We start from the raw sequence: 125,386 nt of genomic DNA, 5'->3' as shown, positions 1-125,386 counted from the left end.
ACCAGGAATCAAACCAGTGACCTCTTGTGGTTCATGGGTTGATGCTTATGAGCAACACAGGTCGGGGCCATCATTCTTTTTATAGAAAATTTGATCTGCAGGATCAAATTGTGTTATTCAGGTTTCTCCATAGAAATAAAACTGGTAAGAGAACTAATAGGAACTATTGATGGAACTAATAGGAGGAGAGAGAGAGAGGAGAGAGGGATTTACCATAGGAACTGTCTCATGCGGTTATGGAGGCTAAGTCCCACAATCTACTATGTGCAAACTGGAGAATCAGGGAACTAGTATTATTCAGTCAGAGTCTGAAAGCCTGAGAACCAGGAGCACCAATGTCCAAGGGCAGGAGAAGATGGATGTTTCAGCTCAAGTAGAGAGAGCAAATTCACCCTTCCTCCACCTTTTTGTTCTGTGCAGTCCCTCAGTGGATTGAATGATGCCCACCTGCCCTGGTGAGAGTGATCTTCCTCACTCTGCCTATCGTTTCAAATGCTAAGCTTTTCCAGAAGCACCATCATAGACAGAAATAATGATTTACCAACTCCCCGGGCATCCCTTAGCCCAATCAAGTAGGCACAAAAAATTAACCATCACATATACATAAGACATTTTGTGTGATTCTAACTCTATCATAGACCCAGTTGTTACCCCCGACCAATGTGTGGGGGTCATCTATCAATACCCCATGCCCTTTTAGGTACCTGATTCCAAAGGCAGACGATGTGGGTTCACCACAAGGCAATGTCTCTGGGCTGATGGTCTTGCCTTAGGTACTCTTATTACTGCTGGTGGTAAAACCCATCTTAAATGATTATTAACTGAACTGAAGGGCCTTGCTGTGCTTCTGAATACCTGATCAGTATTGGTTACAAAAATAATGCCCAATTCCCTTTTTTCTTTATGCTCTTTTAAAGGCCGATTCCTGGGCATTTGCCAAAGCTCTTGATATTGCCAGGCACTAATTTCTAATACTTCCCCCCACCATGTATATTAACTACCCTAATTCTTAAAATACTCATATTTCTACCAAATATTGAACAATCATTACTGTAGAACACACAATCTTCTTAAATCTGTTGGATTGCCTTGCCTAACAGACAAGCTGTTGAGATTTTATGGGGACCCATGGTTCTGAGCATGCTCTGAATCTAGTCTTGCCCAGATCGTAGGTTATTACGCTTGTTTCATGGAGGATCATGTGGAGTCTAAAGACAGACTATACCAGACAATGTGTCTGTTACTAAACTTCCTTATAACATCCACCCCTCTGAAAACAAATGGAAGAGTGTTTGACAGAGCTAGATCTGAACATGTGGTACCCACATCCTTACCCACTGACTTCTAAGTCATCTCCCAAAATGTACAAATAAGACTTCTAACACCACCAAGATTGTATCTCAACACAGCTAAGCATGCAGGAGGCATAAATCACAGGGTTGGTGTTTCTTACACTATATTTTTATTAGGCCTGTGGCTACGATATAATATGAAATTATGATAGCTTTTACATAGTGAAATATTATCAAGCTATGAAATAGTTTTACATAGTGAAATATTAAAAACTATGAATATGAAGGTATAGCAGCAACTTATAAATTTTTCCTGATTCATTGTTAAATTAAAAATGTATTCACCAAATTATATGTACACAGTGATTAGAGGTTGACAAGGACTTAAATAAAATATTAATAAAAAATATCTATTAGTTGGTGCCATTAAATTATGGGTGAATATCTTAATATTTAATTACTACTACAATTATAAATTATGATAAAAATAAGCAGGGAAAATCAAACAGCACCTTGTTTAAATAATTCTTTCGAATTATAGTTATACCTAAAGAGCAAATTGATTAAATTTAGAATCTGGTCAGATGAATGAAAGTTCACAAGGCAAGATCTTTAGAGATTTATATAAATAGGGAAGCATTTTAAAGCACAAGAGCATAAAATGACACCAGCAGTTATGCCTTGCATTCATCAAGGTACAGTATCCTTGTATATCTTTTGGAATAAGACCACTTCCATCTAGTTGCTATCCCATCTCAAGGAGACAATTCAAGGTGAAGGGTGAACCAAAGACTTGAACTCTCCCATGCATGGCAAAGCATATTGCTTATGTTCGCTAAAGAGACATAATCAAATTTAGGCTCTCATTTTACCATTTACGCTTTATTGCTCTCCACCAATTGTTCTATGTATGATAGTTTAAAAAGTGAAACTTGTTTTCTTGGTATCTAAGCAGCAGAAAGAGGTAAAACCTCATGACCATGGGCATGATTGTTTGAACTATGAACACAGCATTGAATATCCTTTTGGGAGCCTTTCAACCTGAGCCATGTGTTCTCTGGAGAAATGCATTGTAATAGAATCTTCTCAAGGTCTCCTTTTACAGAGAACAAGAAGGACTATCCTTACTTGTTTCCTATGACAATACTTCTTCTAATCCTATTACTATGAATTTGCAAAAAAGCATTCCCTATTACTCATAAAAAATAATGTTCAGAATTACCTTTAGCCTCTCCCACACACTACCATTATTTTTGGCGAGGCCAACCCATCTTAGCCTTAACCTCAACATTCCACAGCATCATCTTTAGGCAATCACTCCATTTGTAATCATAAATCTTAGTACCCATCAAAAATTGTTCCCTGAGGCCTTAAATATAGTGTAGTAAATAAAGTGTGAAAAGATGCCTTTGGTAAAGAAACCATTCTCTGGAACCTGTCTATATTAATGCAAATTACCTGAAAACACACAGTGAATGAAATAATGCTGCACATCCCCTATTAATATTTCTGGGGTGCTGTGTGTACAGCTCCAGTTTATGTGCACTATTGCTTATTAAATAAGGTGGAAAGCTGTATGAATGATCCAAGCTGGGCCTTCAAAGTCCAAGCAGCTAACACATTTCCAACTCTAGCACTCTTTCCAAACTAATCAATTTGGCTTGTGGTACTGGTGACACCATCAAGTTGGTAATTTGGATATGTTGAACACCTGTGTTATATTGCTAAAGAGTTAATCTACTTAATATATTAATAATAAAACTTTAAAACATAAAATCAGTCAATATGCATGGGCAGTGCTCTCTTAATATAGTCTAAGGTAGGCTGAACCAAATATCACAGCCATCATATTTTATCCGTGCAGTCTCAGTAGAATCTATTGTGAAATTCCACGGGATGAACTGCGGATGGAGTTATTAACTACAAGTCTTTGTCTTGGTTGCTTAGCTCAGCTGGTCAAAACACAGCACCGAGGACAAGAATGTGGTAATGATCACAGGAAGGGTTTTATCTGCATAAAATAATGACACTTGGCTTTTAGAATACTTTTAGCAATCAAAGTTCATGTGGACATATAAGTCTGGGAATTAATTTCAAACCAAACAAAGCCACACCATGAAACCTTAAAACAGAAGGTGTGGCAATGTTGTCATACTCTTCCCACTGCCCTCCAAACATTTCCCCTCCATAAGGCTTCCCCATTCATTTGGGGGTGGGAGTGGGAAGCAACAGTTGTCAAAATATTAAGTTCTCCCTTGCTCATTCTTGCTTAGACATTTCTCAGCGAGATGACAAGTAAGTTAACAATAGTGATAATAATACCAATGATACCATCGTACACTGACTGAGTACTTACTATATGCCAGCATTATATTAACAGCTGTCAATGTTTTTTCTCACTTGATTCTAATGCATTCATGAGGAAGGTAACTATTGCCAGCCCGTGTTCAGGTGAAGGGATCGAGGCTCCAAAGAGGTTGAATAATTTGCTTAGGATCACTTAACAAATGTCAGAAAATAAGTCCAAATGCTGCCTGACTCACTTAAGCAACACTTTGCATTTAATATTTTTTTGGTGCTAAATCAACTACAGAAATAGACACTTTTAAAACTATGTTAATTCAGGGAAGTTTAAAGTTCCATTTTATCCCCAATTCACATATAGTCACTTGACCCTCACCACCGATCATTTAAATATTTGTTTCAGATAAACTATACTATGTACTGGTGACTAATGGAGTGTTGACAGTGACCTTTTGGTTAATGAGAGAAATGTACTTGTTCTTTGAGAAGATGATGCTACTGAGATGATCCAACTATAAAAGGGCCATGAACTTTGATTTCCTAATTGTGGTGATGCATTAGTTTCAATTCCCTTGAAATGTTCACTTTAAGAGGCTACAATCTTTTCTCTTTCCGTTGTTGATACAATTATGCAAGGTTAAAGTAAATGAACTGGCCCACAAAGATTCTACCCACATCCTTGCCTTCCCCTGAACTGTATTGTGACTGATTGAACTGAGCAAAGCAAACCAAAGAATTCTAGTTAATAACTCCAACAACCACCCACACAAGAGTTTCTAGTGAAATTTTGAAGATATGTTATAGTTATGAAACCTAAGAGCATTGTCTCTGACCATTCTAGGACTTAGACTGTACTGTCAATGTGTGCGCTCTGTGTCTGTCAAACATTAACCTGTTTAGTCTTGTGAAGAATTACAGGATGACTCAGCAGGAACCAACCCCAGCCATCTACGCTACCTCAGATACCAAACTGGTGGTGTTACCAATCCCAGAAGGTAAATTTCTTTCTTGGAAAAAGTATTGGAGTTGAAACTGAGCTCGCCACACAAATCCAGGTGTTATTTTGCCCTTTAGAAGCTGTGTTATCTTGAGCAGGACATAAAGCAGACGTTTCTGCAACCCTTCAGTTATGAAATGGGTATAATAACTACTTCTTAGGACAAAGACAAGGATGAGACGGGTAAAAGACAGAGAAGTACATTAAACATTATAAATAATTAAAGGAGATTATTATCGTATTGACTTAGCCTAAAATATATTTAATCATATTGCAGGTCTGGGAATTCTGAATGGGTTTTGGAGTCTCTGAAGCCTTTTACTTCTTGTATGATCTTTTCAGTTAATATGAACCTCCCTTCAAATCTATTACTTTGAAAAACAGATCAAAAAGGCTTCTGAAAGTCACTATGTTTCCCCCTTGGTAGGAATTCCAAACACTAAGCCAAAGAACCCTTTTAGCTTAGCATTACTCACAGATTTTTAAATCCCCAAGATGGGTCAATAATTTGGTGATGGTATTTGTGTATATGAACAATGGTTATTCCTTTTTATCACTTTTCCCCCCCAGGGAATGAAATCAATGGAAAATGTCAAAATTGTTATGTTTTAATGTTAGATTCAGTTCAGCACTTCTGATTTTCTATATTAAATTTCCACAATTATTTGTCCATTTATTACAATAGACTTTGGTATTGCTAGTAGTGGCTAGACTATAGTGATGTGTGAGGAAGAAAATACTGAAAGTAACATGCTTAACTACTAAAAATTTACTAAAGTCAATTTTTTTACTTTATTGGTCTATGTTGTAATTTAATTTCTTTTTTTCAAAATTGCACTTTAGAAATATGTTTACTCGAAATGGTCAACTAAATAAAACACGAAGGCTTTGATGTGATTTAAGGGCAGACATCTAGATAATAAAGGCTGATATATTTCTAGAAAGGAGTTTCAAAGGAAGCTGGGAGATCTTTAAAAATAATCTCTATTTAGGTCTACCTGAAAGTGTGGGAGAACGACCAGCAGCTACTCACCCTATATTTTGATGCTGCTCCGATGCAACTTGTATTCCATTTGCATTAAACTACCTATTCTCTGAATAATTTGGTGGTCTTTCATCTGATGTTCTTTCTGTAAGTAGTGCTCCTCCTCACTTTATTGTCTTGGAAACCCCCCTCCTTCAAGCTTCTTCATCAAAGGATTACTGTTTCTCCAAGGTCAAGATCCCATACTTTAAATGTTCTTTGTCCATATTTCTAATTTGTGATTAATTAATTCATCCAACCATCCATTCATTTTTTCATCAAGCACCTTTTAAGTACCTATTATGTAATAGGCACTGTGTCAGGTCACGGGTATACAAAACAAAGAATACAAAATCTCTAATATTCAATGTTCAAAGTGCTTTGCTGGGTTTCTTAACCTAGGCACCCTGAATGAGCTTTTAGGGTTTCCATTAGCTTGTTGAAATTATATACACAAATTTGTAGATATGTTTATGTGTGAACTTCTCAGCTCAGGTGGTTTTTAGATTTCAGAGGACTTTAAAGGAAATCTGTAACCCCAAGAAGGTTCAGACCACTGATTTAGTAAAAGAGACAAATCTTCGGTTGACTACAATGGACTATATAATCAATGAAAAAATGAAGATATGCATTGGGATAAATGTAATGTGTATGTGATAGAACCATAAAATGGTGATAGTATCTGAGAAAGCTTTACATAGGAGGTGATAGCTGGCTGAGTCCTGAAGGATGCATGAGAGTTAGCTCTCTCTACTTTTCTTCATCGTCAAAGTTCTGAAACTCTTTTTTACTCCCCCAACATTTATCTGTTAACTTACAGACATCTGACTTCCAGACCCACCACTGTACTGAGACCACCTGAGTAAAGTCATCAATGACATCTTCAATTCTAAAAATAATAAAATTATTTTAATTCTTCTTATCTTGCTTGACATGTATGCAGCATTTAGACCTCCCTCCTTAAAAAAAATTCTCCCTTTTTTAATGATTCTTCATTATTGTAGCTTTTCTTCCATGTCTCTGAATCTTACCTCTAAAAATTTCATCAACATTTTTCCTTCTATTTTGTAAATGTTGGAGTCCCACCCCCAGATGTCTTCCTTTCTTAATCCACGACCTCTTCCTAGCTAATTTCATGCACATTCATGGCTTGATAGAGCTTCTCTATGCTGCTGCCTAGAGGTCTCTATGTCTTTATTTCAGATTTTTCTCCTAAGGCCCAGAACCATCTACCCAATTATCTACTATATGTCTTCATTTCATGTCCCATGGGTAGCTCCTACTCAAGATATACAAAACTAGACTCATCATCTTCTCTATGACTATATAGAAAGGATCTCCAATGAATTAGGGAAAAAGAGACAGATAATGCATGAGAATTATACTCTAAGAAGCAATAAATAATAGCAAGAGTACTAGAGTTCTGATGGTGAACTATGTAGACACTCTCTTGGCCTTCATGGAATTTATATTTAGTGAGAAATAGGACAAATGTAGAGACAAACACAATATGACATAAAAGGTGTTACAAGAGAATATACAGGCTATTAGAGCACATGGTGGGACCCCTAACCTAGACATGAGGGGTGGTAATTAGGACACAGGAGATGATATATAAACTAAACTTTTGGCTCAGGTAAGCCATACTCTTGAATTATCTCTTCAAGATTCTGTCTTTATTCAGAACAGGTGGGGTGTCTGGTATTTCCTTGCTTAGAGTCACCTGGAAACTTCCAAGAAGCTGGTAGATACCATCTCAAAAAACCTAAACTGAAATTTAGTCAGTTGTTGTCTTGCAGGAAGACAGGTGAGAGTACTGGACTTTGAACTTTTGGAGAGAAGAGACAAAACATGCCCTAAACTTCTTTGTATCTGTTATAACACCTGAGGGGGGGGAAAAAAAAAATATATATATATATATATATATATGTATATATATATATGTATATATATATATATGATGAAATAAAAGCTGATTTCTATAGGCTTTCCCTTAAAATAAAATGAATATTTTTCCTTGGATTAGGACATCAGTGGTGATTATAATATTTAATTTATTGGTCAGATAATTCAAGCCAGCTCCTGAGAGTCTATTTCAAAGTCTCAGCGGATTAACACAACAAAAGTTTATTTCTTGCTCATGTCACATTTCCACACAGGTCAGGCAGCTTTACTGTATGCTCTTCTACTTGCCCAGGGGTTCTCATCTTACATTTTCACCATTTCAGGGTCCTTTGTTTGCAGCTACAGAAGGTTGCCCTAAACTGAATTACCTCCAACCAAAAGTCACATACTTCATTTCCACTGACAGTTCACAGGCCAGAATTCATCACATACCCCTGTTTGACATGTAATAAGAGCAGGAAATAAAGAAGGCCCATGAAATGCTTGGTGAACACTAACAGTCTCTGTCACAGTCTGACCTTCTGGTGACCAATTATACTTAACTTCCCAGAAAGGGGGAAACCAAAGTCCTAGAAGTTAGCACATCCAGCTTGAAGCTCAGGCTCTCTGGATTATCACTGCAGGTTGGTCTCTCCGTGGATTACAAATGTGGCTCCTCATTGGGTGACAAACCTATGACGTCGTCTATTCCTCCTCCAGCATACCCACACCCACGCTCATTATACAATAGGAACAGATTTGACCTTGATACTGTTTTATAGGAAGAGTTTTATTAAGCAGTGTTCTTTATGGTTACTGATTCTTTATTCTCATTGGCCATATCTAATTTGTGTATTTAAAAAAATGTTCTTCTTGTGAATAAATGGCTTTCTTTTTTCCTTTTACTATGGAATTAGATTCTCATTTAAAAGTTTCATCCACAGTCAAACCATATAATTTCACAATAATGATTTTCATTAAATTGGAGTTAAATCAAGAGCATTGGTTAAAGCCACCCTAGAAGACTTAGACTGCACTGCCAACACATATTAACTAAACCCACTAAAATTCCTAAATCTAATATTAATATATTGACAAGATTGAATATACAGCAATATACTTTATTATTTAAAGTCACCATAGGATCAAATTAATATATAACCAGCACTAGAAAAAAATTATTTTAGAAAGAGTGCTGGAATTGTATTTCTAAGACCAAATGGCAAAATCAATTCCAACTTCAAACCCTTAACCTCAATGGCTAAACATAGCATGGTTTGTCTCCTGCTTATGTCATAGCCGAATGAGGGTTATACACCTCTCTTGCACAGCTCTCCTCCAGATGGTGACTCAGGGACCCAGGCTGCTCTCATCCTGCAATTCCTCTTCCTTGAAGTCCTTCATTTCCAGTCAGAGATGAGAAAGAATGTAGATAGTTAAGAGTGTAACAACAGCACACATTATTAACTTCAGAAGAGGCTGAGAAATATAGGAGAAGTACATGGAATATTTGCTGAGTCCTCCCTGACACTGCCACAATATTTAATATGTTGTGCCACACCAGGCATTGTGTCTATATTTTCTCCCGAAGTTAATAACTTTCTGGACATTCTTAACCTGGAGTAACTGCAATTTTAACAGGACTTCTGCTTCTTTTGTGGCCTCCCATGCTGTAAAAAAGGGAGGAGCTGGGGTTCTATGTGTTTGTAGTTGGGGAACCATGGCTATAAATGAGAAATGTATTTCATTAAGGATTTAAAGCCAAGGTAAACAAAATCTCTCTGCTGTTGAGGTGATCAGCTTCACCTGATTAAGCAAGGAGAACTATAAAACCCATTATCTTTCCATTTATCCTCAAAGCTAGGAAATGCCATTATACCTATAAGCAAAATAAATTGTACTTGAGTTTTAAAAAGCATATGCTTTTCATATTTTATTTGCTGCAGTACTCACCATCACATAAAATTCAGGAGGAATATTAATTCTTTTACTGCCTATTGTGTTTCTTAGTGGTTTTTTCCCATTAACACTGGGCCTACCAATACATCATGACAAGCTTACAAGGTAATTGCTAGGAACCCTTAAAAATTAATTGTTTGGCCAAATATTTCCTATACATTTGTGCTCTAAATCAAATTTGTTTTCTATTTTTATTTATTAAATTTTAATATTTTCATAAACAAGCTAAAAGTTGGGTCCCATCACCTGACAAGGATAAGTATATTTATTGAATTGATGGAACAGAAGCTTTGAAACCAGAATTTATGCATGATAGCTGTTTTCTTATGTCTGGCTACACTTAGCAATTCGGTGCACATGCAAGTTAAATTTAATGAGAATCCTTTTCTCAGCCTCCATACATTTATGGTGTTAAAGAGTAAGTTATGAGAAAATTCTACCTAAAATGGTAAGTGAAAGATGGAAAATTTTTATTATGTAGGTGTCTCTGATTGGTGCAGACACATTTGCAAAGCCTTTGAACTCACATTGATCTTTCACATGCCTGGAGTGGGTACCCTGTCCTCGTGAAGGTATAATCCACCCACCCTTGCCTTATCTCATCCCTCCTCCCTCTTCCAAGGAGAAATGGCAAATGACTGTCTGGGAACTTCCTGAAAGCTGCCTCCTCTTCCACAAGAAAACCTGCTCCTCCTGCTCTTGGAGGTAAAACAGCCACGGTCACAATGAGAGAGCTTCAAACAGGTCACTGGATTTCAGTTTCTGGAATAACTGGCCTGTATTTGGGAACAGGCAGCTGGAGTTCCCTGCTGACTCTGTGGCATTCAAATAAAGAAAAGAACAACTATATTTTATCCCCCAAAATGACATAAAGCAAAACATAAACAAATCTGTTTCCCATGTGGAAGCCTGCACAGTGAAGGCCATTGTTCCCTGGGAACTCCAACCAACACCCACCCAGCTGTGCCGGATCAACTGGCTCATCCTCAGTTTACAGGCATGAAGTCACAGCAGTGAGGTCCCCAGCCCTTGGGTGATTTTCCTCTTTGGTTGCACTCAGCTGTTTTCTGATGTTACCTGATGTGCCTGGATTCAAAACCATTAGGTGCAGAGAGAATTGTGCTGATATACTTACTTTATCTGCAGGAGAAATAATCTCTCAAGACTATAGGCACCACTATGTTCATTGCAGCATTATTTACAACAGCTAAGATTTGGAAGCAGCCCAAGTGCCCATCAGTAGATGAGTGGATAAAAAAGCTGTGGGACATGTACACCATGGAATACTATGCAGCTATAAAAAAGAAGGAACTTTTACCTTTTGCAACAGCATAGATAGACTTGGAGAGTATTATACTCAGTGAAATAAGCCAATCAAAGAAAGATAAGTACCATATGATTTCAGTTATATGTGTAATCTAATAAACATAATAAACTAACAACAAAATAGAAGCAAACTCATGAATACAGGGAACAGGCTGACAGCTATCTGCGGGGAGTGGGGTTAGGAGGCTGGGTGAAAAAGGTGAAGGGATTAAGCAAAGAAAAACAAAACCCTCATAGACACAGACAACAGTGTGGAGATTAACTGAGGGAAAGGGGGCGGGGAGGCAGAAGAGGGAAAGGGAAGATAAATGGTGAGGGAAGAAGGCTTGACTTTGGGTGGTGAACATAGAATACAATGTACAGATGATGTATGTAGAATTGTACACTTGAAACTTATATAATTTTATTAATCAATGTCAACCCAATAAATTCAATAAAAAATAAAAATAAATTTAAAAAATGAAAAGTCAAGAAAGATGCTGTGAACTAGATCACAGGTCATTTATAGATAAATCACCCAGGCAACTCATTGTTTTGGTCTGTTTAGTGTAAAACAGTTAAAAAATACGTAAAGTTGATCCTTACAATATTGATCCATTTACCCATAAAGGCAGAGCTTAAAAGTAGTATTTATGCTGCCTGCCTAGGAGATGCTTTGGAGATAAATGCAAATCTCTGTGGGGTACACATGAAAGAAAAAGCACAACAAATTTTTAAGGAAATGAACACTTGCTGGTACGCATGCTGAGTCATAATTATCAGTGAAATCAAACGAATGAGGTCTCTTCCCTGGTAGGGACAAGTGCCTGATGGCGACAGGGCACCCCTCCCACCCCAGTGGCCTTCTTGCAGTAGGAGCAGAGCTGAGCTTCAGGACCTTATTCCTATTTCCACTTTATGGTCGTATTGTCTAAGAAGTCCTTCTCCCTTCACCTCAGAACCAACATGAAGGAAAAGGAAAAGCACAATTTCTGCTTCAGTTCTACTGTCATGGGAGGGGGCAGTCCATGGTAGGCAGAGATTTCTTTTTCTCAATATGAAATGATATGATGGAAACAGAGAGAGATCCAAAACTATCATTCCCATTAGCTTACTTCAGTATCTCATCATTAGAAGTTTGGGCCTAAATATAGATTGCACGTGGATCATGGGCTGTGACATAAGGATGCGGGGATGCACATGACCTCTTCAAGTACGAAACCTGCCATGCCCGGCCATGGCAAACTGCTTTGCTCAGCCTTGGTATCCATCTGAAGGATTATTGTTGCTAACTTAATCACCTGCCTCACCATCTTTGACTTTGAGGGAGGGGCCTTTGTGTTGGTAACCCCATATGTGACAATGATTGATGCATTGCAGGAGCTCCATTCATGAGTTAGGGCGAATGAATGAATGCATGAATGAATGAATGAATGACTGCCAATGCAGTGTACCTTACCAGTCACTGGACAGTCATTGATTAGACCCTTTCAACAAGAAGAGAGTCCTTGGAGAAAAGCACCTGAAAGTATTAATGGAGGGCAGAAATGACCGAGGAAGAGCCTGGGTGGTCTTCAGAAGAGGGCACACATTGGAGGAGAGCCCAGCACCTGCTCCTTTCTAGCTCCTGAGAACAACAGTTCCCAGAGGAGAAGGGGGAAGGTACCAGGCAAGGACAACCTCACCTAGTTTATATTCGTGCCAAAGCTCTACTTTACTCATGATGTCTTTGCTGAAAATAATTTTTAAAAAATAAATAGTTTGCCCAGCCAGGCATGCCTCAGCTGTTGAGCATTAACCTAGGGTCCAGGAGATGGTGGTTCGATTTCGGGTCAGGGCACATGCCCAGGTTGCGGGTTCGATCCCCAGTGAGGGGCGTGCAGGAGGCAGCCGATCAGTGATGACTCTCTCATCACTGATATTTCTAGCTCTCTCTTTCCCTCTCCTTTCCCTCTGAAATTAATAAAGATATATTTTTTTAAAAAATAGCTTATAAAGAAGACAAGTATTTTTACCCTGACTTCCATGAATTAAAATAGTTTTAAGAAATATGCTTTCTTTATCAATGAGTGAAGGGATCTCCATGTGGGATCAACAATGGATTTACCATAACATTGACATTTGGAATTTGAAGCCAGTAATATTTTTATTTATTTACTTATTTCTTTTTGGCTTAAATTTGTTTGTGTGTAACAGAATATACACTTTCTGGAGCTTTCCTCTCCTGAACAAAGATGGGTAGTGGATTTAACAGGCATGCGTGTGTTTCTCCTGGGTTCCCACTTTTGGTATTCTTCTGAGATTTGAGATCTTTGCTAAGCGCGGTGAGCTCTTTAGGACCACGGGCAGCCACCCAGCTGGCGGGGCTCAGGTTGGGGCAGGCTGTGGCTCTCGAACACACTGCCATCTTCGGGCAGTGAGCAGTACAGCGGAAAGGGCCGAGGCCTCGTCGCCTCCTAGCCCGTCCAGTGTACTAGCAGCAGCAGGGTTGCAGCAACCACAGCACCGACGGAACACGAAAAACAAAATGAAGAAGGCTTCATGGAGCCGTGTTTGTAAACAATGCACCTTGAAGCTACCTCGGTCTGCACCATGGGCTCAGTTCTTTACCATATTCATGTATTCATACGTCAAGACCTTTCATGTTCTTTTGTGTAGGATCTTACAGTGAAAACCGTGCAACATAAGCTCCCTAAGGCCGTATGTTCTGAGAGCCTTCGAGCACTTTCCGCAATGTGGAACACGTGTTATTCAAGCGGCAAGTGTTTATGAGCACCTCCGCTACTCACCAGGGCCTGACCCGGGTGTGGGGACGCAGCGGTGAGCACACAGATAGGGTTGCTGCCTCCGTGGATTGACGGTCTAGAGGGAGTGCTGTAGGAGAAAGGCGAGTAAGGCACAGGGTGATCTGAGAGTCAAAAGGGAATTTTGTACGTCTGAGATCAAAGTTTGCCTCCTCAGGAGGTGACAGTTGAGTGAGAATCAGAAAAAGGCCAAAACTGAGGAAAAAGAAAGGAGAGGGGAGTGAGCAGGGGCTGCTTTCCGAGAAAAAGCGCGAGTCTGTGCAGACACAGCACCAGGCACATGACCTCATGAATTATCAAGCGGGCTCTTATTTTGCATAAGATGCTTCATACTAACATCTAAAATTTATATTTTTATCTCCTAAAATATAATACTGTACACTTAGACATGGTTAGGGGAGGTGGTGGGTGGTGGATAGGGCTTTGAAGTTTTAGAGATCTGAACTCAATTAGCTCTGCAACTTTAAGTTGCTTACTTTTCTGAGACTATTTATCTTTCAAATAGGAACTTGAAATTAGGCCTGCTAGCTTCTGACCAGATTTAAAATTAGAAAGTGTACTAAAAGTCCAGCACAGAGTTATGAACAATGTAGATGCTTAATAAATATTAATTTGCCTTTCTACCCTAACTGCTTTGGGATAATTGGGACTTCCTAACTTTTAAGAGATTCATTCAAACACCTTCATGAACATATTGTTTAAAAGAATATTTTGATGACAGTCTTGTGATTAGTGTGTGACACACTTAAGGCGTTATGAATTCCCTAAAATGTATTCTTCAGTAAAATTGCTTGAATGCACTGCCTCAGCAAGTGGTTGGCCAGGCTGTTTTGTCACTAGTGGAACAAGAAAGTCTAAGTAGATGGAAAGATGGGTGTACGCTTAAGTAACTGAAAGCTTCTTCTTTGCTTGTCCAGAGCTACTTCAGCTCAGTAATTATGCCACTCAGTTAGCCTTAACTATGTAGAACTGGTCACATATTACTCCCCAAATAGCCCAAAGTGTGTGGGTAGTGGGGCACAGGAGGAGGGCAGACTTTTAGCTACATTAGAATATCTCAATATGTTTTTAAAGTTTTGCCATTCTTATAGATTTAAACACAATTTATCAATTCAAAAATATGGTAACATTATTTTAAAATATGATGGTAACTTAAGTCCATTTTGTAAAATTTAAATGTCTTCCATTAAATAATACCTTCTGTATTAAGGCATGAAAGAAAATACTAAAGCTGGAAGGGATCTTAGCATCATCTGTTTCCATCTAGTATTCCATCTACAGACCAGGAAACCCAAGCACAATATTATAGTTTTCATAAAGCTGGTAGGTATCAGAACAAGGATTTTCATGCGTTTTCTATTTATTTTATACTGTACCCACATTTCACACAAGTTAGTCTATGGGATGGGCTCTTTCATCTGAAACAAATGTCATAAAATACACTTTACAGACTCTAAATGTACATTATTCTAATTATTAATTAAGAATAATTTCAGTACTGCCTTTGTGTTTTCAATTAGAGAAATTTTACTAAGTATTCCTTCAAGTAATAGTGAGAAGATTGCTAAGCATTCATTTCATTTATTCAACAAATATTTACTGAGCATATAGTCTGTAAGACACTGCATTAGGTAATTGATTCCTATCCTAATTTATTAAGCAAGGTAAATAAGGGTGGAGGGGGAGTGCTTATTGGAACAAGTCACCAAAACCCTTTCTCCTGTTTCTCTATATTGTCATTTATTTTGACAGTGTGCACCAGTAGAACAGTTTACAGTTTCCAGCACTTTCTTATGACATTGATTTTTCTAATCACATTATTTTAACCTTTTATGATGCTTAACACTTTCAACTTGTTTTCACTATTGTTGATGTTGATGTTATTGACCTATTCTTTTGATTTTAAGTTTATAAAAACTGAGGTTATTTTAAACACCACCAAATCTGCCACAGCATCCAGCCCACTTCCTTGAATACAGCAGGTGCTGGATATTTTCTGAATGAAAATGACGTTTCATTTGATCCTCAGAAGCATACGCTGCATGATTATCATCATATTAGAGAGGATGATGCTGCAGCTTAGAGATATTAATTGTTGGCTCTCATTGCTAATAACACTTAAAGCTCCTAATGGGGTCTCTTTTTGCTTTAACTCCTAATCAAAATCACGTGGTAATCTTCACTCAAAATAGAACCATTTCCTCTCTCATCACCGCTATTACAAAAGCTGCTAAATAAAATGTCATGTCGACATTTGTCAAACTATCTGATTTCTTAAGTCTAAGTTCGCTTTTATTACACCAAGTCATGGAATAACACTGGTCTGGTTTTTCTGGCTGTAATTCCCGGTTTTATCGCTAAGAATATGATTGTGACAAGAATACTAAGTTCTACAGTAGAGAGTAAGAGATACAGAAGATAAGCTTTTTTGTGTGTTGTTCAGGGCTGTTTATTCATGGTTGTCATTTACCATAACCCACTTCCTCCTCTCTGGGATGAGTTTCAAAGAAATGAGAACACGGCCCCCCTCCCGCCCCTGGCGGTAACTGAGCTCTCAGGTGCAACAGCTCACACTGAAGTCCAGCTTAAGACCTCCTTCCAAAAATAAAAATGTGTCAAGGGGACATCTAAATACTGATTTACAGTTCTGTGGCTTTAGCAACAACAAAAGAAATTATTCCTTTATGGATGGAAGAAATATTTTCTTTATGCCTCTTTTATGACCATGCTATAGATAAAGGATCTCTGAGAGGAACTCAGCCTTCTGTTAGTGCCCGAACCTTCTGTTAGTACTGAACTGATTCTGCTCTGCCCAACAACCCAAACCGCACACTCATGCTTCAACCTGGTACAATTAAAAGCTGAAGTAGCAACATTTAAAATTGCTTTTTAATATGTGGAAGAGTTTATATTTTATTTTTACCTTATTTAAGGAATGCTCGCCCAGTTCTGAATTTGATGTCCTGGTTCCTTGGCGAGAACTTTATTGCCTTCATGTGAGTAAGCATCTGGCAGGTGACCAGCACCACATTCTGCACTTTGTAGTTTCGGAAACACTTTCACACACGTTATCTCACCTGACCCTTCTATCTGCTCCGTGGAGTTGGCAGGGAAGGCATTGCACTCGCTTTGCAGATGAGCAAAGTGAAACTCATGGAGCTTCGTTGGCTAGCCTAAGGTCAAACAATCATAAATGGTAAAGTCAGGCCTTGGACTGTGAAGTCCTCAGACATCACCATAAGTTGCTGAGCAGTAAAAAGAGATGAATTGCAATGGCAAATTTTACCAGGACTTTCAGTGTATAAAATCCATTTACATTAAATGAATCAAAAATTATAAGCTAAAATTACTAGTTTCATGGACAAGGCACTAGGTGTAAACACATGATAGAAAATATAGTTTTAACTACCAAGAAAAAATATTTATAGCCAGCAACTCAACCCATTTAAATATCAGAAACTTCTGTAATAATTGCTGTCTAGAGTGACATAATTGTGTCTGTTCAATAATTTAGATTGGTTTTTTTAGTACAGATAGTTAAATTTTATGTACCAATCCCTTTCTTTTGAACAATCAGCTGAGTTTGGCCAATGGGCATTAATTTGACGCTGTTACTATATGCTTGCTTCTCAATATCAGGCTTTTACACTGATTTATGTGTAGTATCTTATAATATATTAAACAATATGATGCTGAGCAAAATTAAATATAAAATTTCATGGTTAAAAGTGTGTGCTGAAGCTATGTAAGGTACCTAGTTTTAGCATATTGTAACTATGAAATAAATTTGAGCTATGGTGTTTTTGTAGAATTTATTGTGTCTATGTTAATTATATTATTATTGTGCTGATGTAGATACTGTACACAAACTTTAAATCATTTGTTTTTGAAAAATTGCCATACTCTCACAACTGGAGTAAACTTTATTTAAATTACTTAAAGCTGTGAACGAGGTCCTACAGAGATTAGTTCCTACAAATGGTTATCTCTTAGAAGGATGGTGATGTTACTCGATTTTGTGTGCACTAGGCATCAATCTATTCAGAAAGGCAGATTTTTTTAAATGATTTTCTTGCTCTCTGGCTTTAGTAATATGTTAAATATGTCATTTTTTAAAAGATGTATAAAAAGGTTTAATAATATCGAATGTGATTGCTTGTAATATGAGAAATAAAAAAGCACGTCTTTGCAGATTAAAATCTGGAGGAAAATAAAAGTTTAGACTGCATGTAATTGTCTCTTCTAAAGAACACTGAAGTGTATATAGTTTATTTTCTGTTCATCCTGTCGTGTGTGTTTGTGTGTCTGTGTGTGTTTGATTACACGAAGCCGTTTTGAAATTTTTTCAGGTATGTTTGATTATGTCAGAAGTACAAGCAAGAGGCGTCTCCCTGGAAATAAAATCAAGGACGATTGCATAGAGCCGATTGTTCCCAGAAGAAGACTAAGGAAAGGGCAGATGAGGAGGAGGCTGATGGCTTGGCGCCTTTGATGAGGCTCGAGAGCGAGCCCATGGGTACTGGGAACGGGACGGTGTGGGAGAAGGGAGGATCGCAGCAGAAGGGCAGTCTCTTGCTGCAACACGCAGGCCGGCCAGCGTCGGATGCTGCAGACGACGTTATGGTAACAGCAATGAGCGCCTGACATGAAGGTATCGAGATTTCTGAATGGAAACTCTTAGGGAACCAAGAGACCTGGGTGTCAGAAAGGTGACTAATGCTGAGAGCAGCCTTTCCAAGCATGGTAGCTGGAAGTGCAGTGGAGTGAAACAAAAGCGGGTGCTGGCATCATGGAAAACGGTGAAAGCACTCGGAAAGTCAGCAAATCACACTTACAAGCATGAGTACTGTTTTGCACTAAAGTATATGTAACGGGGCAGCAACCACGTTGAAATCAGAAAGGGGAGAGAGCTGTGTGCAGAGCTCTGCCACTTAGTCACCTCGTGCTGTTCACTCAACCTCTCTACATTTGGTTTACTTATCTGTGCTCTGGTGCAGGTTTAGAAAGATTTTTCAGGTTCTTATGGGGAGCTTATAATGGATAGAGGAAAGAGAAAGAGTGGGGAGGTGGTTTAGGAAGCTATCAGTCTTTCAGATAACAGGGTGGCTTGAGTTATGGCTGTGAGAATGGGGTGGAGAGAAGTATATATTTTAGATTGATTTTGAAGATAGACCCTAACAGAGAAGAAATAATCAAAGTGAATTTCCAGATCTCTGTTGCCCTTCGTTGAGATATAAGTGACAGGAGAAGAAATTAGGAGGTCAAATTCACGTCTACATATGTTGTTAGGAACACGGAAATAGAGATTTCAATTAGGAAGTAGAATATAATGCTTCTTGTGGTCAGAATAGAATTCTAGGCTCAACGTGGAAATGTATAATTTATTATTCTCTAGGAAGTATGTAAAACCATAAGAATAGATTAAATCACTGGGGGAAAATACAGAAAAGGAGAGAACCTAGGGCAAAGCGCTAAAGAATTACATCTAGAGATGAGGAGGGTGATCGGCCTAGGGCACTGAGAATGAGTGGGCCAGAGAAGTAGAAACAAAACCAGGGAGTGGTGCTGTGCACTTGAAGGGAGGACAGTATTTCAAGTCAAATGCTGTGGACAAATCCAGCAAGATGAATGCAGGGAAGGTAAGTAGATTCAGAGAGCTTGTGAACTACTTTCCAAGAAGACTTTTTTTTTTTTTTAAATTGAACTTATTGGGATGGCATTGGTTCACAAAACCATACAGCTTTCAAGTGTACAACTAAAGAAAACATCTGCACACTGCATTATGTGCCCATCACCCCAAGCACAGTCTCTTTCTGTCCCCATTTTTCCCCTTTTGCTCATCTCCACCTACCTCCAGCCCCCCTTCCCTCTGGCCCTCACCGCACTGTTGTCTGGGTCTATGGGTTTTGCATATATTTTCTTTGGCTAATCCCTTCACCTTCTTTCATCCAGTCCCCCAAACCCTTCCCCTCTGACAGCTGCCAGTCTATTCTGTGAATCCACGCCTCTGTTTCTGTTTTGTTCGTCAGTTTATTTTGTTCATTAGATTCCACATATAAATGAGATCAAATGGCATTTTGTGACAGCATGGATGGACCTGGAGATTATTATGCTAAGTGAAATAAGCCAGTCAGAGAAAAGCAAATACCAAGGAGACCATTTAAATTACACCGCTTTCCACTGGTCAGAACCATGACATTGCGCTTTCAGGTTCCCAGCGAAAGGCTGGGGTACTGTTCTCACAGCTAAATTCCTAGGCCTACAGAATTCTTGGGTAGAAAAATGTGCTGGAGCTGCACATACACTTCCTAATACCCCCTATTTTGTCTGTTCACTCTCCGCCTACAGCGGATGGTGAGGTAGAGCATCAGCAAAGAGGTGGGCTGTCTACACATGTGCTCTTTAGTCTTTGAATCTCCACAGAGCAGTTTCTACTTAAAAAGTTCCTCCACTTCATTACAAAACTTAAAATATTTCAAGGAATAAGTGACATTGTCTCTTCCCAGATAGACACTTGCCATTCATTGCCCTGTTTAATAGGAGCCCAATGTTATCCATATGTAAGAGGAATGGAATGCTGTACGATGCAATACAGTGAGGCAGCCAACACTTCTTCAGCATGTACGCGCCAGTGTTCCAAGCGCTTTGTATGCGTGAACTCATTAGACCCTCACAACAGATACATGAGGTCATTCGGGTCTATTTCATTTTCATTCTACACTTGAGGACACTGAGGCCCAAAGAGATTCAATAACTTGCACTAGTCAAGTTCCAGAATCTAGGCTCTTAACCATTATGGAACACACGCACACACACACGCACACACGCACACACACCCCTCACTTGTGACTTCAAGCAATCTTATAAAAGAGAACCAGTGAACCCAAGAGCCAGCTTTTTTAAATGACTCTGTACTGGCAGCACTGGCTCCTCAATTACCTATGAGGACAAAGTGTGAAAATAAATCAGCTGATAAAGACCTGGACTCTGGTCAGTTCCCCATCTAGGGCTCCTTCTGGGAATTCGCCTCAGCCCATCTCTGAACTCATTACTGGAAATCCCTAAGCATTAGGTGACTGGCCAAGGCTAAACACATTCATTCAGTCATAAGGGCAATCTGTAGTCTGGTTATGAAGTTCAACTGAATGGGAACCCAAGATCATCTTGCTTTAGAAGCAATCATTTAATTTCAGTCTGCCAATTTTGTTACAAGGATGCCATTCTTGTGTATTCTTACAAGGTGCATTCTTGTGTATGCCATTCAGTGTGCCATGTCCTAGTAGTAACCAAATTGTTTTAATTATTAAAATTCTCAGTGCACTCAGAGGTCACAAACTAGCAACACTGGAATAAATGCAAAAAGAAATGCATAAGTAGCATAAATCTTTTAATTTCCACCTCAAAGATTTTGCATCTTAGTAGATACTGTCTTGGATTTTGTTACCAATTAATATTGGCTAGCTATGTGTATATTAAGGTGAGAGGAAATATAAGTTCTTGGTCACATGCTTCAGAATGCCTTGTAGTTATTATGTCGAGAAAAGATACTTTGGTTCCATGGGTCCAGTTCAATATGCATAAAAGGTAGTTAAGAAAACCTAGTTATTTCCATTCTCTCCGTTCACTGATTCATTGATTGAGTCATTCAATAACCATTTATGAACACTTTACTATGTTCCAGAACTGGAATCACAATGATGAATAATATAATACCCATTTCCCAAAACCTCATAGTTTGGGAGAAAAACAAATAGGCCACATTATCATGGTGTGGTGAGTTAGGTCACCCAGCTGGTGAGTGGAGAGTCAGGGGAATCAGGTGCTAAACACAGTCCGATCAACTCCAGACACTGAGCACTTAACCTCTGCATTCCATTTTTCAGAAAACTGAGTACAAGGCAGGATGACAATGCTGGCCACTTCTCAGGGACCCAGTCCCACTCTGCCCTGAACTTCACCCTGAGGTGAGAGTGAGTAGTGAGATGATAGAAACTTGATATACAAAAAGAAGTAGTTTGAGAAAAGCAGGGGGTTATGCCCCAGTTCACATTGGAACTGCAAGGAAGGGCCACTTCACAAGGTTCCCTGCTCCAATGTGGTGGGCAGCAGAGAGGAAACTGCAGGGGGGCATGTTCAGTTAGACAGCACCTGTTTTAATCGCAGAATGTTATGGTTATGGCTTTATTAACACAAATACAGCATGCACACAAGCTACCACTTCATTTTCCTCACTGCACAGCCTGGCATTGGGATTGGTGACTCCGTTGGCCAGCTGGGCTGCTCTTTCCGCAATGGCTTCGTGGTTCTTTGGGAGGATGTTGTGGGCAGTTTCAGCACAGTGAGATTTGTTGCATATCAACAGGACTTCAAGCTCCTTGACGCTGTGCTGTTTTCCAATGTTGGGCATCAACATCTGGCCCTTGAATCTTCTGTGCACGTTACTGTCAATACCTCTGGGTTTCTACCAGTTACGCTTAATTTTGGCATACTGGTCTGACAGGTGCTGCATGACCATCTGGGTCCTTTTTTTGATGACCTTGGGCTTCTCAAGGGGCCTGAGGGCAGCCGTGGTGGAGAGTAGGAGATAGCAGCCGTGTCCACAGGCAGCACTGAGGAGGAGAGGGGAAAGTGGAGCTGATGGGACCTAGCCCCCCAGAGAGCACCTTAGGGAGCACCTTCTTGGTGCCCAAAGCCTATATGTGCTGCCTCAACACTGGAAGCTAGCCCAGCAATCACAGGCTCCAGCAGTAGACGCCTGAACAGTTCCAAAGGGCAGGAGGGATTAGCTACAGCAGAACCAAAGGCAGTGGGAACACAGGCCAAAGCACAAGGACACCCCATTGGAGGCCAGTAATGACCAGGACAGTGGTCCTATTCTTGGAAAGAGGAAATAAAGCAGTAAAAAAACCCACCAAAATATTTCAGAAAATACGATAAGCCAACATTTGTTCTCTGTCTGCTATGGCCACAAATATGCTAATAATGCCTTTTGCTTCTGAGAGAAGCCAAATAATTATTGGCTTGGAAATTTTCAACTCTATAAATATTCTACCTAATAGAACCTGCAGATCTAGAACTTGTATAAATACATGTCCAAGAGTCCTGAAAAGAAGCTGCTTTAAAAATAGATAATGTATTCTGTATGAATATTCATAAGGATCATTCTTATGATTGGTAGAGTAAGAGTAGAATAAATTATCCATTCAGACACCTAAAGAAGTAATGTCCTTCCATGAATATTCCTTTAACAAGATTTCTTAAGGTGAGCATTTGGGATATTCCTTAAAAGAAAGTGGAGATAGGTACAAGCATCAAACTTGGGGACTCCAGAGGAGCTTTGGCCGGCATGGATCTCACAGTCGGGTAGGTTCCTTGTCTCTGTGTGAGAGAGAATAAATTCTTTCACTAATCCTTTGATCTCTTTGTGGTTTCGTTGTTCATTCTACTGATTGTACCAGAAACAAGTTTCACTTCAGATATAATAGTTAATGACAGACAATAGAAAAGGAACTGGGTGTGGAGGTAGTTAACTATAATAGCGTGAGGGCTGGTAGCTATTTATAGCACTTGTTAAACTTTCATCTCTTTAAATTGCTATTTTCATACAGCAAGCTTAAATCTCTCAGGCAACAGGGTGAGCACCATGAGATTAGGACTGGAAGTAATCTCTGGCATTAGTCAAATATGTAATGACTAAGGAAAACATCTTCAGCTTGAAGTGCCACGAGTTAGCAATGAAAACAGGAAAACAAACATTCACGAAGGACCATTGCAGTGATCAGTGTGAGAAAATGACCACATGCAGGATTTATGCTACAGCCTATCATCTATGAGGCAAAACTGATGGGATTTGAATTGGGGAAAAAATACTTTCTTTTTTTAGTTGAAGCAATTTTATTTTTAAAAACTTGCAGAAAACCATTTACCTTTATCTAATGAGAAGTACAATTGGTGGGGAGACTGGCTGAACCTGAGACCAGAGACCCAGAGCTCTGATTTGAAACCTTGTGATTTGAAAACTTGTAATTTACTGTGTGAGTGGGAAATTGTATTGCAATTAACTACCTCATATTCCACTTTTTTAAGAGGCATTCAATTCCAGGATGGACTCAGTCCACTAGGGAGGAAGTGTGTGGGGTTGGGTGTGGTAGGAGGATTGAGGGGTGGGCAGGGATGGCTGTGAAGAGGCTCAGTCTGCTGTCCTGTGGACCCTCACCTTGTCCACTCTTACATTACAAAGACCAATGTTTAGGTCTCCTTTTTTTGTTAGACCTTAAATTCTTTTATTGTTGAAACCTTCATTTACAACTGCCTGGGTTTTCTCCATTCCTTGCACATAGTATGTGCACAACACATTTATGTAAGTGCTGTTAGGAAGTTGTGGATGATTTGATTTTAGTACAGCTTGTTGACTGATTTGAAAAAGTTTTATAAACTGTTGGCAGGCAGATTATAGAATGAGGCTAGATAAATGCTCAGGGTTGACAAGGAAAACAAACTGCAGTAGGTGAGTGCTCAAGGGAGTAAGGCAACCAACCATCCTCTCTGTTGAAGCAAAGGTCTACCTAAAGTTTGGTTACTTCGTTGAAATGGTCTTAAATGTGGTGACATTGACTCCTAAGAATTTAGATGTTTAGATAAATGAAATTTATTTCATATATAGGTTTCAGGTCAACACCCAATTATAATATATCTTATTGTAAACAGTGAAGATACTAGCTCTGAGTCCCTTCTCTACTAGCAATGAAAAATGTTCACCATATAACTAATACATATAATACATATAAATACATATAATGAGTTGAAATTCTGAGACCTTCTACTTGCCCTTCGCTTTTATACCAAATAGCATCATCCTGTAGCTGTGATGCCTGGTAATTGTTTATCTTCCTGACGACTTGTGCAATCATGTATTTCATGTAAGGTTTTAGTTTGGACCAACAGGTGAATAAGAAATGTACTTGTAATCTCTTTTCATTACATTAAAGGCAGATATGTATTGCTCACCTACTATGTGTAACCTTCTATGACAAAGGCTGAGGGACATGGAACATTTAAGGACTGACTTTACCTTTTAGGAATAAAATTATCACCTGAAAAAAATGACTGGCATTACAAGTTCAACAATTCCTGACAGACAAGAAATAAGAACACTGAGTGTTGTAAGAGGTCAGGGAAGGGTGAGCTCATTAGGCTGGGATATTCAAGGAAGACTTCCTGGGAGGGGTGGGGCTTGAGCTGGGCCTTGAAAAATGAGCACAAGTTTGGAAAGTAAAGAGCAGGCAAGAAGGTTTTCCAAGCAAAGGGAATAGTGTGTGTTCCAGTTTGGTTTCTTTAGAGAAACTCATTTTAAACTGGATTTAAAAATAACCTTCTCCCTCTCCAACTTACCCCCAGGCCCCCAAAATAGAATTTGGAATTTATTGGCCCTAGGCAAAGCTCCGTCTTCAGATATGGCTGAAGACAAATGCTCACACACTACTGCATTTCTCGGTGTTGACTTCATTCTCTAGTATGTTCTCCTTTACAGTATGTCCTAGAAGCTCCACATTCATATCCTGCCAGTTCAGCAACCCTGCAGAAACTGGGAAAACACATTATGTCCTGGGGTTGAGAGTCCCATTGGCCTGACTTGGGACAAGCCTGACTCTGAGCCCATTACTGAGGCCAAAGTGACAGAATACTCTTATGACCTGATCTAGGTCATGAGCCCTTGGAGTTGGATTAGGTAGGAGATGGAAATTCAGTGCCACCTTAACCTGATAGATGAAGGGCTATATAGAAGTAATTCAAAAAGAAAGATCATAGAGGTGCTTCTGGGAGAAGAAACGGATGCTGGGAGCCAGAAGCCACAATGGTATAAATAAATATTTAGAAATGAGAGATAGGTCAGGGTTTTCACAGACCTAGATGTCCTTAAATATGAGCACAGATGATTAACATGAAACTAATTATGTATTATGTTTCCGATATTTGTCTTACTTTGCATCTGTTTTTTAAGTGATCCACCAAGCCAGCCTTTGAAAATACTTAACCTAAAAACCATATGTAATGCCCATTCTCCTCCCCCATCCGACTATTATCTTAGACTACTACTACTACTACTACTACTACTACTACTACTACTACTACTACTACAAAAAAGCACGAAGTTCTCTGTTGCTCAGGACAGAGTATTAAGAAATCTTTTTCTGGAAATTCCCCATGTTCCAGATAGAATAGAAGTTAAGTGTCTGATTCACTCATTCATTAACAGTGGGAAGAATTTTCTGAGGTGCTAATTCATCCTAACCTCAGTGGATCCTCCCTAATGCCTATTGTTGCAAAATGTTTATGGGCATTTGTTCTCACCAAATGCTAATATGCTTGTGTCACAGTACTATGTTTAGGCTCTATAGATGTTGGCATACTTTGTTTTTAAGCACAATCAATAGCACTTAGAGCAGCACCGAATACTCATTCAGATGACATATCATTCTCAACTTTTTGTTGATGTTTCTTTCAAAGTCTACTTTTTCAGTTTCAAATTTCAAGCAAATTAACCTATTAAAAATCCCAAAAGGCTGAAACTGTGGCTGGGAATGTGTTTTCATAATACATAATTATGAGCTCTCAAAAAACCTTCCAAGGCCCCAATTAATTGAGGCCTATGGGTTGAGGCGGATTTAGTGCATCTTGGCAGCAGTTATGCAGTAAATGCCTTCCCTGAGACAGATGTCTTTATCCCTTTTGCAATCTAAGCTTGGGCACCTGTTTCTGTCTTAGGCTTTTTTTCATATTTACATTTACACTCCAAAAATTCAGGCTTGGACCTCAAAATACTTTAATCTCCTTATTTCAGTCTCGAACACTCATTGTCTACTAGGTCCTTTTTTTAAAATTTATCTTTATTGTTGAAAGTATTACAGATGTCCCCTCTTTTTTCCCACTGATCCCCTTCACCCCATGTCCACCCCACCCCTATGCCTTCCCCATACCAATGTCTGTGTCCATGGGTTATGCTTATAAACATATAAGTTCTTTGATTAATCTCTCCCCACCCACTTCCCCTTCCCACCTTCCCTCTGAGATCCCTCAGTCTGTTCCATGCTTCTATGTGTCTGGATCTATTTTGTTCATCAGTTTCTTTTGTTTATTATATTCCACATATAAGTGAGATCATGTGGTATTTGTCTTTCTCTGACTGGCTTATTTCCTTAAGCATAATACTCTCTAGTTCCCTCCATGTTGTCCCAAAGCATATGAGATCCTTCTTTTTTACAACTGCATAGTATTCCATGGTGTAAATGTGCCACAGCTTTTTTGTCCACTCATCTACTGATGTGCACTTGAGAAGAGTGTGTATTTTGCAGCTTTGGGGTGAAATGTTCTGTAAATGTCAATTAAATCCATCTGATCTAGTGTGTCATTTAAGGTCACTGTTTCTTTGTTGATTTTTTTGTCTGGAAGACTTATCCAGTGAAGTCAGTGGGGTGTTAAAGTCCTCTAGTATGACTATCTCGCTGTTGATCTCTCAAAGTCCTCTAGAATTTTTTTTTATAAATTTAGGTGCTCCTATATTGGGTACATATATGTTTATCAGGATTATATCTTCTTGTTGGATTGATCCCTTTAGTATTATGTTGTGACCTTTCTTGTCTGTCATTATGGTCTTCATTTTGAAGTCTATTTTGTCTGATATGAGTATTGCTACCCCAGCCTTTTTTTCATTTCCATTTGCATGGAAAAAATTTTTCTACCCTTTCTGCTCTCATCCTGTATGAGTCTTTTGTTCTGAGGTGACTCTCTTGTAGACAGCATATATTTGGGTCATGTTTTCTTATCTATTCAGCCACCTTATGTCTTTTTATTGGAGCATTTAATCCACTTACATTTGAGGTTAATATTGATAGATATTTATGTATTGCCATTTAATTCTTTATGCCAATGTTTGTTCTCTATTTCTACTTCTAATTACAGTAATGCTGGTTTGGTGGTGATAAACTCCTTTAGCCCTTTTCAATCTGGGAAGCTCTTTATTTCACCATCTATCTTGAATGATAGCCTTGCTAGATAGAGTAGTCTTGGTTTCAGATCCTTGTCTTGCATTACCTTGAATACTGCATGCCATTCCTTTCTGGCCTGTAGAGTTTCCGGTGAGAAGCCAGCTGACAGCATTATGGGAGCTTCTTTGTAGTTAACAGATTGTTTTTCTCTTGCTGCCTTTAATAATCTCTCTTTGTCTTGAACTTTTGGCATTTTAATTATGATGTGTCTGGGTGTGGGCCTCTTTGGATTCTTCTTGCTTGGGACTCTCTGTGCCTCCTGACCTTGTGTGACTTTTCCTTTCACCAGGTTAGGGAAGTTTTCTGCCATTATTTCTGCAAATAAATTCTCTATCCCTTGCTTATTCTCTTCCCCTTCTGGCACTCCTATAATGTGAATATTCTTATGTTTCATGTTGTCCCACAGGTCCTTTAAACTGTTGTCCTATTTTTCAATTTTTTCTTTTTGGATCTCTGATTGAGTCACTTTTTCTACCCTGTCTTTTAATTCACTGATCCAATCCTCAGCTACCTCTAATCTGCTGTTTATTCTTTCCAATGTATTCTTTATTTCTGATATGTCATTCTTCATTTACTTCATAGTTTCCATATCTTTTTTCATGCTGGTGAACATCCTTACAATCAGTATTCTGAACTCTATATCTGAGAGACTGCTTATCTCCATTTCATTTAGCTCTTTTTCTGGAGACTTCTCTTGTTCTTTCATTTGGGCCTTCTTTTTTTGTCTTTCCATTTTGGCTTCTTGTTTGGGTTTGTTTCTTTGTATTAGGTAGATCTTATAGGACGCTCAGTCTTTTTGGAGAGTTTCTGGTCCAGGCCAATGTCAGATGCTGTTTGTGACTAGCCTTGAGTACGCTGTTTGGAGCTATCAACAACCCTCAGCTTGAGGTCTCCTCTGCTGGGGCTGGGTGCAGTTGGACAGGACCAAGATGCACACCAAAGTCTGCTTTTCTAAGGCCCAGGTCCGAAGCAGATCAGGCAAAGACTCAAAGCACTCTGAAGTCTGCCTCTGCCTGCAGGCTAATTAATCTGATTCTCTTAATGATTTTCAGGCTGTAGAAACTCCACAGGGTGGGGTGGCTGATTGTTACTAGTCCCTTAATGAGCCTCAGGCTGTAGAAACTCCTCTGGTGAGGATGAGAGGTTTTCCATCAGGGTGGGTCAATTGCTTCTCCTCCCAGGCAAAAGCAGCAAAATGTCTGCCTGAGAAAAATGTCCTCTGTAGTACGGGGGAATGATTAGGCACAGGAATCCAGACGGGTGCCTTCTGATCTCTATCTCCAGAGTCCACAACCATAAATTCTCTTCACACAGCTCCAGTCCACTCTGCCCTCCCTCTGCCAGAGCCCAAGGTGAGTGGCTGCATACAAAACTTGTGCATTGGCTCTTGAAGAGGGTGCCTCCATTTCCAGCCATCTTTCCCTGGCTGATAGAAACCCTCCTGCTTTTCACAGCCAGATGTTATGTGGGCACCTTTCTCAGTTCTAGTGCTCTTGTCTGGGAAGCCCAGCCTGGGGTTTAGGCCCCAGAGTTCTCAGTGGGAACCCCCACAGCTGAGATCTCCCTCCATACCTTCAGCTGCTGCATGTGGGAGCCCAGTCAGCCCTCTCGCGTCCGCACTTCCTACCAGTCTCTGTGTGGTCTCCACTTTTCCTCCTTGGTTATGAGGGTGCTCTCCAGCTTGTCTTCAGTTGCAGTTGATTATTCAGGCTGTTTTTTCTATATTTTAGTTGTAATTCCAGTTTGTTCCCAGGAGAGTGTCAGTGTAGCTTCCACTCAGTCTGCTGCCATCTTTAACCTTCTCTCTACTAGGTTTTAATCTTTTATTGTATAATAGATGTCTCTAAAACCTTTTGAAAACTATGACCTCTCTCCCCAGAAAAATACATAAAAACATCCAATATTGCCTATAATCATAGGAGATTCCATGGGACCCACTAATCCCATGCATATATTCTATTTAAGAACACCTGCCTCGATCTTCATAGCTGAAAAAAATATGTATTTTATTTTCCATTTCAAGTACCTTTTTTAAAAGATCCCTGGAATCACTCCATTGGTATTTTCTTTGGCTGACCTGGTCCCTATCACCCCTCAAGGAAATAGAAGAGACTTCAGAGAAAGAAGGGTATAATAAATAATTTATTTCTTCCTGATAATCTCAGTGTTTTCTAAGGGAATACTTGGACTCCACTCTCTGTGAATTAGCAAGGCTGGCAGGAAAAACGCAACCAGCCAGTTGTCCAGTGAATGCTAGATTAGATATTCAAAGCCTTGACAAATCTTAGGGACACAGCAAGAGGCTTCTCTTCCCTTTCATTCATCAAATATTTCTTGGGTGTCTTCTATGACCAAGGAACTGTGCATATATTAGTTAGCACTCAATACATATTTATTGAACATTAATAATAACTAATATTTATTGAATAATTATTATGTGCCAGGAACTTTAATTCTCAAAACATCTGTGTGAAGCAGGTGTTATTAACTGTATTGTACAATTGAAGAAACTGAGGCCCACAAAGATTTAGTAACTTGACCAAGGTTATGAAGCTATTATGAGGCTGGATCTGATGCTTTTAACCACTACATTACACTACTTCACTTCATTGTGGTAGGTGTTTAAATAAGGTGTTTAACCTTATTTAAGTGATGACAATATCAAGATTCAGATCTTGTGAATAACTGACTCAAAAGATAAAGAGCTTCACAGATAAGAAAAAGCTAAAGGAGTTCATCACCACCAGACCAATATTACATGAAATGTTGAAGGGTCTTCTTTAAGAAGAAGCTAATGAACAGAAGAAACTGACAAACAAAATAGACCCAGAGACATTGAAGCATGCAAAAGACTGTCATATCTCAGAGGGAAGAGAGAAAGGGGGTGGAGGGTGGGAAGGGATTAACAAAAGAAGTTATATGCATATATGCATAACCCATGGACACAGACAATAATGGGGTGAAGGCCTGGGGAGTAGGTGGGAGCGAGGTGGAGGGGGTCAATGGGGGGAAAAATGGGACACCTATAATACTTTGAACAATAAAGATAAATTAAAAAAATAAAAGAACATAGGACAGAACCTGGATAAGATCTGAATTTGACTGATTCCAAAGTCTGAGCCATTTTGTGTCAATGTGATTCTCACCTATATGTATACTACATTTTCCCCTTAATTCTGGTCCATCTCCATTCCTATAGCCATTTATCTGAAACCACCGCTTTATCACTGTGGAATGAAGGCACTAATGGCTACAAACAAAAGGCTCCAATTTTCAAGACAAAGGCAGCCACACAAATATCCCAAAAAAATCCAGACCTCATTCACTATAATCTCTCATAGCTCTCTGAAGGATCCATGACAGTTTCGGTAGAAATTTGGATAGAGGAAGAAGAAAGGGACCTTCTTAAGTTTCTTTGGTTTTAATTGTTCCTGGTAAGTTTTATATTTATTATTGTTTCTGGAGGTGTACCAGTATGACCATCCATTTTCCTTCATTTGGAAGGACAGGTGCCTACAGCTGATGCATCTTATGAAAGGTCTATATGAGAACAGTGTCTATTCTATGTCATCAACTCCCTTGATTCTCTTATTGTCACCATGTCTTTAAAGTATGAGTTGGTGTCATTCTCTATGTCAAGTTTTGTCAGAAATTAACCATTAAAAATTATAGCTGCTGGCTTGTGTGGCTCAGTGGTTGAGCACAGACCTACGAACCAGGAGGTGAGGGTTCGATTCCCAGTCAGGGCACATGCCTGGGTTGCGGGCTCGATCCCCAGTAGGGAGTCATTCAGGAGGCAGCCAATCAATGACCCTCTCTCATCATTGATGTTTCTATCTGTCTCTCTCCCTTCCTGTCTTTCAAATCAATAAAAATATATTTTAAAAAATTATGGCTTCCCATGGGCTTCATGTTTCATGTGTATCATGTGAAGCCCAAGTCTCATAATAGATTCCTAATAATGGTAACCAGCCAAGTCTGTCCCAGCTCACAGATTTACACAGGGCTTTGAAGGAATTATTAGATGACCCTCAGCACCAGCATACCACTTGGAAGTTGAAATTCTGACCTCACACCCATGTAGACCGAGACAAACATAAAGGAACATAAACACAATCAAGTAATAAGAATACTGGGTAGGTCTTCATTTACCTAGAGAAGCAAACATTTGTTCAGTGAGACACTGTTCCCAGTTCCTGAGAACATGGAAACTTCACCCCTGTAACCTTCATAACTCCAGGCAGCATGTTTATTTCCTGTCTCCAGGCTCCAATATCTTCACTTATTAAAAGAAGGTTTTCCAAAAACATGTTTTTTGCAGGTGTCAGTCCACAGTAGAGGAATATTTAAGGACTATAGTCAAGTCCAAAGGGAAGCTGCCTTCTCTTCTGTTGCAACTTTTTTCAAAGACGGGTGGAAATCTCAAGCACAGAACAACAAGAAATCTGACAGCAGATCTAAAGCTTTTTTTTTCACATTTAATTCAGTTATACAAGAATTAGGACTGCATATAATGTGTTCCTCTTGCTCACCTGTTTAATTTTCCCCATGTTTTATTCTTAGAAATGTGAGCACGAAAAGCAGATGGGTGAGTTAGCTCCTTTTTCAACACCAGATGTGAAGTTCACACCATGGATATTTTATTTTATTTTATTTTAGCTGCAGATTTCCAAAGTATCTCGCTCTTTCCTCGTTAATTAGAATCTAGATATTGGCTTTTTGGTTAGAAGCATATTATACTTGTCAATTCAAAGCAAAAAAATTAAAATGTTTTTCTACTGGAATATGTTAACAAATTGAAATAAAAGAGAGAAAATCTGTCATTAATGATGATAATAATATGCCACCCGCTGCATACAGATATTATACTGCTGAGCCTTCTGAATTATTTTTCATGATATAGGGTGGGTTATGCTGACCCTTCCAAGACCTGTCACTCAGCTTTCCTTGTGATCACGTTCACAAGATATTTGCAAGCTGCCATTGGGGTATGGACTATAGAACAGAGTAAAGCCAGAAAAGCCGCAACCTAACACTCATTCAAATGGGGCCCTAGTCACCTGACAAAAAACTCCACTTCTCCAGAAATTAAACCCAGGCTTCCTGAAACCATTCACTAGGTCCCTCTTGCACAAGCTATGGTACTGGATGCTCTGAACATTTAACCCTCCCAGGGGCGCTGTGAAAAGGCTGAGACTGCAACTCACACCCATGCATTTAGCAGAAGAGCCAGGCCTTCAGCTAGGTCTGTCTTACTCTTCCTGCTGGCTCACATGCCCAGCACTAAAGAGGCAGAGGTGAGTGAGTCAGCCCCCGCCGGTGGGACCAGCTTCACAGGTGGTCACTGGCTGTCACATAGGGCCCCAGCTCACAAAGTCCCCATGCTCTGTTTTACGCTCTGCTGCCACTATTTTGAAAATTTTAATAACTTTTGAACAAGGACCTCAAATTTTACAAATTTTCCAGCCTGTCCTAGCTGTAATGATAGCACATATCAGAAGAAACAGTATCATTAATGCCCTCCTTGGGGACACAGAACTGAAGAGGGCTACCTTCTGTATAGTTGCCTAGAAGATCAGTCATAAAATTAATCTCAAAGCATTCTAGGGATTGGGGAAAATGCTCAGATTTCTGTTGTGTGTTTTTTCAAGGGGAGATGGAAGTGAGAAATAGTGTTTGTTCATTTTTTCTTCCCTATTTAGCTGCTCCTCTCCTAATCATTTGCTTTACATTTTGAAGTAAGTGGCAATATCTCATATCAAATAAGAGCTCTAATGGAAAAAATGATCTTGAAAACTCTTGAGGTTGCTTCTTTGGTGTTTCAATGTACAGCACACACCCACTTCTTTTCATGCTCTGAGAAAATTAGCAACTTTCTTAATTTTAATACAGTAAATAATTGTAAAGGTCAAGTCCACTGGAAATGCAAGGGAGACTCACGTCTCCCCAGTTTTAAAACTCCCACAAGTCCTATAGATGTGCAAAGAAAAAAAACAGTTTCCTTTACTGGTTTGAAAATGAACAGTACCCTCAGTCAACAGACAATGACCTAGAATGCTCAGAGCACTACCTGATAATTATTTATGTTATTCAATGTCAACAATTACGCCAGATAGGGGACTCTTCTCTTATAAGGCAGTGACTAAACAGAAAAGCTATGTGGGATTTAGTGACCAATTATATGCTGGAAGGTTTGGCTTTAAATGTAAGCAGAAGCTTATGTGATAACAATTTTGGAGATACAGAGAAGTCTTATGTGCCCCAAATTCCTATCTACAAACTTGATATGGTATTTGGAATTCTAACATGGGGTTTCATTCCATTGGATTAAAAATTGCCTTATTAAACATCTTATCTGCATATATTACAATCACTCATCCCTTTTTTGCATGGTTGAGTGGACTCAGAGGGGACAGGAACAAGTGTAGGACATGCTGAAAGAGGGGAATAAGCTGTAGAAAATCAAATTTTCCCCATTTTTTCCTATTCTGGAGCCATAATTTTGCCTGAAACTAATGCTGAAATCTGACATGAGGACCACTGCAGAAGCAGCAGTTTTAATATCAACAATAATAACAATGAATATTTTTGAGAGCTGTGTAGGGCTCTGGACCAAGCCCACATTCTATGTGTCAATTCAGTCAATTGTCAAAATAACTGTATGGGGGTAATTATTTGCATTCATTCAAATACTTTCAGCTGCAAGAGCTAAAGTTAGACCTGATTTAAAATTATGTAAATAATAAAAGAAATATGTTATTTCAAATAACAAGATATGTGGAGCTGGGTGGTTCTAAGGATGGGTACTTCAGCAGCTCGGTGATGATACCAAGGACCCAGGTTCCATTACACCTTCTGCCCCGCCCTCATGGCCATGTTTCAGGGTTATGGTTACGAGACGGCAGCAGCTGCTCGGAGTATCAAAACTTCACACAGCATCCCAAGGGCGGAGTAGAGAACATTTAAGAAGAAGGGCAAATTCCCAGAAGCCGCTCCACAGACTCACCTCATGTCTCGGCTATAATTTCATGGCATGGCCAATTCTCTATCAGTCGCTCTCCCACTGAATATCATTCCCCGACTGGCTTACACTTACCAATACTGGCCTCCTGAGGGTGAGAAGAGGTCCAGGCTTCTCTGTATACGCGGGTGCTCGCTATGTTAGCAAGGAAGAGGAAGGGGGCGGATTTTGCGCAGACAGTCAAGCACGTCTGCCAGAGACTCCATCGTGTCCTAGGACAATGAGAACGCAGAAGCTCAGCCGGCCTGTAAGGAGCTCCAGGGCACAGCCAGGAGGGGACACCAGGAGAGAGTCAGCCCCGGTCTCTGAAAGCCCAACGGTCAGGCTCTCCACCTCTGCGCCTTTCAACGCACTACCCTGTACACATTCATAAACATTCCAAATTTTCGCAAAAATAATTATTAAAATTAAGCACTGTTGTATCACCATCATTCGCTTACCAAAGAAATCTAGAAAAATTTTACACCTGCCTGACCCGTGCTCATTGATAAGCAGCATTTTGTTCAGCAAACTTCACAGTTTAATATCAAGCTGTGCACCCTGGGTAAAGCCTACTGGGACATTTTAGCCAAACAGGACGCTGCAGCCATGGAAAGAAGGTCCCGAACCTCTGGGAACAATGGCAGCTGCTGAGGATTCAGAGGGACTCTAGATTGTTCCTATTAAATGCTTACATTTTGATAATATAGTGAACTGTGTGAGAATTGTTAAATGTGGGATATCTTTAGCCGTCTTATTTTCCTTGTCTCTTACTAGTCCAGGAAAACTAGCTGTTTCTAAACTACTAGATTTATTACAAAGATAACGTCTGGATTTTCTGCTGCTGGTTTTATTTGGCTTAAAGTTGCATAAAAGAAACTATCTTCCCCTCCAGATGTTTTAGAGAAATAACTGTTTTGAGGGGGAAAATTTTTTATATTTGTTTTCCTGGTAATGATTTGATTATTTTTAAAATGAAGGGAAAGGCAATGACTTAATTAGAATCTTGTATTTAAATGAAAGAAGTTAGAGGCAAATATATGAGTAAATTAAAATTCTTAGATGGCTGATTCTACCCAATCGAAAAGAAGTTTTTGGTTTATACATCCTTCAGGGAAAATGAAGAGCTGAATATTGGACCTGAATTTGACTACTGGCAGTATTCTATAAAATCATACCAAAATAAAGAGGCTAAAAAGCCTCACCCAGTGAATTTAAAAATTAAACGTGCCTAAGGAATTAGCAAAAGGAAAACTCGGTCTTAGTCTTAGTTTTCCTCACTTTGTTTTTCTTTTCAACTCACCTCTAACCCCATTCTTATATCTAGTTGTAACTACTGAGGCAAAAACCAAGCAGATATACTTCAGTTCTTCAAATAGAGACATTTTTAAGCTAACTAAGTAGAGCTAAAAAAGGTGACAAAATTAAAGATGACTTTTGTCATCTGGGGTGGTTAGAGATATTACATGTACCTATAATAAGGCCATCATTGAATCAACCAAATAGATTTTTTCCTAACAAATTGACCGGATGTTTTATCATAAACAGACATTACGAATTCAGCAAAAAGAAGCCAACTGTATTCAATGAAAAAAATCTGTTTTCCAACTAAGTGATTTATTGTCATCAAGATCATTTTGAATTTAAAGAAAAAAAATACTTGTACTATTTATTATAAGATGTGCATCACAGTTTCAAATTGAGAAATCTTAACTGTTACTATAAACAGTTACTTGTTAGTTCATGATCTTGAGAAATATTTCATACTCAGATCACAAATAAGAAGAAAGACCATAAGGAAATGTGACTGGTTAAGATTATACTGGCTGCAGAGAATCCTAAGAACACTGTGTTATACTCTTACATGACTTAGACATGACAGCTTAGAAATATGAAAAGTCATGGGAACCAGAAAGTGATTTTGAGCCCTGAAACTTCTCAAAGAAAGAGGAAGTGACACCAGGAAACATTTTTGTCTCCTAAAAATGTTGGCATTATAGTGATAAGGAAGAAACTATAGAGATGGAATGACAGAAAATGGACCTCAATGTTGGCTTTATGGTAAAGGGTGAAGATTGAAGAGGCTGAAGTTATTGTTTCTCATGTTAAACATTTTACTGACTCATTATACTGAGAAGGGAATTCTTAGCAAATATCTTACTGAACGAATGGACTCAATGGCATGAATGGAATGTATATGTAAATATCTCTAGAATCACTAAGACTTCTCAAAGGGTTTTTAAGGGAACACTTTAGCATACTAAGGTGGTGAAAGAGGTGGTTCTGAAATAAAACTAGTTAACAGAATTAAATTCTTGCACTGATACGTAATATAATCTGAATTCATTCCAAAGAAGGTAATGGAATGGGGCTGGGTCAATGAGGTCCAAAGGCAAAAAATAAATAAATAAAAAAGATTGTGTTGCTAAAGACACACATGCTTATGTTCCATTCTCTAACTAGTTTTCATTCTCTGATCCAATTTCCTGTTCAGTGGAGTGTGTACCTTGCTACAGCCATGGACTGTGATCCAAGGAGAGTCTGCACACCTAATCCTCCCGAACAAGTGAGTCAGACATGGCATCCACAGTAATCTCCAAAGAACCCAAACATGGAAGCTACCATTATTGACATAGGATCACTTAGAGGTCTTACCTTGGCTTGGCCATGCAGAAGAACCAAGTCAATGAATATGAATATTCTATAAATTATAGAAGATTTTCTATTGTACTTTTCATCTACAGTTCTAAATATTAATATTTTTTCATACAGTCTAAAATATAATCATTTAAATATTACTTCTATATATAAATAGAAACCTTGGGATAATGTAAATATTGGTTCCATTCCAACAACTGTAATTTCTATGTTACCATATAAAATGGGGATAATAGGGGACATCTATAATACTTTCAACAATAAAGATATTTTTTTTAAAAAAGCCTATTGTCTGAGCTTCCATTGAGGTGTGTATGGCCCTAGAGTCCTCTGACAGTTGCCCAGTTTCCTATAATTACACAAGTAACAGTGGCCACTTTAAGTTACTGTGCACTGATGTATCTGTGCTAACCAAAAGTATAGGCAAGCTGTCGAGGGTAAGAACACGATGGCAAGAGTTCAAGCCCTAGCCTGGAACCAAGCAATGGTTAATATATGCTGCCTCTTCACAGCAGGACTCAGGCGAAGGCCTAAGTCCAGGAGGAAAGAAGCTAGATTAATGATCGCTTTAAATGAGAGAAAAAGCCAGGCTTCTGTACGCATGAGCAGCCTGAAATGGCATAGTGTGGGACCCGCTTTCATTTGTTTTTTAAGTTAATTTAATTTTTTCTATCACCATGTATCCCCTCTATGCCCTTTTCCACTTTCACCGCCCGCCCTTCCCCCAGGGAATCATCACACTACACTGTTGTGCATGTCCATGAGTTCTCTCTTTTTTCTTTTTCGCTCAAGCTCTCTGTTCCCCCAATGCTACCCCTACCAGAGCTGTCTGCCTGCTATCTATCTATGAGTCTGTCTCTCTCTTTCTCTCTTTTTTTGATACAGCGAAAACTACTAGTCACTCCTTTATTTAACAACATTTTTGGGCAATGTGCTGGGCATTATGCTAGGAGCTGGGAAACAGTGTTGAACAAGACACACTGAGTTTACAGTCTAGCAGAAAAATAAGACATTAACAAATACTTGCACGGTTAATTAAATACAATTGTAAATTGATGTATAAAAGAAAAGTAAATGGTGCTATAGCAGTGTATTATAGGTAGTAAGTGTATGTGTCCTGCCCTGGCCAGGTGGCTCAGTTGGTTGGAGCATCTTCCCTGTGTACTAAAAGGTCCCTCTCTCTCTCTCTTCTCTCTTTTCTCTCTCTCTAAAAATCAATAAAAATATATCCTTGAGTGAGGATTTTAAAAAAAAGAAAGTGTGTATGTCCTGGTTTGTCTGGGATAATTTCAATGTATGCCTGTTCTCTCACTCTCACAAGTGTCCCCTTTTAGATGATAAATATGTGATTACTGTTCACTTTAATAAATGGAGACCCGACTTAGTCTGAGAGCCACATTTTTTCAGTTAGTGACTTTTCATCTGAGACATACAGATGAGAGAGCTACCCAGAGAAAGGGTTAGGGTTGCAAAACGGAGGGCCGAGGAAATCTCAGATGCAAAGACAAGAGGGGTGGAGAAGCCCAATACATTGAAGGACTTGGGAACAGGGAATGGCTTGGTAAGAGAGGCAGTGGCCAGTATGCACTGCCGTATCAGTAATTTTATAGGTTTAAGATCTAGAGCAATAGGAAGCCACTGAATCATCTTGACAGTAATAACTGCCACTAAAATGTAGTGTTTAAGATGTGCCAATATCTGTTTCACACATGTTCACTCACTTAGTTGCACAAGGACAGTTCGAAGCATGTGGAATTATATGCCCACATTTTTTCAGATTAGGAGACGGAGGCACAAAATCCTAAGGTAACTTGCATAAAGTCATATATCAAGAAAGTAATGGAATCAGCCTTCAATCAGGCAGATTGCTCCACAGTCCTTACTCTGTTAATCAGGGGAGGGACTACATCAGACTTAAACATTATTTTTGTAAAAATTTAATTGAGCTCAAAGAACTTCAAAGTTCTGAGTTTATATTAAAATGATTAAATAACAGTGAAATGTTGAACTTGCTGTTATTTTCTCTTCATCAAGTTGAACTTCATATTTGCAGAATAACAAAGTATAATTCTATCTGTGTTAAATAAATAATGGGGTATGGAAATATATATAAATGTGAGGAGAAAATGATTGAATGGAAACAAAAAATTGTTAAGTGGTTACCTCTGAAGGTTTGTTAAAATGAGGGAGTGGGAGAGCCAGGGGTTTTACTTTCCACCCTGAACTGGATTTTGATTTTTTCCCCCCCAAGAGCGCATATTTTTTAACAATAAAAATAAAAGAGTAACTATTAACAACCCCAATATTCCTGCTTGCTAAGAAACATACAGTATTTTTAGAGCTAAGAAGAGGTATTTGTAAGAAAAGAGTCAGTAATATTAACCTTCACCTGTTCTGTGAGAACAGATAGTCATGAGAAAAGACTTCAAACAAACCACATAAGATGTTTGTTTGAACAAGAAATTTAGGGATGTTGGTATTACCCAGGTACTGTACGTTCTGACGGTGAGTGAAATCATGCTCTTTCCTGGTAAGGAGAATAACCCTTTGAAGAGAATCCAATGCTATCACAGCCAACAGACAATGTAATTCAGCATCAAGACGTTTTCTGAGTGGTATAAGCCAATGTTAAGCAAAGTTCAAGTAAAATTGCTTTGTGATTGGACTGAGTTTTGCTCAGTTCTATACATCTTTTAATTTTTAAGACATTGTTTCAAGTGACTCAATCAACAATCAATCAAGGAATCCAGTTCTAAATGGTCCTGCAAATACTTTTATTAATAATATGAAACTAAGTATGTGTACTGGTGCTTTTACTGAATGTGGTGGTGACTTTCAGATTACAAAGTTTTTCCAAGAAAAGAAAGTTGTCCTTTTTCTAAATGGAGTTTTCAGACTTCCCCCATTTACTTAGCTGAGCAAACAAATTGAAATTTCCTTTTGCTTTCTATATAATTTAAGGTTTATATTTGTGTCCATTTCATAATTGCTTACTTCTGCAATATTTATGTGAATGTTTTTTGTACAGTAGAACTTATAAATATGCAACATGCTGTAATGATAAAGGCATATTGATTTTGCTAATATGATGATGATGCTATAAGACTTGAAGTCTATAATAAAAGCCTCTTATTTCCTGGGAAAGTTGACAGCTTTTGGGGACTCTGAGTTCCAGGGATCCTCAGGTCTAAGGCTGCACTGATCCTTGTATTTAAAATGTATTGTCTTGAAGGAGTTCATCATCACTAGACCAGTAGTACATGAAATGTTGAAGGGTCTTCTTTAAGAAGAAGCTAATGAACAAAAGAATCTGAAGAGCTAAATAGATCCAGAGACATTGATGCAGGAAACAGACGATCATACTTCAGAGGAAAGAGGGAAGGGGGATGGAGAATGGGAAGAGATTAACCAAAGAAGTTGTATGCATGTATGCATAACCCATGGACACAGTCAGTAACGGGGTGAAGGCCTGGGGAGGGGCTGGGAGCGAGGTGGAGGGGGTCAATTGGGGGGGAAATGGGACACCTGTAATACTTTCAACAATAAAGATAAATTTAAAAAACAATAACAAAAAAAAACCCAATTAAACAGTTTAAAAAAATAATAATAATAAAATAAAATGTATTGTCTTGTGTATTAAGTAGTACTTTCCCATGTTATTCTGCAAAGGGCAAGTATGACAATATGGAATGTTCCACTTAATTTTAAATCAGATGTAGTTAATAGTTTGGCTATTTTTCTGGCTCCTTACATTGGTTGGGTGATTCTGCACATTTTAGAAACTTACAAACACTGAGATCTAAGAACACACCCTCCTTTCTTTTACTTAGTAGGTATTTTGTTAGAGTTCATGTTAAAGAGAATTTTTCTCGTCTTTGCATCCATAGCACATTGCTCCTAATGCTATCACAACACATAACATTTCTTTCTCATTATGTTATGTTTCTGTCTCCCATTGTAAATATATGTTTGGAAGGGCTAATGCTCAGCGATACTATGATGGTGATAATGGTGATGATTATATCTCAAACACTGAAGAACAGTGTCTAACATAGAGGAGACTATTCAAACATAAATAGATTGAATGAAGGAAGGAAGAAATTAATAAATGCATGAGTGGTTACAGATATATATACACATGGTTTGGTCTAAATGATTTTATTTAAATATTTATTAAAATTATCAATTTTCTGAGCAGGAAATGATAAAGAGGACATTGTTACACCTTATTCTGCATCTTCAGATGGAGTAAATCTGGTGAATATGGGGTGATTCTGGTGAATCCAGTTAACAATGAGCAACCATGATTGTGTCAGGTGTGGCAGGAAGATAAAAGAGATAACATATGAAACAATTTAAAAGAATAACTAACAGTTACTTCTACTTTCAGACCCACTGCAAAACAGAGGGAAGAAAAAGAAAAAAAGTTAGCATTAGCCTTAAAAGGTCAGGTAACAGTTAAATGCCACTTCTTCAGACAATGGGTAACTGTAGAGCGTGTGTGGCCTGTCTCATCCTATAGCGATAAAAGAACAACCACATCCACTTTTTAAGACCTAGGACAGAGATACCAACAGAAAAATTACCAAGGCACCAAACAACAGAACTAGAACTCCTAGCATAGGTCAGCAGCATGAATACATTCCTAAACATAGCTCAATCCTCTTCACCACAGATCGTCACAATGCGCCAGAGCAACCACAGGTGGTCGACTCGCAACTAGAACAGTCTTTGGAACAACCTGCCGCTGTGCCCAAGTCCTAGTTATAAAATGTTTCAGCCCCATGCTTGAAAATCTTTAATGATCAGGAAGTGAAAATGGATAGAATAAAAATATCTTTATGAGAAATTACCAAAAGTTTTGAGAATTTTCTAGAAGCTAGGGATGGCTCTCAAACGACAACTCGCAAGAAAATGGAAATATCAGTCCTACAATTACAAGGAACTCAATTCTGCTGACAACATGAATGAGCAAGAAAATACATACACCACCAGAGTCTCCAGAAATGAATGCAACTTTTTGGTACTTTGATCTAGCCCAGTGAAACCCACTAAGGTTGTGGTAATTTATTACAGCAGAAATAGAAACTTAATACACTATAAAATATGTAAACAAAGGAACTGTGTCTCGGAAACAATAAAGAAGGCTGTACAACTGCCATATTTCAGATGGCTCTTCCACCGTATCTTTTCTCCTATATGCACAGATAAGAAGTTGGGTGACCAGTTGTTCTTGTGCGTTTATTACTAAAGAGTGCTGAAAACACTTCCTCCCTACAGGGAGTCTGTCAAGCCCGATTGGGGATAACTAACAAGACATACCAGAGGAGGCCTTTTTAACTTCTATAACCTCTGGGCTACATAAGCCTTTTAAAAGAAAGGTATCCAGGGAGCAAAATCAGTCTCAAAGTTGCCCACTATTCCACAGCTCTCTGAGCAAGTCTGCCTCAGTAGAGGATCAGGCAAGTGGTCGGCCACGTGGAGTGATTGGAGGAGCACGAGGAGGGGCCTGAAGCTACCTCCTCATCAGCTGCCCGACTGCCTGAAAGCCATCATTAGACAGTCATTCCTTTGGTGAAGGAAGGCTTGAGGTTTCTAGGACCCTTACAAAGTAGAAAAATAGCTTTTGTTTTGTGTGGAAGAAAGTAGGGAGGCCACGAAGGAGAGTGGGAAGAGATGGCTTGAAAAAAAATCAGTTAATGCGTTAGTATCATAGGCTGCAACAGAGCTGGCTGGTGTTCTCAGAGGTTAGAGTGAGGTGAGTCGAGGTTTCCGTTCCCTGTCGAGGACGTGCCTGGGTTGCAGGTTCAATGCCCAGCCCCCATCTGGGTACGTGCAGGAGGCAACTACGGGTATGTATCTCTCACATTGATGTTTCTCTCTCTCCCCCCCTCTTCCACTTTCTCTAAAAATCAATGGAAAAAATATCCTCAGGTGAGAGGATTAACAAAAAATAAAATAAAATAAATAAAAATTAAAAAAAGCAAAGTAGCTAAAGACTCTCTCCCCACTTTAAAAAATGGCTGCCAACAAATGGGAAGAGTCACTATCAGCATTTCTGATGTAGTTTTTATGTTATTTAAAGTTCCTCATACACATAGCTTAGAGGGTCACATAGTTATATAATGCTTGCTTCCTGCACCCCTTCACCATGTCTCTTGCAACCATTTTCTTCTTGTTCAACTAATTATTTTTATATTTACTCCATATCACTAAATAACATGCTTACACTGCTGCTTCCTGATTTTTCAATATTAAGCTCTACATACTGGCTTTCAGCTGTGGATGATAAGAGTTTAGCTCTTTCTCAGACCCTACCCACAGTCCCACCATACACATGGATATACCTACGCCCCTGTTCTCCTACTGTGATTACTTAAAAGCTCAGATAAATTATCATTGTTTACACTGTTATGATGATGCAGATGTTATTGACAGTGCAGTCATTTTGTGTATCTTATGTACCTTTTTTCTTTCACATCTTTTTGTTTTTCACATTCTTTGTAATCTTAGACATATCTTGCTAACTTTCTTTGTCAATTTTTCTACGTATTTATCACTAATTTATCAAAACTTTTCTCTATGTAAACCTTTCTACTTGTTCAAACATTAAGTACAATAAGTAGTCTATACATTTTATCTTCTCCCCAAGCCTTCCGATTGGCCTTAGTCTAATCTGATTCATCTTGAAGTCTGTTGCTTTATCATCATATTGGGAATTTCTATCTTCTCCATCTTATACGGTACCCCTTGTTTCTCAGATATTTTTGTTTTCTTCTTTCTTGTAAACTCTTCTGTTTTCATGAAGAATATCCTCTACTATTTCCTCCTCCTTCAGTCAACTTTTGCTACCTACCAAGTGCGATGCCCAGCCCTGGGTATTGAAGATGGAGTGAGAACCCTTCTTCACTGAATTGTATTTTGAAGAGCATGTGGTAGAAAGGGAGCAACCTTCTCCCACACACTTGGTCAGAGACAACCCTGGTTCATGAGCCCTACTGAGCAGGGAGACTGTAGGAAGGCGCTAGAAACTTCTTTTCAGTATCCCATTCCCACCACTTCAGGTAACAATGTCCTTTTCTCTGGAAACGGCACCTGCCTTCCAACTTCATGTTGTCATGGCCACATGATCTGGCCCAGGGATAGGCACATAGTAAAATCTGAGCTCTTGTATACACACCTTTTATGCACAGTCTAAGATCACTGAGCAGAAATGATATAATCCTATAGCTCTCTGTAGCCATGCTTTCCTTTCACAGGAGTATGGAGATTTGCCTCATTCAAACCTTGACCCATCCTCTAGAGGTAAAGTGTACCTACTCTATGTAAAAGCACTGCACCAAATCCCATTGGAAATAACCTGGAAAAGCCCATCTGTGTAAGGATAGAATGGTAATATAAGGAAAGAATCAGAGTTGGGAGACAGAGACAAAGAAATAGAGTGGGGAGGAGAGGGAAATGGAGAAAGAGAGAGAGTTAGTTCAACATCATTTGCATCTTCTTTGACTCCCAATATTCCATCTCTGGAATCCCCTTCTCCCCAATTCTACCAGGCACTAAATTCCCTCTTTTGCTTAGCTAATTGGATTTTGATTTCTGTCTCCTGCAACTAGAATCCTAAGTAATGATGGATAATAAAAGGGAAACTAACTATTGAAGAAAAATCCTTGGAAATATCCTTTATTGAGGGCCTGACAATCCCATGCAGTAATTTTTCCCTCTCTTTCAAAAGAAGATGGGACTAAGTAAAAATCTCCAAGTTCTCTGTGCCCCTTCCAAATGACATTCTATTTATCTGCAATAAGGAAGAAGAGTAAAATGAATATGTAAGATTAGCAAATCCCCTATAAAAAGAACATCTTCAATGGGATATTATCTCTATGATCTCCATAAGGCCAATTTTGTCTAATTTTGTTCACTGCTATATTTCTAGTGCATAATACTATTTATTGAATGAATGAATATATGCATGAATGAATGAACTTTTAACATTTAAAGATTAAGAACAAAGTTGCCCATTATTGTCCTAAATTTTCTTTAAAAGTGTGTTTGAGTGGTCACCACTGGCCCTTAAATTCCATCTAAGTAACACAATAAAAGGAGCAGACATCCCCCTGCTCTGTCCCCCTAACCCCAAAAGAAGAACCTGAGGGACTGTGACCCCTGGTTGGGTCAGACAAATTCAAAAAGGGGGTTGGTTATTGAACCACAATGGCTTGAAGATGTAGGAGGATTATTCTGTCCTCATTGTGATGAAAGGAAACAAAGTATAGTCTCTCCCAAAGAGGAAAGACAGTGCCAATTTTGAACAATCATAAAAGACCAAGAAATACAAAATGTAAGAAAATTTTCTTAATATCTTTATGTAAGACCTGACTTATCTTTGGTCCTCAGCTATTTCCAGGGAGTTACAGCAAGTAAACTACCTAGCAGTATCATTACACATAAAACCTTTGTTGATAGGTTACTTAACGATGAAATGTCAAGAAACCATCCCAAATTCCATAGATTATGTTATTAAAGAGTATAGATGGAAAACAAACCAACTCTGGTCATTATATATTCATATTTTTAGAGATACATGAAAACCTGGAACTATACCTCTAGAGCAGGGATGGGGAATGTTTTTCTGCCAAGGACCATTTGGATATTTATAACATCATTTGCAGGCCATACAAAATTAGCTATGAAAAAAGCTCCTAGACTGATCGAATTTCTAGTCCAGCCTTTGGTTGCCATGGCAGGACCAGACCAAATGATTTAGTGGGCTGTAGTGGGCTGGATGTTCCCCACCCCTGCTCTAGAGAATGAGGCAATGTGTAAGTGGGAAAAGCCTTCCTTTTCAGATATCCAATAAAACACTTTTCAGCTGAAGGAGACCTAAAACTCCATTTGAAAATTAAGAATGTTTTTTCAATGCCTCACATGAGCTTTTACTTGAAATACAGTGACTAGTCTCAGGGGTGCCAAGAAGGAGTACTGATGATCAAACAACCAAGACCAGCTTCTGAGTTGATGGTATTTTTCTTGGACATACCACATTCAATGGCAACATCCAATAGCAACTTGAAAGGCAAAGACTAAAAGATACAGCAGGTAAACATTCATTTCTGGTGCCAAGGGACAAATCCAGCAAGTTATGTTGAAGTGTTTGTCATTTGCCATTGTCCCTGTGAGATCCAGTCATTGGTACAGAGGACTCGTGGTCAAAAGAGTGTTAGTGAATGCTTTTGTCAACTAAACAAATGAGCCAACATGCAAGACCTGGAGTTAATATGGTCTTTCTCCTTTTGCTCTACATAAAATCTAAATTTCCTATGAGTATCTAGGTCATAATGAAATCAGTTAAGTTTGAGATAGTTATTTCTGCACTATTTCTTCTGTTCTGTGTATTGAAACCACTTGGTCTCACAAACACACTCACTTTCAACTCTACTACTTTTTCTTTGTAGACCTTCTTCTAATTCTTGTGTTGTAATGTTTTTGATTGTTTTTTTATCTCACACATTTGAAAGTCAACCTCACTTTTTGATTGGCTTGCACAGCAATGTAATATCAGCTCCTATAACACATAGTACTCAATAAATATGGGGTAAATGAAATGAGGTATTGCCAGCATGGTCACAATTATCATCCTCCCTTAGAAAGTTGCCATCTCTGTCTAATTTAACTCTTTGAAGTGGAAGAGAAACTAACACACTGATTCTCTCCCTTAAAGACCGAAGATTCACCTCAGATAACTTTACCAGAGGGACTGGTACTTGGGAAAAGACTTTAATCCCATAATACCTGCTAAAGAAAGATTGCTTATAAAGATGGTTATAATTATCCTGTTTGTAACTCTATTTTGATGATACATTAACTATAGCTGGGTTTTCACCTGCATACTTTTCAAAAAATACACTCAAAGGAATTAACTTGAGTGGCCAAATCAATATGCATGTTTAAACAAGTAGATTAAGCAGTCATACAGTAAGTGCAAACTGATGACTGAATACCATACTAAACTTGTTATTACTCATTCTCTAATAAATTATGGTCTGTTCTGGACAGAGCACACACACAACTACATCTGGAGCAACTCATTGAAAAAACACACTTCCTTAACATACACAGAGGAAACAGAGATCATGTTTTATGAAGTAATTTTCAAATATGCAGAGGATATGACCTAGATTAATGGGGAGATTATTGTTTTCCTTTAGCCTAATTTGCCTGAGATAACCAACTGGTAGGTGAGTCAGTTAAAATCATATGGCAAATAGCAGAGAAGACTAGATAGATCTTGGTTTATGTATTAGTTTCCTATTGCTACTATAACAAATAACCACAAACTTAGCAGTTTCAAACAACACAACACTATTATAGTACTGGAGGTCAGAAGTCTGAAATGAGTCCATGGGGCTAAAATCCAGGTGTCACTAGGGCTGCATTCTTGCTGGAGGCTCTACGGGAGATTCCCTTCCTTGCCGTCTAGAGGTCACCTGCATTGTTTGGCTCATGGCTCCTTCCTTCACCTTCAAAGCACATCGCTCCAACCTCTGTTTCTAGAGTCACATCTATCCTCTGACCCTCATGCTTTTGCCTCTCTTTTAGAAGGACCCTTGTGAATACATTGGGATTCAGGATAATCTTTCCTTCTCAAAATCCTTAACCTAAACTCATCTGTTAAATCTTTTTTGCCATATAAAGTAACACATTCAAAGGTTCCAGGGATTGATTAGGACATGGACTTCTTTGTGGAGTTGTTGTTCTGTCTACCAGAATTTGCATGTCAACTTTGCCATTTACAGGTGAAATTTGATATCTTCGATTCTTAATCTCATAAGAATCAAAGGAGACAATGAGTATAAAGTATTTAGTGCATTAGCTAGCAAACAGTATCAGTACATGACAGCTATATGTATTTTTATTATTCTTGGACTTGGCTAATCTAATAGATTGGTTCTTCCATTGACTCTAAGCATAGTGACACAGACCTTAGAACTACAAAAGCTTTAATGTTTTATTTCCTCAAATGCTAACATCTTGTGTTTTCATTTTCTACAGAAGGTCAATATGACCTAGTTCGCTAAGTGGGAAATAATAATGAGACCACATGAGGAAAATAAAAATAAAGAAGAAATATCTTAAGAAGCTCTAAGGCTGCAGGAATTTTAACTGAAGCTGGTTTCCTGAGGGCATGCTGACCCAGACGTTCTCTGGACAGTACCCCGAGCACTCACTGGCTTTGAGTTTCCTGCGCTAGTAATCAGCTCAGCGGGTTATGAGTGAGGGATACATATACACTCATAGTGGATGAGTGCACACACAAACACATGTGCCATTTTGAAGATAAGCGGCATATTAGCAAAGTACTGTGAGCAGTGGCCTTAAATAGGGTGTGTGTAATCTGTAAAAGTAGTTTCTTCCCTTTTGCTTAACCCATGAAAATTTTTCAAAGCACACTTCATTGCATGTGTGTGCAAAAAGTGAACAAATGTAAATTATCAAACTAGTAGTTTGATTTTTTCCCTAAAAGCTATGTAATAATTCATTCATATGTGTGTAGCTATCCATCTTTAGCAGTCTGCCAGTCAAGGAATTTACTTTGATATCCAACTTAATTCCAATTTTTCTTGCAGAGATTTAAAAAACCAGTTATATTTTGTGTCAAAGATAGTCAAATACTTAAAGATTGTTATAAAAATCACACCAAGGTTTACAGCAAAACAGCAATCCTTACTATATTTCATTTTGTATCCACCTGTTAGTTGTGTCTCCGTTTATATCTTTTTCCCCCATTTATATCTTAATTATCTTTCACTTCATACACTGTGAAGATAATATTGGTTCATCATTTGTTTTTATGTGTGTTTGGACAAATTAGGAAGTTATTGAACAAATTTATTCAGCAAATAAATATCACACATCTATTATATTCTAGGAGAGCACATAGGTACTGAGGATCAAACAAGTGACTCCAAACACTGACTTTTATGGAATTCGCATGTAGAAGAATATACATAATAAAAGAAAAACTAATACATTTGTTAAACTGCAGTAGTGAGGACATACGCTATGAAAAAAATAAAAATAAAGCAGTATAAGGGGAGAGAAAAATGAGAAGTTGTATTTCAGACTAAGTATGAAGAAAGAAGCCCCTGACTACTGTCAGCTCAGAAATGGGCACAATGCCTTCCTGTTGAACGTAAACAATTTTACATTAAACTAAAATCAGACAAGACCACTAGACCACTCTCATAACGCTACTAGACTAAGATCAAAATAAGACCGAATAGTAATCATGACCGAGTACAGATAAAAACAAGAACACTGTACGAGTCACAGAAACGACCAGACGTCTCCTCATCCAGCTAACATGAGTAACAGCTGATTCTTGCTGACTTTTCACCAATTACAGCTTTAGTCTCACTCCATTCCTCCCAGTTAAAAATTGTTAGGATACCCATTTACGGAATTGCCCCCACATTTTGACAGCTTGCAAAACAGAAAATTACTCTTTATTGAATCTTCCTTGAAATTACCAAGAACAAACTTGAGGTGCATGACAAGCTCCTTCCAACGCCCTCTTCCTGGCCCACCGCAGCGAGCCGAGAAACTCAGCATTGACCAGAGGTGTGTTCCTGGTGCGCTTTGGCTAGAAGGCATCAGAAAGAGAAGTCTTCCCTGATGAACTGACAGTTGAATAAATAACAGAGTAAAGTATGGGAATGAACCATTTGGCCATGTGGAGAAAGGGAACAGCCAGTGCAAAGACCCCAAGACACGATTATGCTGAGGTAGGTCCAAGGAAGAACAAAGGTACGAGAGATGGTTAGATCTGAATATGTGAGAAAAAAAGAGAGGTAAGAAATAAGGTCAAAGTCTAGATTGTGAAAGGTTTTATATGCCATGAATGCATATGCCCCCTCCCAATTCACATGTTGAAGTCGGAATCCCCAGTGCGATGGTTTTAGGAAGTGAAGCCTTTGGAAGGTAAGTAGGGTTAGATGAGGTCATGAGGCCAGGGATAATGGGATGGATGCCCTCATAAGAGTATTCAGAGAGCTTGTTCTTTCTCTCTGGCATGTGAGCATGCAGGGAGATGGGTGGCCATCGGCAAGCCAGGAAGAAGGATCTCACTGAAAACCATGCTGGCGCCCTGATTTCAAATTTCTAGCCTCTAGAACTATGAGAAAATATGTTTCTGCCATTTAAATCACAAAGCCTAGGGTATTTTGTTATGGCAGCCCAAGCAGACTAGGACACATGGAAAGGACATGGATTTTTCTCTATTCCAAGTGAGGTGGAAAACTTTGCAGGACCTTAGTATGATCTGACATGTTTTAATAGGATCAGTCTGGCTGCTCTAATTAGAATATATGGTAGGAAAGTCAGGAAAAGAATCATGAAACCCAGTAAGGAATTCACACAGCAAATAGTAGTGGCTTTGTTTTGGGTAATAGCAATGAAAGTGGTGAAAAGTAGGCACTGGGGATACAACAATCTACTGAAAACCAGGCCTGGATACCAAATATGTTTTGAAAGTAGAGCCAAAGATTTGATGGTCCATTTGCTATGGCCCCTGAAGGAAATAAAACTATGTTTGTTTGTTTTATTTAGGTAATACCAAGGAGAAGCCCAAGTCAATTAAAGTGGTGATTGTATTTCTTATCTTGAGCCCTGTCTTTATACAATTTAGCATGGTGATTTTTTACAAAATTTAATTTGCTAGGTTGATACACAGAGAAGAATGGAGCCTGGGATGCTATTTCATTACAAATTTCTATAAAGCATTGTGGTGACAAAGTGAGTGTCAGAGAACAAACACTTAGACGAACAGAGCTGAGAACAGGAGCAGTAGGCCAGCAGCAGGCGCCAAAGGACACACAGAGCTGTGAGGCTCTAGGTAAAAAAGGAGAAAGGGGGAGAGGGGTGGGTGTAGGGACCAGCCTGTTTCCCAGGCTGTGCTGCCCAATACCAGGGCCTTACTAAATAAACAGGCTGTTTCCAGATCTTAGCTATTGTAAACTGCGCTGCTATGAACATCGGGTACATATATCCTTTCTGATGAATGTTTCAGGATTCTTAGGATACATTCCTAGGAGTGGAGTCACTGGGTCAAATGGCAGCTCCATTTCTAATTTTTTGAGGACCCTCCATACTGTTTTCCATAGTGGCTGCCCCAGTCTGCATCCCCACCAGCATTGCACTAGGGTCCCCTTTCCCCACAACGTCGCCAGCACATGTCGTTTGTTGATTTGTTGATGGCAGCCATCAGTAGGTGAGCGGATAAAAAGCTGTGGCACATTCACACCGTAGAATACTATGCAGCTGTAAAGAAGAAGGAGCTCATACCCTTTGGGACAGTGTGGATGGACCTGGAGAATATTATGCTGAGTGAAATAAGCCAGGCAGAGAAAGACAAACATCACATGCTCTCACTTTTATGTGAAATCTAAAGAACTTAACAAACTGATGAACAGAATAGATTCAATGACATGGAAGCATGGATGAGACTGACGAATGTCAGAGGGATGGAGGGGGGGTGGAGGGGGAGAGAGTAACCAAAGAATTTATATGCATATATGCACAACCCAAGGACACAGACAATGGTGGGGAGAGGGACTGGGGAGGGGGAAGGGATGGGGTGGAATGGGTCATTGGGGAGAAAAAGGGACATCTCAAATATTTTAAACAAAAATAAAATTTAAAAATATAGATAGATAGATAGATAGATAGATAGATAGATAGATAGATAGATAGATAAATAAACAGGCTACGCATCCCAGTGACTGTGCCATTTCCTCCCTGGGGCCATGGAATTGTTTACTTTAAGGTATTTAACAGGAAGTGAAATGTTTAAGTATCTAATATCAGGTCCTGGGGGAAACTGCCTAAGGATCAGCATTAGGATACTTGTTGGAGGACATGGAGAATTTGCTTTCAAAGAAGGTGTGCCTATAATAAGGGGTGTGTTTATTTATTAATCATTATTTTGTTGACTTAAATAGACAATAAATGCACAACTAAGAATGTGTCAGAATGAATCAGTGACATTTATGCCTGGGTAGCTCAGTTATAATTTTTATCATTTCTAGATTAGACTGAGGAAGTTATTTATACTTTCTGCTTGAATAACAAATGAGCTGGATACTCATCAAACTAATGTGCAAATCCACACCAGGCCTAGTGTTCTCAGAAAGTTGCTTGGAAAATAATGATAGGATAAATCGCCTTTTAAATGCATGTTTCAGCCTTTGGGCAAAGGAGCAAATCACTCTTCTCCAAGCTGGACAGCAGTCGTATGTGCCAGAGGAGACAGACGGGTACAAAATGTGAGTAAAAGCCTGACAAATAAGCTATTTGCTGCTTTTGGAATGAAGCCTGTTGCAAGGTCATCTGAATTCACTTAAAATGTGTACATATGGAAGCTGAACACCTTTAAAAATCAACCCCTCATTTGATAATAGGCATACCTTTTATTTTTGTTTGTTTTAATAAAAATGTTATTTCAGCATGCCCTAAAAATAATCTGGCTCTATCAGACAATGAAAACACTGCAGAGGTAAAAACTAATTCTAGCCCGAGCCAGTTTTGCTCAGTGGTTAGAGCCTCGGCCCGCAGACTGAAGCATCCAGGGTTCAGTTCCAGCCAAGCACACGCACCTCGGTTGCAGGCTCGATCCCTGGCCCTGGCCGGGGCATGTTCGGGAGGCAACCAATCGATGTGTCTCTCTCACATCAATATTTCTCTCTCTCTCCCTTCCACACTCTCTGAAAAGTAACAAAAGAAAATATTCTCAGGTGAGGATTAAAAAAACGAATTCTATTATGAAATATGTGTGAATTCCTCCTCAGTCAACAATTATTTTTGTATTTGTACAAAATACATTGATTAATTTTGTGTTTGTGTTTAAGGACAAAAACAACACAGTGACATGTGTGTGCATAGCATCCGGAGAAAAGGGAGCTCGGGCAGAGCCAGAGCCTGTGCAGAGGAATGTGGTAGGCACAGCGAGGACACAGATCCATGGAAGGAGGCCTCCACGGCCTGGGTGCTGATTCTGAAACAGGACACCCGCCAGCTTTCCCCTTGGCCTTTCCCTTCCTTTGCTACACCATAGTTCCTAGACGGTCCCCTTTCCTCCAGTCTCTTTATTTCTAATTATATAATGCCTGCTGCATAAATATTCGCTGATTGAATGAAAGGACTGAAAGAGCACAGGGTGGAAAATTGGGAAAAATCTGGAAAATTCAGTATCAGAAAATGAAAGACACTGTAATCTCACCAACCACACCGAGGCAATCAGTCATCATGCTAAAGTAATTTTATCCAATTCTTTTAAAAACATTTTAATTGATTTTTAGAGAGAGAAGAGGGGAGAGGGAGAGAGAGAGAAACATCGATGTGAGAGTGAAACACTGATTGGCAGCCTCCCGCATTCTCTCTACCTAGTAGCTTTGATATAGCAACTTAAAGTTCCAATTTATGTTTTCTTCTAGCTTTTAATGTTAGAGTACAGCGTAAGGTAAAAAAAAAACAAAAAAAAAAACAAACCTCAATTTGCAAATAATTTATCATTTTTTATATTATTTTAAAAGTACCTTAAACATAATAGTAAGCTAAAAATGGCACATGAAAGAATACATGCATTATTACTAATCCAGTTGTACACCATTTAAAAATAGATAAAACAAGTCTGTGATGTTAGAAAGGATTGAAAGAGCTCAGGGTAGAAAGAGCTCAGTATAGTAGCTAGGTGGGGAAAGATGGAAGAGGGTAGAGATTGGAAGAGATATGAGAAAGAGCTTTTAAAGGGCTATTACTTGACATACACAGGTGTGTTTTAATTCATGATAATTGCTCAAGTACACCTCACTAACTGTACATACTTCAATAAAATGTTTTTAATGATAATTCATAGAGCCATATATATTTTATTTAAAGATAGTACTTTAGACTCAGTAAATTATTTCACATAAATCTTATAGTGGCTAGCATCTTTTACAGAAAATGTTTCATTACTTTGAACTAGTTTAAAATTGTTTCCATTGTAATTCATAACATTTTAAAGCAGATAGAACAAGACACTCCTTATTGGTATTAATATTAAACTTCTTCTTATCTTAGCTTCCTTACCTGTTTACTCATCCAGATAAACTTTAGAATTAGTTTTTCAGATGACAGAAATAATACCATGAAAAAAATTTAAAGTAAAACTTTAATACCATGAATTAAGTTTGCCTCTTAAATTTCATATGAATGGGATTAATTATACGGTACATAAATTTTTTTTGCTGGGATATGCCTCTTTATGCACTACTCATATTTTCTTTTTTAAATGAACGAAAATGAAGATCATGGCTGCTAAACATTTAGAAATGTGAGACTATCATCCTGATGCTTTTATAGATTGAGCACCAATTCACTGTCATATCTTCCAATACCAACTAGAACAGAAAAAGCCAAAATGAGACTCTCTTCACACATACATAGCAGCAGCCACATAGACTTTCAATATACAATACCGTGTCCATCCAATGACAAGGTGTCCCTACCTCAGAGCAGTGTGTCTCAAACTTTAATGTCCATAGGGGACCACTGGAGACCTGGTTCAAATGCAGGCTCTGATTCAGTAGGTCTAGGATGGGCCTGAGACTCTGCATTACTTTCGCTAATGCTGCTGGTCCACACCAGGAGTCACAAAGCTTTAGATGACAGTAAACAAGATTATTACAAACAGGATATGAGCTCACAAGTGTGAGAAACACTGCCAACTGACCCAAAATAAATGCATCATAATCTACATTTTAGAGATTAAAATCTACCTAACTTTCAGCCAGCTCTGTCCTACATATAGGTCAGAAAAGCCTTAAAGCACAGAGAAAACAATTCACCACTGTTCGAACACTTTCTGATGGTAAGCCCAACATCTTCGCAGACAATTTTAATCTAATTCAAGCATTGGTCCTTGGAAATTGAGATTTCTTTCTGATCTAATCACCTTTCCTACTATGGGAAAAATATCTGTCAATGTGAGACAGATAAGATCTTTTCTTAAAACCTCCTAATGACTTAATAGTAATAGTACTAGTATCCTGTGCCCTGTAAAGGGACTGAAATACAAGTCTGAGGTCATTTGTAAATAGCAATAAAAAATTACCCCAATCACTAGACAGTACTGGGCTTCCTGGAATGTAAGTCTGGACAGTGAAATAAGAGAGATATGTCACAATAGACAGGAAAATTGGTAACAAAAAATAAAGTGGATTTTAATGAATTACTATATTTATATACGCTAAGAAAACTTAAGACTTAAAAACAAATATCTTCTAAAATCTTCTTAATGCCTCCAGATTGTTTGATATGCATTTATTGCCTCAAGCATGAAGGAAGAAATTCACATAATATCAGTGCCTTATCTGAAATAAAGGGGAAAACTGACCAGCAATGGTGAGCAACATATTCCATGCTCAAAAGGAAGTGCCAACCAAACTCATTTTTAGTAAAAATTACCTAATATTCCTAAACATTAAAATAACAAGACCAACTCATTATGCCAAATTATATCAACGCGAAGATTGAGACCTAAAATCCTAAACTACTGACATGTTAGGAAAATTAGAAGAAAATTACATAAGATATCTTAATAATATTAATAACACTTTCCTTGCATGTAGTTGAATTTTAAGTTATATTATTGAGAAAATGAAAAGAAAGTATTTATGCCAAGATAGTAAATAAGTAATACTTTCTCTCTTTATATATATATAAATTTCTAATCTTGAATTTGTTGTTAATCATCTTCACTAGAATTTCAGAAGCTCACATATTGTTTTCATTTTCATGTGAACTATACACATACATTTTGTTTTCTATAGTTTAAAAATATCTGCTAATAGAGGGAAGCAGTGTTGCACATTAAACCCAAAATCATGACAATTAGAACTCCCAATTTGGTTTTATAGTGCATTATAGGCTTTTTTTTTTTTTTTAATAGTGTATCTCCATAATTCTGTCTTGCTTGGATGAACATTAAAATTAGCTTGGATTCCCTAAAATCATATAAACTGGTATTGGAGTTTAGGGGAAATAATTGTAGAAATTAGAAAGGAATTCAACAGTGACTAGAAAGTACATTTAGGTAATTGTGTTTTGATTCTATTCATAGTACTATGTTAAATTAAAAAAACAAAACAACAACTTATACCCGGCCAGTGTGGCTCAGTGGTTGAGCGTAGCCCTTATGATCCAGGAGATCTTGGTTCGATTCCCGGTCAGAACACATGCCCGGGTTGGGGGCTCGATCCCCAGCAAGGGGTGTGCAGGAGGCAGCCAATCAGTGACTCTCTCATCATTGATGTTTCTCTCTTCCTCTCTCTTCCTCTCTTTGTGAAATCAATAAAAATATATTTTTAAAAAACTTATAATAGCTTTTCATGCAACTTGAAAAGTTGATAAAATTGAGACTTTTCAAGAGCCTGTAATCCAAATACCCAAATAAAGTTATCTTGTTTATATAGCGTTAATAAATATGTGGCATTTGTTATCATTTGAAGGGCTTAGAAATTTCTCCTTTATTGGTTGTCTACAATTTCCAAAACTCCCGCAACTTTACCTACTTTATAATTTGGTCTAAAACACAGATTTTCTTGAAGACAAAACATTTGGATCCTTGTAGACCAGCCGCCAGGGCAGTGCAGTGTCCTCCTACTAGTGTTATGTAGAGAAGATGCAACTGGAGAGGAAGAGTCAATGAAAATGAGTTACCTTTAAAATAATTCCTCTTAATGGGGGACATTACCTCTAAGATGTGTCTCATCTTCATAAACAGTCACTTGGAGATTGGACACTTCCAAGATACTTAGACCGAGCTGTGGACACTCAGTGAGAGATGACAAGATCCGGCAGTTGCCTACGCTGCTGACTTCGCTGTTTACACTGTTTAATGCCATGTTGTGCTCAAAAGGACCAGCCTGAGCTTTTTCCCTCATGTACTCTCTGAAGAAAGGTTTGGGAGTTATCATTAAAGCATTATCTCTTTTTCTTCATGTGTATTTCGACCTTTGCTCACATTTCAGAAATTGATGTTGGGGTGGGGGTTCAAAAGCAATACACTTTGTATATAAATTGTCACTTTCTAGAGCAAAAGGGATAACAACTGAAAGAGAAAAGACTATATGAGTGAAGTGAGTTCAACATTTTTTTTAAAAATCCAATCTCAAGTTATATACCCATTTATTTTCTCATAGCCACATGTTCATATCGAATATTAGTCCGATTTATATGGTGTTTGCACAATATTTGACACACAGAAATTGCCATCAATTTTCTAGCTCTCTGAATACCCCATAAGCTCTGAATAAGGAAATTCCACTCTCCAAAAATTAAAAGCGAAACAGCTTTTCATGGAATCTTCGTGATGGCTTATACTAAACTGCATTTTATTAGCCCCATAATAAGAAAATAGTTTCTCCCCAGTAACTCATCCTACAAAGAACATCTGCTGCTCTCGGGGGTTGGGTTTAAGAAAAGAGAATTTGCCTCCATTGCAAAGAAATAGGTGTAGTAGTGAGTCATGCTTCAGATATGCCCGAACAGGACTGTGCCACTTCTAACAAGGCATCCAAATCACCCACAAGGAGAAATGAAAACACAGGCAATTCACGTAGCACAGTAAATGAGTCACTGAGTCGAGGTGTATGGCTTTCCCAATAGCTTTTCTGTTATATCAGCCCTGACCAATGTATAGTTATGTATGTCTCCTGGCTGGGAAGGTAACTTATCTCTTTTTATGCTGATGAAAAATTGCACCAAATACACACTATGTGGTAGAAGGTGGGGCTCACATCTCAAACAATCAAGTGCATTTTACTTCTGTGATTTAAAAGAAAAGTATCTTTGCTATTAATAAGGATTCTAAATAATTAGGTTTAATCATTGAGATAGAACTTAAAATTTTTCATTAGATATACACATCGACAAATCTCTCTCTTTCTCTCTCTCTCCTTCCCTCCCTCCTTCCCTGCCTCTCTCTCCCTATCACTCACTTTCTTTCTCTCATATGGCTCATATTTATTGTGGATCTTATGTCCTGGTCTGGGGGTACCACAAGACTCTCACCTAAGACCGCGAGCATATCAGAGAGATGGTAGTCGCTACCAAGTGAAAAAGAATACAGGAAATTCACTTGTCATTTGCTTAGTTTCAACAGTAAAAAAGAATCAAAATCACCCCACATTACTTCTTTGAGAACTAAGATTGACTTCTACATATAATCACAAAGCAAAAATATTGCAGATTGAAGAGTTATAGAGTTCAAACCCCTCATATATACCCAAGTGGGTCACTGGATTAGTACAGTAATACATATGCTGCAAAATGCCTATTGTTTAGAGTTCCCCAGCAATACTTGACTAAGTATATTGTAATAATTGGTAATTTAAAGCGAAGTTAAAGAAGACTAAAAAACATTAAAAAATGTTTTCCTTTTGTATGAATTCAAAGACAGTAACATAGATTTCAGTTTTTCATCTGAATATGTTTTATTTATTGTATCTTCTAGAAGTGAGGAAACCATTGATTGCCACTGTTAGGAGTGCTAAACGAAATTAGGTTTTAGACCTATATAGTTCTACAACAAGAAATTAGTAAAATGTTCTCTTATTTTTTTGTCATCCACCCCCTGGAAAGTGGTCGAGCTTGATTTTTACAGAAATAGTATGGGAGCCCTTGCTGTCACTAATTATCCAGCCCTAAGTATGATACACCTTCCTATGTGAAATGCAGCATTCACTCTTCTAAGAAAAGAGTAAGAAGAAATTTCTGATTTACTATATTGGCAATTTACTATCCATCTATAATTTAAATTTAAATCAAGTAGCATCGATGATATGAAATATACTAAATAGAGGTAACTTGTGTTTCCAGATTCCAGTTTGATCTTAAAGTACTGTGATCTGCTGTGGAATCAACTGAATCAGAGGACTGAGTGCACTTGCTGTTTTGGCATCTTGGAAACCAACAGCATATTATTGGTAGCTTGTTTTGCTCTGCATTCTGGCAAACTTCAAGCAGAATTACTGTTCATAATAAGTGGGCTATCTAAATAATTTAGCGAAAACCAGAATGCTGGGAGTTTATTTCTTGACCAAAAAAGAAGGCTGTTTAGAGGATTAAAAAAGTATTCAAATGCTATCTGGTAGAATTTTGTCTTGCTCTTTTCTTCTTATTAAAAAATAAAATAAAATACTGTGATCTGTTTAAAAATGAATCACCATTTTCTATTTGGAAATTTTACAGCTTAATGGAACCCAGTCCTGACGTATTTTTAAAGGTAAACCTTGAATTGCTCATTGATTTTTAGATTTGGATAATGATTCATTTAGTGACTCACGTTGTAAATATATCGATTGTTCTTTCCTGATTTCCAGCTTTTATATGTGCAGTTTCTTCTGCCTGAAGTGTTCTTCTTATCCCATCTTTGTCTGAATAATATTTTCTGTTATCTAAAGGCCAGCTCAAGGACCACCTCCTTTAGTGAACAAAAGCTCCTAAAGTGGAATTAATCATTCACTGTTTTATGCTGGGCTTTCAGAAAAGTGGGATTTCTGGTGTTTATTACTCGTTTCATTATTTTTGATGTTTAGTGCCTGTTTTAAAACCTATCATTTTTCCCCTTAAGTTACAGTGGCAGACTTTCTAAGATACGCAGTAAGATAAAAAAAGTTCTACAGGAGGCCAGCTCCCTGTCTCCCTTGGGAGAGGTGGGGAATGATCACCTTTTTCTGACTCTCATCTTTATAGACTCAGAGACCTAATTTTACCAGCAAACCAAAAGCAAGAATGAAAGTGATAGCATTAATTTACACAAGAAATATATTTTCCACCGTATCACTCTGCCCAACATGGAACACTTACCTGGGAAACTCACATTATAATTGGAAGCTTGATAAGGTGGCTATTTTAAGCTCATCATGGCCTGGTGAATTAATCTTCACAATAAGGGTGAACGTGTCAATGAAGCTGCACTACTCCAAGCTGGTGAGTCAAGATTTCCAATCTCCTGGGAGGTGTTTAAATGGGAGCTTCCAATATTTATCTCTGTCACTCAGGTTTATCTATTTATTTTGGTAAATAAGCTACCCTATTATTATCTTGAATCATGTAACTTGATATTTTCCTACTTTAATCCATTGGGTCAAGTACTCTTTCCAAATTATAGGACCATATTTACAAAGGACTACTGAAAATATGTGTGGAGACAAGCAGAATTCTCTAAAGAAGGACCCCAGGGGTGCATCTTGGACAGCCTAACAAAAAGCTGTCTAGAACTATGGGCTCCCTCTATTCCCAGGGTCTTCATTTAACCCAAAATTCCCATGGGACTCAAGGTCCTAGAAATCTGATATTTTGCACTACTCCCTTATATAGTTGGCACCTAGGCTCTGACTTCTTAGCGCCTGCCCCCCAAATATTTATTTCTCCCATAAAGTTGTTCTCAAATTTGCACAAATATAAAGGAAGAGCCTCAGAAGGCCACAGTTCTTCCATGGGAACCCAGCCATATATAGTATTCAACTGCACTCCAGCCCAAGCATGTCTCTCCATAGGACACAGAGAAAGAGCACCCATACACCTGCTTCTGCATGTGAGTTTGAGCCTATTCTGGTTATTGCTTGTTGGTCTTCACCTGAGCTCATTACATGACAATATGCTCCATATTGGGTGATCTGCACCTTAACACACTTCAACTCCAGCAAAACTCTGCTTATTCTATTTTTTCTATTTCTGAATAGACTACCATGCATTCAGGTTGGAAGCCCCAAAGTAATTTTATACTTGTTTTCCCTTCCTTAACATTTTCTGCTCCTTCACCTCTAATTTCTGATAACTAAACCCTGAATATTCAACTTGTCAAAGATATTTAACATTTCCCCCCATTTCTATGCTTCCATTGTCTCTATCGTAGTGCAGACCCTCATTGTCTTTCATTATCTCACCATTATCCTGGATCCCTGTCTTAACCTTGTCAAATCCACCCTCCATACTAATACCAGAATAATCTTACTAAAGTTCAAATCGTATTACATTTCACTGCTTAGAGACCCTCAATGATTCCATATTGCTAAAATTTAAAAATCCTGCCTTTTATCAAGATTTGCAGAGTCCATCCTTATATGGCATCTGTTCACAAGTCTTACTACTGTCCCACTGGAACCCTGCATCTGAGCCATACCAACCTATTAGAAGCTGCCTAAGCACATGATGTTTCAAACTTATATGCTCTTCTTTCCTTTCGCAGAGATATTCTCCATTCTGAAGTCAAATCATACAGAAAAATTCATTCTCATCCAAATGCGCTGAAGCCATTGTGATGAAAAATAACAAAAAATTTGGCAGATCCATAACTCCACACCTCCACACACACACACATACCCATCCACCCCTATCTCCTCAGCCCTGTCTACAAACACATCGCAAAGCTGAGAAGTTAGGCAAAGAAAGAAATGCTGGACAAAATCTATTGAACCCCTGAACCAATTAATGCCTGAATCTACCATTAGACATTTTAGTTATGTAAGCCAATAAACTCTTTTTAATGTTTAAAATATATTAAAATAGATTTCTGATAGTTACAACATGAGTTTTAATTAATATGAAAAGCCTTTATAGAAATAATTTATGAGTATGGAAATAATAAATTGATTGTTAAAAGTTATATATGATAATAAAAACTGAGCACAACTCATGAATCATCCATTACTCAATTACAATATAATATTACCACAAAAAAATAAAATTAGTATCATTTTTAAGGGGTATCATTAAGGGTAGACATCATCTCTTCTTTGAGTTTTCCTAATGTTCATTTTGAAATTTTTAACAGAAACAAAACATAAGATGTCTCCAGAAAATTTGAAAGATGTTAGCAGAGTTAACTGCTGGCTCAGCACTTGCTGCTGGCATTCTAAGCCTGAGAGTCCAGTTTACATTGGGTCAGTAAGCAAAGAAGATAAAGATCTTTAACTGCTGTTCTTCTCATTTAGGAACATTCAGTGGAATTCAGTTGTTGACCTCATGACATAGAGCACAGCATTTCTTTCCAAGCTGGGAGATTATTAATCTCTTCATCAAATCCTGAGATAGGCATCATTGAGATTAATGATGCCTCCACTGGTTATTGGCCAATTGCTGTGTCCAATGCAAACATGCTTCCCTGAAGATCAAAGACGAATGGGAGTGGTATCATTAGAAGAGAAAGAACAGAATTACATCTCACCATAGTTTTTGGGTTGTGTCCAATTCCTCTCGATTAAACCACAAATTCTAACAGGCCCTCTGTTCATAGATTTTTGTTCTTAGGAAGAGACCAAGGTAATTCACCAAGAGGAGAATCCTATAAACTCGAGAAGGTGGATCTTGGGAGAGTGAAGCAATCTAATCAAGTGATGGCATGACACACGCTGAGGCATTCCAGCTTGTGAGAAATCTCAGTGGGAGTTAAAAGGTGCAGGCCTGCCCCACCTCCCGGGCTAAGCTGTAAGAACCTACCGAATGCTAACTCTCCTGAATTCTTGGTCTTCTAGAACCTGCTATTATGCTTTGATGGGTCTGCGAGGTTATTATGAACCAAGAGGTAAAGAATAAGTATCCAATGATATCCTCTTTTGCATCTCATACCCAATCTATCTAGAAGCAGAAGGGCAAATCCAGGATTTTCACAATGCCAACATCATGAGGAAAAGGTGAAGAACATACAAAGGCAATATGCCAAGAATCTTTCACTTAAGTCAACTTTGATGGCCACACTCGGGCACCCTGGCTCATAATAATGAGAACTTCAGTGAGTCTGAATACTCTACTATGCATCCACACAGTGTCATTTCCACCTGTAGCCTTACCTTTGCTTGCTCTGAGACCTTGGCTCTGAAACTCTCTCCACCTTTTATCATCTAGCTGTCAAAAGACTCTCCTTTAAGACTCAGCTGGCAGACCTGCATCTCTGAGTTAAGCAAAGAGTGTTTCCTCTCTGATCCTATAAACCAGTGGGTGCCAAACCTTCATGTAAACAAAAATCAACTGAAAGATGGAGACTCCATCTGCATCAGTGGTTAAAATGCAAGTAAAACTTTGTATTTTTAACAAAGTCCTCAGATAACTTTTAAGCACAATTTGAGAGCTCTAATAAGGTGTTCTGCCAAAGACCCTCTGAAAAACATGAAAGAGAATCTCTGTGCCTTTCACTCTTAACAATATTCATATTATGAGAATTGTCTACATATATGGTGATCTTTTTCTAAAGACCAGTCATTTTGAGAACAGAGATCGTGTGTCACTCATCTTTGTACCATTAGCACCTAACTCAGGGTCTAACATAGACTAAGTGTCTAATAAATGTTTGTTGATCAGAACTGAATTCTAAAGTATGATTATTAGCCTGCTTTTTATGTGAATAATTTGGGGTATTTTTGAAAGTAAAAACAACTCCTTTTTACAGATTCCATCTAAGTTATAACATACAAAAGGGCAACTGATTATAGAGAATCTATGTTCTAGATCCTCTGATGTGTTTTCCATACATTTACTTGATTAATTTGGGGAAAAGAATCATTTGATGGTATTATTATTACCTCCATTTTAAGGCTGAATAACTGAGGTTTAGATAGGTCAAGTTACTTAACAAACATTACATAGCTATTAAACACTTTCATTGATCCCAATGGTTAAGGCCATTAATGGCCTCTTTCTCAACATCTTTTATTATTCCTCCCTCATTGACTCTATAACTAAATGTTTTGGCACCTTACGCTCAATCTTTTCATCTCTTCTCTCTTTCAGCAACATGCTTGCCCTGATGAAAACTCTGTTCTTTTGACTTTAAATATAGTTTATTTGCTGCTAACTCTCTCACTTGAATCGTGGCGATACCTCTAAGTGGTGCCAAATTTCTCTCCTTGCTCTCTTATAGTCTACTTTCCTCACAAAAGCCAGAGTGATCCTTCTAAAATCTAAGTCAGGTCATGTCGTTCATCGGTTCATAGCCTTCCAATGGTTTCCTATCAGCCTAAGAGTGAGAGCCAACATCCTTCACCTGGCCTACAAAGCCCCACCCGACCTGGCTCCCCATAGGAGCTGTGACCCTGTCCTGCTGCTCCCCACAGGCACTTCACTCGGGCCGCACCGACTGCATCGCCCCGCACACTGCTCCTTCAGAGCCCTTGCATTTGCTCTTGGCTCTGCACGAAGTATTTGTTCTCAAGACATCTGCTTGACTCGCTCCCCCGTTTCCTTCTATTCGGATTGGGACCTGTGACCATCTTATTTCAATTCTCTCTCTCTAGTCCCACACTCTCCACTCCCTTAGCCTAATTTCATTCTCCCGGTAGGACTTACCGTTGTTTGTCCTATTTAAGTTTTACCTCTGCCAATAGAATAAGCCTCACGTGAGCATATGTTTTTGTCTTTTTTTCCATCGAAGTAGCCTAAGCACCTAAAACAGTGTCTAGTAGAGAGATTCTCAGGGACAGCTTTGAATACATTATGCAAATACAGAGATTGCATCTTAATTATCTTGGTACGGTCTACAGCATCTAAAACAGTTCCTTGTCACACATCATTCAACTTAAAATATTCCTTGGGGGAGATAAAGGGACATCTGTAATATTTTAAACAAAAATAAAATTTAAAAAATATATTCTTGAGTTTGTAAATGAATAAATAAGTGAATGGTATCCCAATGATATTTCTGGGCCATGAATTCTATAATTTTTTCTAATCACTTATTATTTATGCACAACATAGAAACTTTATTTCCAAATAACCTCAATTAACTTTTGTTAATACAATTATATTCTGAATTCTACACTTGCCATACTCTGAAGAAGGTGTATGAACGAGTAAGTAATTAGGCAGCTGCCTCAAGATAGTAATAGACTGTGGACCTCACACATGTTGCTGTGGACTAATGTTGTTGAAGTTTCTATGAGTTTCTGTGTTTCTCTGATCAGCTTAATGGTGCCTTAGTTGAAACACAATTGCACACACATTAAAATGGCTAAAACACCAGTAGACTCTGCTTAAGCAATGTGCTAACAACCATTATTCAATAAATCAGCAGGCTCTGCTTGTGTGCGGTGAGAAGGTCCTGAGTTTAGAGCCATGTGGATGTGAGTTGGAATCCTGGCTCTGCCCAACCCAAGTCTACAGCTTGAGCTAGCTGCTGAGCATATTTTTCATCTGTAAAATGTGGATAATATGCTACCTAATTAATATACTTCTAAGAATTGCCTAAAATAATGTACATAACAAGCCTGATATACAATTAATTTCCAAAATGTTCTTGCATTTTTATTTTCTCCATTTCAGTTTTGTTACCCTTATTTGTTTTGTGGGTTTTTAAATTTATTTTTTGTTACATTTCTGTTCTTGGAAATATAAATTTGTTTAATCTTTAGAATTAGAGACTAAATAGAAAGCCTTTACTAGGTAAGAAAATCACCCTCAGAGAACTTAGAGAGCTCGAGTTGGGGGCTCACTACTGGTGATGTCAGCAGACTCTCCCCTCTTCCAGGGACCCAACTTCCAACAGTCTCAGAGGTGCCAAAAGAAAGGTTGTTGAGCCATCTGTATTGCCCCAATAGCCTGCTGAAATAAAAGGAGTAGCAGTATCTCTGAAATTTCATCAGTTTTTGTTTTTTAAGAAACATAGAAAGAAGAATATTATTTTTTGATAGCTTCTTTAGGGGGAAAGCAGAACAAACAGCATGTCAAGCTTTCTCTGAGAACTGACTTTGCCCTCAGGGAAGGGTTTCTAAGTATCTGGACTGTAAATATTTCCTGAGTAAATGAAGAAATAAATAAATGTATGAGTTAATTAATATTGTCTCTGAGGCTGATGAGTGCCTCTGTGGTTTTGCTCTTTCAACAGCCACTTAGCCCGGAAAAGAGGTATAGAGAGGCAGCCCTCGGAGCTGTACAGGGTGTGACTAGTTTCCTAAACTCGGCACTCAAGCTGAGAGACTATGTCATTGTTTTGCTACTTGTTGCCATAGTAACCATGGGTATGGCCACAATAGCCAAAACTAATGTCAACATTTTCTCCCATTTTTCTGGTTGATTTTCCCCCTTAATCTCAAAACTAAGGAAAAGCCACTCTTTTCTTATCATTCTAACATGTACTTGTTTGTACATTTTTGCTGAAATTAGGTCTGCTCCAATTAATGAGAGATTGTATTATTGTGTATGAAAAAGAAGAGTCCTAGAATTCACATCCTTTGTGAAAATGGTGGGTTTTAGCTCTCTTTCTTTGAGTATAGCACAATACTTCTTGGTTTAGACTATCAATTTCAAGAATTGAAACAAGCGCATGGGTATTCTGTCATTGAACTCTAGCCAGTGATGACTTGAATGGAAACTTCATTTCTTAAGATTTGATGTCTCCCTGCTAAACACACTTCAATTCATATAATTTCACATAAAATATAAGAAATCCGCAATACGAGTATAATTCAAGTTCCCTTATTAGGAATTTGAAATCCTTAAATTTCATGACTAAAGATCCAAAAAAGGCGCATTAACTTGTAGGTCTACTGTCAGGACATTTTTCAACACTGACTTCAAGAGAAGAACAATCACACCTTTTTTCTCAGTCCCTGGTATGTTTGATAAAGGTGCTAATTTCCCACCTTTATCAAGCACACCAGTCTCCTGATTTACACACTATTGGCAACAATAGTACCCACCTCATGGAATTTTGCTAGAAGGAAATAAGTTAATATATATAAAATGATTTAAATGTTAATTATTATTTAATCATATTAAGCCAAATTATGTTGTTTTTTTTTAATTTTTAATTTATTTTCCTATTCCACATAGAAAAAAAAGCAGTTCATCATCATTTCCTCCCTCAATCCTCAAACCCAACACATGACCACACTGCTTTTCCCTGCTTTTGTATTTCTTGTATTTTTTTTATTGAGTTGGTGTTCATTGCTTGAGAAAGGTTCAAACAAGCAGACATAGAAAGGATAGGGGTAATATAACGGGAAGGGCAAACTATATCAAGTTTCTGAACATACTAATATTATAATGTAAGCTTGTAGAGAAGAGGGACTATATATATCAGCCCTATATTTTATAATTCACAGCATCTAGAGCCTTGCCTTGTGGAAAAAAAATAAGAAATGAGTGAACAAGAGGATAAATGATTGAGAACTGCCAAATGACCTTAAGGCCTTGTTAAATGTTTGTTCATAGAAGACTTAGAAATTAGAGTAAGTAGAACTTAGTAATTATAAATTGAATTTATTAAGCTTATCTTGTCTTTCCACAGTTATAATTTCTATCAGAAATGGCTGCATTCACATTTCAGACTCATAAAAACGAAGTCATAGAAGGGAGCCTAGAATATATGAGAATCAGAGAATTCTCTGGTAAATTCTACAACAGATTACAATTAGAGTCTTATACTTTCAAATTTTAAACTTCAGAACCCTTGCCCGGCTGGGCGTGGCTCAGTGGTTGAAGGTCGACGTAGGATCCAGGCAATCGGGGTTCGATTCCTGGTCAGGGCACATGCCCGGTTGTGGGCTTGATCAATGAGTCTCTCATCATTGATGTTTCTATCTCTCTCTCCCTCTCCTTTCCTCTCTCTGAAATCAATAAAGATATATTTATAAATAAATAAATAAATAAATAAATAAATAAATAAATAAATAACTTCAGAACCCTTGAAATAAAACTAAAATAGGCATTGCTTGACAGTGAGGCTCCTTAGAATATTAAATTTGGATCACCTTAAATTTTAGAAGCATAATAATTTTAATTTATTAACATCAAATTTTTATAATTCTTAATACTCAGAAGATCACTTGCTACTAAGTAAGATTTGTTTGAACATATAAATAAGTACCTGTGGAATTTCCAAAGTTTTTTTTTTACTCTTAAAAAATAAGAAATAGATATTCTAAACTGCCTTTGGGCTTCAGACTATGCTGTGAGAGTTCTAGAGTCCTTAGTTGCTAATAATATGAATTTTGGTGCCATCTGCTGGGATGATGTGAGACATGACAGAAATTTATAGACCAAAGCACTTATTAATTCAAACAGCAAAAAGTTATCCAGTGTTATTCTGTGTCAAACACTGTGCTAGGCATAGGAGCTACAGTGGTTAGCAAAAGAGACTCAGTCAGGGAAGGCAATCAATCAATCACAAAAGAAGGGCCCAGAGGGAAAGGCCTTTGTATCAAGGATCAGGGAGCGCTGATTGGAGCTGAAGGCAGGGCCAGAGTTCACTATGTGAAAGGAGAGAATAGGAAGAGGAAGGGGGCGGGCTGGGAGAGGCAGGGACAGGAAGGACACTGGCACATTTAAGGAAGTGAGGGAAAAGCCATGAAGGCAGGAACCTAAAAGGCCGGAGGGATGGGAAGGTATTAGCGGTGAGATGAAGCTGAACAGATAATGATAACAGTTAACACTTACCCAGCACTTACTATGTTTCCAGTATGTTTTTAAGTGTTTAGAAATACTAACTTTTTAAATTTTCCTAAAAACCCTATGAGGGAGGGACCATTATTAGCCTCACTTTAAAAATGAGGAAACTGAGGCATAGTGAAGTAAAGTAACTTCTTGAATTGGCCCATCGAGTGAGTGTTAGAGGCAGGAACTGAACCATGGCAGCCTTGGCTCCAGAGATCATGCTCTTAACTTCTACACACACTCCCTCTCAGGCTATGGATTGCCTGGACTTCGTGGGAAATGTCATCTTCACAAGAACAGGCAATCATTGAAGTTTTCTAAGGAAGATACGACATGACAAGACTTGTGTTTTGAAGAGATTATCCTGGCCACAGAGTTGGGAATAGACTGGAGTGATAGGGGCTAGGCAGGAAACTATTCAGCTCCAGGTAAGGATAGCGCAATACACCTGGTTTGGACAAGTTGGTGGCTGGGGGAAAGGAGGGAGGTAGACAGATCTGAATACATTCAGAAATTATGAGCTGATGGTGGACTGGTTATTTGAAAGAGGTAGTAAAAGAGAAGGAGCATTCAAGGATTACTTCTGAGTTCCTAGATGATCCTTCAAAGAAAAAGGGAACTAAAAAACAAACCTGTCTTCAATTGTTTCGTTGCAACTCCCCAAATTAAAGAACTTTTAGAAACTAAAGACAATATACTTTGTTCTTGGCAATAAGATGATGTAGTCAATTAACACTAAATTTTAATGAAAGAATAGTGTGCACATCAAATATCTTTTGAAAGTCAATCTTCTCCCACCTGCTAGAGCTACACTTGAGTTCCTCCTATGAGTTTCTCACCTTGAGTATGCTAGAAATGGCAATAGAGCAGAAAGAAATTACTTAAGGAAATCATGCAGAGTGGAGCCAACTCAACACTACCACTAAGCTTCTTGGAGGGCACCATATTGCCTTTCTTGTCTGAGCCACTTGAAAGAATGAGAGGCCTTCAGTCTAGTCGGAGAACAAATGTAAGTAGATCTATAATATTGAATGTAATTGTTTCCAACCATAAGATAATAATAAAATAAAATAATCATATATTCACACAGTGAAATAATACTATGGAAGAATTAAAGGTGATATTTTCAGAAAACGTAATGAGCAGACAAGGTTGTTAATGAAAAAATTATGTAACAAAGAGGATATATAATCATAATTCCACTTAAAAGACAGATATACATTTGTGAAAAGAAACTAGAAGACGTATTTTAGAATATTAGTCTTGGTTATGTCTGAACAGAGGAATTACTGGTAACTTTTATTTTTTTTATTTTTGTCTGTCTATATTGTGCATAATGACCACACATTGATCTTAATCGTGGGGAAATGCAGGTTTAAAAGAAAACTGTAAGAAAAGATGCTTTACAGTGGATATAATTCTCTATTACAGCTTCACATGGCTATAACCTATTAATACTCAATTTAATTGTATTGAACAGCTATAATGTTCTTGTCCTCAGGGTCACTGAAAAGACTGTTATCAAAATTAAAAGTAGAGCTAAATAAATTGACAAGCTCAAGATTCAAAATTCTAACAATCAGGAAATGGGGCCTGAAGCCAACAAGTTGAAAGTTAAAGGAAATTTAAAAGCCTTTCATATACAACAGAACATAGGAGAAACCTGGCTTATAAAAAAGATGTGGAGATTTTAATTGACCTCAGTTTCAATAAACTCCAAAATTGTGAAAAGACATGGAATGTTAACTTGCTATTTTTTCTAAGTATCCTTTCAGGATTGGTGTAGGTAACAGTCACGAAGATTCTTCACAGTTCTCTGCACCATACTTTATGGACTTTGAAAAACTAGAAAAAGTGACCTGGATAATAGGGAGTTTAAATGCACGGCCAATGAGATCCTTAGCTTGGGGGGCAAGGGGCTAGGGAAGATGTGGTGAGTTTTTCAGATATTGGAAAACTTGCAATGTAAAAAGAGTGGATTCTTTCAGTGTAAAAGACAGAATAAAGGCAAATGGATGGATGCTACTGGGGGTGCAAGTAACAATGCAAGCTTCCTGGAAACAATAGGCTTGTCCTATTATAAGCTGTTTTAGGGATGGTGGTGGTAATAGTGCTGGTGGTGATTTCTGAGGCAAGCATCCTGCGTGCCGGAAAAGCCCAAACATGAATGGAAAAACCAACTCCTCCTTTTCTGCTCTACGTCATGGCCCATGGTATCAATGATGCTGTTACCCATCAATAGCCCCAAGCTTCAAAACAAATATAGGGAATAACACCAAGAGCAGGAAGAAAATCTGATTGTATAAACCAGAGATTGTTAAGGAAAAGGCAAATGTTAACGGCAGGCAGACAGAGAAGCAAGGCGAGAGGAAAGAAACCTTTCCTTTATTTTGCTTTCTATTATTTAATCTCTCCTGTGTCTTTTACACCCACATTCTGGTTTTGATTTTCAAGTCCTTCTTCTTAAAGAATGAACACAATCTGGTTGAGTGAATTCCAGAACCCTTAGGAATTTCAGGAGGGGACTCTATAAATTCGTTAACCCCAAAGTTTGTGTAGCAATAAACACCCCAGGATATCGCACAAAGTGAGAACAGAGTAGAGTTTAAATACACTGATGGAATATGAACTTACAATAAGGCATTAAAGGGGAACTGAGGGCACATCCTGTCGAGATGACATTACTGAGTCCATACGTCTCTGTCATAGAAAAAGGCCTTGGTTTTTTCCAACCATTATTTAAAAAAAAAAAATAGCTAAAGTCCCAGTGGGCTAGACCCAGTGTTGAGATTCCAGCATTCACACTCTCTCTCCTTTCTGACAACTACCTTTAAAAAAACACACAGTATTTCTGAGTAGACAGGGCCTGGATTTGTCTATGTGAACTAGTTAGCTACCCGTCTGGGTGAACTAAAAAGTTGCAGCCTTGGTTTGTTAATTTAAACATACTTAAATATAATGAGTAGATAAAACAAGGAGTTGCAATGAAAGATAAAAAGGAATGGGATTGTTTCCTAATAGGCACATGTATCTTAGCTAGTTTTACAAGATAGAAATAAGTGTTGGTTCCTGAGAAGCAGCAAATGGTCAGTACATTATTACTTCTTGATGGACATTAGATGGTAAATCCTAGATTAAGCCATGAAGATGGTTTTACCTTGCATCAATCTGTTGGCTTTGGAGGAAAGAGGAGGGGAGTCACATCTTAATTCTCATTCAGAAACATTATTTCTGATAGTATTTGTGTTTGGAAGATGAGAGAAGACTATGCAAAGTATCATATTTTCCTGGTCATATGACTAAACATGTATCATTCTTCATGGTCTTGGCCTGTATCAGCCTTACCTTGCATAAAATTATTAAGCTACTCTGTACTGCTGACCCACTTGGGTTGCTCTTCTGCTAAAGAAAAAAAATGTAATTGTTTCACAAGGGGAAAAAATGCTTGAAGTACATAAGAGATGATGCTGGTCTAATGCACTTAAACTTGTAGAGTGAGGAGTGTAAATCTTAACAATTACAAAACGGTTCTCAATAGTGTCATTGTGTGACGTACTTTCACATCTGGTAATGTTCGCCGTCACTCACTTGTGGTTGCTACATCTGTATTATGTGCTGAAGCATCTTCCCAGTACATTTTTTAAGGAGGCAAAACTGAGCTGCTTCCCAAAACTTGAAAATAACATCACTCTCTAAGGGCCAAAAGATACAATGCGCCATAGGGTAGAGAAGGGAGGTACATAATTATGCTAAAGAGAAAAATGGCTCCCAGATTGTCAAAACTGTTATACCACTAGATACCTCAACATGAAAGAGAGAACATGACCATCAGGGAAATCACTGTATCCGCAGAGCTCAGTTCAGGAAATTGACATTACAAACATGGAACCCTCTCCCCAAAGAACACTACAGAACTGTCTCTGCCTCAGTCAAGAGGATAAGAAATTGGGAAATTGCCACCAACACTCTTTAATTCAAGAACAAACCACAATAGCTATGATGCAGGGGTCAAAAAGATGCCACCACTTCAACTAGTTCTGAAAGCAAGAGATTGGATGTTGGGATACTATTGCTTGTTATCAGAAAATAGCCCAAAGCATCAGAAAATAAATAGCCCGTGGACACAGACAATGGTTTAGGGGAAAATACAACTGGGTTTAGGGGTGGAGGTGGGCAAAGGGGAGGGAAAATGGGGGACATCTGTAATAGTGTCAACAATAAAAATTTTTTAAAAGCCTCAGCCTCCAGTGTCACCGGGGGAAACTTCTTCACGCCCAGAACCTTATTATCCAAGAGAAGGAACAGGCAGGTTTTACCTTTCTAACCTCTGCAATACAGGAATGTCCCCTAAAAGGAGGAGAGAATAGATGCTTGAGCCAATCCACCAGGTCTGCCATGACCACTGCAGGCCCTCTAAGGAATAGTGGATGCATGAAATTACTTTAGTCTGACTTCTTTCAACAGCTATGTTAAAGAACTCTGATTAGATTCCATGTTCTCAGGTAACTGTCTGATTATAATTTTACTTCCTGTGTACCTTGCATACTGAGAATAAAAACACTGGCCAGAGGATCCTAGTCTTCTTGGGACTTATATTTCACATTTTCATTGCCATATTTTCTCAATGCTAAGATATTTACTATAGTGTATGCCACTTATTTAAAATAACACTTTAATGTTTTTTCTATCTTAAGAAACATTTTTATTTTTAAAAATGTTGAATTATTTTAAAAAGCTGCAATTTAGCATCTAGGAAATATAACAGTACATTTGCGTCTTGATTTTATAGCTTCTTCCCTAAGGTTACCTAAATCTATTCTGAGAACCAGATCTATTTCTACTATTTACATATTCTGGTTTCTAAATCAGCACAGCTGAAAGCCAGGCTCCAGACCGGGTTACTTTGACCAGCACAATGGTATCCTGTTGTGGGGAGCCGGCGGGACTCCCCCCGGGAGGACCCGCCGGGCGAGGTGCTGCCCAGGGAGAAAGACCCGGGAGGCCCGCTTGCCCTAGTGCCATCAAGAGAGAAATCTCTGAGGCATTGACCCGAGTGGTGGGCAGCGGTGCTAGCACTCGCCCTGCTCCCCCCGCTCCCCCTCCATCCGAGGGACAGGGAACGGTTTGCATTCAGTGTCCCAGCTATCAATTTGCAGAGACCCATGCAACGGTATCAGTGGAAAATGCTTCCCCAGGGAGATGTGGATGAGTTAGTGGCCCCAGGCACAGAGGAGCTGCCTGGGTGAGCTGCAGAGGTGCCCTCCTGCTCCCTGACCCAGTCCTTGAGGCACCAAAGCAACACTAAATTCTAGAAAGGCTAATTAGGAAGCTGGCCCCGGCCGGAAGGGTTAAAGGATAGTTAAGCCACATACCAAGCCAAGGACTCTATCCTCCCCAAAAGTTCCCATTAGAAGCCGAGATAAGGATACTTTCCAAGGCCTGAGCTCCTGCAGGAGGCAGGGTGTTTACTCTGAAAAGGCATTCGTAGGACCTTGGAGTAATTACTTAGTATTGGGCTAAGGGAAGAAATGTGGGGCGGGGTGCTATTCAGCACAATCAACAGTGCCTGTATATATTGAGCGGAGAAAATAAACTCGGGGCTGGCAGCTGGCAACAGGAATGAGCTGCAGCCCTCCCGATCCCATCCTGTCTCTTGTCTTTCTTTTCCAATCCTCACCCCCTCAATCAGGTTCCCGTTCGACTGCCGGCAGGCTCCGGCAAGTGGCGCCCGAACAGGGACCTGAAAACCTGGGAACACGGTAGAGGACACCGCTCGGGGCCGCGCGGATAGCTATCGGGTAAGTGATAGCCGGAGGGAGCGGTCAGTATATCGGGAGTAAGAAATCATGGGCCAGGAAAATAGTAAGGTGCTGTTTGCACAGGTTTTGAAAACTATGCTCCGTTCTAGGGGCGCCAAGGTTAGTACTGCCCAACTGCGGAACTTTTTGCAGTTTGTGGAGGAAGTGTGCCCCTGGTTTCCTGAGGAGGGCACTGTTAATCTGGAAACTTGGAATAAAGTGGGAAGGCGTATGCAGGGTTTTTTCCAGGCACACGGCCCTCAGAAGGTGCCTGTAGAGGCTTTTTCACTCTGGACCTTGGTCCGAGATTGCCTTGATCCCCGGCATGAAGGGGTGCGCATGGAGCCACCCCCTGCAGAGGCACCAGTCGAGCCTGTGAAGGGTTCGCAACTGGGGGGCGAGGCTTCCGCGGTGGAGCTACTCAGTGTCCGGTCAGACAAATTAAGCCCCAAGGAGGAACAAGATTCAGATGAGGCTGCGGCAGCTTATGAAAAAGACAGGTATGGGGAATTGGTATTCCTGTCGCAGGAAAGCACAAACAAGCGCAGTCTCCTGGCCCCTGACCTCACAGTTGAAGGGTTGCAAAAGCAGATGCAGACCATGATGAGCCTAGTACGAGCCTTGCGGGAGGTCCTGAAGGAAACTCCACCTGAGAACCCACAGGGCGGGGGTCGTGCTGGCCCCGGGCCGCCCTTTGGGAAACCTATGGCGGCCGGCCCTCTGCTCATAGATTTAGTAGAAGACCCTCCAGGCTATCCTGGTGAGGAAGGGGGCATCCCAGCTGAGGGGAGTGGAGTGGGGGTAGGGACTCCTGTCGGGGTCCGGGTTCTCAAACCTCGGGAGAGGGCCATGATTGCCCTGGCCCAGAAGAGCTCAGGTCAGGCTCGGGACCCTGGCTGGGGAAAGGTGCGCACAGACGCCACCCCAATGTCCCCCTTTCAGATGGCACTTAGCCAGGCTCGGCTAAGAGGGGAAGACCTGGAAGTCAGATCTTCCTGTATGGGTAGATCAATGACCCCTGACTACTGAAAAAATAAAGGCTGCCCAGGAGCTGGTGCAGGAGCAGCTCCAACAGGGCCACATTGAGCCGTCTAATTCTCCCTGGAATTCACCTATATTTGTGATCAAGAAGAAGTCAGGGAAATGGAGATTACTCCAGGATCTTAGGAAGGTGAATGAGACCATGGAGCTCATGGGGGCCCTCCAGCCAGGCTTGCCTTCACCTGCGGCCATACCCCGTGATACATATAAGATTATTATTGACCTGAAAGATTGTTTTTATACCATTCCCCTTGATCCCCGGGACTGTCCACGGTTTGCCTTTAGCGTACCATCAGTAAATTTTCAGGAGCCTATGCAGCGATATCACTGGAAAGTGCTGCCTCAGGGAATGGCCAATAGCCCGACCCTGTGTCAAAAATTTATGGCAACGGCCCTAGCTCGGGTAAGGCGTGAGTACCCAGCAGTGTACGTCTGTCACTACATGGATGACATCCTCATTGCCACTCACCATGAGGGACTGCTCCTCCGGGCATTTGCGAAAATGGAATCTGACTTGCAAAAACAAGGCCTGGTCATAGCCCCAGAAAAGGTCCAGAGGCAGCCCCCGTTTTCTTATCTTGGTTTTCATCTGGAGCCTGACCGATTTTTCTGTCAGAAAGTTCACCTTCGGCTAGACAAGCTCCAGACCTTGAATGATTTTCAAAAGTTGCTGGGGGATATCAACTGGATTAGACCTTATCTGGGGTTAACTACAGGGGAGCTCAAACCATTGTTTGACATTCTCAAGGGGGATGCAGATCCTGCATCCGCTAGACAGCTGACCCCGGAGGGACGTGAAGCCCTTGGGAGGGTGGAGCAAGCTATCCGCAGGCAGCAGGCAACATTTTGTGACTATAGTAGACCTTGGCAGGCCTGCATTTTGGCCACGGGCCATTCCCCTACTGCTGTTTTATGGCAAGACCGGCCACTACGGTGGGTGCACCTCCCTGCTTCCCCTGCCCGGGTCCTTGCCCCTTATTATGAACTTGTTGCTGTCCTTATTCAACAGGCTCGGGAAGAGTCCCGCCGCTACTTTGGCAGGGACCCTGCAAGCATTCTGGTGCCATATACACGAGAACAGGTCACCTGGTTATTCCAAACTTGTGATCCCTGGGGAATAGCCTTGGCTGGCTTTCCTGGAAAAATTGATAATCATTATCCCCAAGACAAGCTTCTGCAATTCTTTCTGAAACATTCGGTTATCTTTCCAAGGATGGTATCTGCTACTCCACTGCCCGGGGCCGCTACTGTGTTCACTGACGGGTCGTCCTCTGGCATTGCAGCCTATGTGCGTGGGCACCAGGTTACACGGTGGGAGACCCCATATTCCTCTGCCCAGGAGGTAGAGTTAGCAGCAGTACACCGGGTACTTTTAGATGTGGCCAATGAACCTCTAAATATTTTCTCTGATAGTCAGTATGTAGTCAGAAGCCTCTCTGTTATTGAGACTGTCCCGTTCATTGGCACTACTAATTCCACTGTGCAACAACTGTTTATAGCCATCCAAGCTGCCATCCTGAATCGTACCCAACAATGCTACTTTGGGCATCTTAGGGCCCATAGCAACTTACCTGGGCCCTTATCCCATGGAAACTGCCAAGCTGATTTGGCCACTAAAGTGTATTTAGTTGGGGTGCCTGCAGCTCGGGCGGCTCATGCTCTCCACCATCAAAATGCCCAGTCTCTTCGGCTGCAGTTTAACATTCCCCGAGAGGCCGCCAGACAGATCGTAAAAGAATGTCACACATGTCCTACTTTAACCAGCGTGCCTAGCTATGGAGTCAATCCTCGAGGTCTCCTGCCCAATCATCTGTGGCAGATGGATGTAACACATGTGCCTAGTTTTGGTAAGCAACGGTATGTTCATGTTACTATTGACACCTACTCAGGTTTCCTTGTTGCCTCTGCCCTCACAGGGGAATCCAGTTCCCACGTCATTGCCCATTGCTTGCGCAGCATGTCTGTCCTAGGACAGCCCCGGGTTATTAAAACAGATAATGGACCGGGCTACACAGGCAAAAAGTTTCAAGCCTTTTGTATGCAATTGGGCATTCAGAGTAAGACAGGCATTCCTTATAACCCTCAAGGACAGGGTATTGTTGAACGAGCCCATGGCACGCTAAAAAATCAATTGCAAAAAATTAAAAAGGGGGAGCTGTACCCCTTAATCCCGCAAAATCAACTTAACCATGCTTTATTTATTCTTAATTTCTTAATTTTGGACGAGAAAGGTCGTTCTGCTGCGCAAAGGTTTTGGCAGCAGGCTGTTCCCCAAGATAAAGCCATGGTCAGGTGGAAGGACCCCCTTGAGGGTACGTGGCACGGGCCAGATCCGGTACTAATCTGGGGAAGAGGGCATGTTTGTGTTTTCCCGCAGGATGCCGAGACGCCGAGGTGGCTCCCGGAGAGGCTGGTACGACACGCGGCCCAAGACGCTAGAGGAACGGATGCAGGAGCTAACAATGAACCCTGAGCGTCAGTCGCGAAGAGCCCGGCGAAGAGCCTGGCGGGCACAACAACGCGCAGAGCAACTCATCAGAGGGCAAGGCATGACTGTCACGCCCGAAACTCTATTCCTGGCAATGCTGGCTCTGCTTGCCGCGGCCCCTGGGGCTAGAGCAGAAACTCACTGGGCCTACCTGCCTAACCCACCTCTGCTGCAGCCAGTGACGTGGCAGCATGGAGAGGTACCTGTGTACACCAATGACACATGGACCATGGGGGGCCATTCCAGCAGGCACCTGCGAGCAGCGCACGCTCCGGACTTTTCTTATTCAGGACACGCTAGTGACCAGCCTATTTGTTTCTCACGAACTGACCAGGTAGCCGGTTGTTTTTTGCTTAAAACTACTAAAATCGAGTCGCTCCTGCCAACTACGACAGGGGTTTTTTATGTCAACGGGACGGCGAGGACCTGGGTTCAATCAGCTCTGGACTGGACGCGGTGGTACGTGGACATCTGGTACCCTACTGGGAATGCCGCAGGCCATCCTTCTGGAGCCCCCCCTGGGGAGATCTCCATATGTGAGGCTGACGTTGTCAACCGCACCCAGCAGCCGCATTGGTTGAGCTGCCGGGGGAAAAATAGTATATTGATTAATGTGACAAGGGGATACCCGCTACAGGACTGGTCAGCTAAGGGCCCAAAATGGAAGGCGCTGGCCGAGTCCTTTTGGTCCGTACAGAAAGGGCCAATGCAATCTCAGCTATGGAGACTTACGGCAGCAATGGGAGGGGACATCATGGTGAATGAGGAACGGGGCAATGCAGCTGTACAAAAGGGCACCACACAATTCTACCGAAAGGTGCAGGCCTGCGTTCCCGAGCCTTATGCTCTTCTTGTGGGGTCACTTAATATTTCACGGAGTGGATCCTGGTGGACTATTGCATGCCATAACTGTACCCTTAGCACTTGTGTATATAACATATCTCAGGATGAGCAACTCCTAATCCTGTATCAGCCCTCATTTGTAATAATCCCTGTCAAAGTCTCAGGGGAATGGTACAATGACCGAGGCTTGCAAGTAATCCGGCAGGTCACTGAGATTATGCTAAGAGGAAAGAGATTTATTGGGCTGCTTATCGCTGGCATAGCTACCCTTATTTCAGTGATAGCAGCCAGCGTTACTGCGGCCGTATCCCTCTCTCAAAGTATTCAAACTGCTCACCATGTCAATCAGCTCAGCGCTAATATCACCCAAGCACTGGGAACACAAGAGGCCATTGACTTAAAAGTAGAAGAGAGGTTGAATGCCTTATACGACACTGTGTCGATCTTGGGAAGAGAGGTACAGAGTTTGAAGCTGCGGTTAGATCTTGACTGCCATGCAGATTATAAGCACATATGTGTTACCCGCAAGAAGTACAATGAGTCCACCCACCCCTGGGATCGAGTGCAGAGACACCTGGAGGGGATATGGCATGATGGAAATGTCTCCTTAGACTTAAAGCAGCTACATCAGGAGATTCTCGCTCTGAGAGAAGCCCCGAAAATAGATACCTCCACAGCGGAGTTGGCTCAGTCTTGGGTGGAAGGGTTGAGGAAAGAATTTCCCTCAGCCAGTGACTGGAGACATGGTATAATAGGAATGGCTGGTCTGGCTGCCATCGTCCTGTTAGGTTTTCTGCTTACCCCATGCATTCTTAGAGCATTGCTGAAAGATGTACAAAATCTTAGAGTAGGACTCCACGCCTTGCAACTACGCACCCGTCCTGCCCCGCTTGAGCCTAGACCTTATATTTAAAAAATAAAAAAGGGGGAGATGTGGGGAGCCGGCGGGACTCCCCCCGGGAGGACCCGCCGGGCGAGGTGCTGCCCAGGGAGAAAGACCCGGGAGGCCCGCTTGCCCTAGTGCCATCAAGAGAGAAATCTCTGAGGCATTGACCCGAGTGGTGGGCAGCGGTGCTAGCACTCGCCCTGCTCCCCCCGCTCCCCCTCCATCCGAGGGACAGGGAACGGTTTGCATTCAGTGTCCCAGCTATCAATTTGCAGAGACCCATGCAACGGTATCAGTGGAAAATGCTTCCCCAGGGAGATGTGGATGAGTTAGTGGCCCCAGGCACAGAGGAGCTGCCTGGGTGAGCTGCAGAGGTGCCCTCCTGCTCCCTGACCCAGTCCTTGAGGCACCAAAGCAACACTAAATTCTAGAAAGGCTAATTAGGAAGCTGGCCCCGGCCGGAAGGGTTAAAGGATAGTTAAGCCACATACCAAGCCAAGGACTCTATCCTCCCCAAAAGTTCCCATTAGAAGCCGAGATAAGGATACTTTCCAAGGCCTGAGCTCCTGCAGGAGGCAGGGTGTTTACTCTGAAAAGGCATTCGTAGGACCTTGGAGTAATTACTTAGTATTGGGCTAAGGGAAGAAATGTGGGGCGGGGTGCTATTCAGCACAATCAACAGTGCCTGTATATATTGAGCGGAGAAAATAAACTCGGGGCTGGCAGCTGGCAACAGGAATGAGCTGCAGCCCTCCCGATCCCATCCTGTCTCTTGTCTTTCTTTTCCAATCCTCACCCCCTCAATCAGGTTCCCGTTCGACTGCCGGCAGGCTCCGGCATCCTGTGTGGACCCCTCTTGGTTACCAGCCAGTCCTCAATGGTTGACATCTCTGTCTCGCCTTCTGTTCACGTCAGCTGGGCCATTCAAAGCTTTAACACTTTTAAGTTGATGTCCATTTATTTAATGAAGTTCAGTGAGGGCAAAAAGGCAGGTCAGATTCAGATCCTCCCTACTTTAGCTAAACAGAAATAATACAAACTCAGAGGATGATAGAGCCCTTTCTTATCTTTGTTACTTTGCTGTTTCACAGGTATCTCAATTAACGATTATCAATGGTACACCAGAAGCAGTTAAAAAAAAACTGGGACAACTAAGACCATCAGAGCTTTATGACCTAATTATGTAGGACAGTTACCACAACCACCACCACCACCACCACCACCATTTTTAGCACATAAGCCAAGAAGCTAGTAATTGCAAGTTAGAGAGGTCCTTTAAAAGCAAAGTATCAAGTCAATTTGCAGGTTTAACGATTTAAGAAATATAATAAAAGTGCTTCTGCAGCTGTTATAATGCATGCTGACCTATTCTCGTTTAAATTAATGGGAAGCTGTGGGTTCAAATCCCAGCTTTGCCATTTCCTGTCTATACGGCAAGCTCTAATCAGAGTGAATCTGTTTCTTCGCTGTACATGGAGATAACATCTACCTCGGGAAATTATTGTGAAGGTGAACATGAAGTAATATAGGCAGAATGCTTAGTGCAGAGCTTGGCAATAAAATACACTTAGTGTAGAGTAGTTATTGTAATTATTAATAAGCACATAATTGTTTGGGAAGGAAGCTGACACACAGCACCAACATGAGTAAGTGGTGGAGTATCACTCAGTGCAAGAAAGCGTAGCCCTCGTGGCCGCGCTCCTGAGCGGCGTCCACCCGGCCATGCTTGTGAGTTTAGAAACAAGTCCTGTGAGTGGCCTCGCATGCGTTGCACTTGGGCAGGGAAGTCTCCCGGGGTGGGGGAAAGGCTCCCAGGGTGCAGCAAAGGCGGGAGGCAGCCAAGGAGCCTGGTGAGGCGCTTGAAGTGAACCGCCTCCTGCACTGCAGATAATTACACCGCCTTCATGAATCAGCTCTCAAGCCCGCTGTGCCCTGCTCCCATCTAAACCTGTCTGGCGGAAACCTGGGAATTTCCACTGGCATGTGCCTTTGGTTTATAGTCTCCAGCTGGGTTTAGGAGCAAATACCACTTACCATGAACAATCTATCCCAGTCTTATTTACATATCTTATGTGCTTTTCCCCTCCAACTGAGACACTAGTTGGAAAACCAGCATTCTCATAGGCATTATTTTTCAGACAACATCATAACGGGGTTTTAAATTCCTGCAAATGAGCCAGAAAAAGAAGGGAGCAACATAGGAATGACGGAATTAAACCACAAAACAAGCAGGGTCAGGCGTTTCCTTGGTCCCTGTTGCCTGCTGACTGCTTCCTGAGCCTGGGCGAGCTTCACACGGGGCAAAGCGCTGGCCTGACCCTGAGCACAGGGGTCGTTTTTCCAGGATGAGTCAGAGCCGGGAAGTGCTTGGGCTGCAGCCCTGTGGGGACACTTCCATATCAACTCTCTCTGTCCCGGGCCTGGCCCCAGCTGCCGGCGCCACTGGCATGATCCCTGTTCCTGCCTTCTTAGCTCTGCTTCTCGCTGGCCTTGCAGCTCTGTGCGCCAGCTTCCTACAGAGCTCTCTGACTGGCGGTTCTGTTAGTACTTCAGCCCAGCAAGAGTGAGACCAAACCAAGCATCTAACATCGCTAGTCTTCATCTGCCAGGAATAGTCATCATTTCAGCCTCGTAACTTCGCCATTTCTGTCCTGAGCCCACATTCCTTTGGTCACATAGACTGGCATCCTCCCAATGATCTTTGACTTTCCTAACCTTGCTACCCACAATGAAACATTCACCAAATTTTCCCCTTCGACATAAAAATGTCTATTCCATCCACCCTTACCTAGTTCCATTGATGCTACTCTAGTATAAGCTCTCGAACTCCTTACATGGACTTTTATAATTGGCTCACAACTAGTTCTTTCCTCCTATTTCTCCATCCTTACTCTGAAACTCATTCTACTCCACTGTCAGGGTCAGGTTCACCTACAGATTATGCTTTAAAATGTTCATGCACTTCTGCCTGTCAATAAACTACAAATGTCTTCACCAGGCAGATGAGGCCCTCTATTATTTGGCCCCTTATCTTTCTAAATATTTATCTTCCACGATTCCTGCATTCCAAGCTAAATTCCATCCAAACTGAACTATAAATACTCACCACTCATTGGGTGGGACATCTCTGCAGTCAGTGTTTTTCACTGGCTCCTAGAGTTTTCTAATGGCCTAAATCTGATCTCCTACTACTTCAGTGGTGCCCTCTTTACTGGTTGTTTCCTTTCCTTGTTTCACTCTCCTCTGCTGGCATTTTCTTCATCTATGGTGGTAGATTGATTTATTGCATTAATGGTCCCAAATTGTTACCCCCTCCTATATGTGTACTTTTGTCATATCACCTTGCCATTCCTCTCACTAAAGAAGCAGAATATATTGAGTCTAGGCTCGACTTATGTGGCAGTCACAAGAATGTGCTTGTTGGGCCTCCAACTACACGAAGCATAACTGACCGTGGGCCCCAGCCCCTATCTGATATGCTCTAAAGTTCATCACTACATCTACACTGAGGAAATGCTTGCTAAGGCTGCTCCTAGCCAATGACTGACTGTTCATGAAAGACACAGGATTTCTCTGATGGACAGCTTTGGCTTGAGGACTCCCCAGGGGTCTTGCCAAAGCATCTTTAAATTGCAGAACAGTCTAGGGCACTTACACCTAACTTCCTTCCCCCTCTCATTCAGCAGGATCAGATCTGAATCATGGTTCCACAGCTATTCCAGTGTTTCCAGGCTTCCCCTACCCCCCCCTCCCCCAATTTTCTCTCAAAGCTGTTTTCCATAACGAAATCCTAACAAGTTTATTCTCATCTCTGCAGTCTTGACATCTGCGTCCTGGACTTGTGACTTTGCTGTGGTGATTAGCAAACATAACCAAAGCAGAGGCTCTAGAACATACTTTTGTGTTTCTGCTGGCCCTTGCCCTCTGTCACCTTCATGAGAAGGGCATCCTCTGTCCCTGGTCCCATGAAGGGGATAAGAGGCTCCTGGCATCAGTGAAGTCACCCAGTCCTCCCATCTGAGGCCTCTGCAGGTCACTGACATCCAGTTAACCCCCAGAAAGGTGAGCAAGTTCAGCCAAGATCAGCTGAGCCTGGCTCAAATCAGTCAGTGCTGCAGATCCCTGAGCTAAATACCTGCTTCTTGGTGTATGCCAACACAGCAGTAGTTGCTTGTTACTCGGCATGTTTGTTTGTGTCAATAGAAAAGCAATGGACTTTTCACATAAGCTACTTGCCCTCAAATCTTTATTTGGAGGAACCAAAACCAAGACAATGTGTAAGTATATTTTATGTTGTGTTGTGAGATATGCACTCCATAGTTTAGAGTTGAAAACTTATCCTCACTTTCCAGGAACACTGGGCTGAGGAACAGCACCTGGCCCTGCTCAGTACCAAAGATGAAGGGAGGGGGTGCAGAGATTCAACACAGAACTTCATGCTGGCTTACCTGGATCCTCTTAGGGTTAGAAGGGAGGCATAGACTATTTTTGATTAGAAAGTGATCTTTTCAATTAATCCTTGCGCCCTTCCCCAGGCTGAACTGAGTGACCTTGATATTAGAGGAAAGCAGATGTTCTTTTCTTTTCTACTGAGGTGCACACGGAAGCTCTAGATCTTTTAACATTCTTAGAGAAACTGTTTTTTGGGGGTAAACAATCAGTCATGTTCAAGGGCAGATTTCTGCTGACTGACATGAAAGAATATCTGGCAAAAATGGTTTTTCTGATGAAAACAAAGAAGGGGAATCATTCTAGAGAGACATTCTGCTTTCCTACAAGTGAGAAACAAGCAAAGTGCAAGTGAAGCAGCCCAGCTGAGACTGTCAGAACAGCAGAAAAGGTAGGAGGAAATTGCTGCTCAATCCTTTCTCCAAGACGCACCACAGAGTGACAGCTGTTTTGAGGAAGTACAAATAAAACTAAGAGTATTCATCCCTGTATTTCTTTAAATGAGGACAGATACCTATGTGAGCTTGATGGCTCCAGTCCCCAGCACAGCGCCTGACACAGAGCAGACACCTTATACATATGTGAATGTGTGAATAAATGTTGCATGACTATTTCCCAGATCCAACAGTTTTCAAGAAAAAAATTACTCATTAAAAAAGAACTGTTAATTTTGCTATTACTGTTAAGTCCATGTAATTGTAGTAATTCTGACTTGGCCACTTACTGACAGAATAACAATCTCTTATGACTCAATTTCCTCTTCTCAAAACTGAAGCCTGGCGGGCGTGGCTCAGCAGTTGAGCATCGACCTAGGATCCAGGAGATTGAGGTTCGATTCCTTGTCAGGGCACATGCCCGGGTTGCAGGCTCGATCCCCAGTTGGGAGCTTGTTTGGAGGTGCTAGCAGGGGAGCACAGCTACTCGTATACCCTTGACCGAAGACCGGTTCTCTCCTCTGGGGGGAAGGTCGTCCTCTTGACCAAGCGCGCAGCTTCGGGAGGGACGCACATGGATCGGTGAGGGAGGAGGGGGACACCCGCCTAACCAGCCAGATCAGCCGAATCAACCCTGGCGATCAATGGGGTGACAGATGTCGCAGCCAGATCGCCCTCACATCCCAATCCCCAGTTGGGAGCGTGCAGGAGGCAGCCGATCAATGACTCTCTCATCATTGATGTTTCTCTCTCTCTCTCTCCTTCTTCCTTCCTCTCTCTGAAAACAATAAAGATATATTTTTTAAAAATAAATAAATAAATTACTGGAGATAATAACACTAACTCATCAGGGTTGCTATTGGATAAATTGCAGTTAATATGTGTGAAATGTTTATAACAGTGCCTGGCATCTGCTAAATGTTTTATTCATGCTCTCTAGTTGAATAGTGGTGGTGGTGGTGGTAGTAGGTAAGTAGATAGTATGAAAATAACTTTATACCATCCAAAGATATTCATAAACTCAATTAAAATGTGAGTTTTAGAGGACAATAGTAACAGCTTAACTAAAACTTTCTCATGTTTAAGTAAGAAAACCACAGATTTTAATTATCAATCTATTGTATAACCCATATTACAAATAGTTTACTATAACTTGTTTCTAGGAACATAGGTAAGTAAATAACAAACTATTAAGAGATTTAGGTTCCTTGAAAAATAGTAAAATATTATAATTATTTTAAATTTCTAAGTTGCACTAATTTTATATCTCCATTTTTTTCTAAGATGTTTTTGGATACAGTTACTCTTTCCCAGTCTGAAGTTCAGAGGCACTAGGCAGACTCACTCACCAGGAAAAGCTGACCATCAGTCAATGGGCACATTTGCCTTTTGCTCAGGAGAAGCCAACCTCTCTATGCTTGGGTGGGTGGTTTCCTGTCTGTGTTTGGTTTGAACCTGTTCCAGGGCTTGTGGTTTTTGGCCAGGTTCATACTTCATGTTATTATCCTACCACATATTTAACGATAATGTTGATTTTGCAATTGGGCATATGACTCCTGCATTTCTCAGAGAGATTTGTGGGAATCTTTCATGCTCTGGTGTGCATATGCTTTTCTCTTTTCATTCTTAACACCCAGCAAGCTCCATCAAGCCTAATGTACAAGTTTAAAATTTTTTCTTCAAGATGAGCAACACATTTTGAATTCTGGAATCATAGAACATATGATAAGAAATTCAATTAAGCTAAAGCAATTAGGAAAATAAATATAAATTAGTCTTATCATGATAAAGAACAAGGCAATATTAGAGAATATGAATTTATCATGTGACTTGAGCAGAAACAGAGCAGGAAGTCATGAATGCAAAATTATTAGGGAGACATAAAGAAGACCCCTTTTGTCTGTTGCCTCACAGTTTCCCCCTTTTTCCCAGAAATCCTACTATGACAGACATATTTCTCAAGTTTATAATTGTACTCCCTATTAAAGGACCTCTGGAAAGAAACTGTTAGGCTATTATTCATCATTTACACCTTACCACCAACGTCACTCTCATAAATTGATCTTTCGTATTATCTTTTTCTGTCTTCCCTCTCCCTTTGTCTCTTCATCTGGACAGCTAGATCAAAGAACCATTTGTGGAGGAGATGGGTGGAAGTCTGAAATCTTTAAAAGCCATTTCATTCACTCAACAAGAATATATTGCAAACTAATTTCCTATCAGATAATGTGTTAGACACTAGAAATGCAGATTCTAACCAGACAGACATGCCCCAAACTTCTGACATGTCTGAGAGGACCAGAAAAGTAATGAAATCATTTAATCCTAAAAATTCAATAAAGATAAATGTTTTTAAATTTTCCACACTGAATTTTTGAATCACTGTAAGTGTCAACTGGGTTTTCCTTCAAAACCCTGAGACCACTTGGTGAAGCAACATTATTCTAATTTCACCCATAGACTCCGCCACGGCAGCATCACCTTGGTATGAACCTGACTCTGACGTTTTTTGCAAGAACATCAAACAACGCACCGCCTCTGTTCTCTTCACGTTCCTCCATTCGTCAGAGGAAACCATAGGTTCTTAGGACCACCTAAACCTATTTAGCAACTAAGCAGGCATTGACACAAAAATATGAACTCTAGGTAAAGAAATTAGCAGAATTATTATTCATGCAATTAAACAAAAGAATTTTTGTTTTGTATAAAGAATTACACAGAGTATCTTTAAAGATAAGTACCTGGCATGTGAAGTATGGTTTTACACTCCAAATTTTATTTACTTACAATAACATTAAAAAAATGTCTTCTGGGTAAAGTGAGTCACAGTTGTTCTCAAATGAGGTAGCCCATGCATGAGACTCACTACTTGGAAAGTCAATTAGTGAAATTCAATACCTGGGTTTAAAATAATCAGTTCCCACATTTACAAAATAAAACCAGGAGAATTAAAAGCTATCTTGAGATGCTGAACACACAAAACTGATTATTAGTACAAGACTGATTAAATACTCCACAGGGATGGAAATATCAAAAACAAGATATTATTAATCCAGAACTTTACATTTTAAATTATTATTATTATTATTATTTTAAATATATCTTTATTGATTTCAGAGAGAGGAAGGGAGAGGGAGAGAGAGAGATAGAAATATCAATGATGAGAGAGTCATTGATCGAGCCCGCAACCCAGGCTTGTGCGCTGACCAGGAATTGAACCCTGATCGCCTGGATCCCAGGTCGACGCTCAACTGCTGAGCCACGCTCAGCCGGGCCAGAACTTTACATTTTAAATAAGTTTATCTTAAAGGGACAAAATAAATTAAAGTAGCATAATTTGCAAGGTGAATGACTGTTCTTAATATGGTAAGAGAGGGGTTGAGGTGGGAGCCGCCTCCCATCCCTGCATCCTAAAGCCTCTGACTCATAATTGACAAGTGTACTCACCTGTAGGCTCAGCACACCATGAGGAGGTTGAGGTCAGAGTGTGGATTTTGTTAGCTCGTTCTCCTGTTTTTCCAAGAAGACCTCAGCTAATGTCAGGTCACTAACTCTTATGAACTTTGGCAAAGCACCAAAACTAAATACATGGTTTGGTCATGTAGACCTGTGACATCATTACCAAATCACTGTCTGGGTGATGAGATCGCCTGTTGACTTTGACACATGGTTTTCATCTGTGTGTTCTTCCTCACTGTCCATCAACTCACTCCAGGGGCGACTGCAAGGTGAGCCAAATGTTCTCCTCCTGGAATGTTCCTTACCTCGTGAGAGACCTCTCTTCCAATCTCACAGTCTCAAGCAACTATACTCTCCTTTTTATGAGCAGGTTCCATGAAGAAACAGAGGTGCTAAACTGCATAATCCCTACCTCTTTAAATGAGATTATGAGAAATCTAAGCCCATCTTCAAAAAGGCCATTAGCATTACAGGTGACACAAAGGCAGGCTTCCAGATCTGCCATCTTAAAGCTAGAGATAAATGTTAGTGAATTTTTTATAGTTTTTATATTTTCATTAAAAATCTTTCTACTATCTTAGCTCAGGATATAAACCCTATAAGATAAGTGCTCTATTCTCTAATTACATGACCAATCTCTACTTATATACTTATTATTTAAGCTAGAGATAGCAAGTATGTTTTGATGCAATATCAACCCTAACCAAGTGAAAGTAATGCTTAGAATGTCATATTGAAAATTCTGAGGTTGTATCTAGACTTCAAGAAAAAGTTGCTCCTTACACCCACCATGAACAGGAGGAAGAAATGGTGGCCTCCATTTTTCATCTGATAAGTCAAGCAATTAGCTGTTCTCCCTGCAATCACCTGGGACATCAAACAGCTTGTTCTCTAGACTGAGTCTTAGAAGTGAAAAGTGAGAAAAACAAGTAACCTGTACATTTTACTCTCCTTATCATTTAGAAATAACATGAAGTGAGCCACATTTTAAATCACAATAATTCCCAACATACACACACACAAACCAACTTAACAGCTATTAAATTCTGCATTTTAGACCATACTATTATAAATTACTAATATACTCTAGGTGGGCCATGTGAAAGTCCAAGGAAAAAAAAGAAAAACTTGTTCTTTTCCCCACCCTCCTGTTCCACATCAAAAAATTTATGAGCTTCCTTTTTATTATAATTTTCCTAAATATCAACATGTAAAAATAAGAAGAGTTCTTGTACACTAGTGATCATTAATTGGAAATATTTAATTTAAAAAACCCATTCCAAAAAAGCAAGGAAAACATAAGATATATAATAATTTACCTAATAATAGGCATATACAGTGAAAACTTTAAAACTTTTATTGAAGAGCTGAAAATTGGACAGCTATAACATATTCATGAAACACCTCAATGCAATAAGATGCCATTTGTCCTTAATTTATAAATTCAATGAATTCTAATCAAAATACTGATAAGATTATTTGTGGAATTTTATAAGCTTATAATAAATAGTAATTTAGAAGAAAAAAAAAATAAAGCCAAGGAGAGCCAACAAAATTTCAAAAAAGAACAACTTGTAAGACTTGCTGTTAGAAATACTTATAGAGATCTATCGTGATTATGACAATATAATATTGGCTCAGCGATAAATCAATTAAGCAATGGAAAACAAGATAGAAACTAGAAACATATATATGGAAATTTGGTATACGAGAGAGGTGACATTCCATCATTGGGAGGGGGAAGGAAAGATGTTTCAACCATCAGATTAGGAAAGTTCATTATCCAGATGGGGGAAAAATATCAAATTCCTACAATGTACCATTCTCAAAAGTTAGTTTTAGAGGGGTCAAAGACTTATACATGAAAGGCAAAATTTTAATTTTTATACAAAGAAATATGGAGAATTAGGTTGATAATTTAACTATAAAAGTATTTTTTTAAATGTTCATTAAAAGACACCATTAAGAAAGTGAAAAGACAAGTTACAAACTGGTGGAAAATCTTGACAATATATGTAACCAATAAAATATTTTAATTAAGAATAAATTCTTAAAAAGACTACTGCAAAGAAATAAACATTGACTAGAAAATAAGCAAGAGACATTAACACACATTCAAAGAAGAGGAAAACAAATTATCAAAGAAAGAGAAACTCAACCTCCAAATAATTTAAAATTTTTCTGGGAGGAAACAAGCTGGCGGCGTAGGTAACAGCTGCACCCGCCCCTCCCGCAACCACATCACAATGACAACTAAATCTGGAACCACCATCACCCAGAGCCTCCTGAGAGCCGGCTGAACAGAAGCCCCACAGCCAGGGAACCGAAGAAGCACCGAGAGCGGGAGGAGGGCGGAGACGCGGGCGGGTCGGGGCTGAATGGGGAGAGGCGGCCCTGGGCCCACACCCGGTGCCGCGGGGTAAACCCGGGAGGGCATCTCGGCGGTGGGGGTTTCCCAGAGGAACGAGGGGTCCCAACCCCACAGCAGGCCCCAGCCCAGGGCTCCAGGGCCAGAAGAGACGTCCCGACAACTCCGGGCTGTGAACCCAGCGGGGACTGTCCCTGAGGGTCGCGGAGGCTGCAGGAGCCCCAGCAGCTCCTCTGAAGGGCCCGGCACGGACTCACTCGGACGCTCCCTCTGAGCCCAGCGCCGGGCAGCAGCCTGAAAGGACCTGGGACACTCGGGGGGGAACTAACCTGCCTGAGATCCGGGCGAGAGGCGGAGGGCGGCTTCCTCCCGGGCAGAAGGGCCGGCGGAGGCCATGGCTCCTCGGCGAGTCCTCCCCACACGCAGCCGGCAGCAGGCGCCATGTTTGAGTCGCCAGCACCTGACTCCCACCTTTGGCCCCGCCCCGTGATTCCCGGAGGCCCCGCCCCTCCCCACCTGCAGCTCATCCAGGCCATTGCCAGGGGCTTTTCTGTGCAAGTGGCCTCTCGAGCCTCATGCTTAGGACTTTCCTAAAATCTCTCAAACAAGCAGCAGCTGCCCCATATGGCTTGATAAGCGGCCCCAGGCCTGGCACTAGCGGCAGCTGCATTGGCTCATAGCTTGGCCTCTCCTGGGCACCGCCAAGCCCAGCACAAGTAGCAGCCAACTACGGTTTGCTGTGTAGCTCATGCTGGGTGGCCCTGGGCAAGGCACTGGCACAGGCTGACCTTGCACCTCCCCGGGGGCCCCAGAGACAGTGCACCTGGTGGTCAGACTCGACCGCGCTGGATTACAGCCCTACCACATCCACGAGTGACACACTCAAGGGGCACACTTGGTGAACACCAAAGCCCCACTGAAGTAAATCCTGCTCCATAGGGGTGTCTCCAGTACAGCAGTTCTCTGGCTGTAGTTGCAGCTGGTCCTCACAGCTGTTTGGCCTGGGGGTCAGATCCTCCCAGGGACGCCAACAGCAACCAAGGCTCAACTACAACAGGACAGTGCACACAGCCCACACAGGGGAGCCCCTAGAAGGCCCAGCTCAGGTTACTGGGGAGGCTGAGCCACTGGGCCCTACAAGACACCTACTACACAAAGCCACTCTACAAATTCCAGGAGACATAGCAGCTCTACCTAATACACAGAAACAAACACCTGGAAGCAGCCAAAATATGGAGGCAAAGAAACATGTCACAAAGGAAAGAACAGAAGAAATCTCTAGAAGAGGAACTAAATGAAATAGATCCAAGCAAACTAACAGATACAGAGTTCAGGATTTTGTTTATAAGGAGCTCAACCATATTAGTAAGAGTTTTACGAAAATAACTGAGAAAATCAATGACATAATAAAGTACCAATTTGAAATGAAGGCTGCATGGACTGAAATGAAGAGTAATTTACAGGGAATCAACAGTAGATTAGAGGATGCTGAGAATCAAATCAGCAATTTGGAACATGAGGAGACAAACAACACCCAACCAGAAGAGCAAAAAGAAAAAGAATCCAGAAATATGAAGATAGTATACGGAGCCTCTGGGACAACTTCAGAGGCCCAACATTTGTATTATTGGGGTGCCAGAAGGGAAGAAAGAGAGCAAAAAGTTGAAAACTTATTTGAAAAAATAATGACAGAAAACTCCCCCTACCTGGGGAAAGAAATAGACTTACAAGTCCAGGAAGCACAGAGGGTCCCAAACAAGAGGAACCCAAAGAGGCCCACAGCAAGACACATCATAATTAAAATGCCAAATGTTAAAGACAAAGAGAGAATCTTAAAAGCAGCCAGAGAAAAGCAGTTAGTTACCTACAAGGGAGCCCCCATACAACTGTCAGCTGATTTCTCAACAGAAACTTTGCAGGCCAGAAGGGAGTGGGAAGAAATATTCAAAGTGTTGAAAAACATGGAACTACAGCCAAGATAGCTCTACCCAGCAAAGCTATCATTTAGAATTGAAGGTCAGATAAAGAGCTTCACAGATAAGAAAAAGCTAAAGGAGTTCATCACCACCAGACCAGCACTACGGGAAAAGTTGAAGGATCTTCTTTAAGAAGCTAATGAACAAAAGAATCTGATGAACTAAATAGATCCAGAGACGTTGATGCAGGCAACAGACGATCATACTTCAGAGGAAAGAGGGAAGGGGGTGGAGGGTGGGGAGAGATTAACCAAAGAAGTTATATGCATATAAACATAACCCATGGATACAGTCAATAATGGGTGAAGGCCTGGGGAGGGGGTAGGAGTGAGGTGGAGGGGATCAACTGGGGGGAAAAAATGGGACACCTGTAATACTTTCAACAATAAAGATAAATTTTTAAAAAATTAAAAACATTTCTGATCATAAATTACCAGATATCAGTGAAAATATGAAGCCACAGAAACCTGTACTAATTACTAGTGGGAGTGTAACCCTTTGAAAAATAATTTGGCACTATATGTTAAAGTTTAATATAACACGTATATTTTGACCCACAGGCCATCCTAAAATCATCAAGGAAAAGCAAAATAAATAAATAAATAAATAAATAAATAAATAAATAAATATGTTAATTATTAAGATGCTAACTCAGAAGACCTATAACTTCAGTCTCTGTCATAGGGAATTTTATTTAAGTAACTAAAGGCATCCTAACAGGCACAGTCTGTCACTTAAACACAAAAGAAAAGGCAAAAATTTTCTCTATTTTTATTATTATTTAAAATGGTTTTGGAAGTCAAAATAAGGTTCTAAATGGCATGTTGTAAATACTAGAAGGAGAAAGCATATTGTTATTATTCTCAGGCATGATTATCTACAGGGAAAATTTTAAAAAATCAGTGGAAAATTTATTTGAAATTATAAACCCATTTAACAAGGTGGCACTTTTCCAAACAAGCTAAAACTGATAGCATTTTTATAGTTCTTTAGTAACCAGTAAGGAAATTTAATGAATATTTAAAAATAAATAGAAGAATCAAAAGTCCTCTGAAAATGTATAAGGTATAGGAACATAACACAAGAACTGGACAGAGACACACATGGTATGTTTCTGAGTGGGAAGAATTAGTACTGTAGAGACGCCACCTTTTCCCAAATGTAAGACAATTCAAATCAGAATCTCAGTGTCTTAACCCAGTAAGCTTACATCAAATTTCTTCTGGAGGACAGCAAAGAATGAGAGTAACCAAGAAATTTTTGAAAAATATAGTAATTGAGAAGGAGTTGCCCTTTTGTATTGTGAAATATACCACAAATCCATTGACTAATAACAATCTGAAACTGGCAGAGCAGTGGATCAATAGAAGAGAAATAAAGGATCCAGAAATAGATCCTCCTCACACATGGGGCCTTCCCTCCAGTGCTGGGTAAATGTTAATCATGAGCTCATCTTTAGTGGGGGCTGTTTTCCCAGCGTCCTTAGGGTATCCAGACTGTAAATGGTGGAGCTGAGATTTAAACTAAGGTCATCTAACTCTAAAGTCCAAGTAACCAATTACCATACAACCCAAACCCCAATAAATATGTGAGACTAACTAGTATTTTGGGAAAGAAAGGTAATTAAGAATAGTCTACCAAACATCAAAATACATACATAGTAACTACAAGTAAAATGATGTGATTGATGTGTCAGAATTCCTACAACGTAGCCTGGCACATTTTAAAGACTCAATAAATATTTGCTGAATGAATGAATTTACCAGCCTCCCCATATAGAATTCATTTAGCCCCAAGGACTTAGACTAGTATTTGTCAAACAATAAGCCAGTCAGAGAAAGACAAATACTGTATGATCTCACTAATACGTGGAATCTAATGAATGAAATAAACTGATGAACAAAATGGAACCAGAAGCATGGGTACATGGAGCAGACTGGCTGGTGCCCGAGGGGAGGCCAGAGGGGGTGACTGGATAAAGAAGGTGAAGGGATTAGCTAAAGAATTATATGCATAGCCCACAGACAGGGACAATAATTTGGTGAAGGCCAAAGGAGGGGAAGGCAGAGGTGGGTGGAAGTGGGCAGAGGGTGGAGGGAAGGGGGGACACCTGAAATAATGTCAACATTAAAACTTTTTAATAAAAATAAATAAATAATTTTAAAAGAAAAAGAATTCAGTTGGGGTGATTGTTAAAATGCTGATCTCCTCCCTACTCCTTCCTTTCCACAACCAAGAGGCTCATTCTAAAGGATTAAGGTGAGAAATTTTAATTTTCAACAAAGTCCCAGTGATTTCTGATGTGGATGGTCCCAGAAACATACCCTAGAAAAATATTACTCTAGATTCAGAGAACAGGCAACCCAGAGAAGGTGAAGATGCCTGGTTGAGGAGTTTCATTTCCCATTGCAAATATATGTGATGGCATTCTGGCTTATAAAACAATCTCATGTGTTTGGTTAGTGTGAGTATCCTCAAGCAATTGGTCAACTTTATGGGTCCAACAAAATTAAATTTCCAGATCTAGAACTAGACCTTGAGCCCTTGTGGTGAATGGCCACCTTGATTCTGACCACACCTCACCTTGCTACATATTTCTTTAAACCTTCGATAGCTAGTAGGTGTTCCTTCTGTGTTACTTCCCTTTTCTTGTCTCAGTTATAGTCTTGGTAACAATGCATTAGTCACTTTCTCTCACTGTATATATTGGTTTAAATTTAACAGTATATTTTCCCCCTCTGTCATCTGTTTCTTTTCATCTGTAAATAGTTTCAGAGAAAGTAATAAAGCATATTTTTTCTCTACTCTCTACTCTCTGAACTTTCCTCTCCTAGATTAGAAATTATAAAGATTGTGAAATAATTACATCATCCTTACAGATCTGCTTACCAAAGACCCATAACTCTCATCTGGCAAAAAGTGACATGATTATCTGAATTACATAGTATAACTCAGTACCATTTTGCTCACTCATTCTCACTCTCCTTTTCAAATGAAAAATATATTTCACTCCATTTATAACTGGGTTTTGACCCATTTTATAAAAATAATTTAGTGGATCTTGACCAACATTATTTTTTCAAATGAAATAAAACAGATTAAGATAGAAAATATATCACTTTGCAAGTAACTAGAGTAAATTTTTGTTTCAATTACACATGCATGAATGTATACTAGTTTGGGATAGGAAATGCATTTCTTATTTTGAATCACTGTTAGAAAATGTATGAAAACTTCTGATTTAATAAAGTTAGATGAACTTTGTAAGCTGCAACAGTATTTTTCTCTAACAAAATCTGTATTCGATTAGAGGGCTATTTCTATTGGTGGCTGACCACTTTGCCTTGCTAATTCATGGTAACTTGGTCATCTCCATTTAAAGGCCATGTCTTTTTAAGTAGCTCCCCAGCCAAATTCTGGGACCTCTTACTCCCCTGAAGGTTTCTCTTCTTTCTTTTCCAAGGTGATCTAAGCTTAAGGGGCCTTAGATATTGTCCTGGCATTCTAAGAAAGATGCCTGGTCTGCCTGACTTTCTCTGTCCTTGCTGACAGCTCTGGGGATCTGTTGATCTTAACTAGTCCCTGACCTTGCCAACTGATACCTTCACTTGAGAGCTGTGACACTCAGGATGACCCATTCTCATAGCCTGCACACTCTGTCCTATCCAGCAGGACTCTGAGCTCACCGCTCCCTCTTAGATACTGTACCTTAATACTCTCTGTGGGGGTGGGGGAAGGGAATACACTCTCTTTTTCAACAAGGCTTGACTTTTGTAAATCAAAAGGCTTTCAGATTCCTACATTTCCTATGTGCTTACAAAATTTATTCAAAAATGTGTTCTAGGCCAGCACTGTCCAGTGTCTGTGACAATGGAAATGTGCTAAGTATAACTGTTCGGGTCTATACAGTAGCCACTGATCACACGTGGCTATTTAGCTCTTGAAATGTGGCTGGTGTGACTGAGAAACTGAATTTTAAATTTTATTTAATTTTAATTAATTGAAATTCAAGTAACCACATGTGTCTAGTGGCTTCTATATTGGATAGCACCAGTCTGGGCTATATCTGTGCCATCCCCAGTGTCTGCTTTATAAAAAAGCTATTATTGCCGCCAAAATCATGAGGTAAGTGTAATGCACACAAGAAAAGGGAAAGGGAAACAACTTTTAAATATCTCTTCATATAATCTTGCCACATTAACTTAGTTTTTTTCATCAGTTTTATTGAAGTATAATTTACATAGAATAAAAATGTACTCACTTTTAAAATTAGATTTATTGGAGTGACATGATGGTAAGTTTCAAGTGTATAATTCTATAATACATCATCTGTATATTGCATTATGTGTTTACCACCCGAAACCTAGTCTCTTTCCGTCACCACATATTTGACCCTCTTTACCATCCTCAACCTCTCTCTACCCCACATCCCCTCTGGTAATCACAGAAAGATATGCACCCATTTTAAGTGTAGATGTCAAATAGTTTTTCCAAATATATCCAATCATGGCCATGTAACCATCACCACAATTAAAATATAGATTTCATTACCCCAAAATTTTCCTCCCCCTGCTCCCAATCCCTGCCTAACATTGATCTGCTTTCTGTCACTACTGTTTCGCCTTTTCCAAAATTTTATATAAATACAATTATACATATGTAGTTTTCTGTGCCTAGTTTCTTTCAACAAGCATAATGATTGAGATTTGTTGCTTATGTGTAGGAGTCTGCTTCTTTTCTTTTCTTTTTTGCTAAAGTTATATTCCCTTGTGCGGACATAACACAATCTGTTTATCCAATCATAAGTTGATTTAGGGTGTTTTATTTTTGAGAATTTAGCCAGTAAGTCTCCTTAATATTTTAAAAGATTTTATGAGCCCTTTGGGGACTCATAGTAAATTAAAACTTTGTTTATAAGTCAGTTCCCTTGTTAAAATTTTTAGCTCCCAAGGAAACCTTTAAAAAGAGTTTTCTTACCTTAGTTATTTTTGAAGTGGATATATCTAAATTTCTACTGATTCAAGACTGGACTAGGCACTAAGCCCAAGAGAAAGAAAGAAATAGGCTCTTCACAAGAGATTTCTTTCACTGTGTTTATGGATAAGGGCTGGCACAGTGGCCTTGCTCCACAGCTCCCATGCCAGCGGGGGCTGGAATCCTGGTCCTACCTCTTCCTTGCTCCACCCCCTTAGATAACTCTCAACCTTTCCACACTTCTCTTTCCCCATCCTTAAAATAGTGATAGATAAATTACTTATCTGATAGCACCATAGAGATTAAATAGAAATTTCTTAGTACAGTGCTAGGCACATCAAAAGCTCTTCAAAACTGTACACTACAAACACACACACACACAGACATGGAGGTCTAGATAGGTTAGTGACTTTTTTCTGGTTACACACGAACACATCTAGGATTTGAACACAGGTCTCTGAGTTCCTGATCTACAAGCTCAGACTTGTTTTACTCATTGGCATTTCCCCAAAATTATGTGACTAATTGTCAGGCTGAGTAATTGATTAAAATCAATTTAACATCTCTGCCAAATCAGAAAGTTTTACTTAAAACTTTAAAAGAGTTTTTGTTTGTTTGTTTGTTTGTATGTTTAAATACAGGGTCTAATGGGGTAAGAGAACTCTCCTGAGGTATTTAAGTTTGTTAAAATAAGAAAAGCTGCAAATCAGTCGAGGCCTGGAGTACTGACTTTAATACTGTGACTAATGGATTGTTCTTTCGGGACCCATTTTACCTCCAGGCCTCTAAGTCTTTGAAGGGCTACTCTGGAGGTCAGGGCGCTATTTGTACATCAACCATATTTTCTGTCCCAGCAAGTTAATGAGGACAGAAACTATTATCTTCAGTTTACTGTCACAATCCTTTGGGTCTCAGCCAAACATTTGCAGACGTGTGGCTGTCGGAGACCCCGTTCGCCTCCTCACAGGGGCATCACAACCACTGTACGTTGCTAGTCCTTTCTCTCAAAGAAATGCGTTTTTGACCCTAAAAGAGAAACTTGGCTGTGACACAAATTCTTACCCAAATGAGACTGCATTTTCAATCGCTGCAGGATAAGACATGTAAACAACAGATGTGATGAAACACAAGTCCCGAAGCAGCGATACAGTGCAAAACGCGTTACCGAAGATTCCTTCTTCACGTGACTCAGTGAGATGAAGGCCATGAGTTTTCACATACTGGTGGTCTGGGGGCACCACCCATCGTAAACCCTTGGCAGCTAGTTCTCTGAACAGTTCTAGAACTTATTCGCTGACCCTGGAGAATGCCCATGAGTGCTATTCTGGGGTCTATTCTGACGAAAACTATGACTCACACACAGTTTTCATGTAAAGAGAACAAATGAGTATATAACAAACAAGTCTAATTTCCACTCACCCCACCCTTCCTAACTTCCCAGAAATTCTAGCCCAACCTTGACTTTTCGTGATAAATGTGCTCCTCAGGTGTGACGACTGTTATGACAAAATCTGAGTAAGAGTTTAGACCACTGTCCTTCCACCCCAAAGGGGATCTACTTGACGTAGACAACTTAATTGATTACTCCATCTGTTTCAGGACACAACTTCACTCTAGATAAATGATAAGTTGACCTGGAAAGCACTTTTAAAAAGACATCTTTCCTTCAGTAAAGGCAACCCAGTTTAACAGTAATTATTCTTATCAGAGACCCAACAAACCAGATTCTACCTTTTCAAGTCACCTGTATAACTGTTTACTAAGGATTCTGCCAGGAACCATCACAAGGTGTAAACTTCATAACTGTTACTATCTATAGAATCCAACTAAAAAGAAACAAACCCAACTTCTTGGAAATATAAGTACCAGAAAAAAATGTAAGTAGCCTTAGAAGACAGTAATGATTGAGTGCTTAAGTTCTTTAAAAACAGATCAAAGATTTTTAAAACTAGGACTGTATAAAAACATCGGTACATAAAGTCAGTTAGGTTAAACAAAACAATACAAAATAATATTGCTACAATGATGTAGAATTTGTGAGTAATGACAGAGGTTGGGAATTATTGAGAGTTATAGGAAAACATAATTAAAATCCATACTTTATGGAATTTTCTACAGTATATATAATTGAAAAATAATATATGTGATTGAATATATATGATTAAACATATGTCATTGAATAATCATATATAATATGAAAATTCCATGAAGTGTGGAAGATCATTTAACCACTCAGTGCTCTTAAATTGCAAAGATTTATTGCTAGATAGTTCACTTTTATTCCAAATATCAGGGGTGGCAGCATATTATTGAAAAGGATAGGCTTACTCCTAGAGTTTTCAGTCTAGTGGAGACTTAGTCAAGTTAACAGGTAATAGCATTATCACCTGGTAAGTGCTATGCTGTGGGGCATGCAGAGAGGGCTCAGGGAACATTGGATACACACCTTGTGGATTCCAGGTGGCTCATTGGAAGTTTAGAAGGGAACTCTGATGATAGCATAGAAGTAATCTGGCAGAGAAACAGGAATTAAGAAAAGGGAAAAATATATTCTGGGCAGGTGGAAAGGCAGATATCTAGAATGAGGAGAGCATTGGCTCTGGAGATGGTCAAGGATGCCTATAAAAATGTCTCAATTCAAGCCCCAGAGTATTCTGACATGACCTATAAGATCACAATCACAGGAGGAGCAGTTGGTAGTTACCTTTATTCAAGGGTGACACTCTTGATCCAAAAGATTATCAGCAGACACACCAAGAGTACAATCAGAAGTATCCTGACACCAATAACTGCAAAGATACAAAGTTAGAAGTTAAACATCTCATTTGAATACCACGAAAGATGTCAGACTGTCAAACCCAAGATCATCCCAGGGCATTTTATATCTCTAGATCAGATGCCATATACAAAGGAAATTACTAAATTCTTCTGAAGGGTGTTACATGTACTTTCTTTGTTGGCTTAAATCTTCCCTCCTCCCCAATCACTCAAGCAAAAGGCATTATTATGTAGATATGCTAGATAACAGGAAGCACAAAAGAATTAGATGGCATAGATTTTGTCCCCAAATGGGATTGTATTTTTCTTGGGAAAGAAGTTCAATTGACATAAAAAAGGCAAGTGACTAGTTAATCTGTTGTGTAATCAGTTAGAAACCACAGTATTTGCTCTCTTGACTATCGGTGTCTGATTTCTAATGACTAAGATATGTTTTCCTTGAAAAGAAAAATTTTGTAGAATGTAGGAAATTTGGATTTTGGTGGGAAAAGAGAGGCAGGGAGATGACATTCCAGACAAACAAAATAGAGCAAAGCTTCAGAGACAGACATGTTCTGGTGTACACATGGATCAAGGAGCCTGTCTAAAGCCAAGGAGACATTTGAGGAGTTAGAAACCAACTGCTTTGAATCAATAGGTTAGTATGAGATAGTGGGGAAATTTGAAAAATAGGAGCCACACAATTTGATACTTTAAGGAAAAGGGTGTTGAGGAGCAATGAGTTGGAGAATGTAGCAAGTCTTTCCTAGTTATCCTAGCAATGCTATAAAGAAAAATAAAGAAGAAAAAATTTCACAGCCACTGAAGTCAACAAAGAACAATTTTTTAGTCATATTAGTCTCAGTGGTGAGATCTTAGATGTGAAATAAAAAACAGGAGTCAATATCAAAGGTATTTCAAAAGAAAAATATTTTGAAAAATGTATTTGAGACTACTACCTGGATAAAAGTGAGGACATGTAAGGTAGAAATGAGTGGAGAATAACTGAGTAGCTATGCAAACAGTGACTTCAATTGGTAGAAGTAGGAAATAAAGATGGAGTGAGAAAAATAGTAAGTTTGGTTTTGATGCTGTTGAGTTTAATAATAACATATTCAAACAGAACTGTTTGATTAGGTGGTAAAAAAAAAGTCTATGGATCAAGTGAGAGGGCAGGTGTGTAGTCACAGGCATCTTAAGGAAAATGGTAGGCTAGTGATTCTTTTTAACTTTTTTTTGTTTACAGCAAAATTCTTACTTCAAACAAAACCTAAACCAAATTCTAAGTCTTTTCTGTTTTTATAAGCAGAAGAGAAAGGCACTTTGCAGAAGGTTCTAGAGCTTCTTTCTTCACAAAATCCTTCACTTCATGGTATCCCAGGGACTAAGAAACACGAGTAGGGGGCATGCATGGGAAGAAGTTGAACCAGCCCAGGAAAATTTCCTCATTGGAAGTAGGTATGACTGGCAATGATGGAAACAAGGTGTGAGCCACCCTGAGAAAGTCAAGAAAGAGCAGAGTGAGAGGGCAGACAGTCAGCACGGGGACAGGTTGGACTGTCTTCAAATGGAGCTGGCAGTCAAGCACTTAGTGAACAGTCAGTCTGAGTCACAATGCACAGGGGGGTCAGACAAAGCAGTGGGTCAGAGCCAGGTAAGCTGTTCAGAAACCAGAAGCCCAACCCTGGCCAAAAGTCAGAGAGGCAGCATGGAATCAGGAAGCCCAGGCTTAACCAGCTGTGTATTGTGCACATTGAGAATAGTTGCCAGGTCACTAGGACAACTTATTCATTCATCAAAAAATATGTCCACTATGGGCCAGGCACTCTGCTAAGCCCTGGGATACCATGGGGAAAGGAGAAAATGGCACAGTTATTTGTCTTCATGTACTATGTATAAGGAAATCGCTCAGATTCCAGAAAATTCTGCTCTGGAATCCCTCCTACTTCAAAGATATTTCCTGTAACCAGTGTCTATTCAGCTCCATGCTGTGAATTATACACTTTAAAAGAGTAAATTTTATGATATGTGAGTTAAATCTCAATAAATCTTAAAAAACAAAAACCACCTAGCCCTGCCACTTTCTAGCTGTGACTTAGGACAAGTTATTTAACCTCCGTGTGCCTCAGTTCCCTCATCTGTAAAGTGGGGACAGTAACAGCACTTAGTCGTAGGGGAAGAAGGACAATCTTTTACTGAGATGAGAGCATGCAGTAAGTAAATTTATATCATTAACATTTTTCATAACAAATAAAAATCTTTGTAAATGTCATTTTAAAAGACGTCATGTTCTCTCAACTAGTCCTCTACTGTTGGGTCTTTAGGTTGTATCAAGTTAGCAGCTATTTAAGTTACGCTGCACTAAGTATGTCTGTGTGCAAAGGTTTGTTTTTTTAATCATTCCCTTAAAGTAAATCCTCAGAAATGGAATTGCTGTTTCCAAGGGTATGACATCTTAGAGATTCTCTGTAAGGGCTGCCCAAGATTTGTTGGAAAAGCTTGTTCCAAGTGAGTCTGGGTGAGACTGCATAGTCGCCCGGGTTGATTGACCTCCGTTTTTACAACCTTTGTTAATTGTATCTCTGTTCTTTTAAATTGTACTCAGCTCACTGTTATTGAGGTTGAATTTTTTTTCAAATATTCTATTTGGTATTATTTTTTTGAACATTTATCTATCTATTCTTAGAAAAACTGAGAAAACTTAAGGTTTTTTTTTCATAGAGCTTGAGGAATTCTTTGTATACTGAGTATACAGGGTCCCCCCAAAAATGTATACACACTTTGAGTAAAGGCAGTGTTTATTAATGTGCATTTCATTTTCAAAATGTAACAGAATCAGTTGTTAAAGTGTGTATACATTTTGGGGACACCCTGCATATCTTACTATTTCATAAAATTCAATTTGAATTAAGCCAAATACTTCCCATAAAAGTGAGTACAGAGCAGTGAGTTTTCATTCATGACTCTTGTGGGTTTTGAGGTGGTTATATAACTGTAACTTTTTTCCTCTTAAAAACCAAGTTCCAATGTTTACTGTTCAGTCATTACTCTTTAACAGAAGTGGTTCTTGAAGGATTAGACAATGCCTTGATGGTGAGAAATTCTAACCACAGAGAAGTAAATCGTGGATTGTATATGATCTTATTTTTATGAAAGTCATACCTGAGGAAAAGCGAACATTCTGCTTCTAATGTGACACCCCTCTGACCACAGAGGCCTTCCAAGCCCCTTCTTTCAGCTTGCATCCTGCCCCCACCCCAGACATCCAGGGCAGGACGTCAGGACTCCCCGTTGAAGACCGTGCCCCCGTGACCCTGACCTCTCTCTTTATAGCTGAGTTCCCAGGGACTGTCCTAGGATGTGAGGTGAATATCCTCATGTTTAATCACTCTCCAGATAAACCTCACCTGGCTTGGCAGCTGTCATCTTAAAGAGCTTGCTTGTTTTAATGACTGTTTTATCATCACAAAACCGAGATGCGTGAATGGCAAGCCCTCGGTGATATAGAGCTGCACCCATTTTTGTTGAAACGCTCGCCGCTTTTTATTAGTCAAAGAATGTTTGTTCAGCAAATCATGGACGTTTATTAGCTACCATACATGGTTCAACATCGTGTAACATTTCCATGGACTTCCAAACACAAAGTCATCATCAAAGAAGTAGAGGTCTCCAGGTTTGTATGCAAAGAAAAGAAGCATAATTAACACCTTGCACAAGGTAGCCTTTAACCAGCCACGGGCTTTGGGAATAGAGAGTGTTTTCTGCAAATGAGAGATAGATCTGTTAATGGTTTTTTAGTTTAGTTTTGTGTACGTGTGTATGTGTGTGTGTGTGTGTGTGTGTGTGTTTTACCAAAGTTGCTTTTTGGTTTTGTTTTGCTTTGTTTTGCTTGTTTGTTCCATACCTAGCCTTTCTTCATCGAGCATATAGGTTAGAAGTAGCTGGGGGTTATGAGAGTGAAGGGGGGAGTTCTGGGGGTACATTGTTCTAATGACAAAAGTGGGGTTGTTACAGCACTTGTTTAGCTTAAATGAAAATTCAATATACTCCTTTTTCACACTTGTTGGAGAGGATGGTTGAACTGAATTTGAAATTAATTAGGTGTTGATTTTAGTCCTGGATGTGAAGGAATGGATGTTACTCATTTTTAAAAAGCTTAGCATCTAAAAACAAAGAAGTCATAGGCCCATTTATCCACTTGACCTATATATTGTAACAACACAAGCCTGGCATTGTGCTGCATAAGGAGGATTCATACATGAGGAAGACCAAGTTCCTGCTTTTATGCGTTCAAATATATTTCTTTCCTCTTTCCTTTCTTCCTTCCTCCCGCCATTCCTCCCTCCAATCCTTCCTCCCTTCCTTCCTTCCTTCCTTCCTTCCTTCCTTCCTTCCTTCCTTCCTTCCTTCCTTCCTTCCTTCCTTCCATTCACTTTCCATACTAAAAAGGCAGTTATAAGAGAATGGACAAAGGGCCCTGGGAAGGTAGGGGAGGATGTTCCCATATAGCCCTAAACTACCTTGACCTCAGTTTCCTTTATGGTAAAATGGAAGCAACAATACATAACACATAAGGGTATCTGAGAAATAAATGACATGTCTTCCAAGTGATCCTTCAAACTAAGCACTCAAAATATATAGGTTAAAAAAAGTGTCTTTTATTAGACAGAAAAGGGAGAAGGGTATTCCAGGCTGATGTCCTGAGTAGAAGATACCAGGGCAGGAGATTGGGTTTAGAGCCATTAATGTTTCCTTACAGTCCTTGCTCAACAGGAAGAAGGTACAAGACAAAGATGAAGAAGTAGGCAACTCTTAAGGGCTCTCTTTGCCCTGCTAAGGCGCTTGGATGTGTCCTTGGGGAGAAGGGATTGAACCAGGGAAGCTGTGGAGTTCTATGTGTTGGAGGTGAATGAGACTGGAGCCAGGTCGATCAGTGAGGAACCCTTCAGAACACTGAGGGACAATGAGAGATTAAGCTATGACAATAACAAAGAGAGTATAGATTTATGGATTTTTAAGATAAAAAATAGGCCTTGCATAAAATATAGATGTTCAATAATTCCTACCTCAAAAAATGCATGAACCACCGATAAAGCACCGTCAGAGCCCCCCAGATGCTGCCCCCTCACTTTCAGTGTCACGTCATCCCAGGCAAAGCCGAGAAATGTGAAAGTTATTCATGGTTAGTTGTTTCACTAGCTCAGTTGAGAAAGGTTGGTCCCTAAGATTCCTCTTTTATTACAAGCCTGGTATATAATGAATACCCCAGGGCTTCTATAGGAAAGGATTACAGGCTTCATTGAGCACACCAAACCTATGAGGTAGATGTTATTGGTACCAGCTCACAGATGAGGAATTTGAGGCTCAGAGAGGTTTGGTAACTTGGCCATGGTCACACAGTTAATACGTGACACAATCAGAATTAAGAGTCAAATGTATGTGACTCCAAATGTTAAAACTTTTCCATTACAAGATACTACTTGAGTAGAGTCAAAGACTGGTTCTCAACACTAGCTCAACATGAAAATCATCAGGGAATTTTTTTTTAAAGCAGAGATATCTAGGTATTATCACAGATTTACCAAATCAGAAATTCCTAAGAAAAAGTAGGGGCATTTATGTTTTTTAAAACATCCTTGAGAAATTCTGTTGTGTAAGCTGAGTTGAGAAGTTACTTTATGGAATTAAAGTTTTGCCCACATTGGAAAGTTAAATGAAATGAAGGGATTCACATCCTTGCTTATTGGTGGGGAGGATTATGGATCCTTCAGTCTAGGCCTTATGATCACCCTTACAAGCTGACCATGCAGCATCCGAAACAGTCAACTACAGCGGGACAGAAAGAATCGCCTCATACCTTCTCACCCCAGATTAGCTGACACGTAAATGTGGTGCAGAGCACTCTGGTAATTTTCAACCGAGATATGAATTGGTAGATGGGAAATAACGCCAACGTTTCAAAGAGACGTACAAAAAACAAGTGTATTCTCTGTTGGTCTCTTTTAGTAGATGCTACATAAGCTTATTGTAATTCTTTGATTGATTTCTTCTACATCGAGGATCTAAACTAAAAGCTCTAAGTGTGGAGTCAAGATCTCTCCCTTCCCTCTACCCTGCTTCACATGGCCAACTCCCGCTAAACCTCTACGCATCAACTCAGGGCAAGCCTCTCCTGACCTCTGCACTGTTTTATAAGACTCTCCCGTGTGCTGTTTCCCCATAGGGTCTTATGTCTACTGTTATCATGACCTAAACACACTATAGCACAGTCATTGCTTGTATTGCCTGTCTCTGTCTAGACTATAAGGTCCCTCACGACAAAGGCTGTCTCAAATTCCACCTCATATGTGCAGACCCTAACATAGAGCTAGCACAAAATAAATGCTCAGTAAATATTTGCAGAAGGAAGGAAGGAAGGAAGGAAGGAAGGAAGGAAGGAAGGAAGGAAGGAAGGAAGGGAGGGAGGGAGGGAGGGAGGGAGGGAGGGAGGGAGGAAGGAAGGAAGGAAGGAGAGAGGGTACAGCAAGGGAGGTAAGGAAGGAGGAAAGAAGGAACGAAAAGAGAAAAGAAGGAAACTAGAAATATCCTTTAGAGATTATTGTCAACACAACTCTCCAATCTCAATGGCTGAAAGATGAAAAGTATATTGCAAAATAACTGTTATAGTAATTAAAATTAAATAAGCAATTGGCAAATATATTACCTTATATTTCTAGCAATGTGATAAAATTGAAATTTCTTACAAGGTTTCTTTTATTATTGCATATGAATTGCCTTTTAATCAAGCCAAATAACTTACAGACATTAATGGGTAGGAAAGGGCAAAAGTGCCCCCTAGAGGCCAAAGGCAGGAGCTTGGGAAGCAGCCAGGATTTCTTTCCTGTAAGCAGAGAGCTCAGGAAGGTCCATGGGGAATGGCTAAGATAAAGGGCAGGCTCTTGCACAGAATGGTAATTTGAAGGGTGAAGGTTGAGGGTAGGGTATAAAATAATATACAAGAGACTGCTGTTCTCACATTACTTGTTTATTGCTAGAGCACTAAATGCAGTGTAGTAATATATAAAATATGGTCTCAGTGGCTGCAATTGAGCAGCAGCACCAAAGACAGAATGAAAACTTAAATTAAATAAAACAAAAATATCCCACATGGTTTACATAATATACTAGTAATATTTCATTTTACTATTAGACATTCTATAGATGTATGAAATAAGTTCCTGGGTCCACATCACCATAATATTCACTCTTTTTCTATTGCTGGATCCCCATTGGCTGTGGGAGTACCTGGCCTAGAGCACTTGGTAAACAAATGTTTACTGAATAAATGAGTGAACAAATAAATACATCTGTCATCCATCTACATATGTCATTAATATGAAACTAAGAAATATAGACAAATGCCTCTGCTTACATGACAGGTAAAATGCTTCAGCTGACTAATGTGCACCCATGATTTCTCGATTGAGAGACTTTCTGCTGAGCCTTCTGTTCTCAGCATAATTGTTTATTATGTTTTCTTATTAAGACGTTAAAACAGCAAAATAGTATTAACAACAATTATCCTTGGAAATAAGAGGAAGCCCAAGCACAACTTAGTGCTTACTAACAGCTCAGGAAGAGGACGGGAGTCATCAAAAACAAGCAGCCCATTAGGTCCCGAGCATAATTGTAACAGAAACACTGTCTCCTCATCTGCGGGATTAGTCAGCCAGTGGACTTCCGCTGTCCCACTCACGTTTAGAGGACCTTCCAATGTTTCACGGCCTCAAGTCTCGTACCCAACCTTTGTTCTCTTCTGCTCAGCACGTGACCTTAACATTTTCTTCACTGAGGAAATTCAGGTTGTTGGAGATTTCCTCTCCTCCTCACTGCGCCCCGCAAATGCCTCTGAGTCCGAGAGTCACCTGTCCCATTCCTGCTGTCCCAAACCATGAAGAGCTCCCTCCTTGGACATACTCAATTCCAGCTCTTTTGGCTGGGTTGGCTCATCCCTCAACAATACCTAGGCTTTTTCTATCCTTAAAAATTGCTCCTTGACCCCTTTTCCTTACCTAGTTCTCTCTTCTTCTCAAACTTTCCAAGAGAGAACAACACAACAGACCTGTTCCACCTCTTCTGGTCCATCACTCCTCAAATCATGGCATCCGGGTTCTGTGCCCATCATTCCACCAAGACCACAACGATAAATATCGTCAAGGGCTCTCAGGTCGGCATTTATCTTCCCTGACCTCACCCTCCACATCTGCTGCTAATGTCCCTGCAGTTAGGCAGTGTTCAGAAAAGGCACCTCACACAGCCTCCTGTTCTCACTCTACTCAGCTCCCAGGTAGAGTGACTCGCCCTTATATATTCAACAGATTTCTGCTGATGCACTTTCAAACTATATTCTAATTCATTTGCTTATATCTCTGCCTTCTTTTTCAGGTGATGAGCTTCTTGCAGGGAAAATGTCTGATTTATTTTTGTCTTACAAGTGCCTGGCACAGTTGTACTTGCCACATAGAAGGTGACCGACAAAATTTTAATAAAAAAAGAAAGGATTAGACAGGTATCTAAATATTTCCAGAGGATTTATGTAAATTCATTGATTTATAATGTCTGCATACACAATTCAAATAAATAGAAGTACTATCCTATATTGGAGATGGCTTTGTGTTTTAGATATTACAGAATTTAAGGTAACATTGTGTTACCTTAAAAATAAAAGTGAAGAAAGAGAGGGACAGAAAGTTAAAGTAATCTGATAAAACCCGCACAGCTAATTAATGTAGTGAAAAAAACTAAATCAGGAATCTACAATTCTAAATTCAATACTCTCCTTATTATACTACATATTTATTTTCTTAAATATTAATTGGTTAATTAACTTATTAATAAATATTTTTAAAATTGTCCATAGTGCTCAAGAAAGAAAACAATGATAGCCTCTGTTCTCATGGAGTAGACAGACAATATACCAACACAAATAATAAAATGTCAAATAATAACTGCTAAGGAAAAAAGTGGAGCAATACAATACAATAGCTAGTGGCTGTGGAAGTTGTGCATTTTTTTAAGATGGGCTGATAATAAAAACCTGCCCTGAGGAGATAATATTTGAACAGAAAATTGAATTATGTTTTAAATGATTTAAGAAGCACACCATGCAATGACGTAGGGAAAAGGCAGGAAAAAGGCCCTGAGATGTGAATGATCTTGGTCAGATTGCCAGAGAGTCATGAAGGATAGAAGTAAAACATGGTGTCAGTGATTCTGGCGTGAGTCAGATCATGGAAAGTTTTAGAGACCACAGTAAAGAGTTGCATGTTAATGGACGTTACAGGTTTGGGGTCTGGGAATAATGCAGTCTGATTTCCATTTTAAGGTCAGTCTAGCTGTTGGGGGAATAGATTGTAAGGGGGCAAAAGAAATATGGAGATAAGCCACAAGGCCATTGTAAGAGTCTGCATGAACGGGGGGTGGGTCAGGGTGCACAGCTGGACAGGCTGGAAAGTGGCCAGATGTGGAAGCATTGAAGGCAGAGCTGACTGACTGCTTAGACTGGTTGGATGGAGGATACAGGGAAAGGGGGGATCGGGAAGGATTTCTAGGGGTTTAACTAGAGAAACCAAATCAACAGTGGCACCATTTGTTGAGGTGAAGAGAGTAGAGGAGTGACAGGTTTGGTAGGCATGGAAGGAAATGGGGAAATCTGTTTGGTGCACTGAAGTATTTGGGGGCATTTAATCAGTAGATAATTGTACCTGTAATATCTGCTGCTGCTGAGAGTGGTTCAGTGTTGTGAGTGTTTTTAAAATTTCACTCCATGCTATTGACCCATTGATCAGTGCTCCGAAGATAAACAGGCTGCTTTCCAGAAGCAAACTCTCCCAAACAGCCAGGAAAACAGGAGGCATTCAAAGCCAAGCATGAAATCAACATTTATGAATTAGCTTACACCTTAGATTATGTAGAAGGAAGCCCCCAATACAAAACACATCTTCACTTCTGCCTCCCGCTGCCCCTTAAACTTCATTCATGGGGTAAGTTCCCCTGGCCCTGCATGAAGAACGGAGTGAGTCTGTTACTTTCCTAGATGCTCTTAAATAAGATTTCAGATCAATATTAAGCACAAAACACTCTCAATTCAGAAAATAAAATGTCCAAATCCATGCAACAGTCAAACTTCTGAGCTTAGCTTTTCCCATTCCCCAGCTCAGCACCGGCTCTGGCAACTCTCTTGCTGAGCAGCAGGGACCCAGCAGGGGAAGGCGGGATGTCAGGGGATGGAGAGGCTCTCCCTCAGCTGAACTCCAGGCTCTGCAGCGGGATGTCAGGGGATGGAGAGGCCCTCCCTCAGCTGAACTCCAGGCTCTGCAGCGGGATGTCAGGGGATGGAGAGGCTCTCCCTCAGCTGAACTCCAGGCTCTGCAGCGGGATGTCAGGGGATGGAGAGGCCCTCCCTCAGCTGAACTCCAGGCTCTGCAGCGGGATGTCAGGGGATGGAGAGGCCCTCCCTCAGCTGAACTCCAGGCTCTGCAGCGGGATGTCAGGGGATGGAGAGGCTCTCCCTCAGCTGAACTCCAGGCTCTGCAGGAGGCAGGAAGCTGAAGCTGTGTCTCATGGGGCCCGTCTTCAAAACGCTCCCTGCACTCCCTTGGCCCAGGCGAACACTTCTGTAGGTGGACCGGTCACTTGGACCTCCTTCCTCAGCCCTTACGCACCCGGCAGCCCCCTCTTTCCCCTTTGGGTTCCGCGGTGGGAGAGTGGAGCTCTGACCAGAGTCCCTTTCGGCCTGCCAGGCGGAGGCTGGACACCTGTCCTCTGTGCCTCCCTACAGGGGACCCATTCCATAGTCCTCTGTCGGGTCTAATTCTAGACCAAGGTTTGGGTGCTAGAAACCCCACTAGCCTCCTACTAAAGAGAAAGAGAGTGGGAACTCCCAGCAAGGTCGTACATTCTATAAAGAATTCCCTTCACCAATCTCACAGCCGCAACTGGCAACACCCCCTGTCACCTCTGACCCCTTTTAACTGAAGTGGCCAAAGGCTTCAGATAGGTGCTCCGTGGTCGTTCTCTTTGTAAACGGGCATAGAAAGCAGGGAAGACAGCCTCACACCCCGCTGGGTATCTGAGGCCTATTTGCACGGATGCTTTCAAGTACCCGAGGATGAGTTAGCATCTCCACAGGACGCAATGGAGACAGCTTCTGTCTGATTCTTCTAAGACCGGGTCCCAATCAGAACTGCCTTCTCTCGCACACCATTTATGACCTGTTTCCTTTCCTTCATTTGCCCAGTAATTACCAATTTTTTACCAACTTATTTACAGAAGTTAAGAAAGAACTAACCACAAACACATCCTTCAGAAAAAGCGTTCAGTTTAAAAGGTGGTGTATAAAATAATATCATTTCCGTTGATCTCTGCATCCTTATTTGGGGCCCTCTCTGTGCCCGGTGCTCTTTGCCTGTGGGATAGCTGGAGTCACTGCACCCTCTTGTGGCAGCAGCCAAGTCCTGTAAGCAGGAGTCATGCTGCCGGGCTTGGGGCCCTTTCCGTCTCTGCTTTACTCCCCTGAGGGTGTTGGGGTCTCCCGAACTCAGGGTGAGGCTAAACCTCAGTGATGGGTCTTCTCAATTACCTTATTTACATCTCTAGGCTTCAGGTAATTTTTACCACGGGAAATAAACATTTCACCTGAAATTAATGTTAACATCTCAGCTCAGCTCGAAAGCCATTAGACGTCCGTGCAGTTTCTCTCTTTTTGTTGGCATATTAAGACATGAGAAAGTAAGCCATCCTCCAATTTCACAAACTGCTTTACTCTTTTTATTAAACCTTTTATTTTTAGGTAATTATAAATTAACATTCAGTTGTAAAAAATAATACCGAGCGAGGCTGTTTACCTTTACTCAGTTTCCCCCAATGGTAGCATCCTGCAGAACTATAGGATATCACAAGGCTGTTGAAATTGTCACAGTAAAAATACAGGATATTTTAATCATGACACAGGCATTCATTTTGCCCTGTATAGGTGCACCCGTTGCCTTCTGCCCTCGCCACCCACTCTCTGCAGGCCACTCATATTTCCTGCATTTCTGTAATTTTGACATCTCAAGAGTGTTACTACATGAATGGACTCACACAGTGTATAACTTTTGGAATTGGCTCTTTTTCACTGAGCAGAGTGATCTGGAGGATCATCCAGACTGTCGTGTGAACCAGTTTGTTCCGTCTCCCTTGGACACACCCTCATCATGGTGCATTTGGGGAGTTTGGAGCTTGTTATTTGTTTTTGTTTTTGAGCACTTTCTTCCTTTCTGTCACAACAGGATGCAAGAGGCTTATCTTATATAATTTCTGCCCCAGTCCTCGAATCAGCCATTTCTCCAACAATCCCTGGATCCTTTTACTGGAAAATGGTATTAGAAATGGGCAGTTGAGTGCTGAGAATGCTCATTGCTAGTGTGGTATTTTGCTTCAAGGCCCTCTCAGCTCACAGAGCAAAGTAATATACGTGTATATATTAACCCACGTATATCCACATATCTATAAATATTTCCATATGCATCCACCTGCATCAATATTAATGTAAACAAGAGTTCTTGCTGCTGTCTCCAACTCTAATTCATTACTACATGGGTCATTCCAGACTTCTCCTTGCCTGTCTACAACCTTCCACTCCAACAGTGAGAAATCTGGCTCTCCTGGAGACCTCTTTAATTATTGACTCCATAAATAATTTTGATTGCCGACTATCACCTATCATCTGCCCTAGGTAGAAAGGATAGAGCAGTGAATAAAACGGACAAAATTTCTGCTCTGTGAAGCTTATGTTATAGTAGCCAATTGAAGTAAGTGTAAGTCCTCTTTAGAGAGATACATTTTCAACTCTGTCCTCAGATTCTACATTTCTTGCTTGCTAGCTCAGTGATATATTTTTAAAGATTATTTTTTATATTTATCCAGTATTTTTTTCAGCAAGTGAGTTGTTCAGAGTATCCAATCTAGCATATTGCCAAATAGCAATTTTTAAAAAAAAAGAATTTCTTTTGAAGCTCATTTTATGAAACAACCCCTGGATTTTAAGATAAGCAGGCCACAGGTATTTAAATGCATTTACTACCTAGTATGATATGTTAATTCTTCTCATTTTCCTTTTCTCATTTCTGTGTATGCAGTCTTTCCATGACACTCTTGGAGGCATTCATGCTTTAAAGAGAAGTAATATTATTGGAGCAAGAATGAAAATAGGAAGAGTCTATGTTGTTAGGGGGAGGGGTTGCTCAGCTTTATTCTAAAACAGTCTTTGGTCATCAAAAGGAAAAGTCTTTAGGAAACTCGGAAACTGCATCATAACAAAAGAATGGGAAAAAGAACAGGGAGAGGCCCAAAATACCTTGCCCACTCTGTCCCCCTGAACCTGGAGCCCTTCCACCTTAGAGAGGAAAGGATGGAGGAGTTGCCTGGGTGGTGGGGAAATACAGGGGAGTCTTGGAGAACGGAGGCAGCACCCGGAACCTGCTCTATGGCAGCTCAGGCCAGCGAGGCCAGTGGAGACCAACCAACTTTGCTTTTTCAGAGGAGAGTTAGATCAGCTGTTGTCCTCCTTGCCTTGAGGCCTGGGCCTCCTCTGGACATCTGCATTCGTAATGCCTGGGAACCATCCAATAGAATATCTGCCCTGAGACTTTGCCGAAGCCCATCCAACCTGCCCTGTGTGGATTCCACCACAATTTCCTCCATGTGTAATGACTTTTTGGTCAATGACGGCCCTCAGATATGATGGTGGGCCCGTAAGATCGTAACAGAGCTGAAAAATTCTTATTGCCTAGTGCTGCCATAGCTTCATAACATCATAGTACAAAGCTACACTATTTTTTTTATAAATTTAGTGTAGCCTAAGTGTACAGTGTTTATAAAGTTTACAGTAGTGTACAGTAGCATCCTAGGCCTTCACACTCACTCACTCACTCACCCAGAGCGACTGCAGTCCTGCAAGCTCCACTCATGGTAAGTGCCCTAAGCAGGTGTACCACTTTTGTTTTATCTTTTACTGCATTTTTATTGTTTAGATATGTTTACATACACAAATATTTATCGTTGCATTACAATTGCCTACAGTATTCAGCACAGTAGCATGCTGTACAGGTGTAGAGCCTAGGAGCAACAGCTACACCATATAGCCTGGGTGTAGAGTAGGCTATACCATCTCGGCATGTGTAAGTGCACTCTGTGATGTTCCCATAATGCTGAAATTGCACAAAGGTGCATTTCTCAGAATGTATACCCGTCGTTGTGACACATGTATAGGGCATATATGCTGCATGTGTGTACATATATACACACAAGAGCACACACATACACACTTATAAACAAATATGCTTGTTTCTCCATTTAGTCACAGAGTAGAGATATATGCCATCTAAGTATATCCACTTTTACTATAAGTAAACTGTAAAGAGACTTTAAACCAACCCTGCAGCCATATGTCGTTTGGCTGAGGGTGGGCATGGGCTCGCAAGCTGGAAGCCAGTGTTCTGTCTACACGACACTCTGAGTCCACGAGGGAACAACTGTAGCTACGAAGCCCTATAGCAGGCGCTTCCTAAGATGGACAAAACTCCACAACCTTTAGAAACACTTGCAATGAAGTCATTTATAATTATAGTTTTTAAGGCTGATTCTCATGACAGGCCACACAGCAAGCCTTCCGAGGAGTGGAGAGGTCCTCGGCAGCAGCGAGGCCCGGGATCCAGCCCGCAATCTGGCGGCAGGGCCAGGGCTGCGGGGCCTTCCACAGGGGATGGGAAAGGGCAGGCTCGAGAGACACGCCCTGCTGCTGTCTGCTTCCGCCAACCAGGGACAAAAATACCACGTGGACACCGGCAGACCCGCAGGCCCCATCCATCTCTGGCCTCAGAGGAAAGCCGGCGGAGCTGCGGCCCTCCGGAGAGCGGTCTGACCAGACGCAGCCGAAGCCCAGGCAGCCGAGAGGACGGGAAGGAGGCCGGAAATCAGCCCAGGCAAAGGCCTTCGGCGGAGAAAAGATTTCACCATCAATTTTAAAAATTCCCTTTTAACTGGGAATCTGCAGATGCTGATGAAATCGTACTTTCAAAGAAATCTCTATAGCACCTCTTCATTGAAAATAGAAGAATATTTGTGGGCAATTTCAGAAGCATTTTACATCCAGAAGGCTCAGCCTGCCAGGTAAACAGTAACTGTTGGGGGCACTCACACATGGTGAGGAACATTAGAAGGAGTTTCACTGGAGACTGTGGATCCTGGGGCTCCAAAGACCCACAGGGGACACACCACTAGCCATTCAACATTTCAGTGTCTTTCTGTGTCAGATGCTTACCACATGCAATGCCGTCTCTCAGTAACTGTCTCTACTCTTCTTTCCTGCTCTAGAACAAAGGACTCACATATAAACAATATGCAACAACAGCATTTGTGCCCAATGTAATTGAAGAGCCAAAGGCATAATTGATTCTGCAGAAGATGGACTTGGGCAAGGGTGTCGGGTAAAGTTTCCTTTAAAACACTGGTTTCCTTTGTGGAGAAATTCAGGGCCTCCTTACGTCCTGCTTGAATTGTCCTCATGTTTCATACCCAGCTTATCTCCACATACAGTGGAGTACTGGTGTCTCCAGAGGTTTGACAGAGCAGGGAACTTAAATTTTCCCAGCCACCTTTCATGCGCATCTGCAACTAAATTGACATCCCTCTGCATCCCATCTCCTGTTCCCACTGACCCTTCCCCTCACCCTGTCTACTGGCAAGTAGACGTTAGCCTGCTTCTCCAAGTTCCCAAAGTGCCACCTGGAATGCAGAAGGAATCTACATGTCAGGGCAGCATGGCAATCAGCCTAAAATCCACCTTAACCCTCCTGGTTCTTAAAATTTTCTTCCTTCCTGCCACTAGGAACAGTTCCCTTCCTCCTAATCCCCCCTCCTCCAAGTCTCACTGTTTCTTGGGGAAGAACTAAGTTGGAGGCCTGAAACTGCTACTAGTTCAAAGGCCCTTTTGAGGACAAGCATTACCAAATTATAAATGCAAAATTAGGTACAGGATCTTAGAAAGTGCTCATGCAAATGAGGTGCCATGAAACCTAAGCTTCATTAGCATCTTGCCCATTTGTTTGTTGCTCTGACTCTTGTTTCTCTTGTGGCCCTTAGCTCCAAACCCTTCAATTCATGCTGTTTTTCTTTTGAAGAACAAAGAGAGATCAACTTTCATAACCTGAAAAGGTTAGAATGCATTTTTCTAAAAAAGATAATTTTCTCTCCAAGTAGTTCAAAGCCTACAGCCTTTAAATGAGCATGCTTATCTTTCATTGTACTGAGCTAGCACACAAACTCTAAGTTCTGGTTTTCTGCTTTTTCTGTCTACTCAGAAGCCACCACTCTAAAGGCATATTCATTTTAGATTTCACCTAGAGCACAACCCCCCTAGACTGAAGGAGCCAGGGTGTATTGCTAGATGTGTGCTCCAATCTAAGAAGAAGCATTTATGGAAAAGAGGCCCAACCCTCTTTTGTGAAATTTGAAATAGAAAGGACATCAGGTTGGGGTGAGATAACATGACCTAATCAGTCAGTTCCAAAGCTGTTTTCCAGTATCTTGTATTTCAGGGTAGAAACTGAACTTCACATGGTAGAGGGAGGTGGAATCTGCCTTTGAGGACACATGGTGAGGAGACTCTGAGAGAAACCTGCGTATACAAAAGCAGGTAAATTGCCCCCAGCAAGGCCAGGCCTCATTGAATCTCAGAAAGAAGGCTCTGGGATACTACCTCATTGCTAAAGATAAAAGCAATAACAAAAGACAGAGATAAAGATAAAAGATAAAGCAATAACAAAAATAGCTGTCAATTATTAACTTATTTTCTAGCATAAAGAGTAGTTTTATCATGTAGGAGTTTATTTTTCTCATATAATAGTAAGTGTGGATCTGGAGCAACTGCTTAATGATGGCATACGGACTACTCTGTCTTCTTACCCTACCATTCTTAAATTTTATCTTCATGTTGTAAAATGGCTGCTGCACCCGCAGGTATTGTACGTCTAGTCTAGACAAGAACAGAAAAGAAGAGATCGGGAAAATAGATGGACGGGCTGAAGGTGTTAGCCAAGTCTATTCCTTAAAAACAATTATAATTCCTGGAAGTCTCACCAGTAGCTTCCACTTATGCCTCACTGGCCAGCTCTGGGTTTGGTTGCCCCAAGCTGCAAGCCTGTCAGGAGGGTGTGTGCTTTCCTTGTCCAGCTTCAGGGATAGAGGAGGTCAAGGGGAGGGCAGGGCGCATAACCTCTACCATTCCTTTGGCTCCCGGCACTCACAGGGGGCCTTCTCCCTCATCTGCGAACATGGTTCCCCTTTTCCAGTAGAGACCACTCCAAAGTCTCGCCCGGTGACCCATCGAAGGCTGCCTCAGAGGGAAGAGATTGCTCTGTGGACATGCAGCTGTGTTCACACCAAGGGAACAGCTTCCTGTGGTCCTGGCGCCTGGCTTCAGAGTTTGTGACCACACCTTAATCCCCTTTATTAGTCAGGGTTCTGCAGAGGAAGAGAACCAATAGGATATATGTCCTATTATTAGTGTGTATAACTAACAATACAATATATGAAATAAAGAGCTGGCTCTCACAATCACGGAGGCAAGGAAGTCCCACAATCCGCCATCTGCAAGATGAAGACTCACAAGATTGGGTGGCGTGACTCAGTCTGAGTCCAGGGCCTGAGAACCCAGAAAGCTGGTGGTGTAAACCCAAGTCCCGGGGCAGGAGAAGAGATGGACCAACTCAGCAGTGAGCCAGGAAAAAGGGGGCAAATGCTTCCTTCCTCCACCTTTTGTTCTATTCAGAGCTCCAAGGGGTTGGATGACTCCCGCCAACATTCAGAACTATTCCTTCACTGAGTCCACCCATTCAAATGCTAACACCTGATGGAAAGGCCCTCACAGACACTCAGATATGATGTCCTATCTGAGCACCTCATGGCCCAGTGAAGCTGACACATAAAATCGACCGTCACCCCTCAGCGCCTGTTCCTGCGGTACATTCGTGGAGAAACCCTTTCAGTGTGAACAGAAGTTTCCCACTTTAAGTACCCCACCCTCTAATGCAAATGAGAGAGATTCAGCTAAAGCATATTCGTGGCTTCCTGGCAGTGTTTTCAAAATCTGGCTCAGTGCTGTGTGTGTGTGTGTGTGTGTGTGTGTGTGTGTAATATTACCAGATTTTTTTCACATGAGAATATTACTTCTGAAATCAGTTCTTTTTGCTCTCCTAATACAAGATTTACACTCCCATTTAAAGACTTCATTAGGACAATTATTCTTAAGTGTGATTAAGGGGCTAAGAAAAGAGCAAACGGCATCCTTATGGCAACATCCAGGCAGACTGCACCAACTTGAATTGTCATGACCCACGTAAGAAGCAAGAAAAAAGAACAGAGAAGTTATTCCAACTCTGGAACCTCCAACTGCCTATTCTAACAGTCATGGGTTGTCTACAAACATGGACCATTGATTTTATTACCATTTATTGTGAACATTCACAGCAGGAAAAGATTTATCACATGATGAGAGTCAAAATTGTTTAATTGGAGTTTTCATGAGTCAGAAAGGGAGAAATCCTAGATTAGAAAGCCTCGTTTGCATTTCTGCGTCTGTCCACTGGTGCTGTAAATGATTTCTCAAGTTGACATTTACATTCCAAGCTGGGCTTGCTCTCAGAGAATTCTGAAATGCTTTCTATATTTGGTAGAACTGCTCCAGAAACCAAAATATGCACATTTAATTTTAAAAGAACATACCATGCTTTACATGTAATTCTAGCTCCCTGTTCCCCTTGTATTTTTTTTCCACAGGGACAAAAAAAAAAAAAAAAAAGATTTCAAGCTATAGTTAACACTGGCCATTTGGCTGCAGACCAAAATCTCCCAAAGACCTGTGGCTTCCTGGGAAAAAACAAAGCTATCGCCACAAGATGGCCTCGTTCAAAGGGCTGGCACACAAAGGGACCCCATGACGGGAGGGAGCTGGAGTCGGGATTATTAGTTCCTCCCTCTCCGCCTCATCTCCCTTCTTAAGAAGCACCCAGGCCACGGGACAGGCGCTGGGTGAACACTCAAGAATAAGACAGTGTGCAATGCAAAGCTGCTCCTCGGCTCCCAGTGTTACCGCCTCCTTCCTTCTTGTTCCCGAGTGTTAGCTGAGTGTGACTGCCCACCTGTAGGCCACTTCGGCCACCTAGGGGCCCCACAAGCCATGTGGTGGCAAAGGGGGTCTGAGCGGAAGTTATTACTCAAGGGAAGCTGCACGGCCTCCCCTTTCTCCCTCTTTCTTTGGACTGGACAATTTTCACCATGTAGATGAAGACAAATTTTTAGGGGACAGTAAAGCCACAAGGTAAAGGACTGTGGCTCCTTGAATGACATCATGGCGCAGAGCCACCTACTTCTGGGCATCACAGGGGAGAAACATAACCCTCTGTCTTGTTTGAGCTGCTGTGTTTTTTGGTGTCTTTACGACAGCCAGAGAGCCGTTCACTTTGTGTCCCTACTTACCCCAGAGCAATTAAATGGACAAGTGTCCCGTCATCCTCACCCTCTGTGCTGCTGTGCTGCACTCAGCGGGAAGAAGAATGAAAGCAAAGGCCTTGCCCTCAAGGAGCTTGAAAAACAAGTAAGAACCAAACAAATAAACTTGGATGTCCAAGAGGAACCACAAAGCAAGGGAGGGGACAGAAGTGCTTCGGGAGGAGACCTCGAGGCCCTGTCCGCCTCTGCGCGCCACCAGCAGGCCTCTCTAGCACCGGGTGTGGGACGGGCCTCCTCCAAAAATAACAGCGCAGCTTATTTTCACCCCCCTCCCGCCTGCTCTAGACTCTCCCTCTCTCACGGGGCCCGAGACTCCACGTGCTGCGGGCCTGCTTGCAGAGCCCCACGGCTGCAGACGCGCCCTGCGTTCACATTCCCAGCCTCATGCGTGCCCAGGGCCTTGTTCCTCCGGCTCTTGCTACGTGGACGACTGAAGAGTCCATAGGAGCCCCGGCTTGAAGGGCGCGGAGGGCTGCTTCTCTGATGGTAACAGCTAACATTTATTGAATGATAGCAGCTAACATTTATTGAGCGCTCCCTCTTCTAAGATCTTTAGGCACAACTCATTTAAGATTCACTGCAGTCTGTGAGGAAGGCACTGTTAATAAGAAAACTGAGGCTCAGAGAGGTTCAGCAAGTTACATGATCTCACAGAGCAAAGAAGTGGCCAGTATTTGAACCCAGGCAGTCTGATTCCCAAGCCTCTAGAATCTGTGCTCTTACCACATTGCACAGATTTTAGCATTTTATCTGTCACCTTTGGAAGATCTTTGAATGCAAAGGGGTGCAATCGTAGGAGTTAAAGCTGCTTTGGCAGAACCATCAGGAAGGAGAATTTGATGTGAAACAGTCCCCATGTCAGACCTTGTAGATAAGAACCTATAAATTATGTGTCAAACCAGGCCCCCTGTCCTCTTGTAAAGTTAAATGAAGACTCTTAGGGAGATAAAAGACAGCTTTCCTCATCTCAAGAACTTACTCCCCGAAGGACAGACACCGATAGCGTTTCTGTCTATTCTGTGATGACCTGGTGATTCTTCAAGAAATGAGTGGACTCTTGTAAATGGAAAAAAATCTATTTAGGTTCCCTTCTATGGGATGGTCGTGTTCCCCAAAGTCAGGAGGGTTTCGCTCACCTCTTCACTGCATTGGTCGGAAGAATTCCCTCCCTAGGATTACAGGGGTGATCAAACACACAGCACCCGATACTGGATAGATGCACCCACAGCAGTTTCTTAGTCATATACTCAAAGCTGGCAGGGGGCATGGGGATGTGGGGGCATGGTGGGGGGAGGCGCGCACTGCATGCCCCCTGCAAGGTTTCACTTGAGAACAGAATGAAAAGGCAACGGGGTGCGAGGCAGGCTTTGTAGGAGAAGAGGGTGAGGCAACCCCTGGTTCCTTTGGAAGAATGTGATTCTTGTTTTAATAATCCTACAGGGGCAGGGACTGAAGCCTGCTGCTGAGGGATAAGCGAGCACTGTGCCTGGTCACTGCGATGAGGAGGGTCGCTTGGCCAGGTGACTGTCCACAGAGCAGAGTGGGAAAGGGGCGGTTGTGGTTGGCCACAAGAAAACAACTAGGTTGGATCATGCTAAAAGGAGACGATACAACTCTGCTCCAAAGTGCTTCCAACCAGAAATGACTAATGAAGTGAGAAATTGTAGAGAAACAATAGTTTGTGTTTTTGGGGAGTCTTTTATTGGGAGTATAGTTCTTAAACATTTATTCATATTGCTTTGATTACCCTTATGTTATTACCAGATGACAATAAATGCTGTGGAATTGTTTTTATTTAAATAAATAAATAAGTAAAAATGCAAGCATTTGTCATATGTTTTATGTGCTCTTTTCCTTGTTTCTGAAATGATGCAGCACAATGCACTCGAACTTTGTAGCTAGTCAGACCAGGGTTCAAATTCTGACTGTGCTGCTTGCTTGCTGGGTGACTTTGGGCAAATTACTTAGCCTCTCTGAACCTAATTTTCTCATCTATAAAGTGACAATTATACCTAATCTGAAGAGGTGTTGTGAACATTAGAATGAATTCTTAAAAAGGGCCTAGCACAGTGCCCAACAACCATAAGTCCCTGAGAGCTGGCAAATGCAGCCAACTGCTCAAAGTTTGGGGCTTGAAGTATAGTGATTCTCTGCTTGGACTTTAGTTAACATCAAGTGCTTCACTCTCTGTAATTCTCTTATTTGCTGGCACAGAAACATGACATTCAAGGACCATGTAGAAAAAAATCTCCTTCACTAATGCTTTCTAGCAAAATGCCTTCTAGAAAAATACAGTTACAATGAGAGGATTTCTGTCAACCAACCTGGCTACCAATAAGGAAAAAATTTCTCTCCTGGGCTTTTGTCTGTTATGAGCAAGGTGCCCAAGTGTGAAGCTTCTGAAATGCCCAGAAGAAAGTTTGAAACTGGAAAAAAAATGATTGGTACCGACACACAAAATAAAAATCTTACTAAATCAAAATTGATAAAGGTTAAGTTAAACAACTACAAAATGTAATGTTATACTCTAATGGGCTCAATGGTGGCCCCAAAGATTATCAGATTCTAATCTCTAGAAGCCTATAAACGTTACCTTGTTTGGGAAAAGGATCATTTTAGATATGAGTAAGTTAAAGATTTTGAGATGAATAGATAATCTTAGATTATCTGAGTGGGCCTTAAATACCATCACAAGTGTCTTTATAAAAGAGAGATAAAAGGAGATTGTACACTCAGTGAAGAAAGTGTGAAATGGAGGCAAAGACTGGAGTAACGTGGTCACCAGCCAAGGAATGCTGGCAGCCTCCAGAAGATGGAAGAGTCAAGGAACGCATTCTCCCCTAGAGCTTCCAAAGGCAGTGTGACCCTACCAGCACCTTGATTTTAACCCATGGAAACAGCTGGGGGACTTCTGGCCTATGAGAGAATACATTTCTACTGTTTTAAGTCACTCGGTTCGTTATATCAACTACAGGAAACTAATACAAACGCCAACTTGTCATTGGCACCTCAACTCTCACATAAACAATAACAATATTTATGTCAGAAAACCATGAATTCTTAACAGGACTCAGCTTTGTAAAAGTCCTTTTATAAATTTTATAGCACTAAATGATATGTAATGTTGTATTCAAGCCTGCTTCGTTCCCATGGCCTTCAGACTACTAGCTTCTGCTTAGTGTTGCATATAGACATGCTAATCATCAGAGGAATTTTGCTTGAAGCTTGAGGAGATAAGGGAATTATTGAATTTATCCATCATAGATTTGCAGGAACCTCAGGACCAGATTCACATCAACTGTTACAATCTTCCTTGGACCCCTGCTGGCACCCAGATGTCTGAGTTGTCAATCACCTTTTGCCCCTCTCATTTCCCTTCCTTTGACATAAATGGTCCCTAAACACTGTACTCTCTTAAAATGGATTTGAGGATTAGGTCTTCTGTCCTCTTGGTTGGCACCTTCTTGATCAATACACCTTTTCTTACTCCAAACTATGATATTTTAAATTCCAGCCTTTTGAAGCATTGGACACACAAACTTTCAATTGCTTACAATATGAAGATTAGATACGTTTTAATATGTTTGACGTGGTGAAAAACGGGGTTCCTATTTTGTGCATCTGAAATGTTCTGGATTTGTGAGTCCTGAGACATGCCCTAATTATTCAGAAACACTTCAGTGGCATCTCCCAGGATAAGTAATTGGTATTAAAGGCTAATTTACTAATGAACTACAGGTCCCTTGCTCTCCCTCTCAAATGCCAAAGGAGGGAGATCAAGCACACAGCTAGAGAAAACAATAAATGTTCTTTTGGTGAGAATAGCATTTTTTGTCCAGTTTTACTATTAATTAGTTTTCTTATAAAGACTGTTCAAATTATAAAAGGCATTTAATCACAATTCGAACAGTTTGGGCTTTGTCTGTAACTCAGAATGTATGTTTGCTTTCTGCAAGCTGTTGTGCTGAGAAATCTTCAGGATTAGAAGATTTAATGATTTCTTTGGAATGGTTAGAAGACAAAGTATTCGAACATGAGAGGCAGGATAATGTTGGGCAGGAGGTCCTGGGTGAGCAGTGTGAACTTGGGTGTGTGCACTCGGTTGTGCGGGCTCAGCACAGACTCACTCTGCTGAGCACTGTCCTCATCTGCAAACCAAGGGACTGTCAACCCGACCTTTAAGGATACTTTTCCCTTCAAAATGTCTGACTCTAGTGCATCAGAAAAATGTCAAGATCATTTTGACATTACCTCTGGCTGAATATAATGGATGATTTTCCCCCATCTTACACTTTTCTGTATATCTTGAAATTTTTGACAATGAACAAAATTCCTCTTCAAAATCAGAAAACAAGAGGAGTAAAGGGGGCACCTTCAATTGCATTCAATTTACATTTATGTTCTAAAATGGAAGCCCAAGTGCTGGTTTCTTAGCTTAGGTGCTTGCTTACCATCAAAGTCCCCATCTGAGCATTGCTGAGGCCCAGACCTGGTCCAGGATGCAGAGTAAAGAGCTCCCCTCTTTACTCTGCATCACTCCCCTGGAGAGCCATTAGGGCTGCAGAGGGCACCTTCCAGTGTGGCTCATTAAAGTCTCTATCACAACGAAGCTGAGTGAGCAGGCACTGAAAGACAGGTTCCAGCAAAGCCTGCCATTTACACAGCAGCATCTTTTAACTGAGGCTAATTTAATTCTCAGTTTTCTTCTGACTTGTGAGATGATGGCCTGAGGAAACTTACTTTGATTCTGTGTGAATTCTAAATAAAAACAGATCTTTAGTATGCTTCTCAAGCCCTTGCATGTGATCTCTTATTCAGGTGGAGACTGATCTGCAAGGTTGGCAGCTTACATCTGGAGAAAGGTAACTTAGCATCAGAAGAGTTTCAGTTTCATCATCACGAGCAGCCACTAGGTTCACCTGTGAATGTGATTAAGGTAAGTTCACCCAGCTAATAATTCAAAACCCTTTCTTTCTTTCCTCTCACCTACCTAGGTAATTGAGAAACACAAACCCCCAAACATATTCAAAAGCTGTCACAGATCATTGTCTAGCATAAACTAGTCCTAAAAGTACTGTTGCCAAGGGGACAGATTCTTATAATACCTGTCTTTCCAGCTAAAGCCTGACTGGAATAATTTTAGAAGTGGATGGAAAAATCCGTTTATTAAAAGTTGTTGTTGATTTGGGGAAACAAATTTCTGTGTGTTTAAAGCAAGTCTGAATCACACACATCCATGTTGGCTAGAGTTGTTTTTTGTTTTAATTTGAATTTCTAGACCATTTTCACTGTGTGAGTTATTTCCTTCCAAAGCTAATTTCTCAAGAAAACAGTGCAGAGTAAGAAGAGAAACAGCCCAGTGAGAAAACAGAAAAGAAAAAGAAAAATTGGTTGAAAATTTTGGGGGATCAGAGAAATCTGTCATGAAACAGTGTTTTTTACCCTCTCTGAAAAAAAACAATTTCACTAACTTTAAGAAAGATGCTTCTGAAGAGAACTGGGTTTTTCAGTCAATAAACATGACTGCCCCTGGCACTCCGTTCCCACAGCTGTGAATTGAGGCCTTGGACCCACTCGCTGCTTTCCC

The 125,386-nt window shown here is 40.3% G+C and overlaps 1 pseudogene; it reads right to left on the bottom strand.

The window, feature by feature from the left end:
* Positions 1-21,742: 21,742 nt before the first annotated feature.
* LOC148094464 (large ribosomal subunit protein eL32 pseudogene) lies at positions 21,743-57,212 on the bottom strand (annotated as a pseudogene).
* Positions 57,213-125,386: the final 68,174 nt, after the last annotated feature.

This window comes from Miniopterus natalensis, chromosome 1, assembly GCF_054644295.1.
Source record: "Miniopterus natalensis isolate mMinNat1 chromosome 1, mMinNat1.hap1, whole genome shotgun sequence".
In the NCBI taxonomy this organism is placed as follows: Eukaryota; Metazoa; Chordata; class Mammalia; order Chiroptera; family Miniopteridae; genus Miniopterus; species Miniopterus natalensis.
This window is presented reverse-complemented; position numbering and strand designations above follow the sequence as displayed.